The sequence below is a fragment of the Mirounga angustirostris genome, unplaced genomic scaffold (genome assembly GCF_029215605.1).
Source record: "Mirounga angustirostris isolate CCGP_5_RB_7025 unplaced genomic scaffold, mMirAng1.0.hap1 SCAF_15, whole genome shotgun sequence".
Classification (NCBI taxonomy): domain Eukaryota; kingdom Metazoa; phylum Chordata; class Mammalia; order Carnivora; family Phocidae; genus Mirounga; species Mirounga angustirostris.
The window spans coordinates 31,992,677-32,132,456 of record NW_026991723.1 but is presented as its reverse complement, the minus strand read 5'-3'; the positions used below and the strand labels follow the sequence as shown (position 1 = coordinate 32,132,456).

The 139,780-nt window shown below is 38.2% G+C and overlaps 1 protein-coding gene across 7 annotated transcripts; it reads right to left on the bottom strand.

Moving 5' to 3' along the window:
- Positions 1–18,104: 18,104 nt before the first annotated feature.
- UHRF2 (ubiquitin like with PHD and ring finger domains 2) lies at positions 18,105–112,591 on the bottom strand. Of its 7 annotated transcripts, none has more exons than XM_054509214.2 (17): positions 112,083–112,590; positions 106,195–106,428; positions 93,392–93,651; positions 79,460–79,552; positions 74,978–75,196; positions 59,979–60,088; positions 56,895–57,081; positions 48,240–48,363; positions 47,824–47,931; positions 45,179–45,283; positions 39,718–39,824; positions 36,267–36,429; positions 35,475–35,615; positions 33,669–33,765; positions 33,200–33,352; positions 20,085–20,183; positions 18,105–19,134 (listed from the first exon to the last, which is right to left on the bottom strand). In XM_054509214.2, exons 1-16 carry the CDS (start codon positions 112,233–112,235, stop codon positions 20,095–20,097), a joined length of 2,343 nt encoding a protein of 780 aa, XP_054365189.1. In that variant the 5' UTR covers positions 112,236–112,590; the 3' UTR covers positions 18,105–19,134; positions 20,085–20,094. The 7 variants fall into 7 exon arrangements, with proteins under 7 accessions (XP_054365189.1, XP_054365188.1, XP_064435006.1 ...); XM_054509213.2 differs by having other exon boundaries at positions 33,195–33,352; positions 112,083–112,589; XM_064578936.1 differs by lacking the exon at positions 106,195–106,428 and having other exon boundaries at positions 33,195–33,352; positions 112,083–112,591.
- Between the last annotated feature and the right edge of the window lie 27,189 nt (positions 112,592–139,780).

The following is a 139,780-nucleotide window of genomic DNA, read 5'->3' as shown; positions in this document are numbered from 1 at the left end:
CGTTCCTGGCCTGCTTCAAGGAACGGGTCAGCTACAGGTAAGGGCCTACCGTGGAAACCAAGGTGAGCCCAGGCCAGTCGCGTTACCTCAGAAACACGGGTCGCCCTGCCACTTCTGGCTTCTGCCTGGACTTGGAGGCCAGGCACTGACGGTTCCTCACTCTCACCTGCGCCCAGCTGCGAATCTGGATGGGCCTGAGTCCAGGCTGGTCCTTTTCGAACAACTACAGCCTTGTGTGCCCAGGAAGCTATCTGTCGTTGTTCGTCATGCTGCTGTGTTCTTGAAAATGACTTGATGCTGGTAAAGCGCTCCGTCCTTGATAGATGGTTCAGAAAGATCACTTTCCTCTCTCATCTTATTTGCTTAACCCAAAACCTATAGTTAGCAGGATGAGTGGTAGCTTAGTCCCGTTTTCCAGATAAAGAAACGGAGGCCACTCGATCAAATGACCTGATGTCCTAGGCCTGGAGTCTGCAGCATCTTTGGAAGAATGCCCTGGATCTATTTTTATGCTTTGTTGTTTACCACACCCCTCTCCCCCCCCCAAAAAACAAGCATGTTTAAGAATATCCTGGATCGGGGCACCTGGGTGGCTCAGATAGTTAAACATCTGCCTTCAGCTCAGGTCATGATCTCAGGGTCCTGGGATCGAGTTCCACATTGGGCTCCTTGCTTGGCAGGGAGCCTGCTTCGCCCTCTGCCTGCCACTCCCCCTGCTTATACTCTCCCTCTCTCTCCCTCTGGCAAATAAATAAATAAAATCTTAAAAAAAAAAAAAAATCCTGGATCTAGGGGGCCCTGGGTGGCTCAGTTGGTTAAGCAGCTGCCTCTGGTTGGGGTCATGATCTTAGGGTCCTGGGATCGAGCCCCATATCTGGCTCCCCACTCAGTGGCTCAGTGGGGAGTCTGCTTCTCCCTCTCCCTCTGATCCTCGTCCCTGCTTGTGTTGTCTCAAATAAATGGATAAAATCTTAAAAAAATCTTGGATCTAAATAGAAGAGGAGCTTCAGGAAAGAGCAAATCCTGAATAGTTTAGGGATGAGGACTGGTGGGAATCAATTTCTGAGCCCTCCCAGGGGCTAACTGGTTCACACCAAAACCTGCCCCACTTTCAACAGGAAGGGGCTGTTACGCTTAGGGATTCTGTGGAGAAATCAAGAATTCATTTAGAAAAAAAAGAAAAAGGTCTTCCACACGTCTGTGAAATGTGCTATTATTTTGTATCTTGGCATTCAGCTTGCTTGCCTTTACCCTTAGCACAATTAGTAATTACCCTGTTTCCCTGTTTCCTTGGTTTTCTTCTGCTTCACCAGACTAAGTTCCCTGAGAGCAGGGACCATATCTCATTCATCATTGGATTCCCAGTGCTGAGCCAGGGTCTTCCACAGAGGGTATGTTCAACCGCAGGAAATAGGAATTGAGTAAAGGAATGATCTTTCATCTTAAAAGAGGGGCACTGTCATGGAAACCAGTATTTCCTGCTGTAATACCTACTGCAAGTAGTTGTTAAAGTACAAAATGCCAGGCCTTAAAGACAAGGCACACAGGCTTTGTACAGGATGCCCGTCCCGCCCCCCCCCCCCCAGCCCCAGCTCTTTTTTATTGTGGTAAAATATACATAAAATTTACCATTTAAAATTATTCAGTTCAATAGCATTAAATACTTATACAGTGTTGTGTCGAATGTGCCTTTTGAGCAGTTTTGAAGATGAGGATCTGAGGTAGACATGCACAGACTTCATATAAATGGGGCACTGCCCTCTGCCTTCTCCCAGCCCTGGGGCTGGCCACCGTTGGAACAATCATTGCCTTGCTGCTGTGTATGATAGAGGGCAAGGGCCCAGTGTGGAAACCCCATGAAACCTCTATATAAATACAGGGGCCAAGTTTTCCAATGACAAAACTGGTGCCTATCATCCAAATAAAGGATGTAGGTACCACTTTTGGGTACAAGAAGCCATCTGGGACAAGTAGTTTGGGAGCTGAGGTGTTAGCACTTTTAGAGGTTCACAGGGCTCTGGGTCAGAATGTTTAGTAGGGTTTTTAATTGGCCAAGGTCAGGTATGTGTCCTAGGGCAGTAATTTTCAAACCTTAGTGTGTACGGACTACTAGGAGGGCTTGTTAGGCCCTGGCCTCAGAGTTTGATACAGTTCTTAGGCAGAGCCAGAGAATCTGCATTTCTAACATGTTCCAGGTACTACTTCTCAGCCTTCTTTGTTCACATTTCAAACAGTAAAGGATGGGTTTTGGGAGGGTGAAGGTGGGTAAGAGGCTGGACTTTGTCAGCCTTGCATTTTTTTTTTTAATTTTTAAAATTTTTTAAAGATTTTATTTATTTATTTGACAGAGACACAGCGAGAGAGGGAACACAAGCAGGGGGAGCAGGAGAGGGAGAAGCAGGCTTCCCGTGGAGCAGGGAGCCCGATGCGGGACTCGATCCCAGGACCCTGGGATGATGACCTGAGCCGAAGGCAGACGCCCAACAACTGAGCCACCCAGGCGCCCCTAGCCTTGCATTTTTTGTGCAAATCTTACCATTTCGAAAAAAATCCCTCTTTCCCTTGCTTTCATTGAGGATCCTATGGCAGGAGGAGGCTATTCAGGAGTAGAAGCAAACCAGCGCTTTGGCCACGCTTCTCATCTGGTAGGCTTGTTCCTACCAGCATTGCATCCAGAATCAAGGAATTTTTTTTTTTTAAGATTTTTATTTGTCAGAGAGAAAGAGCATAAGCAGGGGGAGCAGCAGAGGGAGAGGGAGAAGCAGGCTCCTCACTGAGCAAGGAGCCCCATGTGGGACTCGATCCCGGGACCCTGGGATCATGACCTGAGCCGAAGGCAGACGCTTAACGACTGAGCCACCCAGGCGCCCCAGCATTTGGTTATTTTCATATGTAAAGAGCTGAATCCCTGGATAGGGGAAAGAGAAGATGAGGAATAAAAGTTGAGGTTGGGGAGAGGTGTGGGACTTCTAGGAGTTAGGAATGGTGAGGAGGGGTTTTAGCCTAGAGTCAAGATCACAGGGAATGAAAATAGGGTCCAGAGAAGAAAGGGACCCTGACTCAGGTGAAGGGCTTTGAGGAAAAAGAAAAGGAGAAAAGAAATGGGGTGGGTGGAGGTCCTTGGGTCAGGAAGAGATGGAAGGATCTGTAATGGAGGACAAGAAGGCACAGAGTAGGATAGAAAGTGGGAGAAAGATGCAAGAAGGAAATGGGGGAGGAGATAGGAAGGGCCTCTGGTAAGGATGGGGAGAAGGAAAGGATTAAGATGTGGAAAGAGAAAGAATATCATCAGCTCAATGACCAGACAGAAGAGTCAGAAAGTGGTGGGATAGGAGAGATGGGAGAAGGATCTCCACAGTGTCAAGTAAGAGAAAGGAGTCAAGAGCATGAGAAATAAGGCATGGGTCAGAAAGTGAGAGAGGACTCCACCAAATTAGGAAGAGGACAGGGAGCAAGATGAGAATGGGGAAGGGGGATGGTTAAAAAGGATGTTGAGTGCAATTCTGGGAGGGGCTTAGGTCAACAGCAGGGTGGCCTCTTGGTAAAGGGGTAGAGAGAGAAGCCCATGGTTGGAAGGGAAAGTCTTTTTTGGAAACCAACTAGGCAGCCAGATTGTTGAGCTAAGGGAGCCTAAATCTGAGGCCGTAGGTACAGAAGTGGGAGGCAGGGAAGGCAATGCCCTTGGGTTAGAATGTCTGCAAAATTGAAAACTGAGCCCAGGTTGCAGCAAAGCCCTGAGGAGAGGGCTGGTGGAAACTTCCCAGGACCATTGCAGTAACCCAGAATGGGAGGCTGAGGTGCTGGAAGACCCACTTGTTCATTACCAACTGTCTACATATACAGGTACCCTGATATGCATGATTTGTGTAGTGTGTTTATATACATCAGAGTATGATGTGCTTTTCCTACTGTGGCTCTTTTCTTCCTGCTCCTGTTCATATGCAGTTCTCATTGCTTGCTTCACTGAATGCCCGATCTTATCCTCCCCTCCTCCCTCCTCATGCCCTGGAGTCCTTCCAGCTCAGGGGTGCCTCCCCATTGTTGCTTTACCTTGCCAAGCTCCAGCCACCCAATTTTGTATATGTTGTTCTTCTCATCTAGGGCTTTTCCCATAGCTCCTCCCCACCTTTCATACATACAACTCATTGGGGATGGAGAGAAGTCTCTGATATTAAAGAAGTTACAATCTGTGCTCTCAGATCACCCATCCCCAAATTTTGAAAAATGTAGTCATTTTGGGACGGGGATGGACTCTGGTGCCTGGGACTGGTAAGGGATACCTTTTCCATAAAAACAGTGTTGCTAAATTATGGTTTAATAGGCTTTTATACGCTAACCTGGGAACCTACCCCTTTCCTCTGTATCATTGCTCCTATAGGTAATATTTGTACAAATTCATACAAATGAGATTATTGCATTTTCAACCTACATCGAGTCAAAGATCATGGCCATCATTTTTTTACAAATTAGCTTCTAAAATGCAAGTTGGAGATTGCCTGTAATTTCTTCTAAATTCAACAGAATTGATGGAGGGTTGAAAAAAATCAAGTACAGATTTTTTTAATGGACCTATCTGACTCTCTGGGTGTCTGGACCTCTCTTATTGAGGCCTAGGGTTTTCAGAACCAATGCAGAGAAATTTTAGTGTACTTTTGATCTGTTTGTTGCACTGTGCTTTAACCTTACCAATAAAAGTGTTATCAATCAGGGTGTGGCAGGTCTGTAACGGAACTTCTGAAGATCATTTGGAAAAAAAAAAAAAACCAACTTGGTGAGATTCTGAAGATTTAAGTGCTTTAAGTAACAGCCAAAGTTATAAATTTCCAGAAAAAAGGGTGTGATCCAACAGCACCAGGAGTGATGTCAGTCATCCCAAAAACATGCAGACTTTCCCCCAACAGTGCTGCCACTGGGAACTTGATACAAAACGGCTACACGCTGCAGTAGGAGCAGCCAAAGCAGAATTAGATGCAAACAGATCTTTTTTTAAAGTCTGGGCATAAAGAATGGAAAGAAAAAAATAACTTGCTTATGTTCAAGACATTCTATCCAACGTGAACTACAGAGGAATATTAAAGTTTCCCAAAATAGAAAAACTAAATATCTTTATTGGTTAAAAGAAGCTGCTTGAAATGCATTCCAAAAGACAATGAGGAAAATACTTTCCATGGAAAGAGACAGCTGGGTAGGCTGTTAAATAAACTTGCAAATAGCAAAGGAGTGAGTATAGTATGTGGTGCCAGCCACGTTGGGAGGGAGGAGGTGGATTGTGGAGGTCAGCACTTTTTCTGTACTTTGTCGAAAAGACAGGCTTTAGCGTGGGACAGTACCTGCCATTCAGAAAATTGCTGTTAATCTAAAATCTAATGCTCCTAAGCATGAGGAGATGGTGAAAGGTGCCACAGTTAAACAGGCTGAGTATAGTTCTTAAGACAATTTCAGTATTTCCCAGAAATTAGTTGCCTTTAAGAATGAAACCCAAGGTTCTTATAGTATGAAAATGAGAAGAGACTCTAAAAGAAATATGCACCAGGCAATAACCATTTGGATATTTTTAGATGAAATTGTCAGGTTGGACATAAGTTCTCTTTAAGATAGTGTCCAAACCTGGTTTTCAAAGGGCAAAAGGATGTGGTGTAAATTAAAAGTAAATACTGTAGTAAATAAACAGTGATGCAGAAAAAGTAGTAGAAAGTAACACATAGCCTTTAAATAGAGTTTAAATTCTATCTGCTGCTAACTACCTGTGACTTAGGGTGAGTAACTCTCTGAAATCACTTTACCTTGTCTGTAAAATGGACATAATGCCATTTACCTCACAAAGTGTGTATGAGAAGTGATGTATGAAAAATGCTGACAGCACTCTTCTTTTTGGACACAGACTCCACAGATGTGGGAACTGTTACCATCCCTGCTGCAAATGGACAGGTTGGGAAAATACTCTTCTTCCACCCAATTAAAAACAAACAAAAACAGGAAAATAAGAACTGGTAATCGAGGAAGAAAAAGGAAACCTCCAGGTGGCAGAAATGAAGAGGGAACCCATAGGGCCTGAAACCATCTGGGCCATGGAGGAGGCTGGACTAGATGTGTGTCTTAGGATTGGGGTTTCAGTAATGCCAGGGAACGAATGTTAGGAATCAAGGCTGTATTTATAATAGATAGTAAGGAGCAGAAATGAGGCATGTTCAAAACTGGGGAAGCCTGTTCCAATAGGAGAACTGAAATATCAGGATCTACTGGCCGGAGGTCATAGCAGGAAACAAGCTTTCCATCCGAGGCCATGGGTGGAAACAAAGATTCAATAAAATTCACATAACAACTGGTTCAGTTTCAGGAAACCTATAAGGGCCCTAGAAGGAACAAATCTAAAAATTTCTCCAAAGGAAGTGACTGCACACAGAAATAAGCCATAAGGAAAACTCTCTGAGAAGAAAATGCCACAGAAGATGAGCTCACAAATTTACAAAACATAATGAAATTCAACGTTAAGTACTAACAAATGGCAGAATTCTTACTTAAGGAACTGGAAATGACAGAAAGAAAACAACTTTGAAATAAATATGTTTTAAATGCTCAAAGAGAAAACACAAGGACTAAAATCCACAAATGAGGAGATTATGAAACAAGAATAGATAAATGTGAAAACAAAATTACAAGAAAATAGTTCTTAAAAATCAAATATAACTTATTTAGATGGTTAAACAGTAGGCTAGACTAAAAAAGAAAATTCAGTGAATTATAAGAAAGATATAAGCAATCACCTAGAATATAGCAGAGAGTAAAGAGATGAAAAATGTAAGAGATGTTACGGTAAAGCAGATCAAGAAGGAGACAGAGGAAACAGGAAAAGCACGTTTTTAGGAGAAAGTAAAAAATTGCCAGAATGAAGACATGCATTCCCAATTTAAAGGTATACAATGAGTCCCAATACAAGTAAATAAAAACTAATCCACACCTAGATGGATTTCAGTGAAACTCAAGCTATAGAGAAGCTACATCCTTCAAAACAATGACAAATTGACATCCAACTGTTTTCATCAAAAAGAAATGTCAGAACACAATGGAATGTCTATAAGATGCTGAAGAAAGATAACTAGCAACCTAGATCTAAACCAAACCAATTTTTCTAACAGTGTGAAAAATAAAGAGGACATGCAAAGATTGAGAAAATTTACTGAAAATAGACATTCACTGGATGATACAAAAACATCTTTAAGTATTCAACAAGAAATAGCAAAGAAATAGGCAAAACTTGTCAGTAAATCAGTAAGTCACACATTTTAAAAAACAACTCAGGTCTTAAAGAGGTTTTTTTTTAAAGATTTTATTTATTTATTTGACAGAGAGATAGACAGAAGAGCACAAGCAGGGGCATGGCAGAGGGAGAGGGAGAAGCAGGCTCTGTACCGAGCAGGGAGCCTGATGCAGAACCCGATCCCAGGACGCTGGGATCATGACCTGAGCTGAAGGCAGATACTTAACCATCTGAGCCACCCAGGCGCCCTCAGGTCTTAAAGAGTTCTAACAAAAATAATAAACACATGGAAAATAGATCAGAAAAGGTATTTGAAGGGTAATAAAAATAGGGTGAGATACTTATTCAGGAAAAAAACAGAGACAATGAGCATTTTATAAATATTTACATGCTCTAAAGTATAGGTATGTTAAAAACCTAAGAATGAGTACAAAAATGTGCTATGGTGAGCACTGTGAATTGTGTAAGACTGTTGAATCACAGACCTGTACCTCTGAAACACATAATACATTATATGTTAAAAAAAAAAATAGTAGGAAGGGAAAAATGAAGGGGGGAAAATCGGAGGGGGAGACGAACCATGAGAGACTATGGACTCTGAAAAACAAACTGAGGGTTCTAGAGGGGAGGGGGTGGGGGGATGGGTTAGCCTGGTGATGGGTATTAAAGAGGGCACGTATTGAATGGAGCACTGGGTGTTATACGCAAGCAATGAATCATGGAACACTACATCAAAAACTAATGATGTAATGTATGGTGATTAACATTAACATAAAAAAAAAGAATGAGTACAAAATTGGGGCGGCTGGGTGGCTCAGTTGGTTGCAAGCCTGACTCTTGACTTCAGCTCAGGTCATAATCTCAGGGTCCTGGGATGGAGCCTTGCTTTGGCTTTCTGCTCAGTGAGGAGTCTGCTGGTCTCCTTCTCCCTTCTCTTTCTCAAATAAAAAATAAAATTACAAAAGAGTGAGTAAAAAATAGTAATAACTGATTTAATATGTGAATAACTTTTGGTCCAGTGCAAGGGGGAGAGGGCAGGTTCAAACCCTCTTTAAAGGTAAGGACAAGAAGGAAAGGTAAGCCAGGAATTACACCTGCTCTTTTCATAATAAAGATAAATAGAAAACAAAATGCAATGAGAGGAGTAAGTCTAAATATTTCAGTATCATAATAAATTTACCTTTTTTATTATTTTTTTTAAAGATTTTTTATTTATTTGACAGAGAGAGATAGAGCAGGAACAGAAGCAGGGTGAGTAGGAGAGGGAGAAGCAGGCTTCCCGCCGAACAGGGAGCCCGGTGCGGGGCTCGATCCCAGGACTCTGGGATCATGACCTGAGCTGAAGGCAGATGCTTAACGACTGAGCCACCCAGGTGCCCCCAAATTTACCTTTTTAAAAGAGAAAACTAACCCAAAGCATAAAGTTGGTGAAAAAGCAAATTGCAGAATACATACAATATACCATTTACATAAAACTTAACACTTGAAATACTGTATTTTATGAATACCTATATATGAATACATAATAACAAGTAAAACTGAGAAGGCATCACTAAATTCAGGATAATTTCCTCGGGTGGGGGAGGGGAATATGGGCAGGATGAGGAATGAAAGTTGTCAACTTCATTTGTAGTATTTTGTTCTTTATTTAAAAACAAATAGGTTAACTATGATACTGAGTAGTCTATATGCAAAGTGTTTGTTACAATTTCTTTGTAATTTTTCATATATTAAAAACAAGCAGGCAGGGGCGCCTGGGTGGCTCAGTTGGTTAAGCATCTGACTCTTGATTTTGGCTCATGAGATTGAGCATTTGGTTGGAGTTTGGGCTCTGCACTCAGTGGGGAATCCGCTTCTCTCCCTCTGCCCTTCTCCCTGTGTGCTCTAATAAATCTTTGAAAAAAAAAAGCAAAAACCCCAACAGACATAGAACATGTCATAGACGTTACTTTCCTACCCCTGGCTCATGTGTGTTTTATAATAAAAGGAAATTATCTTACTGGTTGGTTTGTTGGAAAGTTTTAATATTACCTAGTATAGTGGGTCTGATACATAAGTGCTTAATGTTAGTTTCCTCTCAAATAGAGTTCCTTTAATGTTAAACGTATTTTGGTTTCTTAGTAGATAAAAATCCGTTTTTGAAAGGCTACTTGGGGGACTTCAAGTTTCACACAAGATAAAGTAAGTATATTCCACTCTATCCCTGCTGCTAAATATAACTAAAAACCCTGGATGAAATACATAAAGCAACAATCAAGACTCTGAAAGGTGAGAAAATGATGGAAGCCTGGCTAGGCATTTTGGAACTTGAGGAATGATCTGGTAGTAAGTTTCCTGGGGTTTTTCTTTTGCCTTCTTTTTACCTTCTTTTGGCTTGGGTGCAAAGGAAGTCTACAACCCAAAAACATCAATGGGTGCAGCTACCTGTTGCCGCCCCCGCCCCCCCAAAGCCTGCCCTCAGAGCCAAAGGAATGGGAAAAGGGTGACCTGTAGGAAAAATCCAGTTGATTTCCTGTCCCACTCCTGGTGAACAGCTATCCCCCTAGGCACTGATGGGGCCAGGCCTATGGGGAGGAGCCTTGCAGCCCACCCTGCCCTGCACTAAGTGACCAGCTGTAAAGAGGCAGCACCTTAACCATCTCCACTGGAGACTGGGGAGGACTGTAGAGAGAAGGGTGCTGCAGAAAGGGTTCCTTTAAATCTGTACATGAAGTCTTGGGGAGTTCCTCAAGCAGACCATGCATGAAATTAACCATAATCAACACAGCAAAATGAACTATGAGTGGACAATTGCCCAGGTTTCAGATTGGCATCTGGGTAGGACCCAAGTAGATGCAGACCAGAATAGCAATGCAAACAAAAGCTTAGAAAATTAAAATGACAATGAACCACATAAGTGGGACAGAATGCGCATTCTGAACCTAAATGGTTTGACTGTCTTATAAAATAGAAGATTTAAATAGGAACAAGTTTCATAATACTCAAAATGTCCAGGATACAATGCAAAATTACTCATCATATCAAGACCAGGAAAATCCCAATTTGAACAAGAGATATACAGAAGACCCAAATTTTATTTTTTTTAAAAGATTTTATTTTAGAGAGAGCAAGCACAAACAAGGGGGAGTGGCAGAGGGAGAGGGAGAAGCAGGATCCCCACCGAGCTGGGAGCCCGATATGGGACTCAATCCCAGGACCTGGGATCACGACCCAAGCCGAAGGCAGACGCTTAACCTACTGAGCCACCCAGGGGCCCTCCAAACAGAAATTTGCTATGCTTTCCACCTGTATCATTTCTCATCTATGGCAATTCACCAGAGATTTTTAAAAAATACCTGTATTTTCTCAAGGAGAGAATGTTATTGAGTTAAATTCCTGGGTATGAGGGAAAGAATACTTTCAGAAACAAAGTGAATTCAGGGTTAGGTCATTAGATATCTTTTTTTTTTTTTTTTTTTAAATAGGCTTCACACCTAGTGCGGAGCCCAATGTGGGGCTCGAACTCATGATTGTGAAATCAAGACCTGAGCTGAGATTGAGACCAACGCTCAACTGACTGAGCCACCCAGGTGCTCCAGTCATTAGAGATTTTTTAAAAAGACTTATGTATTTGAGAGAGAGAGAGAGAGAAGAGAGAGGCAGAGGGAAACATGCTGAGCATGAAGCCTGACTTGGAGCTTGATCCCACACCAGTCATTAGAGACCTTAATTGAGTCTATCAATAAGGTGATCTTACCTAAACTAGGGCACTTATTTTTAAAAAAGATTTTATCTGGGTGGCTCAGTTGGTTGAGCATCTGCCTGTAGCTCAGGTCATTATCTCAGGGTCCTGGGATCGAGCCCCGAGTCGGGCTCTCTGCTCTGTGGGGAGCCTGCTTACCCCTCTCCCTCTGCCTGCAGTTCCCCCTGCTTGTGCTCACTCTCTCTGTCAAATAAATAAATAAAATCTTAAAAAAAAGGTTTTGTTTAGAGAGAGTTCGAGAGCAAGCATGTGAGTGGGGGAAGGGACAGAGGGAGAGGGAGAGAATCTCCAGCAGACTCCCTGCTGAGTGTGGGGCCCAATGTGGGGCTCGATCCCACGACCGAGATCATGACCTGAGCAGAAATCAAGAGTCAGATGCTTAACCCACTGAGCCACCCAGGGACCCCTAAACTGGGGCACTTTATATATTTTTAGATTTCATTTAAATTCTAGTTAACATATAGTGTATTATTAGTTTCAGGGGTAGTATTGAGTGATTCATCAGTTGCATACAACACCCAGTGCTGATTACATCACGTGCCCTCCTTCATGCACATCACCCAATTACCCCATCCCCCACCCATCTCCCCTCCAGCAACCCTTGTTTCCTAGAGTTAAGAAGAGTCTCTTACGGTTTGCGTCCCTCTGTTTTGATCTTATTCTCCCTTCCCTTCCCCTGTGTTCATTTTTTCTTAAATTCCACATCCGAATGAAATCATGTATTTGTCTTTCTCTGACTTATTTTGCTTAGCATAATACCCTCCAGCTTCATCCACATTGTTGCAAACAACAAGATCTCATTCTTTTTGATGGCTAATATTCCATTGTGTGTGTGTGTGTGTGTACATATATCTTCTTTATACCATTCATCTGTCAGTGGACATCTGTGTTCCTTCCAAGTTTGGCTATTGTGGACATTGCTGCTATAAACATTGGGGTGCATGTGCCTCTTTGAATCACTTTTTGTAGCTTTCGGATAAATCCCTAGTAGTGCAATTGCTGGATCACAAGGTAGTTCTATTTTTTTTTTAAAAGATTTTATTTATTTGAGAGAGAGAATAGAATGAGAGAGAGAGAGCACATGAGAGGGGGAAGGTCAGAGGGAGAAGCAGACTCCCCGCTGAGCAGAGAGCCCAATGCGGGACTCAATCCCGGGACTCCAGGATCATGACCTGAGCCGAAGGCAGTCGCTTAACCAACTGAGCCACCCAGGCGCCCCGGGGGTAGTTCTATTTTTAATGTTGAGGAAACTTCATACTGTTTTCTAGAGTGGCTGTACCAGTTGCATTCCCACCAATAGTGCATGAGGGTTCCCCTTTTCCTACATCCTCACAAACACCTGTTGTTTCTTGTGCTGTTGATTTTAGTCATTCAGACAGGTGTGAGGTGATCTCTCACTGTAGTTTTTATTTGCATTTCCCTGGTAACCAGTGATGTTGAGTTTTTCATGTGCATGTTAGCCACTTGTATGTCTTTCATGTCTTCTGCCCATTTCTTGACTGGATTTTTTGTTACTTTTGATTGTTGAGTTTGAGGAGTTCTTTATAGATTCTGGATACTAGCTCTTTATCTGTCATTTGCAAATATCTTCTTCCATTCTGTCGGCTGTCTTTTGGTTTTGTCGACTGTTTCCTTTGCTGTGCATAAGCTTTTTATCCTGCTGAAGTCCCAATAGTTCATTTTTGCTTTTGTTTCTCTTGCCTCTGGAGACGTGTCTAGCAAGAAGTTGCTGCAGCCAAGGTCAAAGAGGCTCCTGTCTGTGTTCTCCTGTACGATTTTGATGGATTCCTGTCTCATATTTAGGTCTTTCATCTATTTTGAATTTATTTTTGTATATGGTGTAAGAAAGTGGTCCAGGGGTTCAGTCAGTTAAGTGTCTGACTTTGGCTCAGGTGATATTCTCAGGGTCCCAGGATCAAGCCCCACATAGGGTTTCCCACTCAGCAGGGAATCTGCTTAAGATTCTCTCTCCCTCTGCCCCTCCCCCCACTTTCTCTCAAATAAATAAAATCTTTATTTTTTTAAAAGATTTTATTTGAGAGAGAGAGCACACGCACACCCATAAGTGGGGCGGGGGAGCGGAGAGGAAGAGGGAGAAGCAGACTCCCCATTGAGCAGGGAGTCTGATGTGGGGCTCAATCCCAGGAACCTCAGATCATGACCTGAGTCAAAGGCACATGCTTAACCAACTGAGCCACCCAGGCGCCCCAAATAAAATCTTAAAAAAAAAAAAGTGGTCCAGTATCATTCTTCTGCATGTGGCTGTCCAATTTTCCCGACACCATTTGTTAAAGAGACTGTCTTTTTCCCTTTGGATATTCTTTCCTGCTTTGTCGAAGATTAGTTGACTATACTGTTGAGGGTCCATTTCTGGGCTCTCTATTCTGTTCCATTGATCTATGTGTCTGTTTTTGTGCCAATACCATACTGTCTTGATAATTACAGCTTTGTAATAGAGGTTTAAGTCTGGAATTGTGATGCCTCCAGATTTGGTTTTCGACATTACTTTGGTTATTTGGGGTCTTTCCTGGTTCCATACAAATTTCAGAATTGTTTGTTCCAGTTCTGTGAAAAATGCTGGTGTTATTTTGAGAGGGACTGCTGGGGTACTTTACAAGAGGAAAAGTGAATTGTATTCATAATCACTCTGGAATAACGAATACAACTTTGGTTTGTCCTGGGCAAACTGACACTTAAGGCTACCCTATCTGTATTAGTCATGTATTGCTACATAACAGATTATCCCAAAATTTAGTGATTAAAAACAACATTCCTTATTGCAGTTTCTGTGGGTCTGGAATCCAGTAGCAGCTTAGCTGGCACCTCTGGCTCAGGGTGTCTTAACTGGAATGAATGGTGAAGTCACCTCAAGGTTCAACTGGGGAAAAATCCACTTCCAAGCTCACTTCCGTGGCTTTAGGACCTTGTTGGCTATTGGTTGGAGACAACAGTTTCTTACCACATGGGCCTCTCCATAAAGTAGCTCAAAACACAGGAGTTAGCTTCTCTGAGTGAATAAGAGAGGGTACCCAAAATGGAAGCCACATTAGTTTTAACCTAACTTTGGAAGTGATATCCCATCACTCTGGTTACATCCTATTCATTACAAGAATAAGTCCAGGGGTGCCTGGGTGACGCAGTCAGTTAAGTGTCCAACTCTTGGTTTCAGCTCAGATCATAATCTCAGGGTCATGGGATCCAGCCCCACATTGGGCTCCGTGCTCAGCATGGAGTTTGCTTAAGACTCCCTCTCGGGACACCTGGGTGGCTCAGTCGGTTAAGCATCTGCCTTCGGCTCAGGTCATGATCCCAGAGTCCTGGGATCGAGTCTCGCGTTAGGCTCCTTCCTTGGCAGGGAGCCTGCTTCTCCTCTCCCTGCCTCTCCCCGATTGTGCTCATGCTCTGACAAATAAAATCTTAAAAAAAAAAAAAGAATCTCCCCCCACCCCTGCTCTCTCTAAAATAAGTAAATAATAAATCTTAAAAAAAAAAAGTCTAGCCCACACTCAAAGGGAAGAGATTACAACAGGGAATGAAGATGAGGTGCTGGAGATCATCGGGGACCATCTTACAGGTTGCCTACCACACCATCAACCAATCAATAGCTTGTAGTCAACTGACTTAGAGATGAAAAAATTTAGTTTAAACATAGTGGAAGTTCTAGTTCTAAATTATTAAAACACTAATTTTAAAAATTCAATTCCTTGTCTACTGAGAAACTGAGGAATTTAAGAATGCTTCCATTAGTCAAGATAGGCTAGGTCATGTTAACTCAAAAATGTCAGGTTGTTAAAAAGATTTACTTCTCACTCATGGTTACCTGTCCATTGTAAGCTCGGCAGGGGAACTCTATATCATTCTCACTCTGGGACCCATGTTACTAAAAAAGCTGTCTGGGTACTACTGATCTCCATGGAAGGGAGAAAAAAAAAAAAAAAAAACTCTGGAGGGTGATGAAACACTCTGTCTTGAAGTGACACACAGCATTTATTAAACAGCTCACTGATTAACTGGTCACATGACCCTAGCCAACCACAAGGGGGCTAAGATATACAATCCTAACACATGCACTTGAGAGCCAGAAATACCAGAAGAACAGTACTGATGACTACTCATCATTCTGGTCACTATATATTCAACCTACTCCTGTGTCCTACAGAAACTACATATCCTCCAGAATGGTTACAATGAAGAGGACAAAAACAAAGTGTTAGTATGTGGGGCAACTAGAACTCTCATACATGACTGGCAGGAGTGTAAAATGGTATAAACCACTTGAGAACATCTCTTCATTTGTTTTGAGTAAATACTAATGAAATTGATGGATTATATGGTAAGAACATATTTGATAGGAAACTTTCAAACTATTTCCCAAAGATTTACAGATGAAGGGTCATAGCAGCTATTCATAATAGCAAAATCCTAGAAACTCAAATATCCATCACCAGATGAATAAACAAATTGTGGAATATCCATATATAACGGAATACACAGTAATATGTTCAGATTTTGTCCACTGTTTTGTCTGTTACTCTTTTGCTTTCAACCATTTACTTCCGAGAATTTTAATCTCAAACTACTCTTCACACAGCACCTTATTGTTATTCTAGCAATGCAATGCAGTTTTATACTTGAGGATATAGTGTAAAATTCGTTCTTTCATTCATTTTTTTAATAGTTGTAACTTGGTCTGCCTGCCTGGTCCTTCTAGCTAGTTCTTGATGTTTTGTGTTTGTGTTTGGTGTTTGTATTTTTTTCTTTGTACTGTCTGATTAATCCAGGTTACTAAATAATCAGTTCTTTCAGGGATTCAAACATCTGGTGTGTGGACCAGTCAGCATACAGGAGATAAGCATGGAAAACTCTTCCCAGTTTAAGCTGGTGATAAGTGAATTATCAAGCTCAATTCCCTAAAATCAGGTAGAGTCATGAGCTCTGTATTTCAGGGTGTCCTGAAGAATGGGAAAAGGTTCAGTCCCTAATAAGCAGAAAAGAAATAGTGCACAGTGGGCAAGTCAGAGCAGATCTCTCTTCAGTTCGTATGTAGGCTCTATACTAAAATCCAAAGCTGTAATACAGGCAGGTCCCCCTTTCTGTTAGCCAAACTGTCATAACAAGCTTATGAGAGAGCTTAGGGTGTTTTAGATTGCCAACTCCCCAAAGTTTACCTAATATTCTTAAACATACTAGCATGCACATATTTGTTGAATGAACGATACTATTTAGAATGAGTTCTACAACTAGAGGCCCTGCTTACGCTAATTAGAAAAAAAATCCTACCCATATGAAAGTGGCTGAGTACTTAACAGCAATCACTGTAACCTACTACATGTAACAGAATTCAGTGAGAAGCTACTCTTTCAAACTTGAGCCTAAGAGACAACCAAATACTATATACCACCTGAAGGAATAACCATACCACCTATGAAGAAGTCTTGGACCGGGGTGTGGGGGGTGTGGGGGGTGTGGGGCAGTGGAACAAACCTGAATCTGGTCATGCTTGAATTCCAATTACCAGTTTGCATAGAATAAAGAGTAACAGGTTAAACCATACCAGCAATGGTTATAATCAGCAAAATCTTGCTCTGTCAGAAAGGCTCCAGAATAATTTAAACATACAAATTGCAAAAAGTAAAGGAAAATTGAAGGGATATATACAGATTAAAAGATACGTAAGTGATAGCAATTAATAACAATGTAAGGTCCTTATCTGGATCCTGACATAAACAAACCTAAAATATCTATACATGACATTTTAGACAATGGAAATTTGAAATTTACTAGACATTTGATGATATAACTGTTAATGGTTTTTTTTTTTACATGTGTGGCAAAGGTATTGTGGTTATTTTCTAAAAGTCTGTATCTTTTATATCAAACCAAAATACTTATGTAAAAAAACCCGAGATCTTTTGAAAAAGTTTAAAAGCAACATAAAATTGCTTAGTTTGGGGCCATTCTTGGCTCCTGAACATGTTAAGCTGGAGTCCACTTTCTTTCCTAGTCCATAATATTATAACAAAGTTAAGAAAAACATAGCTTAACTGTGAGAATCACTTATTTTGCTAATAAAAGCAGAACTAAACCAGTTCAAGTAGCTGAAACTAGGAGACGTTTGTTTCCCACCCTTCACACAGAGATATGGCCAGTGCCAAAGGAAATACAACACTAGATGATGCAATTTAATGATTCATTTCAATCTAAAAAGGCCCTATTTGATTCTTCAAATGAAAACTATTCCAATGTCCATAACTAGCCCTAAGTAAAAACAGTTCCAATCACTATGCTGTAAGTGATCCCCAGGACCTGATTTTGAATTTAATTGAAGGCAGGAAAAGCACCCAAACTAGCTTGGCTTATATTCAAATGTGAGAGTTTATATAGCCCAGAAGTAAGATTGCCAGCATCCGTGCCTGTTTCTAGCACAGCTGGGCCACTTCCTTGATGTACGAACTTTGGCAAGTTTCTTAACCTTTCTGTACCTCTGATGTTCATCCATAAGATGGGGATAATAGTACCTGCCTCTAAAGGTTGTCAGGAGGATGAAATGAATACACATAAAAACGTACAAGTGACTAGTGCAAAGCAATATTCAATAAATATTGGCGCTATGTGTGGCTCTGAATCTAGAAGCAGGAAAACTGGTATTAAATCTTTACTCTGACGAAAATATAACAATATACTTTCAGAGACTAGAAAGATGTTTTCTCATATTAAACTTTTTATATTAAAACTTCGATGAAAATATAACAATCATTAAAACTTTGATGAAAATATTAACAATATACTTTCAGAGACTAGAAAGATGTTTTCTCATGGCAGTGAAATAAGTAGCACTGATAATACTAAAACTGAATGCAAGACTGAAGTTGTTATAGATAAAAGAACAGTCACTAAGTACTTATTTTGAAAATTTTTCCAATTTAGTAAAAGTAAAAATGAAATCCAGATTTCATACTATTTCGTATTACCAAAAATCAAGAATAGAGAATTATAGAAAATGTCTGTTTTAAAATATACAATGAAATACTCTGGAAGTGATTAATTCTTAAAAATATGTACTATAAGCCAGACAAATGTAAAAAAGTGAAGCAAGATGAGCTATTTTTCTGGTCATAAAATATTTATTAAGGTATACTTTAGGGAATATAGTGAATATAAAATTTAGGATCACAATATGAAGCAATTTCAGTCCTCTCAAAAGTCAGCCCAGCCCTCAATGCTCTGCAGATGTAAAACCACTGGTGAGACTCACTAAAAGCAGTTTGACTAGTACAGAAGAGGCTTTTCATGAACATTTACAACTAGAGCATCTGAATACCTCTTTTAAGTGCAAAACCACACCACATTACACTAATGCAGCAACAATGCATTCATATTGTTCTCATTAGTCATTAGTAGTCAACTTGCATAAAACACCAGAAAAAAGCACAATGGAGCTCACAAAATGGGCTAAAAAATGAACCTGTCCTTGCAAAACACATTGTAATGGAAGAAGACATTAAAAATGTATTATGCACAATACACAAGCTGCGTTCCAAAGATCTTGAGTGTCATTTCCTCTGTAAAATCAAATTACACAAACCAGGCACAACTAATATTTGGGAGGCAGTGCGTAGCTAAAATTTCATTTAACTAATTACTCAATGATTTAAAAAACCCCATAAGTCTTTTCTGTCCTGAGGTAGTTGCAAAATAAATCATTAACTTGGATATCAACTAGAGCTGAGGCTTTGACTTTTTACTCATTTAAAACTAGTTGTTACTGACAGGAACTACCTTTTGATATTTAAAAGACAGTTGAGAAATGGGCCTCTTACTACACACACAAGATAATGGCTATGTAGGAAAGAGGATTAGCTGCTTCAGAACGTGAGAGATATGGTCCACCATTGCGCTTCCACCCTCCCCGCTCCCTCCCCCCAATCATTTTAGATTCTTTATTGTCCAAAAAGCCATCAAGAGCAACACAGTAGAAATAGACAAATCATCGTCCTTTGCTGTAGCCAGGGAAGAAAAGGTCAAGTAGAGTCTGCAGAATCTCATTGGGAATCATGAGATAATTCTGGCCAAGATCATGCCGGCAAGCAGGGCAGGAGAAAACTTGAGCCTTAAAGGAGCGCTGTAAGCAATCCTAAGGCAAAACCAAAAAACAAAAACAAAAACATACCCAATTTCATAACAGTAATAGCATGTAGAAAAGTCAATGACTTATGCTTTTAAACAGGAACTAGAAACTTAGGATGAACAACTGTAAAGGTCTGAATCTGCACTATGAAAACTACTCTACAGACATGGCTTCAGGTTCCACTTCTAGCACAACTGTGAAACTTTAACTTTCGTGTCCTTTAATTTCCTCATCCAATAAAATGAGAGTGTTAGAATTTATGTATAGTTTCCACTAGCCTCATCTTCTAGGTTGCATTTTAATCCTGATCTTTCATGACAGAACACCTAAAAAAAAATTTAGGACTCCCCTACTTAGAACTAAGTTATATGTTTCAACAAATCACTTAAACGTAGAATGTGTCTTCCAGAAATATATAGGTCAGGCACAAACATATGCGAAAGGTTTACTTCCATTTTACAAAAGAAACTAAAGTTCAGAGGTTAGGTCAGGGCACATAACCACTGAGCAGTTGAGCAGGATTCCAACCTCGGTTTGACTAAAACTCAGTTTTTCCCTTTACACCACACTAGTAATACAATATTCAACTCCTCTGGGCATGCTGCCAGACAGAATATGTTTTAGATTCCATTATGTGGATGGAATTCAGTTTGCACTATATGAAACATACATATGCTCTAACATAGAACACAGCAACAACACCTTACTTTCTTCTCCATTTCAACCTCTCCTCAGTAACTCCAAATATGATAGAATACCTCAACTATACATATTTAACTATTACTGTAGAATTGAAACACGCATTACTGCCAAAATGCAATGAAATGTTTCTTAGCTGACAAGGTTCCACAACTGTTCTGTTTCATGGAAAAATGCTTTACATGCTAAAAACATGTCTGGAGGTTAGTGAACCCTCTTGTCCTAAACAAGATAAAATGAGAAAGAAATCTACTTACTTTACAGACATTATGGAGGCAATCTGTTGTCACAGGCTGGTAAACTAGCTCCTGGCAGCAGACACACATAAAAGATTGTTCCAATTTTTTCAGAAAATTCTAGAATGGTACCCAAGGGGAAGAAAAAAGGTTAGTATTTCATAAAATATTAATAAGATTCTAAGTAATTAGGGAAAAAATGTCTTTGTCACTATCACACATTTTGTATTAAAAAAAAGTGATGGTACTAGAAGCAAATATACAAAACGGAGAAACTCCATTCCATTAAGATATACACATTAGTTTTAAATCTTAGAACTGGACTGGAAAATGTGCAAAATCAAAATATATGGCATTAAAAAGTGAACATTCCCCTTAAACCTCACATTCCAGAGATTACTGTTTTTCCCTTTAAAACAATCACGGACATATGTTAACAAACTGGGATTTAAATAAAAACTTGAAAGGGAAAAAAAAACCAATCATGGACAGCTTGTCTCAAAGTCATTACATACAGATCTTTTATCAAAAAAGCTGGGTGGTATTCCAGTATATGAACACATGTTATTTATTCAATCTTTTGCTGTTACGAAACCTCAATTTTTTTTTTTTTTTTGAAGATTATTTATTTGACAGAGACACAGCAAGAGAGGGAACACAAGCAGGGGGAGTGGGAGAGGGAGAAGCAGGTTTCCTGCCGAGCAGGGAGCCCGATGTGGGGCTCAATCCCAGGACCCTGGGAACACGACCTGAGCCAAAGGCAGATGCTCCACCACTGAGCCACCCAGGTGCCCCCAAACCTCAGTATTTTTTAAGCTATGAAAATAAAAGCACAAATACTCTGTAGTATCTAATACTCTGAAGAATCAACATATTTGGGGCACCTGGGTGGCTCAGTCATTGGGTGGCTGCCTTCAGCTCAGGTAATGATCTCGGGGTCCTGGGATCGAGCCCCACATCGAGCTCCCTGATCTGAGGGAAGCCTGCTTCTCCCTCTCCCACTCCCCCTGCTTGTGTTCCCTCTTACAGTCTGTCAAATAAATAAAAATCTTAAAAAAAAAAAAAAAAAAGAACATATTTATTTTCCTAGGATTATCTTCTGTGGTATTTTGCTTCAATCTAAAAAAATCCCATATTTTCCCGATACCAATGTTTACTCAAATTGGGACTAAATTATAAAAGGTAGAGCCATCTTAGGGCCCCTGGGTGGCACAGTTGGTTAAGCGCTGACTCTTGGTTTCAGGTCATGATCTCAGGGTCTTGAAATCAAGCCCCACATCAGGCTGAGCTCAGCGAGGAGTCTGCTAAAGTTTCTCTCTCCCTCTGCCCCTCCCTGTGCTCTCAGGTACTCTCTCTCTCTCTCAAATAAATAAATAAATGAATCTTAAAAAAAAGGCAGAGCCATCTTAAGCAATGGGTACTCTCATACTCATCAAAAGCCACTACTGGTTCCATTTTACCCAACTGTTTCTTTTAAACTAGAAGGATAAATAGTTTTTTGAACAGTCACAAGGCTAATTCAGTTATTTTGGTAGTACGAGAGTGTATTTTATGTCTTTTTTTTTGGTCAATAAAAAAAGCAGAATGTACAAGAATTTCAGGTAAAAATTAAATCAAAGTTTCCATTTCAAAGTTGTATCTTGAAACTTATTTATGAACATTATAAAAGTCAAGCAAATTATCAACAAGTATTACAAAACACACTGAAAGAATATACCATTTAGGGGAGATACGGAAAGAACTCAAACTTTAATACCAGGTCCCCTTCCCCGTGACAAAGTACTTTGTTAATGACTGATAATTTCCCCGGTATCTCCAAAATAGCTGTAAGATGTACTACAGATATTTTGAGTTCCTACAATGTGCTAGGTACTCATCTGTGTAGAAGTGATAAAAAGGCAGTTTCTACTTTCATAGAACTTTATATTCCTTTAGGAGAGCAGACAAAAAAAATCTATTTCAGATAGCAATAACTGAGCATGAGTAAAGAGTGGCTGTTTTGGAAAGGGTAGCCAGGGAAGGCTTCTCTGAGGACTAGAATTCTGCAGAGACTTACAGGAATGAGTGAGCCACATGAAGGTGTAGAGAAGAGCATTTTCTAGTCAGAGAGGTAGTACAGGTATAATGGCCTAGAAGCAGCAACAGGTTGAGTGTGTTTAAATAGCACAGAGGTCACTGTAGCTGAAGCAGTTTGGGCCCGAGAGAGTAGCAAGAGGTAAGTACGGATGCCAGATCATGTAGGGCCTTGGGAAGGTATTGGGATAAAAATATACATACATATATATAATACATGCATTTATTTAAAAGTCGCCATTGGCCAACACCTGATTTTTCTGGCTTGATAAATGTATTCCTGGTTTATCTGAACAGAATGGGCGTAAAATTTGCCCATGGCAATACCACATAAACATCCAAAGTAATCACTAGCAGCAAGGTCACAATCATCTCACCCAGGCATGTAGACCCTGCCAATAGTGGATAACCTACTGAATACTACTTTTGTCTTTTTTTTTGGTGGTGGTTTGAGAACTGTTAACTGGTGACTATTTTGTATAAAAGTTACATTGAAAGAAGAGGTGACAAGTGTACTTGATTTGTATACATTTGCCAAGTCTCACAGGATACAATAACTTCAGTAATTTTTTAAAAATTGATAAACAGGATATACATATTAAAAGTCTCACAGTGAAGCCCAATACACATTTCCATCCAATCAACGGATATTCAAAGAACTTCCATGTACACTTAAGTGGCTTTTTCCTTCACCTATACCTACTACTTTGTCTCCTGCCCACCCCAGAGCTAGAACTCACTTGAGTTATCCCTAACCAGCTGTATCCTCTCACCAGAGAATAATTAGACTATTATCAACAACTGTGCTGTATCTTGCTTTCTCTAAGTGAAAATGACCTACCAGAATCAGACTCTCATTTTGGCTGGGTCTCCTGGCTAAAAAGCAAGTAACACTTCATATACAACTAAATCACTTTCCTTCTGTCCTCCAAACATGTAAGCCTCATTTTACCAAGAATGACCCAATATTTCACATTTATAAGCAAAGAAAATGATGACTCCAATATAAATCTAAAAGAGTATTTGAGGGGCGCCTGGGTGACTTAGTCAGTTAAGCATCTGACTCTTGACTTTGGCTCAGGTCATGATCTCAGGGTGGTGAGATTAAGCCCCTCCTCATGCTCCCCTCACTGCATGTGGAGCCTGCTTAAGATTCTGTCTCTCTGTCTCCCCCTCACACCCATGGCACTCTCTCAAAAAAAAAAAAAAAAAAAAGTATGTGATAAATCTCACCCATTTCTTTAAAGTTTAAAAATTAGGGGCACCTGGGATATGGGGCAGAGCAAGATGGCAGAGGAGTAGGAGACCTGGATTTTATCTGGTTCCAGGAACTCAGCTGGATAGGGATCAAACCATTCTGAACACCTACAAACTGAACAGGAGATCGAAGAAAAGAATAGCAACAACTCTCTGAACAGAAAAGCGACCACTTTCTGGAAGGTAGGAGGTGCGGAGAAGTGAATCTGAGGCGATAGTCGGGAAGACAGACAGCGGGGGAGGGGGCCTCTGTTGGCCGCTTCTGGCAAGTGATAGAGCTGCGGAGCACAAAATCGGAACTTTTAGGAGTCAGCTCCACTGAGGGACGTCGCTCCAGTGGCTAAGCGGGGGATGGAACCCTCTCTAGGACAGTGTGATCTCAGGACCCTCGGGGTCACAGAAAGACCAGGGGTGCCTGAGTGCGGCAGAGCTCCCAGGTATCAGAGCGGGGAAGCCGGCTGCAGAGACGGAGCAGAGGAGTGGGCCGTCAGCTCAGGGTTACCATAAACCATGATCCACGGCACAGTCGGGCCACTGCTCCTCCAGCAGGGACTGAACAAGCGGCAGATCTGGGGAGACTCCCTTTCCTACCCGGGGAGGAGTGGAGTGGGAGTGCACTGCAGGGATCTGCTGGGTTTGGAGACTCCACACGGGGTCGTGTGCCAGAGATAGAAATGCTCATTCACAGGCCAGGTGAGCATGGAGTGCGGCCTGAGACCAGGGAGACGGGAGTGACTGACTGCTTTTCTCTGGGGGCTCACTGAGGAGCGGGGCCCCGAGTTCTCGGCTCCTCCGGGGCGGAGACTAGGAGGCTGCCATTTTCACTCTCGTCCTCCAAAGCTGTACGGAAAGCTTGCACGGAACAAAAGCTCCGGAGAGCAAACCCAAGCAGATTACTTAGCCCGGACAGGCAAGGGAGGGGCAATTCCGCCTCTGGCAAAGACATCTCGGAACCACGGCAACAGGCCCCTCCCCCAGAAGATCAGCAAGAACAGCCAGCCAAGTTTACGGTGAGAACAGCAGATGAGAACAGCAGAACTCCAGAGCTAGGGGAATACTGCACATAGATCATGGCTTTTTTACCATGATTCTTTAGTCTTTCAAAGTTAATTTTTTTTGAATTTTTCTTTTTCCCTTCAACCAACATCTTATCAATCCCTTTTTTAAAAAACAGTTTTCTTTTTCATTTTTAGAGTCATATTCTATCCCTTCATAGTAGTTATCCTTATTTTTGGCATATATATATATAAGTTGTTCTCTCTTTAAAATTTTGAAATAGTTTCTTCTAACAAATCAAAATATACTCTAAATCTCTAGTGTATGGCTTTGTTCTAGTCTCCTGCCTGATCACATTCTTTCCCTTTTTTTTAAATTCTTTCTTTTTTCAAACTTATCAATTCCTTTTATAAAATCTTTTATAATTTTCATCTTTACAGTCATATTCCATCCCTTCATCGTATTAACCCTCATTTTTGTACTTATGTTTTTCCTTCTTTAAAAATTTGGGAGGCACTTTCTTGTAACAGACCAAAATACACCCAAAATCTAGTGTGGGACACTGATCTATGCACCAGCCTGATCATATTTGATTATATTGGTTTTTTTTTTTGCTTTGTTCTGTTTTTGTTTTTTTCTTTTTCTTTTTTCTTTCTTTCCCTTTCTTTTCCTCTGGCTTCAGGTCTTTTATCATTTGTTTAGAGTATATTTTCTGGGGACGTTGTTACCCTGTTAGCATTTTGTTCTCTCATTCATCTCTTCTCCTCTGGACAAAACGACAAGACGGAAAAAAATCACCTCAACAAAAAGAACAAGAGGCAGTACCGACTGCCAGGGACCTACTCAAGGCGGACATTAGTACGATGTCGGAACTAGAGTTTAGAATGATGATTTTAAACATACTAGCTGGGCTTGAAAAAAGCATGGAAGTTATTAGAGAAACCCTTTCTGGAGAAGTAAAGGAACTAAAATCTAACCAAGTCGAAATCAAAAAGGCTATTAATGAGGTGCAATCAAATATGGGGGCGCTAACTGCTAGGATAAATGAGGCAGAAGAGAGAATCAGTGATATAGAAGACCAAATGATGGAAAATAAAGCAGCTGAGAAAAAAAGAGATAAAACAACTACTGGATCACGAGGGCAGAATTCCACATATAAGTGATACCATAAGACAAAACAACATTAGAATAATTGGGATCCCAGAAAAAGAAAGAGAGAGAGGGGCTGAAGGTATATTGGAGCAAATTACAGCAGAGAACTTCCCTATTTTGGGGAAGGAAACAGGCATCAAAATCCAGGAAGCACAGAGAACCCCTCTCAAAATCAATAAAAATAGGTCAACACCCCGACATCTAATAGTAAAACTGACGAGTCTCATAGACAAAGAGAAAATCCTGAAAGCAGCTTGGGAGAAGAGATATGTAACCTACAATGGTAGAAACATTAGACTGGCCACAGACCTATCCACAGAGACCTGGCAGGCCAGAAAGGACTGGCAGAATATATTCAGAGCACTACATGAGAAAAATATGCAGCCAAGAATACTATATCCAGGTAGACTGTTGCTGAAAATAGAAGGAGAGATAAAAAGCTTCCAGGACAAACAAAAACTAAAAGAATTTGTAAACACGAAACCAGCCCTACAAGAAATCTTGAAAGGGGTCCTCTAAGCCAAGAGAGAGCCTAAAAGCAACACAGACCAGAAAGGAACACAGACAATATACAGTAACTGTCACCTTACAGGCAATACAACGGCACTAAATTCCTATCTTTCAATAGTTACCCTGAATGTAAATGGGCTAAATGCCCCAATCAAAAGACAAAGGCTATCAGATTGGATTAAAAAACAAAACCCATCAATATGCTGTCTGCAAGAGACTCATTTTAGACCCAAAGACACCCCCAGATTGAAAGTGAAGGGGTGGAAAACCATTTACCACGCTAAAGGACACCAAAAGAAAGCTGGGGTGGCAATCCTTATATCAGACAAATTAGATTTTAAACCAAAGACTGTAATAAGAGATGAGGAAGGACACTATATCCTACTTAAAGGGTCTATCCAACAAGAAGATCTAACAGTTGTAAATATCCATGCCCCTAACATGGGAACAGCCAATTATATAAGGCAATTAATAACAAAAGCAAAGAAACACATTGACAACAATAAAATATTAGTGCAGGACTTCAACACGCCCCTCACTGAAATGGACAGATCATCTAAGCAAAAGATCAACAAGGAAATAAAGACTTTAAATGACACACTGGACCAAATGGACTTCACAGACATATTCAGAACATTCCATCCCAAAGCAACGGAATACACATTCTTCTCTAGTGCCCATGGAACATTCTCCAGAATCGATCACATCCTAGGTCATAAATTATGTCTCAACCGGTACCAAAAGATTGGGATCATTCCCTGCCTATTTTCAGACCACAATGCTTTGAAACTAGAACTCAATCACAAGAGGAAAGTCGGAAAGAACTCAAATACATGGAGGCTAAAGAGCATCTAACTAAAGTATGAATGGGTCAACCAGGAAATTAAAGAAGAATTAAAAAAATTCATGGAAACCAATGAAAATGAAAACACAACTGTTCAAAATCTGTGGGATGAAGCAAAGGCTGTCCTAAGAGGGAAGTACAAAGCAATACAGGCCTTCCTCAAGTAACAAGAAAGATCTCAAATACACAACCTAACCCTACACCTGAAGGAGCTGGAGAAAGAACAGCAAATAAAGCCTAAACCCAGCAGGAGAAGAGAAATAATAAAGATCAGAGCAGAAATCAATAAAATAGAAACCAAAAGAACAGTAGAACAGATCAACAAGACTAGGAGCTGGTTCTTTGAAAGAATTAACAAGACTGATAAACCCCTGGCCAGACTTCTCAAAAAGAAAAGAGAAATGTCTCAAATAAACAAAATCATGAATGAAAGAGGAGAGATCACAACCAACACCAAAGAAATACAAACAATGATAAGAACATATTATGAGCAACTCTATGCAAGCAAATTAAACAATCTGGAAGAAATGGGTGCATTCCTAGAGATGTATCACCTACCAAAACTGAACCAGGAAGAAATAGAAAACCTGAACAGACCTATAACCACTAAGGAAATTGAAGCAGTCATCAAAAATCTCCCAACAAACAAAAGCCCAGGGCCAGATGGCTTCCCAGGGGAACTCTACCAAACATTTCAAAAAGAATGAATACCTGTTCTTCTGAAACTGTTCCAAAAAATAGAAATGGAAGGAAAACTTCCAAACTCGTTTTACAAGGCCACCATTACCTTGATCCTCAAACCAAAGACCCCATCAAAAAGGAGAATTACAGACCAATATCCTTGATGAACATGGATGCAAAAATTCTCCCCAAAATACTAGCCAATAGGATCCATCAGTACATTAAAAGGATTATTCACCACAACCAAGTGGGATTTATCCCTGGGTTGCAAGGTTGGTTCAACATCCGCAAATCAATCAATGTGATACAATACATTAACTAAAGAAAGAACAAGAATCATATGATCCTCTCCATAGATGCAGAAAAAGCATTTGACAAAGTACAGCAACCTTTCTTGATCAAAACTCTTCAGAGTATAGGCATAGAGGGTACATACCTCAATATCATAAAAGCCATCTATGAAAAACCTACAGCGAATATCATTCTCAATGGGGAAAAACTGAGAGCTCTCCCCCTAAGGTCAGGAACGCGGCAGGGATGTCCACTCTCACCACTGCTATTCAACATGGTATTAGAAGTCCTAGCCACAGCAATCAGACAACAAAAAGAAATCAAAGGCATCCAAATCGGCAAAGAAGTCCAACTCTCACTCTTTGCAGAATATGATACTTTATGTGGAAAACGCAAAAGACTCCACCCCATTTGCAACGACGTGGATGGAACTGGAGGATATTATGTTCAGCGAAATAAGTCAAAGAGAGATAAATCTATGCTAGAACTCCTACAGGAATTCAGTAAAGTGGCAGGATATAAAATCAATGCACAGAAGTCAGTGGCATTCCTATACACCAACAACAAGACAGAAGAAAGAGAAATTAAGGAGTCGATCCCATTTACAATTGCACCCAAAACCATAAGATACCTAGGAATAAATCTAACCAAAGAGGCAAAGGATCTGTACTCAGAAAACTATAGAATACTCATGAAAGAAACTGAGGATGACCCAGAGAAATGGAAAAACGTTCCATGCTCATGGATTGGAAGAACAAATATTGTGAAGATGTCAATGCTACCTAGAGCAATCTACACATTCAATGCAATCCCCATCAAAATACCATCCTCTTTTTTCAAAGAAATGGAACAAATAATCCTTAAATTTGTATGGAACCAGAAAAGACCCCGCATAGCCAGAGCAATGTTGAAAAAAGAAAAGCAAGGCTGGTGGCATCACAATTCCGGACTTCCAGCTCTATTACAAAGCTGTCATCATCAAGACAGTATGGTACTGGCACAAAAACAGACACATCGATCAATGGAACAGAATAGAGAGCCCAGAAATGGACCCTCAACTCTATGGTCAACTCATCTTTGACAAAGCAGGAAAGAATGTCCAATGGAACAAAGACAGTCTCTTCAACAAATGGTGTTGGGAAAATTGGATAGCCACATGCAGAAGAATGAAACTGGACCATTTCCTTACACCACACACAAAAATAGACTCCAAATGGTTGAAAGACCTCAATGTGAGACAGGAGTCCATCCAAATCCTAAAGGCGAACACAGGCAGCAACCTCTTCGACCTCAGCTGAAGCAACTTCTTCCTAGAAACATCGCCAAAGGCAAGGGAAGCAAGGGCAAAAATGAACTACTGGGACTTCATCAAGATAAAAAGCTTTTGCAAAGCAAAGGAAACAGTCAACAAAACCAAAAAACAACCGACAGAATGGGAGAAGATATTTGCAAATGACATATCAGATAAAGGGCTAGTATCCAAAATCTATAAAGAACTCATCAAACTCAACACCCAAAGAACAAAGACTCCAATCAAGAAATGGGCAGAAGACATGAAGAGACATTTTTCCAAAGAAGACATCCAAATGGCCCACAGACACACGAAAAAGTGCTCAACATCACTCGGCATCAGGGAAATCCAAATCAAAACCTCAATGAGATACCACCTCACACCAGTCAGAATAGCTAAAATTAACCAGTCAGGAAACGACAGATGTTGGCGGGGATGCGGAGAAAGGGGAACCCTCCTACACTGTTGGTGGGAATGCAAGCTGGTGCAGCCACTCTGGAAAACAGTATGGAGGTTCCTCAAAAAGTTGAAAATAGAGCTACCATATGATCCAGCAATTGCACTACTGGGTATTTACCCCAAAGATACAAAAGTAGGGATCCGAAGGGGTACGTGCACCCCGATGTTTATAGCAGCAATGTCCACAATAGCCAAACTGTGGAAGGAGCCAAGATGTCCATCGACAGATGAATGGATAAAGAAGATGTGGTATATATACACAATGGAATATTATGCAGCCATCAAAAGGAATGAGATCTTGCCATTTGCAACGACGTGGATGGAACTGGAGGATATTATGTTCAGCGAAATAAGTCAAAGAGAGAAAGACATGTATCATATGACCTCACTGATATGAGGAATTCTTAATCGCAAGAAACAAACTGAGGGTTGCTGGAGTGGGGGGTGGGGTGGGAGGGATGGGGTGACTGGGTGATAGACACTGGGGAGGGTATGTGCTCTGGTAAGCACTGTGAATTGTGCAAGACTTTTGAATCTCAGATCTGTACCTCTGAAACAAATAATGCAATATATGTTAAAAAAAAAAAAAAGAAGAAGGCAGCAGGAGGGGAAGAATGAAGGGGGGGAAATCAGAGGGGTAGACGAACCATGTGAGACGATGGACGCTGAAAAACAAACTGAGGGTTCTAGAGGGGAGGGGGGTGGGAGGATGGGTTAGCCTGGTGGTGGGTATTGAGGAGGGCACATTCTGCATGGAGCACTGGGTGTTATGCACAAACAATGAATCATGGAACACTACATCTAAAACTAATGATGTAATGTATGGGGATTAACATAAGAATAAAAAAAAAAAAGACAGTCTCTTCAACAAATGATGTTGGGAAAATTGGACAGCCACATGCAGAAGAATGAAAGTGGACCATATTCTTACACCATACACAAAAATAGACTCCAAATGGTTCAAAGACCTCAATCTGAGACAGGAGTCCATCAACATCCTAAAGGAGAACACAGGCAGCCACCTCTTCGAACTCAGCCGCAGCAACTTCTTCCTAGAAACATTGCCAAAGGCAACGGAAGCAAGGGCAAAAATGAACTATTGGGACCTCATCAAGACATAAAGCTTTTGTACAAAAAAGAAACAGCAACAAAACCAAAAGACAACTGACAGAATGGGAGAAGATATTTGCAAATGACATATCAGATAAAGGGCTAGTATCCAAAATCTATAAAGAACTTATCAAACTCAACACCCAAAGAACAAAGAATCCAATCAAGAAATGGGCAGAAGACATGAACAGACATTTTTCCAAAGAAGACATCCAAACGGCCAACAGACACATGAAAAAGTGCTCAACATAGCTCAGCACCGGGGAAATCCAAATCAAAAGCTCAATGAGATATCACCTCACACCAGTCAGAATGGCTATAATTAGCAATCAGGAAAGGACAGATGTTGGCGGGGATGCAGAGAAAGGGGAACACTCCTACCCTGTTGGTGGGAATGTAAGCTGGTGCAGCCACTCTGGAAAACGGTATGGAGGTTCCTCAGAAAGTTGAAAATAGAGCTACCATATGATCCAGCAATTACACTACTGGGTATTACCGTAAAGATACAAATGTAGGGATCTGAAGGGGTACAGGCACCCTGATGTTTACAGATACAATGTCCACAATAGCCAAACAGTGGAAAGAGCCAAGATGTCCCTCTTGTGGTATATATATATAATGGAATATTATGCAGCCATCAAAAGGAATGAGATCTTGCCATTTGCAACGATGTGGATGGAACTGCAGGGTATTATGCTAAGCGAAATAAGTCAAACAGAGAAAGACATGTGTCATATGACCTCACTGATATGAGGAATTCTTAAATCAGGAAACAAACTGAGGGTTGCTGGTGTGGTGGGGGGTGGGAGGGATGGGGTGGCTGGCTGATAGACATTGGGGAGGGTAGGTGCTATGGTGAGTGTTGTGAATTGTGCAAGACTGTTGAATCACAGATCTGTATCTGAAGCAAATAATACATTATATGTTAAAAAAAAAAGAAAGAAGAAGAAGAAGATAGCAGGAGGGGAAGAATGAAGGGGGGAAATCGGAGGGGGAGATGAACCATGAGAGACTATGGACTCTGAAAAAGAAACTGAGGGTTCTAGAGGGGAGGGGGGTGGGAGGATGGGTTAGCCTGGTAATGGGTATTAAAGAGGGCACGTTCTGCATGGAGCACTGGGTGTTATATGCAAACAATGAATCATGGAACACTACATCAAAAACTAATGATGTAATGTATGGTGATTAACTTAAAAAAATGGAAAAAAAAAATTGGGGGCACCTGGCTTCCTCAGTCTGTAGAGCATGAGCCTCTTGATCCTGGTGGTGTGAGTTTGAGCCCTACGTTGGGGGTAGAGATTACTCAAAAATAAATAAATAAAATAAAAAATAAATAAATAAAATAAAATGAATAAATAGGGAAGCCTGGGTGCCTCTGGCTGAATCGGTAGAGCATGTGACTCTTGACCTGGGGGTTCTGAGTTTGAGTCCCATATTGGGAGTAGAGATTACTTAAAAATAAAATGTTAAAAAATATATATATATATATATATATATATATATAAATACATATACATAAATGACTATAAATAGATAAATGGATGTTAAAAATTGTACCAGGGAACATTCTTCCTTAATATGATGACTATTTCTCAATAAAAAGCAACACAAAAACTGAGAGTTCTCTCTAAATTTAGACAGAAAGGTAAGTAACCCCATTTCAGACACATGAGAAGTTCTGGCTAATGAATGTACAGAAATAAAGGGAACACTGGAAAGAAGAAATTATTAGACGATGACACGATAAAAATTCAAGCTCACCCACAATAGTTGCACGGAGGAAAAAACCCAGAAAAATAACTATATCACACCTAATAAGGGGTTACTATCTAATAAAATGGAATATTCTAATTTTAAGCAAAATTAAAGAAATAAAAGCAAGTGAACAAAGAAAGAATAGACAATTCATATTTGAAAATTCCAGCTTCTGGAATTTGATAAGAAAGCTTCATTTGCAAAATACAGTGTAACACAAAATCAACACATCAGTTGTAATTCCTTTTCACTTTAAAATGTTATGATTACCAAAAAATGGGGAAAAAATCTAAAACATATAAAGTATTTAAATAAATTAACAGTTTGTGTTTTTTTTTAACCACTAGGTTAAACATGTGCTGAATTGCTTAAGATTTACACCATCAGAATAACTTTGAACTACAGCAAAAAATTTCCCGATGAGTTTTAAATTGTGTTATACAAACCAAAAATTCTTCCCATGAACAGTGCCTTCATCATGCCTTCAACATAAATGAATAAGTTCAGGCACATAGAGGTCAAAACCAACAACTAAGAGGCCTAAAATCAATTTAAAAGCATTTAAGTATTACTTCAGATTATTTCTGAAAGGTAGTGGCTACTGGATGAGAGGATTACATAAAAACATCAAGTTTTGACTGACTTGCAAAGAGTATTATTTTTCACTACTTGTTAATATTAGAACATTATTATTAAAAAAACCTTTACATACTGGACCTTCCACAAGAGATGCAAGCACTTCATCCCATAGCTTCTGGTTTTGGTGATCTTCTCTAATTAGATGTTGTTGTTGAGGGGTTAGTTGGAAAGCCTCAACTGCTTCTGCTGAATCTGGTGTTTTTAACACTTTGGAGGCACTTGGACAACCATCTAGATTTATTTAAAAATACATAAGCAGACTTCTGAGTGATTCCAAACAGAACTATGAGATCAAAGAGTTAACTGGCACCATTAATGTTTAGCACGAAGATAACCTGCATTAAGCAGCACCTGACTTCCCTTGGAGTTTAGAATACTACATTTGCTGTTGTTTTGGCTCCAGCACTACTAAAATACACAAAAAGTCTCACGCCTTTCCACCACTCCCAAATATTGCTTTTCTTATGAGTTTCTCAATTCATTCTCTTAATATTTTTCTTTATGAGTAACTACATTTTTAGGACTTATGCCTGTAATCATTACCTACCATCTGTAGTCGGCCTTTTTGAGGCTCCGCTGGCCTGCTTCTTTGACTGTCCTTTAGTCTTCTTCCCTTCCTTATCTGAAGGGTAACCTACTGGATACTGATAGGGGAAAAAGTACAATATAGATTTAAGCTTCGCAAAGAAGTGGTGGGGGGAGGGTTGTTCTAGATGCTGCTGAGAAATTTAAAAAGGGGAGGGGTGAAGAGTATATTTTCCTAAACTGAGAGACTTTATATAAAGGAAACAGACATTTAAAGGACAGAAGACTATTAAAATCCCCAATTCAGTGTAAAACCATGTAGTTATGACTGTTAAGATATTTCATTTTATAAAATAATAATCTTAGTTCCAGATCTAAAAGAGGAAAGACAAGTTTTCAGGAGATTTGACTAGGTGGCTTAAGAAGTTTAAGGAAGAGAAGAATCTAGATATGAAGTAAGTGAAGATCAACCACAGAGTACAGTACAGTACTCATACAGATGGTATTACACTCAATTGTGGAGCCAATCTTTAAAAAACAAAACAAAACAACTCCTACCCCCCCAACATTAAGGGCTAAATTTCTTATCTACCAAAATAGGGGGGATGGGGCTTTTAGAAGACCTAAAGCCACTAAATTACTAATTCTTTATCAGCTAAAGGTTCGAGTTTAAGGAATAAAGTCTACCTATTTGTGTTTTACTGGCTACCCTTTTCTGGGGGACACGCTTTATTGATTAACACTGATACTTAAAACTCAACATGTTTTAGGCCCCATCAATGATATTATTAACTTATCATAGTAGATGGGCTTACATGCTTCTGCTTACAGTTTCAAATCTAACCTATCTAGAACACTGCTCTGCTGAACAATGAATCTGAAAAAATCTTTTAAAAATGGATTTAACAAGTTATTTTTTTATATTGTTATAAAAAGAATTATTTTGGCAGTTATTTTAGCAGCCGATGGGTCTCATTTAATTAATGAAACAATTAATTCTACGAGTTTAAAAAGAAAACAAAAACAGACACAGACTTGCACTAGAAAACACACACTCACCTGCCTGGGTGGTCAGACACTTGCCCATAGTTCAGCCCCTACACATGCAGTGTGGGCAGAGCCAGGGGAAATGAAACGCTGGTAGTCTTTACAGGAAGCACAACAATGGGGAATGATGGGAGGATGAACTTAAACCATGCTCTGAAGTCAGTGTCAGGGACAAAGTCTAGGGTGCATAGGCAGTGGACGGGGAATGTAGCCATACCATCCATTATGCACACAAAACCAACAAAGTCTTAAATGGGTTAACAGCTGAACATGGGCAAAGGGGAAAAAAAAAAGGCAAAGCACTAAAGGTGGTGACAGGACAGGGAAGCAGCTTTGAGGGGGAAGAGAAAAAAGGGGTGAGGAAAAGTGAGAAGGGTAGGAAGCAGACCACTCTTACAAGCCACCTCCCCCTTCCCCTACCAGAGACACACCCCCTGTGCCCTCTAGGATAAACTTCCCTTCTTAAGGCCTCCTTTATGTAAATTTTATGTATCCCTCTCCCTCATTCTTCAAGTCATTTCCAAATTGAATTGAAATATCTTACTTTTCATTGAAGGCCTGGCTTTTCCCAAGCACAATTCTTGGTCTTAGGGCAGTCTGACACCTAGAATGCCACCTTTTTACTTGTTTTCCTTCTGTATACTTGCATGGTTTCATTCCTCACCCCTTAAAAGTCCACTGATCAATTGCCATGAGTTGTATCCAGTGTTAAGGCACAAAGATACTACAGAGGTGCACATTTTTATGAACATACAAGTAGCCTAGACAAATGTAATCTAACCTGTAAACGTAGACATAGTCTTCTTGACCGTTCTATTCCTTCTGAGGTCCAAGGAGCAGGTTCAACATCATCTCTTCTTAAAAGGTAGCGCCAAACCAAGAATCCATGGCTTGATGAAATTTCTGGCCAGTATTTCACCACCTAAATCACAGTATTTTGTAGTAGTTTGAGATTTAATATTTAGACTTATTCATAATATATTACAAGTTTAAGTATACTTGACTGAACTAAATGCAACTTCAAAAGATGCTTGCTTTGTTGTAGGAACAGTAAATAAAAAATATTCACTAAGATATTGTTTTGACCTTATTTCCTAATTAAGATAGCTCCCATATAAGTACACATTGCTATAAACTTGAAATATTAACAAGATTATGCTCATGAATAGATTCCTGCATAACAGATAAAAATGGTGGCAGTAAATGCCTCCGTGTTTTAAACAACCTATTTTACAAATTATAACGTGCTTGGCTTTGAAAATCTATTACAATTAAAAGAATCAGTATCTACAATGGCCACATTATTTAGTTTTATCATAGAGAATATATACTCACAAAAAGCTTAACTCAAAATGTAACTCTGCCCTTACAGACTTCAAATAAGTGGTAAGAGAAAAGTATCAAAGTTAGAAGCTCACTTTGTATATCTGTTACATTTCCAGAAAAAGCAGAAGTACCAACTAAGGTGATCTACTCTTTCCTTTAGCCCACCCCAGTAGAGTAGTTCCCTTTGGCAAGGGAACTTGAAAGCCCAGGAAGAATGACTAACAAGATATCATGCCAGATAGAGCACCTTATAAATGCCATCATATCTGTTGCCTTCTTCAGGAGCATATTTGCTGATCTTCCTCCCTTTAAAACTGCGTATCACTCTGACTGGCTTACCAGCTCTCCAATTCCGAGACTCTGCTCCAATTTTATCATCCAATGGAGCATCACAGTTTAGGGCCAATGCCCTAAAAAATAAAACAAATTCTTTATACCAAGTAATCTTTAAGTATATAATCGCATTATTAGCTCAATTAAAAGGTGAATTATGCCTTACCTGATGGTTAAGATTCTATGATTCTTTCCATATTATTCCAGATAATAGGATTATGCTTTCCCCCACCAGCAGAGAAGACAAATCAGTTTTCTGATGTCACCCCCAAGCCAGGGGATTGGTTCTCAGATAGCCTGTAGGGTTCTTCTGAAAGTAATAACATCTGTGCCACGTATAATAGAAAACAACTAGAAATACATGGAATTTTTTTAAAATAACGTTTGTTGAGGGAAGGGAGAAAGTTGGAAAACTAAAGCAAGTGATTGTTGTAGTATTTATTTTTGATAAGGGAGTGAGGTAAATTGCTGGAATAATGTAGAAAGAAATCCAGGAAAATAAATTTGTCAGCAAGGTACAAATGACCTTTCTAGGTCTACTTTCCATATTCCAGACGATAGAGAATCCTTAATGTTTAGAAGCTATTAAAGAACAAGTTTAATATGAGAATATTGTTTAAAGACTTGGAGTAAAAAATTTAAGTAAAACTGAAGCATTCAAATGTCTGTGTTAAATCATGACAATAAAGATTTTTGGCTCCTCCAGATCACTATTTTTACTATGACATGTGAACAAGGAGGAACACTGAGTGAGAAGCAGCACCTGATTTAGTTGAAGCTTCCTTAGTATGTGTACTCACTTAGTAGTAATTAATCAGTAAGGTTATGTAAGAAGACCTTTCTTGGGAGAACTTAGTCCTGTCAAAAAACAAAAACAAAAAACCAAAACAACACCCCCCCCCCCCGCAAAAGACCCCACCAAACTAGAATCTATTTAAAATTAGTATTCTTCTTCTCAGATACCTACTTCCTAACTTAAGTGAAAAGAAACCACTGAGAACATGTAAGGTTAAAACACATACACACCCAATTTGGTAAATTCAGGTATGATACAAAATACTTTTTCAGGGTATAATTTTACGTAGGCTCAAATAAAAAAAAATTGACCTTATGACTAAACGTCTAATCTATTCAGATCTCTTGATCAGTTATACTGTTAAAGTAAATAAACTCAAAGTGTTTCGTTTAAAAAAAAAAAAACTTTTATAAATGTGGTCAAATAGTTAAAGTTTACCAAGTTATCTTTTTTATCTCAAAGGTAGATGCATTAAATCTCTGGGAGGTAGAAGAAAATGTAGCCAAACTTCTAGGGCTAGTATTCCATCTTATTTATGTAATACCTATTGAGATATACATACTTCATCTTCTTAAAGAGCTAGGAAAAGGACAAATACTATTTTCACATTAATGAGTGGAATGCCTTGGTGCTTATAGGCACCTTCATTCAGAATGATTGCCACCCCTAACTGGCATTATTAACTCACTTCTAGCTTCACAGAAGTATGTAGGCTGTTCAAGTATGTGAAAAGAATCTAAGATCAAACTAGGTGAAACAAGGCTTTTCCATTACTCTGCAGCTTAATCAATTGCTTCTAACTGCCCTGATAAAGGAAGGCCAGGTTACCTTGCTGCCCTCTTCAGTTTCATAAAGTGAAAGAGCTGAGAGGAAATAGGAACAAACTTTTCAAAGCAAGAAGCAGGCACCAAACTACCTCTTAGTGGAGAAGCAAAAATGAACTGGACCATATGCTAGTTAGGAAAGAGTATAATATGATGCAGAGCTAAGGGTCTTTCACCTCGGTCTTCATGCTTATAAAACATATAGGTATCTTTTGCCCAGAGGTCTTTACAATCACAAGGCATACTCAAAGCTTAATGTATAAACTAAGAGAATGGATGTCAGAGTCCCTATGAAAAGTCAATCCTAAATGGTTCTGAGTTAATATTTTATATTCACTACCTTCCTTTCAATCCAAACATTTTTACTACTTGTCAATTATTTTCTAATAAGATTATAACATATGGCAAACAGGGTTATACTTATTAGATTCTTTAAAAGCTTGGAAAATATTTACCATGTATATTACAAATGCAGGAAGTTAGGAAACAAACTTCATTCAAGCAAAATAATCTATTGTTATTAAAAGGTAAATATTATTTTCAAATTTGACAATGTAAAAAAGCCCTTTTACAAATTCAACAAACACTTTCACTGACAAAAACACATCAAAATATTTCTAAATCTTTTTAAGATCATTCCTCCTGAAGACCTGCTATTTTGCTAGAAAAATACTAGCTAGGGACTGGACTCCTGCCTCAGGAATGTTTTCACCAGCAAATCTGACCTGTCTCCTCTGCTGGTTCAGTTAAATAATCCTACTGTCAGAAATAATATAGAAGGAAGACATAAAAACAGACTGTATGTAATTTGGTATGCAACAAATTCTTGAAATCATACTGGTGTATTCTTTACTTCACACGGTAATCAGAAATTAAGGGCACACTACTTAAAACCGAGTGATTTAGACTCAAGAAAGAAAAATACTCATTTTTACTCAATCCATAAAACACCCTTAACAATAGGATATAAAAATTTCAACTTTATGAAATTGGTCAAAAAATTATCAATACGACAAGTTATAATGTGGTCATTGCTATCTGATGGTGTGGGTCATTTTTTTATTATTGCTATAGCATGCATATATGAAATAAAACATTTTGAAGTCATTTTTTTGTTCCCATGGAAGCTGGAATATCATTAATACTTCTATAGAACAAAGGTCAGCACAAGGTGGCTCTTTTGTAATGCTTTATAAGTATTTACTTAGAAAAGGTCACTTTTGTAACTAAACATTCTTTTATAACACTTAAGAGACGTTATTATAAATTCTAAAAGCACCTTAAGTGTAATTCTGATTAAGTTTATCTGATGTTTCACTTATGCCCACAAATACGGCTCCCAAACTTAAACCTATCTCACACTGGTGAGTCTCTTAAGAAGTCTGTTACTTTAAAAGATAAATCTGTGTTGAGTAAAACATAACTTTGACCTATGGGATAGTAGATAGCCACCTTGTCCTCAATTTCACTTATATAGGTTCCCTTCCTTCAAATGTTTCAACATGTTTTCAAATGCAAAACACATGTATTAAGACTGGGAATTATGTCATTTAAAAAACAGTATGAAGAAATAAGTTAGAATGCTTACAATTATATAATCAGGTAATGGGATTTTAAATTTAGATCTTTAACTCTCAATTTAAGATTCTCCCCTACAGTCTAACTTACAAATTATATTACTATAATCAAACTTTTATACAAAGCCCAAATAGATAGTCTTTACAAACTCTAACAATAAAGAGTACCTGTTCATGTTTGTTAATGTTTGATCAGCCGATGGTGCACCAATTCTTTTATTACCAGCAAGATTTTTACCACCACTCCCTGTGTATGTGAATTCATCACCTCGGTCCTACAGGAAAAGATTTTCAGCATTAAGATACCTAAACCCAAGTATAATCCCGCCAATTCTTATTTTACAGTCAGAACATTTGGTTAGGATGTTATGAATTTACATGTTCTCTCTCAAGGCATCTTGGGAGAGATTTGCCAAAATATCTCAAATGCAGTTGTGTATGTAGTACATCTTCAAGTTATATCAAGTTACATCACTTGATCATTTTAAAGTTAGAGCTTTCAATACCTCCAAATGTGGCTAGTCTCATGCTATATATACAATTTAATAATCTCTAGAATGTTACAAAGTAAGACCTGATGGACTGGGAATATGGTGTTTCATTTAATTCAATGGTATTAAAATAAACATCAATATTATCTTGTAGGTTTTCATAGAATACACCATTTTATTAGTAAATACTTCATATCTGATTTCCCATCAGTAATCTACACTATACCTAAGTTTGTTGTTCAATTTCAAAATTAAAATCCTAACAGCATATTAAGTTCCTCACATTTCACACTGTATAGACTCACTTAAATTACATTCAGGTGAAATAATTGCCTATCATTAAAAAGAACATTGGAAAAGAATTTGAAAACTAAAATTTGTATAAAGTATCTACTAAATGTGAAAAAAAATGCCAGAGGAAGTAGATGTTACATAAACTAGGACCAAAAATATCTCTGTAATAGCTACAAATTTATATTGATATTATCAAGTCTCTGATTCAGTACTCAAAATCAGTTGAGAAGAGTATCAGTATACAAATTAACTCTACTAACATTATCAAAATAGTGGTGGTTCTAACTCTTTTTTTTGGTTAGTTGACACACCATTATGTTAGTCTCAGGTATATAACACAGTGATACAAGTTTATACATTATGCTGTGCTCACCACAAGTGTAGCTACCATCTGTCACCATACAATGTTATTATAATACCACTGACTGTATTTCTTATGCTGCGCCTTTTATTCCTGACTTACTCATTCTATAACTGGAAGACTGTATCTCCTACTCCTCTTCATCCATTTTGCTCATTCCCCCATCCAATAGTGTTTCTTCTTTATTGGAAGATTTTAATTAGTTTAGACTAAAGATAATGAAGTTTTCTCTACTAAATCCTTGTCTGTAATAAAGGTCAATTATTTTGCATCTTGTTTTTGGATTAAGTCCTAACTAAAATCTCATGGTTTTAGAAGTACTTTTCTCTGTCCAAAAATCATGACTTCACTTTTTGTTGATCTAATATTGAAGTCTATAAAGACTAAGGCATGAAGGAATTTCATCTTTAGTGTGTATTCCATTTGAAGGAAATCTAATAAATAACTACATCTAGAGCAGCCTAGAACACTTCTTAATCAGAAACAGTCTTCCAAATTGTACCTGGATTGACTTCACAATGCTCATATTCATAACCCTCTCAACTTTTTTTTTTTTTAAAGATTTTATTTATTTATTTGTCAGAGAGAGAGAGAGCGAGGGAGTGCATGATCGCACACAAGCAAGGGGAGCAGCAGGGCAGAGGGAGAAGCAAGCTTCCCACTGAGCGGGGAGCCCAACGCGGGGCTTGATCCCAGGGTCCTGGGATCACGACCTGAGCCAAAGGCAGATGTCTAACCAACTGAGCCCTCCAGCCCCCCAGTCAACTTTTAAAGTTATAACTGTGGTAGTGCTATAAAGGAAAAAGTAGTGGTGACTAGGAGAGCATAATAGGGGCAACCTATGCTCAGTAGTGTTTAAAATGAAAGAACAAAAACATTTCTGATTATTCTTCAAACAGCAAATAATCAAGTAGGAATAATTAAAATTCTATGTCATTAGCTCATCTATACTTTAATCATCACACCAACAGAAACTTTTAATTATTATTAGGGGAAAAAAGAATTGTTGGACTGTCAGAACTCAGCCAATATATTAGTTCAAACTAATTTTCCTAAGGAAAAATGATCAGCCCAAATTTGTTACATATTCTAGTCCATGCTCCACAAAGTTTTATCCCTGTGGGTCAGCAGCCTAAAGAAGCCTGCTGTCTGGGAACACCTCATGTAAGAAACCATCATCTGTAAAGGGAACATACTACTGCCCCAGAGTGACTCAATTTCCCAATCTCAACTCCTCTCAAGTTGTAAAGTAGCTGCCTAACACAATAAGCTGGATGCTCCTATTCCCGCCATCACCGTTATCAAGCAAAAGACCTTCATCTCAATCTTCTCACTGCCCCCCACAAAGACTATCAGATAAATATCCGAAAGCATAGTTAAGATCATTAAACTTTTCCCAGACACATTTAATGATTCCTTAATTCAAAGCTATCTATTATACAGCTTCAATCTCTGCCAGTTTCTCTCAAAATACCCCTTTCATGTTTGCAAAGCTGGGTACTACCACTTTACTGCTGATAACACCTACCTAGCATTTACTGTGTGTGTGTGTGTGTGTGTGTGTGAAGTTAGGCTAAGCACTTTATGTATTATTCTTTTAATGCTCACATCAACCCTATGAAGTATTTTTTTAAAGCCTTATTTTATAGATGAGGCAGAGGTTCATTAACTTGCCTAAGGTCACTTAGCTAGTAAGAGATGGCACAAGGATACAAATCCAGTTTGGTTCCAGAATCTGTTCCTGATCACTGAGCAAACTATTTCTCAGGACAGCTATAAAAGGCAGATCATCTTTGTGGGTTCTCATTCCTCAAGTGAGGTTACCCTAACACAGGGCACTAAAACTAGCATTTGATTCTCAAGTTACTAGACTAAAATATTAACTAGTTTATCAACAGGTATTCAGTAGTTTCATGTCCATTCATCTGGACAAAACAAAGATTATGGGCTCCATGAATGTTATACTTAAAGGTTTCAAAACAGGGCGCCTGGGTGGCTCAGTCGTTAAGCGTCTGCCTTCAGCTCAGGTCATGATCCCAGGGTCCTGGGATCGAGTCCCACATCGGGCTCCCTGCTCGGCAGGAAGCCTGCTTCTCCCTCTCCCACTCCCCCTGCTTGTGTTCCTGCTCTCGCTATTTCTCTGTCAAATAAATAAATAAAATCTTAAAAAAAAAAAAAAAAAGGTTTCAAAACAAATTTTTTTCTCAAATGAGAAAAGTTTATTCAGGTTTCCTCCACCTATTTCTTCTATAGATATGACCTGCCTGCAATAAGCGATCAAAAGATTAAAAATGCTTATAAAATATATTAACATCTCCAAATATATCTTAGCTGGTGATCTAAGCCTATTTGTTTTAGCTCCAAAATGAATTATTCTTTATATTATTTAACAGACTGAGAATTGCTTAAGACACATAATTAACAGCTCATCAGTACTTTTCTCTACAAATGTTTAATGTTTGACTAGTAACTGTATTCAAAAGATGAGGAAAAAGGGAAGTAGTAATAACCATCCCAATTCAACTTGGTACTTGTTTTCACCTCTACATGCTTATGTTTTGTGTATTTAAGATAAGCTCTGCTATAGACAATACAACTGTTTGAATCCTTGTTATATGCTAAGACTACATAAATTACCTCATTTAATATCAATAATTTTGATATAAAATGGTGGTACTTTTTTTTTCTATTTTACACATGGGGAAACTGAGGTTTACTGGAGTAAAACAATTAGGCCAAAGTCTCACACACAAATGTCAGAGTCCAGATCAAACACAACTGGCTAGATGCTAAAAACATGTTAAAAAGATTCTACTTTTAGCTGGCTTGTTTTCTTACAGAGCCCTAAAAAAAAATTAAGTGCCAACTGTAGTAAACTATACAACATCCTTTGTATTTCTAAAAAATACAGCTTAAAAATATGCATGTTATATGAGTACTCAAATAATTACCCTGCATATTTCCATCTTTAGTTTCCTTTGCCATGTTAGTGTAAATGTATTGACAAATTGGCCTGTTAGAAAAATGGCAAGCTCTTCTACCTTTGTCTGAAAACATACTATATCTTGGCCTCTACACAGCTATAACATATCATGAAAAAAACCAACGAAACAGACTGGGAGAAAATACCTGCAAACTACATATTCAATGAACAGCAAAAAACCCCAAATAGGACTCAATTAGAAGATGGGCAAATGACCTGAAGATATATCACCAACAGCCATTAGGGAAATGTCAACTAAAACCACAATGAGATCTTACTGCATACCTATCAGAATGGCTAAAGTAAAACAAAGCAACAACACTGCATGCTGGCAAGAATGCAGAGAAACTGGATCACTTACTTACACACTGCTAATAGGAATGTAAAGTGGTATAGTCACTCTGGAAAACAATTTGGCAGTTTTTTAAAAAACTAAACATGCAACTACCATATAACCCAACAATGCACTTCTGGGCATTTATCACAGAAAAATGAAGACTTATATTTATAAAAAAAAAAACCTGTACCCAAATGTTTATTGCAGTTATTTGTAAAAGTCAGAAATTGGAACAATCTGAATATTCTTCAATGAGTGAATGGTTAAACAAACTGTGGCATACCTATAGCATGGAATACTACTCAGCAATAAAAAGGAATAAACTATTAATACATGCCACAATTTGAGAATTATGCTGAGTGAAAAGTGCCATTCCCAAAGGTCACATACCATATGATTCCACTTACAAAAATTTTTTAAAAGAATTTTAGAGAGGGAGAGAGGGAGCGTGAGCATGGGAGGGAGGGGGCAGAGGGAGACAGAGACTGAGAATCTCAAGTAGACTCCCCGTTGAATGCGGAGCCCCACTTAGGGCTCTATCCTATGACTCTGAGATCATGACTGAAGTGGAAATCAAGAAGCAGACGCTTAACTGACTGAACCACCTAGGCGCCCCTCCACTTCTAAAAATTTTTGAAACAACAAAATTATAGAAATGGAGAATAGATTAGTGGATGTCAGGGGTTAGGGAGGGCAGGTATAGTAGGTGTGGCTATCAAAGGGCAACATGAGGGATACTTGTGGTAGGGAAATGTTCAGTGACCTGAATGTATTAATGTCAATATCCTGGTTGTGATACTGTACTACAGTTTTGTAAGATGTTACCATTGGGAGGGGATGGGTAAAGGGCACAGAGATATCTACAGTATTTCTAAGGCTACATGTCAGTCTACAACATCCCAAAATAATAAATTTAATTTAAAAAAATGAGCTCTATAGAGAATGTATTTTCATTGCAATAATCAGTTACCACATATATACATAAATCAGTACATGTAAAGATTAAAGACCGCCAATTGATTTATCTTGTAATTTGTACAGAAGTGACCACTTCAACATACAGACTATGCTAAAAAAAAAAAAAAAGGGATTTGATATATGCTAGAAAAAGCTTCTGTATTTTACTGATGGGTTCTAAAGAACAAGGCTGTATCATGACTTACTACTTCATCCGCAAATCCACCAGCAAGGACAAGAGAATAAGCCCCATCATTACTTCGACCATGAATTCCACCAACATGGGGCCTATGGACACCTGCTTCGCTCACCTATGAAAAAAAGAGAGTCTCAAAATACCTTTGAATAGTCAAATTATATTTATAAAATGCTTTCATATATATTATTGTATCCTAAAAGCCTCCAACTAAGAACTGAATGTTGCTCAGAGTTCTATCTTTTGCTCACCAACTTTATTTCTTTCCAACTATATATCCCTTAGATACTAAGCTGGTGACCTTAAAACTGCTCAGACCTAGAATTCGGAGTTTCAAAATAATTATTAAATACCATTTTATGTCTACTGGTCATTACAGCTCAACTTGGGTAAAACAGAATTTGTTTATCAGTGGTCCAGATCCCTTCCTATCCTATTTCTTCTCTTCAATTACTGCATGCTCCCTAGTCACATCAAAAAGGCAAGAGTCATTTTATTCTTTTTTTTTTTGAGAGAGGGTGTGTACAGGTGGGTGGGGGGGGGTAGGGAGAGAGAGAATCTTAAGTAGGGGCTCAATCTCATGACCCTGAGAATATGACCTGAGCCAAAATCAGGAGTAGGATGCTTAACCGAATGAGGAGCCCAGGCAGCCCAGGCAAGAGACATTTTAGTCTCATTCTTCTCTATTTTTCAAACCCATTTTGGTCATAAATACTGCTGATCAATCTCCTAAATCTCTCAAATACATCTTTTTCTACTTCAACTGCTGTAATCTTAGTTTGAGTCATGAATACTATAAACATCCTTTTTCACTGCCTCCAGTTTTTCTCTTCAAATCCCATTCTACCCATCACAAACATAACAATACTTTTAAGAATAAATCTGCTTTTAATATTCAACATCAAATGGTCATATTGTATATCAAGCCCCAAATATTACATATTACCCTCTCTCAATCTGGCTCCTATCTACTTTCCCCACTTTTTTTTTTTTTTTTAAAGATTTTATTTATTTATTTGAGAGAGAATGAGATAGAGAGAGAGAGCATGAGAGGGGGCAGGGTCAGAGGGAGAAGCAGACTCCCTGCCGAGCAAGGAGCCCGATGCGGGACTCGATCCTGGGACTCCAGGATCATGACCTGAGCCGAAGGCAGTCGCCTAACCAACTGAGCCACCCAGGCGCCCTACTTTCCCCACCTTAACTCTTATCTCCAGCTTCTCCTTCAGAGAGCATATATGTTTGAGCCAAAACTACTCAATGTTACCCAAACGTGCTTCCCAATTTGTTAAATTTACTTATGTATTCTACTACTTCAATGGCCTACTGCTTCTTCCCATCTATCTTCAATTTTGGCTCCCTGAACAGTGTCACTTTGTGTACTTCAAACTCCCTGAGAGAAGTATCAGAACTCATTTGTTTATCATATAATTATTCTTAGAGAAAAAGAAGCTGAACTCCAAACCTGCATAGCGGGGTTGGGAAAGACACACATTAGAAGCCAATGAGAAGCTAATGAAAGCATCAGAGCCTGAGTTTAGGTCTTGAAAACACCAGGTACTCCAGAAGACAGGACCACCTGTTCCCAACCTCACCAATCCTGATGAAAATAAATCTTACTCTTCCCCACTTCCTAAATGGCAAATCCACCCTTGTAGTTGCTCAGGCCAACAACCTCAAACTCATCTGAGACCGTATTAATAGGGCTTTTAGAATTTGGGAATAAATTAGTGACAGGTATACAAAAAAAAAAAAAAAAAAAAGCAAACAACAACAAAAAAGCCCAAGGCAATTAAAAATATACTAAGTGTACTTTTTATTGTATTTATAACATTCTATTGTATTTACTTGTAGTATTTTTTTTTACTGTATTTAAAGATCTAAAGTCATAAAACATGCATATGGATTTAGCCAAAATTATAATATAACCGTTGCAAGGATGGAAAGACACAGAGTGTGTTAAACTAAATGCCATCTTCCATAGAAAGAAGTTAAACTAAAATATGAAGACAAAAGCAGTAGAAACATGCTATTTAGAAATAAGGTAAATCCAGAAGAAACAATTAAAACTTTAAAGTGGTTGTCTCTGAGAAACAGAAAATGAAGATAACTTAAGCTCTCTATAATGATAAAATTACCATTCTAAAAAAGAAGTTAGAAATGAATACAGTAGAGCCTTCAAGAGGAAAAGAGGAGTAATTTTATCCTTGGGTTATCTGGGCACTTCCTCTGACCAACACCTTAACATTCATTCAGGAGGATAAGCTGCAAACAAGACACCTCAGTGAGCTTTCTTGGACTTCAATGATATTAAGTGAGAACTTACCAAATATTTTAAAGAAAAAAAATTTAATATTTCAAATATTAAATTCTCAGCAAGGAAAATTCTCTAGAAAGCTTAACAATAATGTTAACTATCAGAACAGTAAAACAAAGTGATGAAAAGGCATAGCTGATGCCTAATTCCATGATGTATGGTCCTCTGTCTTAAGCTATGGGGAAGAGTCTACCCATCCTATAGAGAATCTTTTATTCTAACAACTGAATGCCATGTGACACAACCTAGGTTAGTCCACTTATAATCAACAGAAACTGACACTGCTACAATTTTAACTATACCCAACTTTACCCTTTCAACAAAACCAATTTAAAACATACCTGAACTCTAAATCTCCATGTTGATCCAACAGGAATCCCAGGAATAGGTCCATAATGATTAGAAGGAACAATAGTACATTCTCTAGTGCGACCAACACAGGCCATTCCCTATAAGTAAACAAACAAGCTGTTTGAGAAACTGGTTATATCAAATCTTAAAGCCCTTAATTCCCATAAAAATGAGAATAAAATAGAAACCTAACTATATGATTAACAATACATAATTTATATGATTTCATTAACATACAGCTAACAGTTATAGTAAATTAACAATTATATAATTATAGTTATTCGTTAATATTTCTGAAATGGAAAGCATAATTTATATCACCACTACTGTTGGTATTGAAATGTTATAACCTGCATTACAGTCATAAATGTTATAGCTAGGAAGAAAAGGAGACTTTCTTCTTTACCCTGCCCCAGTCTCTCCGGCTTTCAGTACTAGCTGATGGCATCTTTGCTTTCTTTTTACTCATCTTGAGTCTTTCACCAGCCTTTACAACTTCACTGGAATCAGTTTTACAGGAAGGACAATACCTTTAAAGAAAAAGGAATTTTGATAATACCATATTAAAGCTAGTAACAGAATGGTCTTTCCAGGTCAGAACAAGTTTTAAGATGTAATACTTGGTGTATATTATAGATCTTCAGCTGGCATTTAAATATTAAACTTTTGAAAATATTTACATGATTAAGCTAGCAGGAAAAAGAAAAAACCAAAACCAAAACCTTATCACTCCTTTAAAGAATGTAAAGGATTATAATATCATAAAATCTCAAATTCAGTTCAAAAGCCAGACAAAGCTGTCCAATTCAAATGGCATCATGCACTATCTTTTTTTTTTTTTTAAGATTTTATTTATTTTTGCGAGAGAGAGAGAAACAAAAAGGGAGAGAGTGAGCACGAGTGGGGGTTGGGGAGGGAGGAGCAGAGGGAGAAGCAGACTCTCCAGTGAGCAGGGAGCCCAATGCAGGGCTCGATCCCAGGACCCTGGGATCACGACCTGAGCGAAGGCAGATGCTTAACCAAATGAGCCACCCAGGCGCCCATTAACTCTGATCTTATCACTAACCTGGAGAATGGAATTTATTCATTTGAAGTTCCTATTATTAAAACAGAGGTAGCAAGAATAGATGATCTTAAACTGAATGTTCAACTATGCAACTGAATTCAGGTTACATCCCCATCTAAACTGATTATTAAAACTCTCAAAGTCAAAAATGTATACTCTATCACAACTAATACACAGGATCCAAGGATGCTTGTTTATATTAGCCTTATCCGTAGGTTCTGTTTTAATTCTCTATACTTTTTGTCCTTTGGCCTATTGCAGTTGGTCAATCTACTATATATTGCAGTTGGTCAACCTACTATAACTTGCATATCATTATGAGCTACCTTAAATCATTCCTAAAAAGCAAAGTATAAGTATGTCTATAGAATCAGATTCTATATCTTTATTCATATTCTGAATTGGACATTCAGATATAGATTGGTGTTCTATATCACCAAGGAATACAAACTTGAGGGATATCCTGATAAAGATCAACTGGCCCCTCTCACCATTAATATTAAATGTGCCTATACTTTCCATTTCATAATTACTCCATATAGTGTTTAGAGCAAAAAACCATCCATGCCCACCAGCTAATTCTGACTGCTTAATTATGAGATACTTTGTTTAGTACTAGAGGAAAGAAAAATGTAATTCAGTCCCCTGATTCTGAGAAAATTAGTTAGATTGTGATATACACATACAAAACGAAGGCAAAAATTAAAATGTAGGAGAAAGTAATAAGTATTATCAAGTAAAATCCCTTCTAATTGGGAAATCAGGAGGCTTCCAAAAATTAATTTGTTCTAAGACTGGATTTTAGCCAATGTGCTAACCTTTAAAACTATAATTTTTCAGAGATCTTAGGGGCAAAGCAAGTACTATTTCTGGTGAGAAAATGAGCTCAGAGGTTAAATATGCAAACAACATGATTTGGAGAAATAGAAAAGATATATCAGGCACTATTTTGGTGCTGGGGATAAATATGATCAAAATGTTTGTACAGAGTAAAGAAAACTAGTACATACAATGAAACAATTTCAGGAAGTCGGCAAGTTCTATAAAGGAAATACATCAGGATTATGTGGGTATTAAGAGTGATTAGAAATGGTATGTGTTGGGGCGCCTGGGTGGCTCAGTTGGTTGAGCGACTGCCTTTGGCTCAGGTCATGATCCTGGAGTCCCGGGATCGAGTCCCGCATCGGGCTCCCTGCTCGGCGGGGAGCCTGCTTCTCCCTCTGACCCTCCCCCCTCTCATGTGCTCTCTCATTCTCTCTCTCTCAAATAAATAAATAAAAATCTTAAAAAAAAAAAAAAAAAAAGAAATGGTATGTGTTTTTAGATAGAGTAGTTTTCTGAGGTGATATTCCAGCTAAGACCAAAGGAGTCAGTCCTATGAAGAAGCCAGGGAATGCATTCTGGGCAAAAAGACATTAAGTATACAAGTCCTGAGGCCTAAGAAGGAGTGGTATGCCTTGAAAAACATTAGGTGGGTAGATCTGAAGTTTAGCAAAATAAACTGCACAGAGATAAGCAATGAGGTTATAGAGCAGGCAGGGCCAGGTCAGAATAAAACCTAAGCACATGCCATCTAAGTGCAACAGGATACACTAGGGGATTTTAAACACATGAGTAACCCTGTTACTCAGTTCAGGACTTAGTAAGATCATTCTGCTATTATGGTAGAAAGGATAGCTGGCAAGCAATGTGAAAGCAAGGAGACTAGTTAAGCATTTATTATACAGTTCAGGGAAGCGACATTAGTTTGGACTGAAGGATGAGAGCAGAGAAAGATTATGGAGGACTGACAAGACCTGCTCATGTAGGATGTAGAATATGTGAGGAGGGTGAAGAGGAAATCAAAGAGGAAGTATAGCTTTTCAGCCTGAACAACTAGATGAGTATAGCATTTTTGGGAGAGGAGCAGGATTTTAGGGGGTGTGTTTATGGAAATCAAGATCTCCATTTGGACTAATTTTGTGCTGTCCATCAAGTAAACAGTTGAATGAATACAGGAATATAGAACCCACGGAAAATTAGATACAAAGATACTGAAAATATAGAATCATTAGCTTGGTATTTAAAGTCTCATGATCAGATGAGGTCATCTAGGAAGCAAGCATGAAGACAAAAAGCAAGTGAGTAGTGCTTTGGAAAACTCGTAAATCTGATAGATATGAGAAAACAAACAGATGAAGGAAAGGCCAAGAGAGATACAATAAAAATTAGGTCATACGGTATCATACAATCTATAAAGACAAAGAGCCGAGAAGTACAAGTAAGGAGAGGACTTAGAAGTGACCATTAGATTTCGCAACACGAAACGTGTCTTTGAGCTTAACATAAATAATAGTGGAGTTGTGGGAAGGAAAGTCCAAGTGGAGAGCTGAAGTATGAACAGGACAAGAGGAAATGGAAATCATCAATGAAGATAGCTCTTCAGAAGCTTTGCCATAAAGGAAGCAAAGAAATGGGATCAAGGGAAGGGGGTGTGTGTGTTTGGAAGACTGAATAGATTCCAGGATACAATGAGAATGACCCAGTAATGGCAATTTGAGAATTAACTACAGGAGTGAAGTTCCTGAAAAGGCAAAGGGTTATGAAACTGAGGGCAGGTAGAAGGGTTTGCATTTTAGAGAAGCAGGAACTATCCTCCACAGAAACAAAAGGGAAGAAAAATATATGAGACTTTAGAGGAAATATAATTACTGTTTATAGATGGTAAAATACAGTTTGTAACCATGCAAGGGAGAAGGAGGGGGTAAAAGGAAGAAGTAGGATCCCTTCGCTTCTCCCACCCTTACAGCCTCTGTGGTAATACAATAACAACCTTCTTAATAGGTGGGGAGAGGCCAAAGGAATGGAAAATAATCTATTCTTCACAATAATACCAGCTACCCAACTGTGATGTGATTACAGGCACATCTCATTTTATGGCACTTCACAGATACTGTGTTCTTTTACGGATTGAAGATCTGTGGCAACCCAGTATTGAGCAAGTCCATTGGTGCGATTTTTCCAACATTTGCTCACTGTCTCTGTGTCACATTTTGGTATTTCTTGCAGTATTTCAAGCTTTTTCATTATTATATATTGTTAGGGTGATCTGTGATCAGTGATTAAGATTTGCTGAAAGCTCAGATGATGGCTAGCATTTTTGGCAATCAAGTATTTTAAAATTATGGTATGTACTTTTTTTAGAAACAATGTTATTGCACACTTAGTAGACTACAACATAGTGTGTGAACATAACTTTTACATGCACTGGGAAGCAAAAAAATTCATCTGACTTGCCTTACTGCAGTATTTACTTAATGCAATGGTCTGGAACCTGTACTATCTCTGAAGTATGCCTGTATTTCTGAGTGTGACATTCTTTAACTTGAGCCTCCACGCCAGCAACACTCCATAGCTTAAGAAGAAAAAGCTTCTTGGGGTGCCTGGGTGGCTCAGTCGGTTAAGCGGCTGCCTTCGGCTCAGGTCATGATCCCAGGGTCCTGGGATCGAGTCCCGCATCGGGCTCCCTGCTCTGCGGGGAGCCTGCTTCTTTGCCTACTTGTGCTATCTCTCTGTCAAATAAATAAATAAATAAATCTTAAAAAAAAAAAAAAAAAAAAAAGAAGAAAAAACTTCTGAGTATGACATGAAAAAGTTTATTATTACTTTGGGTATGTTCTTCCCAGTCTTTTTTCTAATGATTTCATTTTGTAGCTAAGACTACTTAAAAGAAGTACAGGTTTCGGACAGTGTATTTAACCCTAGTGCCTGGTTCTAGGTATTAACCTCATAGGATTAAGTACAATAATCCATATAAAGCACTTTGTTAGTGTCCAGCATATATTAAGCACTTAATAATCATTAAGTACTATTATAGGCACATCTAAAATAAGTGAGAAGCCCCTGGCCAGGGTTATCAAAAGGAAGAGAGAAAGGACTGAAATAAGTAAAATCATAAATAAAAGAGGAGAGATCACAAGTAATAACGAAGAAATACAAACAATTATAAGAACATATTATAAGCAACTATAATGCCAACAAATTAAGCAATCTTGATGAAATGGAAGCACTTCTAGAAACATATAAAATACCAAAACTGAAACAGGAAGAATAGAAAACCTGAACAGACCCATAACCAGCAAGGAAATTGAAGCAGTAATCAAAAATCTCCCAACAGGAGTCCAGGGCTGAATGGCTTCCCAGGGGAATTCTATCAAACATTTAAAGAATGGGCGCCTGGGTGGCTGAGATGGTTAAGCATCTGCCTTCGGCTCAGGTCATGATCCCAGGGTCCTGGGATCGAGTCCCACATCGGGCTCCCTGCTAGGCGGGGAGCCTGCTTCTCCCTCTGACCCTCTCCCCTCTCATGCTGTTTCTCTCTAGCTCGCTCTCTAAAAAATAAATAAATAAAATCTTTAAAAAAAAAAAAATTTTAAGAAGAATTAATACCTATTCTTCTGAAACTGTTCCAAAAAATAGAAATGGAAGGAAAACATCCGAACTCTATGAGGCTAGCATTACCTTGATCCCCAAACCAAAGATCCCACCAAAAAGGAAAATTACAGACCAATATCCCTGATGAACATGGATGCAAAAAGTCTCAACAAGGTATTAGCCAATAGGATCCAACGGTACATTAAAAGGATTATTCACCACAGACAAGGTGGATTTATTCCGGGGCTGCAAGGATGGTTCAACATCTGCAAATCAATCAATGTGACACATCACATTAATAAAAGAAAGGACAAGAACCACATGATCCTCTCAATAGATGCAGAAAAAGCATTTGACAAAGTACAGCATCCTTTCTTCATTAAAACTCTCCATAGTGTAGGGATCGAGGGTATGTACCTCAGTATCATAAAAGCCATATAAGAAAAGCCCACAGCAAATATCATTCTCAATGGGGAAAAACCGAGAGCTTTTCCTCTAAGGTCAGGAACACGACAGGGATGTCCACTATCACCACTGCTGTTCAACACAGTACTAGAAGTCCTAGCCTCAGCAATCAGACAACAAAAAGAAATAAAAGGCATCCAAATCGGCGAAGAAGTCAAACTCTCACTCTTCACAGATGACATGATACTCTGGGGAAAACCCAAAAGACTCGACCCTCAGATTGCTAGAACTGATAGAGGAATTCACTGGCAGGATATAAAATCAATGCACAGAAACCAGCTGTATTTCTGTACACTAACAATGAAACAGAAGAAAGAGAAATTGAGGAGTTGATCCCATTTACAATTACACCAAAAACTGTAAGATACCTAGGAATAAACCTAACCAAAGAGGCAAAGGATCTGTACTCAGAGAACTATAGAATACTCATGAAAGAAATTGAGGAAGACAAAGAAATGGAAAAAATGTTCCAAGCTCATGGACTGGAAGAATAAATATTGTTAAAATGTCTATGCTACCTAGAGCAATCTATACACTCAGTGCAATCCCTATCAAAATACCATCAACATTTTTCACAGAGCTGGAACAAATAATCCTAAAATTTGTATTGAAGCAGAAAAGACCCCAAATAGCCAAATGAATGTTGAAAAAGAAAACCAAAGCTGGAGACATCACATTCCGGACTTCAAGCTCTATTACAAAAGACAGACACAAAAACAGACACATACACATAGGTTAACGGAACAGAACAGAGAACCCAGAAATGGATCCTCAACTCTATGGTCAACTAATCTTTGACAAAGCAGGTAAGAATGTCCAATGGAAAAAAGTCTCTTCAACAAATGGTGCTGGGAAAAGTGGACAGCCACATGCAGAAGAATGAAACTGGACCATTTTCTTACACCACACACAAAAACAGACTCAAAATGGATGAAAGACCTAAATGTGAGACAGGAATCCATCAAAACCCTAGAGATGAGGGATACCTGGGTGGCTCAGTTGGTTAAGCATCTACCTTTGACTCAGGTCACGATCCTGGAGTCCTGGGATCGAGTCCCACATCGGGCTCCCTGCTCAGCAGGGAGCCTGCTTCTCCCTCTGGCTGCTGCTCCCCTGCTTGTGCGCGCTCGCACTCTCTCTCTCTGGCAAATAAATAAAAATCTTGAAAAAATAAAAATAAAAAACATCCTAGAGGAGAATACAGGCAGCAACCTCTATGACCTTGGCTGTGGCAACTTCTTGCTAGACATGTCTCCAAAGGCAAGGGTAACAAAAGCAAAAATGAACTATTGGGACTTCATCAAGATAAAAGGCTTCTGCACAGCAACAGTCGACAAAACCAAAAGACAACCGACAGAATGGGAGAAGATATTTGCAAATGTCTTATCAGATAAAAGGCTAGCATCCAAAATCTATAAAGAACTTATCAAACTCAATACCCAAAGAATAATCCAATCAAGAAATGGGCAGAAGACATATACAGACACATCTCCAAAGAAAGACATCCAAATGGCCAACAGACACATGAAAAAGTGCTCCACATCACTTGGCATCAGGGAAATCCAAATCAAAACCTCAATGAGATACCACCTCACACCAGTCAGAATGGCTAAAATTAACAAGCAGGAAACGACAGATGTTGGCAAGGATGCAGGGAAAGGGGAACCCCCATATACTGTTGGTGGGAATGCAAGCTGGTGCAGCCACTCTGGAAAATAGTATGGAGGTTCCTCAAAGTTAAAAATAGAACTACCCTATGATCCAGCAATTGCACTACTGGGTATTTACCCCAAAGATACAAAGTAGTGATCTCAAGAGGCACTTGCACCCCAATGTTTATAGCAGCAATGCCCACACAGCCAAACTAGAAAAGAGCCAGATGTCCATCGACAGATAAGTGGATATATATATATATATACACACACAATGGATTCCTACTCAGCAATCAAAAAGAAGAAATCTTGCCATTTGCATCGACATGTATGTAACTGGAGGATATTATGCTAAGCAAAATAAGTCAAACAGAGAAAGACAATTATCAGATGATTTCACTCATATGTGGAATTTAAGAAACAAAACAAGGGAGCCTGGGTGGCTCAGATGGTTAAGCGTCTGCCTTCGGCTAAAGTCATGATCCCAGGGTCCTGGGATTGAGTCCCGCATCGGGCTCCCTGCTCAGTGGGGAGCCTGCTTCTCCCTCTGCCTCTCATGAATAAATAAATAAAATCTTTAAAAAAAAAAAAAAAAAAGATCATATAGGGGAAGAGGGGAAAAAATAAAACAAGACAAAATCAGAGAGGGAGACAACCTATAAGAGATTCTTAATCATGGGAAACAAACTGAGGGCTGCTGGAGGGGAGGGGGTGGGGGGATGAGGTAACTAGGTGATGGACATTAAGGAGCTCACGTGATGTAAGGAGCACTCGGTATTATGTAAGACTGATGAATCACTGAATTCTACCTCTGAAACTAATACACCATATGTTAATTAATTGAATTTAAATTAAAAAAATTTTTAAAAATGAGCACAAAAAAATAAAAAAAATAATAGAATTACTGGGGGGTAGAGGGGACCACCCACTTTCCCAGATAAAGTCATAGTTAAGTGAAAACCTGAAGGTTAAATATCATCCTGAAGGTTAAGCAAAGACGAAAATGCTTCTAAGAGAAAATGTGTCAAGTGTAAAACCCAGAGGAGAGAAAGAACATGACTTAAGGAGCTGAAAGATATTTAATCTGGCTAGAGTATAGAATATTTGGGAAAATGAAAGGGAAAAATAAGAAATACACCTGGAGAAATCAACTAAAAAAGTATTGTGCAAGGCCCTATAGGGTGACATTTAAAGGAGTTAACACGATCAGATTTGCATTTTTGAAAGAGCACAGACTCCTTTTAGAGGAAGGATTGCAAGGATTAAAAAATAGAACTAGAGACCGGTTCCCAAGGCATTATAATAACCAAATAAGGTTATCGATGCCAAGTAACCATTGGCTGCAAAAATTTTAAGCACTTTAATACACATTATATATCTTCAGAAATCTTTTGGTGGCTCAAATACATATTTCACATTCAATTCTTAACACAGTAACAACAACAAAAAACCCTGATAATCATACCAGTACTCCTCTTCAGGGACCTTATCCAAAGGTGGATTCAGGCAGTAAATATGATAGGCCATGTTACATTCATCACATAGAAGCTGCATGTTGGGTTCTTGTTTTCCACCACATATATGACAGGAGCAAGAACGACATTTCTTATTTGGATCTCCACCACAAATGTCACACTCAGGATCGTTTTTCCCTATTAAGAATAAAATTATAACAAGCCCAGTGTTAGGATCATTTTTACATCTATGAATCTTACAAAGAAAAACACATGAAAGTAGCATACAGCTTTTTTTAATAGGAAAAAACCACAAAGAATAATCAAGTGTGGGACTTTAATAATAAACACCTGAGCGTCATTCTATACTTATCAAAGTAACAGGGATGAAGCCCAGGTGTAGCGGGCATCACTACCTGCAAGAGGATAATGTATACTCTTGCCTTTAAAATTTGCATTGACCAGACTGAAAGTTCCAGGGCCAATGCAGTGAACTCACCAGGGCACCAAAAGGACACGTGTCTTCAGAATTCAAGGGTATACAACATTCTCTTGCACAAAGTTCTTTGGATCTAACTACTTAATAAGTGGAACAATTAAATACCATGTACCTGCAGACCTAAACCTTTCCTTGAGTGGGCTAAACTAAGACGGGGAGGGCTGATTTTGTTAAGAGTTAGCATGCCCATTTTGGTTCCCATTCAAGCTATGCCCCCAACATACTTTTTATCAGTAATAGAAATAGTATTTTTTATTTTTTATTTTTTTTAGAAATAGTATTTTTAACTCAGTTGATTTTTATCTTATTTGTCAATTGGTTCAGAACTGTGGCAAGTAAGAGGTGTAGCATTTAGTGCCCCCCAACCTATCTAAATCCAAACAGCTTTTGCCAAAGCGTTGAAATTTTAAGATATACACATGTACACAAAAAAATCTTAATGTTCGTAATACAAAATTTAATTTAAAATGTCAAAAGAGAAATGGTTGGAAAGATTTTATTAAAAATAAGGTAAGTTTATAAGAACCATAACACAGAGGTAATGAGGTATATGAAATTCAAAAGAAAACTGCAGAATTTTATCTTTAATACACAAAGATGAATTATGTAAATAGTGGAAGATGTCTACAATAATATACATTGTTAGAGTGATTACTTCCTGGGAGTCCTATATTTATTTATTTTTTTGAGGGAGAGAGAATGAGAGAGAGAGCGAGCACAAGATCGGGGAGAGTCAGAGGGAGAAGCAGACTCCCTGCTGAGCAGGGAGCCCAATGTGGGATCGATCCTGGGACTCCAGGATCATGACCTGAGCCGAAGGCAGTTGCCCAACCAACTGAGCCACCTAGGTGCCCCCATATTTAAATTAATATTGTTCTAGATTTTGAATTTCTGACATATGTACACAACTGTGAGGAAATTTACCATATCAGAACTGATTTAGCAATATGAGGGACATGGGGAACCATACTGGAAAAATGAGAGGGGGGGAAGGGAAAAGGCACTGATTTCAGTACTGTCTTTCCGCCTGGTCAGTGCCTATTCTTGCTACTGAGTGGCAGATCACAATTTTGTTTCACTTCCACTAAGGGAGCCATGACAACATAGAAATAATGGATGTATAACAGACCTAAAAACATGCCTTTGATAGATTTTTGGTATGGAGTGATGTGATCAAAGGCAATCTGGCTGTTGCTGTGAAATGATTTCTTTACATACAAGTTTAAAGTTGTAGCTATAATGTGATTAGTATTAGGCAGAGGAGAGATACAGAGAATGAGAGAGAAGAGAATACATGCAGATGTACTAAGAGATAACAGAAAGACAAAAAAACCCTCATCTATCTTGGTTTTGTATTGTGTTTTACTGAGAATGACTAAGTCACATTAAATAGGTTTACTCAGGGTCACCTGGGTGGCTCAGTTGGTTAAGCATCTGGCTCTTGATTTTAGCTCAGGTCATGATCTCTGGGTTGTGAAACTGAGCCCCGCGTCAGGCTCCACACTCAGTGGGGAGTAGATTCTCTTTTTCTCTCCCCCTCTGCCCCTATCCCCCCGCCTCTAAAATAAAATAAATAAATCTTAAAAAAAAAATAGGTTTATTCAAGTTACGTTTACTCCTAGGATATAACCATACAAGTACTCATACAGAGTATGCCTGAAGGTTCTTAATTCAAATCTAGATATATCAGCTTTGCAGTCTCAAGAAATGAGAGAATGGCTTAGACTGGTAACATGAAAGTCTATTTTGTGATCTGTTAAAGGTACTGTCTTGCTATTATCTTGCACAACTGCGGTATGAAAAGGTTAAGCAGAAGCCTTTAGTTGGGAGTATTTTTCTAAAACAATCTACTAGATATTGAGGCTCGTGGCTGGCTCAGTAGGTAGAGTATGCAACTTTTGATCTCAGGGTTCTAAGTCTGAGTCCCATGTTGGTTGTAGTGATTACTTAAAAATCAAAGCTTAAAAAAACATATATACTAGATATTGACATGTGGCATAAAGCCAATAAATTGCTTTCCCCAAAAAAATCCAGAATTAAGAGAGTATGAGACAGTAATCTATTTGGAAAGATAGTGATTGAACCATGAATTAAAAGACCTAGAATCTACTCCTACCTCTGTTACCAACTAGCTGTATGATATTAAGCAAATACAATACGTACAGTGAAGAGGCAGGGCTATATTCCAACACTCTCACAATTGTTTAAACTTCACTTATTACCTCTCAGAAACTCAAGGCTCAACCGGCATTACTGTCAGTCAGACTCTACTCATATAAAAATAAGTCTCATTATTAAAAATCAATCTTGGGTGGCCACAAAATTACTGAATGGGTTATTTGGACAGAATCTATAGTCAAGAAAACAAGAAAACAGCAATAAAATGCCAAGAAAATATTTTTTGGAAAACAAATTTTGTCATTTGAGAAAAATCCATTAAATCCACTAAACCAAAATGGGTCTTTGATCAAAATTGTTGTTTTGCTAATGTTTGCATGATCTACAGTTTTATACTTTCTCAAAAGTTATTTCCTAGTGGTTAAAATACCAATCAAGTACAATATATGTAGTCTAAACCCATAAGAAAAATCCGTACTTAAAAACTTTCCATCTGCCAATGACAGGGGATGAGCTCCAGGTTTCTCGATCTTAAAGATTTCATTTACGAATCTTATCTGGCAGTCATTTAATTTTCCTTCAGAACCCCTGTTTAAAAAAAGAAGAAAAGTTAACTTTTGCCAGCAAAATCTAAACCATATACAAACAATTAAGAGTCATTTGGGAAACCCACTGAACTTTGTTGATTTAAAATTGGGATTCTAGGTATTCTAATCACCTTGAGCTATTGTTTCCAATGGCAGGAAAAGTCCAACAGTGATTAGTTACTATTCAAAGTTAAGTGTAACTTTAGTGTAAAGGAGGAAAAAAAGTTACAGACTTCATCTAGATTATCTGGCTAGAAGACAGTTATCTTGTAAATTTAAACACTAGGTAAAATGATACTCTATCAATCAAAATAAAAGATTTAAACATATTTCCAGTAAATATAGTAAGTCTCTAGGTAAAAAGATGACTTATTAAAAAGTCCTTCAGATACTAAGCCGTATTCCTCAAAGACACAATTTATACCTGTTTACACATGCTTTTTCAAAGTTTCCTATTATTGATTTGTATATAGATTTCTCCTTTTACTGTCAACTTTGGTTTATATTTTTGAAGCAATGTTATTGGGTACATACAGACTTAGGATTCTTAAATCATCTTATGAAACGTCTCTATCTCTAGTAATACATTTTATATCAAAAGTGTACTTTTTTTTGGTTAGAATTTGCTTGATGACTTTTCCCACGTTTTCTTTCACATGCAACACTTTTAAAACTTTTAATGTCAGATATTCACAAATGCAGAAAACTGCATAGATAAATGTATAATCAGTTATAAGGTATACATCTTATAGCCACCAACCAAAATAGAAGACAGAATAGTTTATCTCAGAAGCCCCTGCCATGTGCCCTCTTTTATTCCAAGAGATATATTTACCTTAATTTTCTTCAGTCTTACCACCTGTCTTCCTAAGCATATCATATAGTTCTGCCTGTTTTTCAGACTCTATCAATTCCCACATTATCTTTTTCTTCTTTACAATTTGTTGAAGAACCATCACCATTTGTCCTATAGAGTTGCCCAATATCTTGATTCTAATATTTGCATTCCCAAAGTGTAGTTTAAATAGGTTTTTTCTGTTATTTGCATTTCAAGTTGGTAGCTGGATCCAGAGTAGAGGTCAAAAACCTGGTCCGCTGCCTGCTTTTGTAAATAAAGTTTTACTGGAGTACAGCTACATCTACTAACTTATGCATTCTCTGTGTTTGGTTTTGTGCTACAATGGCAGAATTGAGTAGCTGTGATGGTGGAGACCATTTGGCTGTCGAGGGTTAAAACCACTATCTGGACCTTTACATGAAAAAAAAAAAGTCAATCCTTGCATTTAGAAATGTTAATCAAATCCAGGTTCATGTTTTGGTAAAACTATTTATAGGTCTATTCTATTAGGAAGCACCCAGTTTATTTAGTTGTCTTTTTCTATGATGACAGCAGCCATTGATACTCAATGCTAAGATTAATTCACTGGGGTTTAGAAAGTGTTGACATTCCAGTTTTAGCATTCCTTTCTATTTGCTAGAATTCAATAGAAAGAAACTTCACCTCATCAATTATTTGGTGACTCAGTGACACATCATATAAAAAATATGGACTAAGTGTTTTCTTTGGCAACTTTAATAGTTCCCTAATTTCCTATATAGGTGACCAATGAGTTTCTATATTACTAGGAATACACATACATATATGAGGTGTTTCAATCCACTGTAGCTATTTTCCTTGTTGATGTTCAAACTATCTTTGGCCAATAGGAACTTCCAGTTGACTCCCAAATTTTTCTGACAAGAATTTAGTTAGCAGTGTTTGTGGGTTTCCTTGTTATCCCTAAGACAAGATGTTTCAAGTTCATCTTGCACATTTTCTGCCTCTAGCCTGGAGTCCTATCTATAAGGAAGCCCAATTTCTTCTGGGTGGAAATATTTCAAAGCCATACTTCAGGCACTAGAAAAACTTACTGCAACTAGGTTGATCACTGTTTCAAGGCTTCTTCAGTGGACAGAACTACAAAATTTAAACATACACATGAATACACATATAAAATAGTTCACACAAATGCTTTGTTCAGATTCAGAACTAAAGGGTAAATTTACTTTTCTAAAAACAATTATGTGTCTGGTTCTCCTTTCTCCCCAGTCAGAAACTACTAGTTATCAAAGATACCAGGGATGTCTAAATCAGAATGTTACAAATACGTCTTTGCCTTATCCCACATTACACACAAGACATTCTTACTAGTTGTCATCGTGATTACTTAAAAGTTTTAAATTCTTTTTTGTTTTTCCGCCCACATCCTAGTTATATCTGATGTCAGATCATGTAATCATTACATACTATACTTTCTTCATTATGTATCTCCTTTATCTCCTAACTTCTAAACGTAAAAATATTTTAAGGTTTTTTTTATTTGTCAGAGAGAGTGCAAGCGAGCACAAGCAGGGAAGCAGCAGGTGGATAGAGAAGCAGACTCCCCACTGAGCAGGGAGCCCAATATGGGACTCGATCCCAGGACCCTGGGATCATGACCTGAGCTGAGGGCAGACACTTAACCAACTGAGCCACCCAGGTGTCACCAAATTTAAAAATATTTTTAATGTTTATCACTGCTCTTTATGTCAAATTTTCTTCAGTCATCCTGATGACCTGAAGCTAGTTCTCTACAACACTCTCCAGGAAGTGTTCATGAGAATAGCTCCCCTAGTTCTTCCAAGGTAATGACAGTTTGTTTCCAGCCTTTATTCTGAAGGCCAGTTTGGCTAGACTTAAAATCCTTGGTTCATCTTTTCTTGACTCATGCATGTCTTTCTGGGATACTTTCCTTAAAAGGAATGAGGATAACGTTACATTTTTTTCCCTTTTCTTTTAATATGTAATTTGACATCAATGCCTTTTTAAAGAAAATTAAATGTACTGAACCTCTGGAGGGTGTAATTTCACTTAGCTTTATTAGCTCACAGCTATAGAGTTCCATAGAACTCACTTTTTTTAATTGTTATTTTTTGGAGAAGCATTCAAAACTATAGCAACTAAAATCTAATCTGACAAAAAGCAAATGAGTAGTTGTCTGGGGCCGAGGCTGAGGGTACTGGAGATATCTAAAGGAGCCCATAAGAACTTTTTGGGGTGATGAAAACCTTCTATTAATCTTGATTACAGTGGTGGCATGGGTATACACACTTGCTAACATTTACTTAATATATGGTACAAAAAATATATAATACATATTGTTGTATGTAAATGAAGTCTCAAATTATTTAAAAAGGTACTATGGAAGCTTACTTTCTTAAATCTCCTGGCTCTATTCTCCTTCCCTATTTTTAACTGAATCTTTTTTCTTTTTGTCTTTATTGTCCCTATCCTACTCAGTTTGGAATGTATTTCCAGTAGTTTTTCTGTATGGGGCTTTGTCCTGGAACAGTTTTAGCTAGATAATTTCGAGAGCTTGCTGGTCACTAATCCCTTCAAAATCTTATTATTGCAAACTGCTTGTACTCATCTAAACTGGTGTGCATACCCCTTCTAGCCTCAGTTGCTGTATTAGTTCTGTTGTCATATAACAAATCACCTTAAAACTAGCAGCTTAAGACAAAAATTACCTCACAGTTTCTGCCAATCAGGATTTGGGGAGCAGCAGAGCTGGGTAGTTCTGGCTCAAAATCTTGCAAAGTTTCAGTCAAGCTGTTGACCAGAGTCGCAGTCTCATCTAAAGGCTCAACTAGGGCAAGACCACCAGGTGTATGAATCCTCACAACACAGCAGCTGGCTTCCCCCAAAGGAAGTGATCTGAGAGAGCCCAAAATGGAAGCTTCAATGTTTTTATAACCGAATCTTGGAAGTGGTAAACCATCACTCCTGCCATATTCTATTGGTCACAAAAGTAACCCTAAGTAAAATGTGGGAGGGAACTATGTAAGGTGTGAACGAACACCAGGAAGCGGGAAATACTGGGGGTCATTTTGAGAAATGGCCACCATAGCTGCTCTTCTCAAAACAGTTTGCTGAACTAGTTTTATTTCAGAGTTCTTGGGTCCATCATACACCTGTAGTTACCCTTTCCCACCTCCTGCACAGCTACTGATACGACACTGATCTTGTAGCTTTCAGTTATTTATCCCACCAGCTATCTTGTTTTTTTTTTTTAGGGGATGCCACAAAACCTTGAATGGTTATAGATGTTGCCCATGAACTTTGAATTAGATATTTTAGTTTTTCTGTATGTTTGTAAAAGGACATCTAGGGAGATTAAAAAATCTATGCTGTTGTCATCTACCTGGAATCCCATCCATTTTTGTAATTTCAACTTGTGTGACTTCATATTTAAAGAATCTTTCCCATAAGCAGCATATGGGTTTTGTTTTTGTTTTAATCCTGTTCATCTTTAACCATAAAATCAAGCTCACATTTAGTTAATATAAATGGCTGACATTATTTGGGTTTGTTTCTACCATTTTACTGTTTTCCATTTTATCTACCTTTTTAAAAAAATATTGTCAGAGAGCGCGCGCGCGAGACAGCGAGCACAAGCAGAAGCAGCAGGCTCCCGCTGAGCAAGGAGCCAGGCATGGAACTTGATCCCAGGACCCTCAGATCACAACCTGAGCTGAAGGCAGACGCTCAACTGACTAAGCCACCCAGGCGTCCCTTAGTTTAACTATAATTATTAAAATTCTATTTTAGTTATATTAAAATTATATATTTAATAATTTTATTAAAATAATTTAGTGGTTCTTAGAGAATATACCATGTAAATAAACCAAAGAAATCGAAGTTTTACTTCACTTCCTTGATCAGGTCAGAATTTCACAGTTTCATTTATCAACCCCCATCTTTTGCACTGTTGTCATGCACTTTATTCTACACATAAACTTCACTAGTGTTGTGGCTAGTCTGTACTTGCTCATATAGTTACCCTTCCTCTGTTCTTTAATTTCTTCCTGTATTTCCATGTTTCTGAGATCACCTTCCTTCTGCTTACACAACCCTTTAGTAATAGTATAGGTCTATTGGTACTGAATTCTTGGGTTTGGTTTGATATCATTATCTTGGCTTCATTTTTTGGTAATCTATTTTCATTAGAAATGTATTTCTAAGTTGAGAATTTTTTATTTTTATTTTTATTTTTTTTAAAGATTTATTTGACAGAGAGAGAGGGAGACACAGTGAGAAAGGGAACACAAGCAGGGGGAGTGGGAGAGGGAGAAGCAGACTTCCCGCGGAGCAGGGAGCCTGATACGGGGCTCGATCCCAAGACCCTAGGATCATGACCTGAGCCGAACGCAGACGCTTAACGACTGAGCCACCCAGCTGCCCCCCAAGTTGAGAATTTTTTAGCAGTGTTTTCAAATGCAGTTCCATTGTGTTCTAGAGCTGTTATTTCTGATGAAAACTCAGCTCCTATTCCTTTTGTTTTTATCTTTAGATTTCAGCAGCATTACTGCAATATGCCACCATGCTTTCTTTATATTTATCCTGCTTAGGATTCACAGGACTTAATTCCAGGCTGATATTTTCTCACTTTTGAAAATTCTAGCTATTATATTTTCAAATATTGTTTTCACCCTTCTCTTCTTTTGGAAACTACAAGTAGATGTAATGCATACCTTTTACCAGGTCCCATATGTCCAACAGTCTTTTCTATATTGTTTCTATTTTTTCATTTCAATTTATCCAAAATTTTCTAAATTTGTTTCAATTTATCCAAATTTTTCACTGACTTGCCTTTGAGTTCACTACTCCTATCTAGTGCTATTAAGTCAATCTAATGAAGTCTTAGTTTCAGATACTGTATTTTTCAGTTCTACAGTGATTTCATAGATTCAATGTGATTATAGATTCCAATTCTCAGTTGAAATTCTCCATCTTCTCATTTTTTGAGTATTTTCATCATAATTTTCTAAAATCCCTGAGAACTTGAATTATCAAGATCAGTTTTGTTTTTTTTTTTAATAGACTTTATTTGAGAGAGAGGCAGAGACAGTGCACGCAGGAGCACACAAGCGAGCAGAGACAGAGGGAGAAACAGACTCCCCGCCGAGCCGGGAGCCCGATGCGGGACTCAATTCTAGGACCGTGGGACTCGATTCTAGGACCCTGGGACCATGACGTGAGTAGAAGGCAGACGCTTAACCGACTGCGCCACCCAGGCGCCCCAAGATCAGCTTCACTTTTACTGTTGGTTTTTCTTCTGGTTTTTGATTATGTGACCCTGTCTTTTGGTAGTGTTTCTGGCTTCACGGCAGGATAAATATAAAGAAAACACAGTGGCATACTGCAATAATGCTGCTGAAAACTAAATATAAAAACAGAGGGAACATGAGCTGAGTTTTCATCAGATACAACATAAGCTAGAATATAATGGAACAGCATCTGAAAACACAGATAAAAAAATTCTCAATTTAGAAATACATTTCTAGTGAAAACAGGGCGCCTGGGTGGCTCAGTTGGTTAAACGACTGCCTTCGGCTCAGGTCATGATCCTGGAGTCCCTGGATCGAGTCCCGCATCGGGCTCCCTGCTCGGCAGGGAGTCTGCTTCTCCCTCTGACCCTCCCCCCTCTCATGTGCTCTCTCTCATTCTCTCGGTCTCAAATAAATAAATAAAATCTTTAAAAAAAAAAAAAAAGAAATACATTTCTAGTGAAAACAGGTTACAAAAAATGAAGACAAAATAAAGATGTTATCAAACCAAACCTAAGAATTCAACATTATAAAGAAATATAAAACATTACAGGAGGCTTCAGATGTTTCTGAACCATAAGGAGGGGGGCAATCTTCCTTCTGCTCGGGAGATACTGTGTTGGTTTAACATTTTATTCAGCAACTATGTTGAGGCAAGGCTTGTTTATAGTCTTGGTTAGATTTAGTCTACATATTTGTCTTAGCCATCCACAGTTTTCAACTAAGAGCCTTTTGTATACTCTGTGGGACCATTCCACCAGTGATCCCAAAATCCATGTTTGCCTTCTAAGACTGCTGAAAATTCCATGGTGCTGTTTACTTACATTTTTAGCCTCTTGCCCAGCAAACCTCAGTATTTAGCAAAAGTCGTGTGAGGAAAACAGGCCATCCCCATTATCTGCCCAAAGCTCTGATTTCTGTCTCCACCATGCCCCCAGTTGCTTTCAATTAGATCTGCTTTGCATCCGTAATTAGCAAAGTTCCCAGGGCAAAAAGCAACTACAAAAACCAACTGCCTTCTAAGGTTCTTCCCATTCCAGAGTCCTAGGCACTGGTAGTTCTACTTGCCTCTCTGTTGCCTTCAAACAGATGATAATGGTATTTGATCTGGATCTAGTTGTTTCAAGTAAAAATGCTAATTACTGCCAGCTATTCCATCCTACCTGGAAACAGAAACTTTCCATGTATTTCATTAGGTGCTTCAATAAATATCACAAAAACAGTTTCAAAACTAGAATCACTTTTTCAATCATTTATCATTTTAGTTGAAAGCCTACCACACCCATTTCCTCTGCACAAAGCTGATGAAGCATAAATCACACCAAAAAACATGAATATTACCTCAATAGTATATTTCAATTGAATCTAATAAACAAACAATTGTAAAACACATTATTTTATGTAGTACCAAAAAAGAAATTGGCCTGCAATGGGGTAGTCTAAGAACCATCCCCAAAGGTGGTACTCTAGATGGAAGCCAACAACTAAAAAACACACCATTTTATGAAATTATAAGAAAGAAAAAGTCTGAGGTGTCTAAGAAGGACCCTCAAATAAAGCTAGGCTACCAAACGGTTCTTCTCACAGTTTAATAAGATAAATGGTAAATAAATCACCTTGCACGTAGAGACAGAAAACAAACATGCCTATTTCAATATTATCACTAAGTAAAAGGAAGAAAAGTATCCCAAGAATTGAACCACAAAGGTATGATTCATGCCGTTTTGCAGATATGAATTCATACTACCTGTGTGGTCTAAGGAAGCTCAGAGAATTTTAAGTTAGATGGTACTCCAAGGTGCCTAGCAGAAGCAAACTCAAATCTATGAAAAGAAACCAACTTCATTCCAATAGCAATTTTAAGGTACATTTTGAGATGTTAAAATTAAAAAAAAAAAAACCTGTTAATCTAAGATTCTGTGAAATATTCTATTTACTGACTACTCATTATAACTTGTTCCTACAACAGGGCCTGGCACACAGCAGCAACAAAAACCAGGGCATTAACGTTTCAGTAGTATGACAGAATAAATGGGTGCCAAGATGTCTAGGTCCTAAGTGTGGGAACATGTGAATATTATGTTACATGGCAAAAGGGACTTTGTAGACATGATGAAGATAACGACCTTGAAACAGGATTATGCAGGTAGGCCCAAAGTAATTACAAGGGAACTTAAAAGTAGAAGAGTCAGATATGTAATGTTAAAAAGGGAGGAAGTGGGCAGTGGGGGCCTTTAAAATCTGAAAAAGGCAAGGAAATAGAGTCTCCTTTTAGAGTCCCCAAAAAGTAACACATCTTTGCTGACACTTTTAGCCCAGGGAAATCCATATAAAACTTCTGACTTACAGAACTGTAAAATGGTAATTTATACTGCTTAAGCCACTAAGTTTGTGGTAATTTATTGCAGCAAGAATAGGAAACTACTACAAGTAAGCCAAGAGAGACAAATATCAGATGATAATCAACACTATAAAGAAAAGTAAGGATTCAAGGAATCTATGCATGGCATGTGCACATATAATTTTATATACCACATTCAAGAAAGATGTCTTTTGAAGTGATGTCTGAACAAAGAACTGAGACAAGAGAGCAAGCCAAATGAGTGTCTGTGTGGGGCAGAACAGGCAGAGGGAATAGCAAATGCAAAGGCTCTGAAGCAGAAATATGTTTACATAGATGATTAAGCACAAGGAGGCCCATATGGTTAAAATACAGTGAGTTTTGATTTATAACTTGATAATGGACACCAAAGTTATACTGTATAAGAATGTTAAAAATATCATTAAAGAGATTTGATGACAAATGAGTATAGATAAAATTTAGTAAATTAAGCCCTATAAAAAATGACACTGAAAATAAAGTACCTCCACAGTTTAGTTTCAGCTTTAGATAAATTATTTTCTTGTTATAGAATTCAAATTCTACTTATAAATATCTAAACTAGTATAACTTCATGTGGTATTCAATGCAATATGCATAACAGTAACTGAAGTATTATGAAAAATGGATTTAAACTCCACAAGCTTTTGTTCTGAATTTTCTTCAAAGCTAAAATAGAAGCAGAAAATGATACTAAAAATAGAATTTGATCACTAGACAGTTTAAGCATATTCACTTTTTGGTACTCACAAATTTAAAATAGATGGATGCCTTGGTGGGTCAGGGGTTAAGCATCTGCCTTCGGCTCAGGTCATGATCCCAGGGCCCTGGGATTAAGTCCCACATCGGGCTCCCCTCTGAGCAAGGAGCCCACTTCTCCCTCTGCCTGCAGCTCCCCCTGCTTGTGCCCCTGCCCTCTGTCTGACAAATAAATAGATGAAATCTTTAAGAAAAAAAAAAAAAAATAGAAACAAGCATAAACTTTAACTGCAAGTTCCTTTATCAAATACCCAAGATAGATTAAAAACAATGTCCTATATTTCTCCTTTTGTACCTTCAATACCACAAAGCTGAAGGTTTGTTATCTGTAAAAGCCTAATAAAATTCATAAGCCTCTGGTGGGACAGATTAAAAAGTCACAAACTAAACTCAGGAATAAAAAAAGGGAACATCACAATAAAGACTGCACATTAAAAGATGAGGTTAAACTTATGACAAATTTTATTTATGACAATAAAATTTAGATAAAATCAAGTTCCTAAAAAATAAAATTTTATTTCAAGAAATAGAAAAATCAGAGTCTCCCTATCATTACAGAAATTGAGCCAATCATAAAAATCCTTCCCATAAAGAAAGCTCAGCCCCAGAGGGCTTTACTGAGAAGTTCTACCAAATAGTCAAGAAAAGGACACAAAACTTCACCATAAGACAAAGAATATTCTAATTATTTTATAAAACCTGAATAATTTGTGAAGGACAGCTAGTTAGGAAAAACTAACATGCAAATTTTACTCATTAACACAAATGCAAAAATTCCACACAAAATATTGTCAATGCAAATCCAGGATAGCATATCCACAAAATGCCTATGTCAAATACTATAGTTATTGGTGAAATTTTGAAGTTTTTCTTAGAGATAAAGGAGAAAAAAGATGCCTGTATTTATCACCACATCCTTTCAACAACATACTAAAGGGCGGCTGGTAAATAAAAACGATTAAAAGACAAAAATGTCATAATTCATAGATGATTATAAGCATTAAAATTCCCCAAAAATCTACATGTAAATTAAAACTAGTAAATTTAGTAAGGCTACTAGATCCAAAAATCAAAGGTTACTTATATACCAGTGACAAAAAAAAAAAATATATATATATATATAGCATTTATAGGAACAATAAGTAGTACTTAAAGTTAAATAAGGATAACAGACTCCTATAAGATCAGATCTCTGGAGAGTATTAAATCAGGTTCTACCATATAATTGCCATCATTCAATTATTTTGAACCTATAAAAACATGTTATATGGTTCAACCTAATAAAAATAGGAGAAAAACACATTAAAGACCTAAATAAATGGAGAAAAAGCACATTCCTGGATTAGAGTCAACACAATACATATTAAATTCCCAATGGTTATGTTTAAATTACCAAGATGACTTGGAAAACTCAAGTGAAAGCACAAAGACCTAAGAAAACAGAGAACTACTGAAGAGCAAGGTAGGAAGCCCTGTTCTGTCATATCATTAAAATGTGGAACTGATATTAGGATACACAAAATAGATCAATGGTACAGAATGGAAATCAGATGGATGCATCAAATTACATATTTGATATGAGGTGATACTGAAGACCAGAGAGGGAAAAAGGGCTTTTTAATAAGCAATGTCAGGAAAAATGATTATCCATATATATCAAGGTAAGTCCAACCCTTACCTCAAAACCTACTTCAAATCGATTAAAGATCTACCAAGGAAAGGTAAAACCACAAAGCTTTTTTAATAATGGAGAGTATCTTAATGTATTTTGGGTAAGAAAAGTTTCTCCCCTGCCCACTCCATGTTTTACTGAGGTCTAATAGTTTTACTGAGATATAACAGACATATACTGTGTAAGTTTAAGGTGTAAAACAATGATTTGATAGATGTATAAACTGACAAATGATTACCACAAAAAGTTAACTTCCATCACCTCAGATAGTTATTTCTTTTGGTTATGAGAACTTTTAAGTACTCTAAGCAACTTTCAAATATACAATACAGTACTGCCAACTACAGTTACCATGCTGTACATATCCCTGGAACTGGAAGTTTGTACCTTTTGACCACCTTCACCCATATCCCCCACTCCCTGCCCAAACCCCAGAAGGTTTCTTAAGATACAGAAAGCATAAACATCAGGGGAAAAAATTTAATAAGCTAGTTAAAATTAATACTATTATTCAAAACATGAGAAAAGCTATAAAAGCAAAAATATTTTCTCTACACAGAACTAAAATGGTCAAGTCTTCATAATTAGAACTCCTAAAAAAAAAAACAAATCAGTAATACAGACTAACAACAGAACAGTAATGTTTGGAACAGGGTCCTCACAAAAGGTACCTAAATTGCCAATGAACATAAGGCTGTCAATCTCACTGGTAGTCAAGGAAATGCAAATCAAAACCATAATGATATACTATTTTATTATATACCCCTCTGATTAGCAAAAATTCAAATGTGACAAAATTAAGTGTGGATGACAATGCAGAGCAATGGGACCTCTAATACTGCTGTAGAAGTGTAATCTGATACAGCCAAATATTTGGTCCTATTTATTCAAGTCAAGATGTGCATGCAGTTCTACAACACAGCAATTCTACTTCTAGGCAAGATGCACCCTACAAAAACTAATGCACATAAGCACCAGAACACAGGCAGGATGTCACAGGATGAACACAGCAGTTTGTAACAGCCCAAAACTGTGAACAACAGAATACATTTAGACCTTCCTTCTATTTATCCACTCTTTCCAGTAAAAAGATTTCTAACCATGAAAAAAAAATTCTTATCCACAGCCACATGCCACAGTGACTCTTTTTTAAACTCTTATGTTCCTAACACATTTAGTAAAAACTTAAATGACAGAGAACATAATACTTTACAGGACAGTGTGTTTTACTGCTGGGACAGCTATCACATAATTGGTCTCTATTTGCCTATTTATAATTTCCACTCAATCTTAGTTCTAGTCGCTAAAGCCAGGGTGCTCCACTCTATTTCAGAATCACTCACGGAAAATTTTTTAAATAGTAAGCTATTTTTTTTTTAACTCTATGCTATTAGTACTGTTATCTCCTCCTATTGTATACATGTGCTGTTTTGTACTTCTTACACTCAAACACATTACAAGGTTCCCTATATAACCCATTTACGTACAGGCCTTTCCTTTTCTTTATGATTTGTATCCTTACCCAAATTACAACTTGCTTAGAAGTCTGAGTTGCATCTGTACCTGGCAACAGAATCACACTATTTGTAGAAAGTTCTGAAACTGTTTTCTAAAATATAAGCTTTTTTCAGCACCTCACAACGTTCTTTTTATCTTAGGAGTCAGCAAACTTTTTCCATGAAGGGCCAGAGAGTAAATAGTTTAGGTTTGCAAGCCAGGGAGTCTCAGTTGCAACCACTGAACAATGTTGAATACAAAAACAGCCATAGATAATGTTACTATGTTCCAGTAACTATTTTCATAAAATCATGCAGCCAGTAGGCTGTAGTTTACTGACCCCTACTTTTTATTTATTTATTTATTTATTTATTTATTATTTTTTTTACAAACCCTTGTGTCGAGGGCTGACTTTCAATAGATCGCAGCGAGGGAGCTGCTCTGCTACGTACGAAACCCCGACCCAGAAGCAGGTCGTCTACGAATGGTTTAGCACCAGGTTCCCCACGAACGTGCGTTGCGTGACGGGCGAGGGGGCGGCCCCCTTTCCGGCTGCGCCCCGTTTCCCGGGACGAGGGGCTCTCCGCACCGGACCCCGGTCCCGACGCGCGGCGGGACACGCCACGCCACGCGGGGCGCGCGCGGCGGCCCGCCGGCGGGGACGGCGGGGGACCGGCTATCCGAGGCCAACCGAGGCCAACCGAGGCTCCGCCGCGCTGCCGTATCGTTCCGCCTGGGCGGGATTCTGACTTAGAGGCGTTCAGTCATAATCCCACAGATTACTGACCCCTACTTTGTATTATTAATCATAAGCAGATGCTTAATCTCAGATTTGTTATAATGTATCCATTATATTTAACATATATAATCCATATTATATATCTATCCAATATATTACATGTAACATAATAATCCTGTCAATCAGAACTTGACAAGAATCTTAGTGTGGCTGCTTCCTATACACACACACATATACACAACTGCCAGGATCATTCCAGAATCCCCAATGCTCAACAAAAATGTATTTATAAGAATTCATTCTTAAAAAAAAAAGAAAAAAAAAGCAAAGCACAAAAGCACAAAATACATATATTGATATTATTAAATATTATAAGGACTAGAAACAGTTTTTTGTTTTTTGTTTTTAAGATTTTATTTATTTGATAGCGAGAGAAGGCGGGGAGCAAGCACAAGCAGGGGGAATGGCAGGGGTGAAGCAGGCTCCCTGCTGAGCAGGGAGACCGATGCGGGGCTTGATCCCAGGACCCTGGGATTATGACCTAAGCCAAAGGTAGACTCTCAACCGACTGAGCCACCCAGGCGCCCCATAACTAGAAACAGTTTAACAGACTTCTAAGAAAGTAAATTAGTGACTGTTCATCCAATAAACTCTATTCAAAAGAATCAGACACAGAAAGATGGTGATAATATTTTCCTATGTGTAAAAAAGTAGCTGTGAAACAATGCATGGTACTTCATCACTTGAGTGAAACACCAAAATATATTTTTTTAAATTTTATTTGTCAGAGAGACAGAGCACGAGCAGGGGGGACAGCAGGCAGAAGGAGAAACAGGCTCCCTGCTGAGCAGGGAGCCCGACGCAGGACTCGATCCCAGGACCCTGGGATCATGACCTGAGCCGAAGGCAGACGCTCAACTGACTTAGCCACCCAGGCGCCCCAACACCAAAATATTTCTTAAAGAATTAATGATGGAAATAGTGGAGCAATTTGGCATTTTGGGTGACAATTTACATTTTGAATTCTCTTTATTAAGCTTGTTAAATTCTGTAAAATGAAGAAAATTACTATAAAGGAAAATTTCAGCTAGTCTTACAAGTACAGCAGACAGTTGGTTAGGTTGATATTCACCGCTACTATATCAACATAGATCCTCATAACCACCACAGCTACTGAAATGCTTTTGTATATTACCTGTGAGGTAAGCAAGGATTTCTCAAATAAAATATTTAGTTATTTCCAAAATGCTTTCAAATAATGTCTCCAGCCTTAAAGCAGTGATGGACATTTAAGGGACATCCTTACTAAAAAAAATCTCAAGAATTTATATTAAAAAGTTCTCCTTTAGTATATAAATTTCTAACTTTCATAGATTCCTTTTTTTTTTTTTTTTTACTAAGGAACATGTGCGTAATAACTAAAAATTACATTCCTTGATTACTTCAGTAGCTAAAGGGCATCAGTGTTAAGTAATCTTTTTTTTTTTTTAAGATTATTTATTTATTTGACACAGAGAGAGAGAGAGAGTGAAAGAGAGAGAGCACAAGCAGGGGTTGCGGCAGGCAGGCAGAGGGAGAGGGAGAAGCAGGCTCTCCTCTGAGCAAGTAGCCCGATGAGGGGCTCGATCCCAGGATGCTGGGATCATGACCAGAGCTGAAGGCAGCCACTTAACTGACTGAGCCACCCAAGCGCCCCCAGTATAAGTAATCTTACCCTAAGATAATATTCACACGAAGTTCTTTTTTGGTCCTTGAGATTGTCTTCAATGCGGTAATTTCTGCATCAAACCAAAATCCTCTATTACCAGGATTTTCTACAGAGTAATTAACCATTACCACATCACCGACATTTAGTTCATTCCATTTCAAATTGGTTCTAGCTCGTGGTCGAAGATCCTTGACATTTATTTCTACCATACCACTTTCTGGGTATCTGAGGAGAGAAAAAGAGAAGAATCATAGAATGCTGCTTATGATTACTACCAAAGACTAAAAGTATATGCAACATACATAAAAACAATCATTTCTGAATTTCACTTAAATGGTATTTTTCCATGATTGTAACTGCCAGAATAAACAGTTCTTGCTAACATTTTATTACGACGTTCTTTGCTAGCTTAAGCGGTAGGAGTAGGTAAAAAAAACACAAGCTCTTCTTGCTCTAAATTTTCTTGACCTAAGCTTCAAAACTACTTTATTTAACAGGTGCTGACCTGTTCTTGAACTTGGGAATCAGTTCATTGAGATCTGCTGTTTGTTTTACACACAGAACATGAACTTAGTACATTTCGGTACGTTTCAATAACCACCATTTTCCCAGGAAGAGAGGCGAAATTCTAGTTCTTACATGTAGCCATGTAGCCTAGTAATGGCAAAGAAGAAAAAAAAAGTGGACCCATGTGAAATAATTCTAGCAGAATCTTGATTTTGTGCTTCTAAAGGTAAGCTTAACTTAAACTGAAACCTGATCTGAACCTAAAGCTTTAGAAGTTTCCTAAATTTTAGGCCTAACTTCAGAGAGCAATGTAACAGTAACAGTTGCTACAAAATTAAGACCTGTTACCTTTATGTATAGCTTGGTAGTAGGGGGACAAAGAAATGGGTAATATCTGGTTCCTACTCCTGGAAAGCTCAATCTGTTGGGGTAGGCCAAACTACTATAATAGTGTTTCTCAAAGTATGAGCCCCAGACCAGGAGAATCAACATCATCTGGGAACATGTTACAAATGCAAACTCTTCGGCTCCACTTCGGATCTAATGAGTCAGATAATCTGGAAATGAGGCCCAGCAATCAATTTTTACAAATCCTGTCAGTAACTGAAAAGCATGTTCCAGTTTGATAAACCTAGTGTACTATAAGAATAAGTATCATACCCTAGTATGACAGTATTAACAAGGTAGAAACAAAGAAAAGACCATTAACCCTTAACCGAGTGGCCTGCTCAAAATATAAGTGGGTCCAAAGATGGAAGCAAGCTCTAGCAGGAAAGCCTTGGTTCTTCTGAAGAAACCAAGTACTATGCAAGCGTAGGACTCTCACAGAATACCTAACTCATTTAGAGTAAATGGGTATAAATCCTGGGTGGGATCTTTAATCATCCAATTTAACAAAGTCTCTTCATATTTTAGTTAGTTGAAAAAGAACAATCTCAGGATTAGCAAAGGGCCTCAGAGTAGATCTGGTCCATTTACCTTCTTAGTGCCATAACTCCCTTCTACCACAAGCCTTCCAAATAAGCATGTAACCTCTGCTGGGACAGTAAGTGGTAAGGGGGCACTTTTAACCCTCAGAAAAGTCATTCTATCTTCATATAGCTCTGACATAGGGAAGAGAAAATACTTGATACTGGATCAAACATAAGCTTTGAAACTCATTTTATGAGTAAGTCCCAAGAAGAAATTTATACACTCTGTCCACAAAAGACCTAATAATGGACAGTCTAAATGTCCCTGCCACCCTCAATATTCTAAGTAAAAATGTTTTAAGTGGATTTCCATCAACTTATATAAAAAGGTTTTGAGTCCTTTATCATCCTGGTGTCTTCACTGGCTGGGTTTAAGTTCCCATTTTTGCTTCTTAGTACTGGATATCCTTGGGAAAACTCTGTATCCGTACTAATCCTCTGTCTTATGTAGAATGTAGTTTAATGTTAACTGTTATCACATGTGGTTTCCATAACTAAAATGAGACTTGTAAAGTGCTTAAAACAGTACATAATGGGTTAAATGTCAGTTAATATTCTGTCATTATCCCACAGAAATAATCCCAAAGAAACTGACAAGTACAAAATCATGTCTATGGTTCTGCTCTTCTCCCATTTCAATCCCTTTTTTTAACGGTTAAACCTAAATTTAGAGGTCTCTAGCCAAACACTTGCGTTTATACGCTCATGTTGTTTCACACTGGTTTGGTCACAAAAATAACCAACATTTCTCCCGTAAAGTGAAGTTAAACTAGATTTTTTTTAGGACTTCTCTAATTTTGAAGTTTGTGAACTTGTTTCCTGCTTCAATATCCTTAAGACCACATAGGACAGAAAACTATTAAGTAAGATTCTTTTCTCAGCTGTAATGTCACGATGCCAAAATATAATTTTCACATTATGTATCTGTATGTTTAATACAGTAAGAAAGCGTATTTCAATGGCAAAAAAATTCTCCATTTGCCTAAGTTTGTCAAAGTTTGCCTAAGTAGATACTAAGAAAGAAAATATCTTAAAGTAGAAATCTTGACCGAAGTATCAAAATTGTATATAAAATCATGTTTATCAGAGATAAGGCAAAATAAATTATCCCATACATCAGAGCAAGGGAATTTAAGCTATACTTGCCCTGGAAATTTGTATAGTTTCATAACAGAATTATATATACATATATTCTACATATATACACTAGTCTATAGAAGGTAACTCATGAAAATGAAGTATACTTTTTCTAATTTCAGCCAAAGAGATGTTAAGTCAATGTTCTGTATAAAAACAGACATGGAAGGGACATATACAACTACTCTTATCAAAGTCAAGAACATGCCAAGTGCTCAAATATTATTCTTTTCCTGGGCATCTTCATCTACAGACATCCTAACACACAGAATGGGGACACATAAGCTCCACTATAATCCCTTTTTCTTCAGATTCATATATCCAACTACATTTCTAACAGATACCTTAGAAGCATCTCAAATTCAAGGCATCCAAGATGGAATTCCCCATCCCATAATCTGGTGTTCAGTATTCTCTAGAGGAAACTATTTATACTCCCAGAAACTTAGAATTATCCCCGGTTCCTCTAATAATGCCTCCATCCAGTTAGTAAGTTCTCCTTATGCTTTACCTTTAACATTTCTTTAATGTGACTATACCCCCTTAACAAAGACCTGCATTTCTCTAAGCCTACCGTCAAGGCCTAACATAGCTCCCTGTCTTTGGGATCACATCTTAAACCCACATCACACTTTTGCTGAAGTCTAAGACACAGATCTACTTAAAATATTTTGTAAAGTTTGATAATGGTCTGTTCATAAGTTGTGGGAAAACAAGTATTCTCATACACTGTTGATGGAAATACAAAGTAGTACTATCCCCTTGTAGAGAGGAATTTAGCAATAGCCAGCAAAATTGCCTATGTTTACCTTTTGACCCAGGAATTCCATTTCTAGGAATCCATTCCAAATATTAAATAAAAATCCCCATGAAAGGACACATACACCAAGCTATTTATAGCTATACTATCTGTAAAAGCAGGACTACAAACAATCAAATGTCTACAGGAGAAAACCACTTGAAATAGCATATGGTGCAATTACATAATGGAATACTATGCTCCCATGAAAAAGGAATAGAATATCTACAATGGAGTTATATGGAGAGCTATGGTCACCAAAAAAAATGCAAGATGCAAAGTGTTCATAGTGTGCTACTTACTTCCTAATAAGTGTGTGTGGAAATACAAATACACACACACACACGTATACATACATATACAAATTGGTGTGAATATATAATTATATATGCTTATATTTTAAAATGGAAGGATAAACCAAAACTAATAAATATAGTTACTATAAAAAGAGGTAAGAAATAGAAGAAACCATGATGGACATTGTTTCTCTTCATGTATCTTGTTTGGGAGATTTACCTATAGAACCATGTACTGTTTTTTACAATTACAAAGCAGAATTTAAAAAAATATAAGAAATCCCTAAAAAAATAGAAGCATGGTGGCTTAAGTACATAGGGAGGAACCATTACAAGTGACTTAAAAACACTAGATTAACAATACATCCTAAATAGGGTTATTTCCTAAGGACAAAGTAGAAAACAAAACCAATTTTTCCATAATCATATTTTTTGCAATATTACTACTGCCTAGCCTGAAACTACAATGAGTAGGATAAGGCAAGTCAACGGTGTTAGTATTAGGAACCACGATTTTCAAGAGAAAAAAATAATAAATGGAAGATTAAAGAGATTAAATTATAACTCCTTACTCTCAATTTAATTGGAAATAGCAATATAAACCGATGGTATATTTAAGTATTTCCTGCCTGTGTCCAATGAGAAGATCCAGAAACATGATTAAACAAGTATCGATAAGCAGCCCAGACTATGTGCTTTAAATACCATCTCTAATAAGAACTAGGGCTCCTTGAAGAAATGTGCAGGAAATAGAAGGGCTTGGGACATCCTACTATACCTGAATGCAAAGAAGCCTTCAAGAACGGTTATGTCAAGCTGAACTTGAAGGAGCCTCCACAGGCCAGAGATGGGACGATTTGGGCACCAAGAACTTCAAAAAAAGGGGTTAAAATCTATTAGTTAATAACGACATTTAAAAGTAAAGATCTTACTGGCCAACCTTTGGAGGATGCTAAAAAACTTAACACTCAAAAAGTTCAGGAATCAAGTTTTTCTATATATGAAACTGGTTGTTAAAGTTCTTTATGAAAGAATTACAGCTAATAAATGAAGGAAAGATAGAAGGAGGCATCCTCCTTTTTGCAACAACAAAATAGTGGATCTAGGTAGAGATTAATGGCTGCTAAACCATTAAAAGCTAATAGCAAATTTCACAATAAATGGACCAGGATGACAACAATGAATCTTAAGATCCCCTTCCCAAAAAAGGAAAGCAGCAGGTATTATGTGCCTCCCCATATTATACAATACATAAGTAAACATCATCTCTCAACTAGTCTTATCAGATAAAGAATTTGAATCCAATCAAACCTCCAGATAGAATTACAAGCTTTCAGGAAACTAACATTAACAGAGAAAAGTTAAATACCACTAATAGGGATGTAATCAGTAAAGCCCAGACTCTGGGAAAACTGAATAAACAGTCACTTGCACAAATAAATTAGCAAGAAGGAAAAAACAGGTTAAGTCTCAACTTACAGATTTAACCCATCAATTAAACATTATGGGTAGATCTTGGTTTTGATCCACATTTGGACAACCTAAATATATTTTTGGAAGAGACAAGACTATTGACTGGTTATTTCATACTTATGAATTATTACAAATTTCATGTGGGATTTATTGATTTGTTAAGGTCTCCAAAACCATCTCCAGGTTCAGTGATTTACTAGGGAAACTCACAGGACTCTTTTTCATAGGGCAGCATATGGTTGTTTCCACAGCTATGATTTACCACAATGAAAGGACGCAAAGCAAAAAACAGCAAAGGAAAAAGGCACATAGGGTAAAATCAAAGGAAACCAAGTACAAACTCAGAATCCTCTCTCAGTGGAGTCACACAAAATGTGCTTAAATCCTCCAGCAACAAATTATGACAACACATGTGAAATATTATCTACCAGGGATGTTCAGTAAAGAATACACGATTTTTATTAGGGACTAGAAGCAGGTGTTCAGCACAAACTAATACTGTTTGCAGGTTAGGCACAGTGAGGTTTTTTTTTTAAAGTCAGGGAATGAGGAGAATCCTCCTGAAAGCTAAGTCCTCAACACCAGCCTAAGGTCCACTGCACAAACACCTTTTAAAGAAAATCAGTCTGAGATCTGATATGTTCTTTTCTTACTTTAAAAAGAATCCTTTTAGCTATTTTGCCAGTTGAATGCTCTGAGATGTTAAGATGGAGATGAACCTATAAAAAATAGGGACTAGGTAGCAAAAGCCCTTAGACCATGTTTGTCGGTCACTTTGAAAGGCGAAGAAAGGAGGGTTGAGCAAGAAAAGCATCAGAATGTGGTACAACTCTGACAAAGTCTGGACCAGTCCAGTGGTGAGCTATGGTACAGAAATTGACCACAGGGTTCCACAGTGGGCAGAAACTGCCAGGCCACACTTGTTCACTGGTTGGAGGGTGCCGGGAGAATGTTGTCTTGGCTCAAAACACTGTGGCAGGTCTCCAAAATGCTGTTGCTAAAAGTTTTCAGCTAATTGCATTTATTCCTTGCAGCTGGTCAATTTTTTTTTTTCTTGAAGGGAGGAGCAGTGCACCCACCCTGGCTACTAAGGCCATTTACTGGTTGAAATGAGATAAGGCTTGGGACTTGCTTCAAAATAATCCAGTGGTGCTTTGGGATGCTGGTTTAAACAAGATTGGCCAGGAGTTCATAATGGTTGAAGCTAGGGGATGGGTTCATTATACTGTTCTCTCAACCTCTGGATTTCTATAATAAATAAGAGTGCTTTGTGGTTCAAGTTAAAATCCAAACAAAAGGCTCATCCTTTTTCAGTTTTCCCATATATGTACAAAACTCAAAAAGTTAATACTCAAGCCTTACAATGAGGACAAGCAGTCTCCTGCCCCAGCCCACCATATTCCTGGCTTGTATTCCCCAGATGCAACCATTTTTAATTCTCAGCTTTTTATTTACATCCATATTTTTAAATAACATGCTCATACTTTGCTTTTTACTTTAAACTATTATTCTACCCATCTCTCATGTACGGCTCATTTGTCTCCACACTCCTCTTCCTTATAATTGGTAACACATAGCCTTGCTTTAAGTGTTCACATATTTACAACTCGTAGAAGTGCTAGCACCCGCCCCCAATTTTACAGATGAGGCACAGAGACATTTTTTTGGACAAGAACAAGAAGCAGAGACAGGATTCAAACTCTGATTATCTGGGTCTAAACCCATATTTCTGCAAGGTCTGACGAACTTTTTCTTGCTTAAGAGCACATTATACAATCTTTGTTAACTAAGTATTTAATAATTTTTTAAAGATGTTAAGTAGAAATCACAGGTAAATAAAGAAGTATTAATACCGGTCCTTTCTTCCACAGTTTTGGTTTCCACTGAATGCTTAACTGTTCTGCATCATTATTTTATCTTCATTCTGCCATGGTTGTTAAACTCCTGTATATCCAGACATTTCAGGCACTCAACCAAACTTTTTGGCTTCAAAACATCTTTTAGAGACCTCGTCCTAAGTCTAATCTGGACAACTTGCTCTGTAGGCCTAGACCTGTTCCACAGTTTCATGCTGGGATCCTTTCATTATTTCCTGTTTTCTTGAATACCACTGTCTCCCTCTTTCTTGGTGTAAACCCTGAATAGGGTGGGAGCAGTTAAAATGATCTTTCATAAAAATTAACCAATCCTTTTGTTCTCAGTTTTATTTCATATGCCTACCTCCAAGGTACCTGGTAAATCCAAGGCCTGAGCCTTTCAAAGGTTCTTCAATGCCAATTTAGTTGCTTGTTGTTGGCTTCTCATCCTTAGGTTCCAGTTTTCTCTGGCTTACTAAGTTAGGTATCATTTACCCATTAGCTTCTTACCTTCCAAAAGTTTGTTGCTTTCTTTTCTGTGTCTTTTACTCCTATCCCATTTTTTCTCCTTGGGAGTTTATGCATTGATTCTTTTACTGTATTCTAGGAAGGTTTAAGGACTGGAGACAAACTGGCATCTTAATCTTCCATGTTTAAATGAAAGTCTTTATTCACTTTTAGTTTCACTTCTTACTACTTACCAAGATTGTTTTTGATGTTCTTAAAAACAAAAAACCTGTAGTCAGTTCAACTGTTAATTATGCCAGTACTCAATTTAAGTACAGGCAGTCCCCAATACAGCATTCTCCCCGTCCCATGAGGTCCGATGTATGGTTGAAGACAACCTCTGCAAACCAGTCCAAGTACCTAACTTCTTTCAGCATTTGCACTGAGCAAAACTATGTAGGACACTATTTGAAAGATTTTGGAAAGTGTTGGAGCCTTGAACAACTTCGAAAACAGGGCTCAAAATATTCTCAAAGATTGAAAAACAGAGAGGTAGGAATCTATCAAGGCCAATTTTACCTACATGGTGCTGAGGGGCAATCCTATAACCTATGGAAGCATGAAACTAGGATTCTTCTTTCTCTTGTACTACATGACTTCCTGTTCTCAGAACCTAAAGTCAAGGTTATTCTAATATAAGTTTTTCTAATTAGCTACTTTGCATCCTTTAGAGTTTGGACAAATCAGATAACCCTTAAAAATCCCTAAGCTTGGGGCGCCTGGGTGACTCAGTCGTTGGGCATCTGCCTTTGGCTCAGGTCATGATCCCAGGGTCCTGGGATCTAGCCCTTCACTGGGCTCCCTGCTCGGCGGGAAGCCTGCTTCTCCCTCTCCCACTCCCCCTGCTGTGTTCCCTCTCTCACTTGTGTCTGTCAAACAAATAAAATCTTAAAAAAAAAAAAAATTTCCTAAGCTTATTGTTGAATCACTATATTGTACACTTGAAATAACATTGTACGTTATCTATTCTGGAATTAAAATTTTTTAAAATTCCTAAGCTCAAGTTTTTTCAGTAACATTTTCATTGGTCCAAATATTTGGATATCTTTTAGAGCTATCCTTTGGACTACATGCTTTTGATTAATCTTAACTATGTGACATCTTAGCCATCTTAGCCAAAGCCAATCCTGTCTTCAATTGACAAAACAATCCTTGAATAAAGCCTGAGGAGTTAAATTTCAGGGAAATTAAGTATTCTTCAAAAACAGATTATATAGTAAACTACCCTTCCTTAGGTTAGCTTGTAGGCTAACACTAATTTTAGACTCAAACTGTATTAAGCAAAGTAGTATCACTGAAACCTTCCTTCAAAATATGGCTTCCTGGAGCTAATATGCTTAAATAAGAACACCATTCACCTGGAGGCATGTTCTACTTTAGCAAATCTTTAATGTCCTACCGTGTGCAAAAAGCATTTATTCTAACAGATAACATTACTAAGTTTCACACCTTAAATGTAAAGCATACTCAGACAATTAAGAATTTTGTAGTAGGGCTTTACATATTACATGGAAATAAATCTCATTTGTGTAACACATTAACAAAGGTAGATAACTGTTTTAATAATGTAAACAACATAATTATGTTAAAAAATACCTATGCCAAAGATAAAACTGTATTTAAGAGTACTTACCAACCTGGCTTTATTAATGAAATGCAGAAAGTTTGATCCTACTATTACTGGGTATTTTTCAAGGTTATTAGGGAAAAAATAGGTCAAGTAGATATTTACAGAAGAGGAAATTAAAGCTGCAAGAGTTCAAATAAAACAAAAAACCTTACCAATAAACCAAAGACCTAGAATTCAAACCAAATTCTGATTCTAATACCTGAACTATAAAAGAACTACCACTATGAATACTTACCACCCTACGCAGGAGTGAGGGTGGGTTTTGGTGTCCCTGCAGGAGTGGGGGGTCGGTTTTGGTGTCCCTCAGGAATCTACATTTTAAACATCTTTCCCCCATGAATCTGCAGTGCTGCTGACCAACCTTTGGAGAAACACTAATGTAAAGGGAGGATGTATAAATTTGAAAAGGTGCAATCTTAAAAATTCTTCTAGGCACTAAGTGATCTTATAACACAATAGAAGAACAATGACAAAGTCACAGACCTGACTTCTTCTGCCCTCCTTTTAATTATGATCTCTTCAGAACATGGCATGTCAGAGAAAGTTGGAGGAAATACTTGAAGTCTTTGGTAAATACATTATACTAATCAAGTAACAATGGGGCAGACTGGTTGCTGCACATAGGTTCTGAAATTAAACCTCTCATTCTTGCTGCCTATACTCAAAAATCAACAGAACTCTGACTTGATTAAAGAAAAATCCCCTACTCTTTCTCTCCCATCAAAACCCAGAAATCATTAGATTTTGACATTGCTTAAAATATTTTTGGGACTCCCCGGGACACTCGGCCACATGGCTAAGTCGGTTAAGCATCTGCCTTCAGCTCAGGTCACGTTCCCCGGGTCCTGGGATCGAGTCCTGCATCGGGCTCCTGGCTCAGCAGGGAGCCTGCTTCTCCCTCTGCCTGCCACTCCCCCTGCTTGTGTGCTCTCTGACAAAATCTTTAAAAAAATATTTTTGGGAGTCTTTCAGAAACAGATCACTACAACAATACAGTCAAGAAAATTGGTTTTGTTACTTTATAGAAAAAACTTTTATCTAAAAATACCACTTGTTTGAGTCAGAACTGGCTCAATGACTTCTATATGCAATAATTAAGGCTACTCAAAGAATGCAACATAGGCTGAGAGCAGCTTGAAAAATCTTAAACAATGCTGAAAGCAATCACAACATTATACTAAGATACTTGCCAAATGAGCTTTTATAATTATAGTCTAGCATAAGTTCCCCTCCAAGTCCTAAGTGATGCTATGACATTTCCATTTGACTCAATCCAATGGTAGAGCCTTGACACTGTGTTAAAAAGCAGTTTAACCTATTTGATTTAAAAAGTCATATACTACTAATGAGCTATGGATTCTCCCCACAGGAAAAAGGCACACAGGCATTTATGGACAACTAAAGAACCTTTGGTTCAAGGTATCTGTTCTGCAAAAACATCATAACTGGAGAGACAGAAAAAAATTTTAATTATGTAAACAACCCTAGAGGCTACATACAGATGTTTTATTATATTTTATAAGCATGCTTCTCTCAAAATTATAGTATGATAGAACGGTTGCCAAGTATGTGCTTTTGTGAACTGGGGTCTATCACTTACTAGCTGTCCAACATCAGGCAAGTTAAAACCTCTCTAAATCTCAGTTATCTCCACTTAACACATAAAAGAACTATCTACACCTCATTGAGTTTTTATGAGGATTATATAAAACAATCTAGGTAAGTATTTGCTAAAATAACACTGTCAGGCACTGTACAGTTATTAAATTAAGCTACTATAAAAAGAATATTTTAAAGATTTTTATGTATTCATTAGAGAGAGAGAGAAAGAAACAGAAAATGAGCTGGGAACCCGGTGCGGGGCTCGATTCCAGGACCTGGAGATCATGACCTGAGCCAAAGGCAGATGCTTAACCATCTGAGTCATCCAGGTGCCACTAAAAAGAATACTTTGGAATAATTTACTAAAAAGTCAAAACAAAAACATTAGTTTCTGAGGTAAAATGACATTTCTATTTTAAATGGGAACACTATAGAGCACGTGATTATGAAAACTCTTAGCAATCATTTACTCAGTTTAAAGATTTCAACTTTGCCTAGCTACAGACAATAAGTACTCATTCTTAACATACAATATAGAAATAAGGAGTGCCTGGCTGGCTCAGTCAGTGGGACATGCAACTCTTGATCTTGGGTGTAGAGATTCCTTAAAAATAAAATCCTAAAAACAAAACAAAACAAAACAAAAAAACCAAACCCTCCATGTTTAAGCATTTTCCTTCTTTACATATATACTTCCTTACCAAATTAACAGGTGTTTTCTAGCTTTTCTCTTTACAGAAATCAGCTAAAATTGAGAAATCAAGAACTCTACATTAGACTACTAAGTTTAATAAAGCAGTAGAGAAAGCAAATCACTTGGGGTGCCTGGGTGGCTCAGTTGGTTAAGCATCAGACTCTTGGTTCTGGCTCAGGTCATGACCTCACAGTTGTGGAATCAAGCCAAGTCAGGCTCCCTGCTCAGTGTGGAGTATGCTTCAAATTCTTTCTCCCTCTCCCTCCCACTCTGCCCTTCCCTGCTCGGGTTCTTGGGTGCTCTTTCACTCTCTCTTCTCAAATAAAATCTTAAAAAAAAAAAAAAAAAAGAGAGAGAAAAAGAGGGGAAGAGAGAAAAAGAAAAAAGAGAGCGGGAGACAGAGACAGAAAGAGAAAGAAAGCAAATCACCAACAAGAACAGTATTCCCAAATTCACTTGTTTGACCTTGTATTATGGGATTTAAGACTAAGACTTTTAAGGCTCTAAGACTAACTAAAGGTGCATTGTGAACCTTAAAAGCAAGAAGGCATCAGGTAAGATTTTGAGATCTAGGTCAAATTCAGAAAGTTCTTAGAAGGACCAACTGTATAAATAAGAGCCTAATTTAACAGGAAAACCAGGATTAGTCTCGGAACAAATATTCAACCATTACAGAGTATTGTCCCCCACTCAAGGATTTACCAACATCATAAATACATCAATTTTCCATAAGCTCATTATGGACATTGCTTTCTATGCAAAGTTAGTACAGATAGTGACTGCATAGTAGAAAATAGTCCTTCATTCAAAGTTACATACAAATAATTTAACTTGACTGAAATGGCTCTTTTAGACTTAGTTCTAATAATTTTGTCTATATGAAAACAAAATGGGGGGAAAAAAAACAAGCCACAAACCACCTGGACTTGTGCAAAATAAGGATGAACAGTCAGATTCCTCAGGTATTACGTATCATCTTTGGCCTTTAATAAACTATTTACTCAAACTGTCTAACAACCCCCTTTTCCCATATTGTTCTTTAGTAGCAGGTGTCTGTCAATTGCCTTTGGCCCAGACTTATCAGCTGTTATCAATGAGTGGTTTGCAAACATGAATGTGCAGGAGAATCACCCAGAGGACTTATTAAAACAGACTGGTGAAAAAAAATAAAATAAAAAATAAAACAGACTGGTGGGCCACTCCAGGACTGATTCATTACATCTGCAGTGAGCCCCAAAACTTACTTTTCTAACAAGTGATGCTGATGCTGCTGGCCAAGGAATATACAGAGAACCACTAGTCTAAGGGCAGCTGTTCTTGACCACAGCTGCACGTTAGAATCACAGGGGAACTTCTGTAAACACCAATGCCTGGGAGTCCCTCAGAACAATCACATTAGAAGTTCTGGAGGTAGGTCCTAGACAACTAATGTGTACCCAGGGTTGAAAGCCACTAGTCTGGTTATTTAAATCTAAACCAAATCTACTGAGAACAGGTATTGCTTAATACAAAAGCAGGGTAAGATTTTTAGCCCTTATCTGCTGATAAAGCAGGCAAATAAGGAGTCGAGATTAAATTCATATGGTGGCCTCAGCTGCTTACATACCTAGGGTTAAACTCAACAGAAGTTGTATGTATGCTGCCGGTTTTAAATCCCAGGCAAAGTCTCATTAAGTCTTTAGGTCATACAAAATGGCTGACCTTTGAAGACAACAGAAACAGAGGTTACTATCAATCCCATGTACCAAGTTTAGGCTGAGTGGCAATAGTGCATATTGGTTAACTCTTGGCTCTGGAGTCAGAGCATTTAATAGATGTTACCTTTGACAAGTTACATAATTAAGCCTTGGTATCTTTGTTTGGGAGTTAATGAAACTAACACTGTAGTTATGCTAAAGATCACAGGGGCATCCATGTAAGAAGTTGTATCAGAGTCTAGCACCTAAGATTTAACATAATCTAAATTGCTGTAAACTATGCCATACACATACTACCTAGACATTAACCTACCAGAAACATTAAAGAAATTATCATCCTCTCCAAGTCTACTTCTTCCCCTTCAGTCAACATCAGGGTGTTTCCTCTTACAAGATTACAGTCATACCCTTTTGAATTTACATGTTCAGGACTGTAGTGTTAAACTTTAAATACCTTACCTACAGAGGGAATAGTTAATGGAAATAAATACAACTTTTAGAAAGCTATGAAGTATACAGTACAAGCTTACTATGAAATAAGGGAAAATTTCAGGTTCTCTAATTGCTTAACCATTTCATGATTTATAATTGCCTGTTATTACCCTGACGTTCACTCATTTCTGAATCCCCCCCCTTTTTTGTCCAAAATACCACTTTTCATCAGGCATAGTCTCTTCCCGGTAATCATGGCTTTGGGAGGAAAAATGGTAGCTCTCCTCACAGCCATGTTGTACATTCCCATTAACCGGGTACTTTTTAAAAACCTTAAGGAGGATTTCAGAATTCCTTTGAATCTAAATCTCTTAAGTATAAATTTAATATTCCTACTGCCAACTCTTTTCCTCCCAAGTACTTAACTACGTTGAGTTCTAAAAATACAAAGCCCTTGCTAAGACAAGGGTAACAGCAAAGTCATATAGAATAGCAATTAGGAAAAAAAAAAACAAACCCATAAATACCTACTTTGTACCAGACACTTTGATGTTAACATCACATGTCTGCTTTATATTATTTACAGTAGATGTGAAACAAAGCTGACAAGCCTAATCTAGGCCTTATGATTGATGAACTACAAGATCTTCACTAGAAGCCTTCAACAATTCAGTCTATGTCCATCAAGAATCTACAGAAAAGGGACCTTTATGGGGTACCTGGGCGGCTCAGTCAGTTAAGCGTCTGCCTTCAGCTCAGGTCATGATCCCGGAGTCCTGGGATCAAGCCCTGAGTTGAGCCCCCCTGCTCAACCAGGAGGCTGCTTCTCCCTCTCCCTCTGCTTCTTCCCCTGCTAGTGAGTGCATGAGCTCTCTCAAATCTTAAACAAAAAAACAACCCTTACAAACAGTAAAACTCTTAAATCTTAAAATATTTCAGATAAATCTCAATCTGTTCATGAATTTACAAAGTTTTAATCTTTAATTTTTGAAAGGAAAAATGAAGATTAGGAAAACAAATTTATGTTTTAGGACCATGTCTACCACTAGATTTTATTTGGCTTTTTGGGGTTCCTTGGTCCCATGTACCTCTCTGCTCTGGCTAAGTGACAGTCTGCTCAAATTACACTATTATACTCAGAGGTTTGGAGGTATGATTATTAATTAAGCAGATTACTTTCAATTTACTCGAACAGGAGAGAAATGAGGTTAGTTCACTGAGCGAAATGACAACAGTATCAAAAACGGAATGGGATGGTAGCCTGTAAATACTTAATGCCTATTTAAGTAAGCTTAAGTCCAAAAAAACTGAGAACTTCTGTCGCAGAAGTAAAAATTATTCTAAGTTAGGGGTCACTTAATCTAATCACTTAAACTTTCTAAGTTCTCTTTGCAATGTAACATCTCTACTAAATCTCCCAGTCTATATGACTGAAGATGGCCAATGCTTGTTTACTGCTCACTGTTCAGGGCAGACCATTCTCTCTCTTTAGAGATTTGACTGGTTTGAAGTTTAGGTTATCCTAAATTTACCATCTTTGTTGTAAAGAACTTTCTCCTACACAGAAGATGTGGTATATATACACACAATGGAATATTATGCAGCCATCAAAAGGAATGAGATCTTGCCATTTGCAACGACATGGATGGAACTGGATGGTGTTATGCTGAGCGAAATAAGTCAAAGAGAGAAACACATGTATCATATGACCTCACTGATATGAGGAATTCTTAATCTCAGGAAACAAACTGAGGGTTGCTGGAGTGGTGGGAGGTGGGAGGGATGGGGTGGCTGGGTGACAGAGACTGGGGAGGGTATGTGCTATGGTGAGCGCTGTGAATTGTGCAAGTCTGTTGAATCACAGACCTGTACCTCTGAAACAAATAATGCAATATATGTTAAGGAAGAAAAAAAAAAAGACAGCAGGAGGGGAAGAATGAAGGGGGAAAATCGGAGGGGTAGACAAACCATGAGAGACAATGGACTCTAAAAAACAAACTGAGGGTTCTAGAGGGGAGGGGGTTGGGAGGATGGGTTAGCCTGGTGATGGGTATTAAAGAGGGCATGCTCTGCATGGAGCACTGGGTGTTATGCACAAACAATGAATCATGGAACACTACATCAAAAACTAATGATGTAGGGGTGCCTGGGTGGCTCAGTTGTTAAGCGTCTGCCTTCGGCTCAGGTCATGATCCCAGGGTCCTGGGATCGAGCCCTGCGTTGGGCTCTCTGCTCAGCGGGAAGCCTGCTCCTTCCTCTCCCACTCCCCCTGCTTGTGATCCCTCTCTCACTGTGTCTCTGTCAAATAAATAAAATCTTAAAAAAAAAAAAAACTAATGATGTAATATATGATGATTAACATAACAATAAAATTTTTTTTTAAATGTGAAAGCTATAATGATCCATGTCTTTTTAAGCTAAATACTTAGTTCCTTCAGTTACTTTTCATGATAATTTTACATTTTGGGTTCTACTCTGAAGATGCACCAGGTCCTGTTGGTATTCTTAAAGCATGAGAGATGGAAAATAATATTCCAAGTAGGGAATAATCAGGTGAATACAACAGTAACATTACCCTGCTTATTCTAGCTATCTTTTGATAAAACATCCTTACAATATAACTATTTAATAGCCACATTCTATTGACTAACTTGGAGCTTACTACTCGGAAAAAAAAAAAAAAAAACACCACCACTCCAACAGCACTCCTCAATGCATCCTCCATCCAAGGAATCAAGAACTTGTTTATTATTGAAATCAACAGGCACTTTAATATATTTTTAACTTACTTTCCAATAACCATGAGGAACAAAACTTTAACAGGATTTGTTATCCATACTGGGTCATGATTCCTTCTAGGTGCATACACCAGTCTTCTGTTACTTGAGACTCTTATCCAAAAGCTCATCCATTTTATTTTATACTTTGTTTTATATAGTCTTTTTCTCTTTTTAAAGATGTGAATGACATTCACCTACCACTTAAGCTTTTGTCATCTTTTATTTCTCAAAGACAGTTCAGCTATATCTTTAAGTTGCCAGCAGTGAAACATTTAATTCTATCACATCAAAGTATTTAGGACAAATAATTTTAGTCTTCTCATACATGTTGGATTTAGACTCTAACATTTATTCTAATCAGACAAATTTCTCCTTCCAAAAACAAAAACCCACAAAAAAACAGCCAAATAAATGCTAAGGTATAGTGATTTGTGCCCTAACATTACACCAAACTCAGGCCTATCCCTTGGAAAGTCTTACTCCAAAACCAATAGTCACCTAAAACTGTTAAAAATCTAATAAGCCTTAGTTCACTTACTGTTTAAAGATTACACTATTTCTCTGCCCTGACATTCTGTACAATATTTTTTGCCAAATAACTCTTCTTCTATTCTCTAAGAAATAAAACTCAAAGCAAATCAAGGACTCTACTTGTTGACAGCAGATATACAGATAGCTACAGTCCCCAATACCCTTTGTCACAGCATTCACAAACTCAGGCGGACTGCTATCAACACACCAACTCTAATCCCTTTCTATCCCAGACTCAATTTACCAATATTGCCAGTTCTGGCCAATCCCAGATCTTAATATTCATTCGACATGATATTCTATTTATTGTATGAAGTCTCACTTGAAATAAGCAATGTTGGCAAGTTAGCCACAACCACAGGATGTATCAGAAACGTAATGACTAATGAGATCTACCTTTGACCCCTTTCTAGGCATGCTGGAAATGCAGCTTAACACCAAAGTCTTTTACACCATTGTATGGGGGGGAAAAAAAATTAAAACCATTTTAGGATCTTGAACTCTTATACTTGATACAAGATTTGGTAGCCTAATATTTTCCATGCATATTAAGGTTATCACTTGAGTGATGACAAGTTCATTTAGTGTGTTGAATAAACACTAAATCTGCCCCAATGGTAACTTTTATACTAGAATTTTGAAAACAGGTTTAAAAAAAAAAAAAATCAATTTTAGAATCTTGGCCCTCAAGGCAAGTTCATAATACTGTTTTCATAAGAACATTTAAAAACGGTAGGCCTAGGTGGCTCAGTCGATTAAGCGTCTGCTTTGGGCTCAGGTCATGATCCTAGGGTCCTGGCATTGAGTCTGGCGTCAGGCTCCTTGCTCAGTGGGGAGCCTGCCTCTCCCTCTGCTTGTGCACTCACGGGCATGTGCTCTCTGACAAATAAATGAGTAAAATCTTAAAAAAATAAAATTAAAATTAAAAAAAAAAAAAACATTTAAAAACATTTTATTGGGGGGAAGGGAGTGACTGCTGGGTATGGGGTTTTTTTGTGGGGAGGGGACAAAAATGTTCTAAAACTGGGGTTTGTGGTAATGAACAATCCTGTGAATACACTAGTAACAGTGAATTGTACCCTTTAAATGAGTACACTGTGTATGTTAATTTTCTCAATAAGCTATTTAAAAAACATTTCAACCTTATCCTAATAGCTCTACTCTACATGTTCTTACATAGCAAAACAAAACCAAAAAGAAAACAAAAAACTCAAAAAACCAAAAACCAAAAACTAGATCATAGAGGAAGAGACAAAGAAACCCTTACACACTAAATTAAGCCAGGCATTAAGGCATTAACATTTCATTTATGAAAAACTACAAACCACTTAGGAGCCAGAGATGACTGAGCATTAAGAAGCCTTGTTACAGTAACCACTAAAAGGGTAACAGACTGAATATGACCCCTAAAAGATTTCTTAAGACTATTTGAAAACAATCTTGAAATGGAAGGCTTTGCTTCTATAAACAAAAATATGAACGAAGTCCTCAATAGCATGAGCACTTACTCATCATACTCGATATGATAAATAACGTCTTCATCAGCAGCAACAGAGTCTGAATTAGACGTAGAGGGTACAGTGTCCAATTTATTTGTATTCTCTTTGGAATTATGATTTACATTTCCATTAGTCCTTTTACAAGAACTGCCATTCTTCAGTGGAGTTTTGCCACGTGAATGTCCATCAGAAGCTCTAGTAACACTACGTATACGGGCTTCAAACCAAGCACCAAGGCCGACATCTCTGGCATCCACCAATTCATTTACCTAAAAAAAGTTTAAAATTAGTTAATGAAGCTTAATTTCATCTACTGCTTCAAAAACCATACTATAACTCAAGTTATTTTGAGAGTTATCATGGTTAACAACATTTGCAGCTATTCCTGTTTAAAGTAATAAGATTAGATCAAAACTATTCTTTTTGGATTATACTGTCAAATCTCTTATTTACTATTATGAAAATTAACTTTCCTTCTCATTTCATTCAATGAAATAGATATTTTTACTCTTTGCCTGGGTCTACATTAGACTTTTAAAAATATCATTCTTATGTACCTAAAGTGTTGTTCTAGCAAGTCATTAAATAAGAATGTCACTTAGTGAAAATCCGGGACTTCACAGGATTGTGGCTGTTATTGATTTGCTTCATTAATTTCTTCAGAATCCTAGAGATAACTTATAGTCAAACAGAAAACAGTTAAGTATCAGAAAAAACTTGAACATGGGGGAATTATACACATGTATAAAGGGAAGAATCTAGCAAACCCATCGATACAAAATGGGGTAGGTTCTATCACCAGTTAATAAGTCACTAGTAAATGCATTATTTAGTACCTCAAAGTACAAAATAAAGAGAACAGAGCTGTAAGATGCAAAATAGACATATTCAAGTCTAGTGGATAATCCAGAACTAAAATATGCAATCTGACAAAAGGAAAACAGTGCATTAGGAACCATGGGGGGCGCCTGGGTGGCTCAGTTGGTTAAGCGACTGCCTTCAGCTCAGGTCATGATCCCAGGGTCCTGGGATCGAGTCCTGCATCGGGCTCCCTGCTCTGCGGGGAGCCTGCTTCTCCCTCTCCCACTCCCCCTGCTTGTGTTCCCTCTCTCGCTGTGTCTCTCTCTGTCAAATAAATAAATAAAATCTTAAAAAAAAAAAAAAAAAAAAAAGGAACCATGGGTATCAGAGAAGAGTTACAATATGGAAGCTGGTTAAATAAAACACAAAAAACAAAAAACCTCTCCTAAAAAAAAAACCTGAAGAAACTGATCTAAAGGTGAGGCTCTTTCAAGAGCAATAACCAAGAGACCTCCCCCTTCAGCGTTTCTTCTTTTTTTTAAGGCCCTTAAAGGGAAAAAAAAAAAAAAGACATCATTAATACAAGATGATCATCTCATCAACCTAGTTCTTCCTGAGGGTATAGAGACCACTTAAGGTATCCAATAGAATTCTGACAGATGGTATAGTTTTGGGCCAGGGTGGAGTTTGTACTCAGTTAAATACTCATATATTATGCAAGTCTCTCTTTAGGCTTGTCTAACTCTAACAAGCTTAATAATTCCTCTTTTACAAGATAAGAAATGAAAAGCTCTGACAAGTTAACTTGCTCCAAGTGAAAGCTAATGAAATGTAAAGCTAGAATTTGCAGATATCGACCTTGATGCTTCTGTTCTTGCCACTGTATTAGGAAGCCTGATGAGAAGATGACAAGATAAGTAAATAGGAACTTCAAAGGTTAAGTGATGAAATAAAGTATTAAAAGATAAAATCAGAGATGAAACACAGTATATATTACATAAATTAATCCATGCATTAAATGGACACAAGTGCTTTTCTTCTTAACAGTCACTGGTAAGTTCAAAGACATACTTTCTTACAGGCAACATCAGCTAAAACAAAAAATAATCAATGTTAAAGTCGATCATACTTGGGAGAAGACACTGAGATTAGTCTTTCATAGCAAATCAAAATGTAAGGTTTTACGTAGCACTATGCAATTATTATAGCAGGGAATAGGGGGCATACAGTTGATACTGAAAGAGGTAACAGAAACATAAGGCAATGTGAAAATACTCCATTGTGCATTCCTAAGAGAGCTTACTATCTCATAAAAGGTAGGGCATTGAGTAAAAACCTTAGACTTATAACTGTAAGCAAGAACTACAAAGTCTCCATTTAGTTAACCACTCAGGACAATGCATATAAACTGGGTGGAAGAAATGCTTCTAAATTAAAAAGTATTTTGCACATTACACAGATATACTGAATTAGGTCAAATTTGAATGGGTCAAAATGCATGCAAGAGATTAAAGATCCTTTGTAAAGCCTGGGTTTTGAATATGGTTAAGAGGATACTTCAACTTATATGAATAACATGAAACAGAATATTGCCATGGTAATTTCTTTGATTTCATGGTAATACAGTTGAAAATTAAAAACTGAATTGATAAAAAGTTATGATATGCTATGATAAAAAAACCCTCTGTAAAGTAGGTCTAGAGGGAACATATCCCAACATATTAAAGACTTTATATGGAAAAACCCACAGCTAACATGTTACTTAACAGTGAAAAACTGAGAGCTTTTCTTCTAAGGTCAGGAACAAGACAAGGATGTCCACTCTTGCCACTTTTATTCAACTTAGCACTAGAACTTCCAGCCACAGCAATTTAGACAAAATTTTTTTAAAAGCATCCGAACTGGTAAGAAGTAAAACTCTCATTATTTGAAGATGACATACTATATACAGAAAACCTGAAAGACTCCACCAAATAACTGTTAGAAACAAATGAATTCACAGTAAAGTCACAAGATACAAAAATCAGTGTACAGAAATCTTTCGCTTTCTATACACTGATAATGAAGCAGCAGAAAAATTAAAACAATCCCATTTACAACTGCACCAAAAACAATAAAATTAACTAGGAATAAACTTAATCAAAAAGGTAAAAGACCTGTACTCTGAAAACAATAACACTCTGATATAAGAAATTAAAGATGACACAAAGAAATGGGAAGACATTCCATGCTCATGGATTGGAAGAATACTGTTAAAATGTCTATACTACCCAAGGCAATCTACACATTCAATATAATCCCTATCAAAATACCAACATCATTTTTCACAGAGCTAGAACAAACAATCCTAAAATTTATATGGAACCACAAAAGACCTCGAACAGGCAAAGCAATCTTGAAAAAGAAAAACAAAGCTGGAGGTATCACAATTCCAGATTTCAAATTCTACTATGGGGTGCCTGGGTGGCTCAGTCGTTAGGCGTCTGCCTTCAGCTCAGGTCATAATCTCAGGGTCCTGGGATTGAGCCCCACATCAGGCTCCCTGCTCCACGGGAAGCCTGCTTCTCCCTCTCCCAATTCCCCTGCTTGTGTTCCCTCTCTGTCTCTGTCAAATAAATAAATCTTTAAAAAAAAAAAATTCTACTACAAAGTGGCAGTAATTAAAACAGTATGGTACGGACACAAAAACAGACACATAGATCAATGGAATAGAAGAGAAAACCCAGAAATAAACCCACAGTTATATGGTCAAATAACCCTCAACAAAGGAGGAATAAATATCCAATGGAAAAAGATGGTCTCTTCAACAAATGGTGCTGGAAGAACTGGACACCCACATGGACCACTTTTTCTCACCACACACAACAATAAACTCAAAATGGACATAAATGTGAGACCTGAAGCCATTAAAACCTAGAGGAGAGCACACGCAGTAACATCTTTGACATCAGCTGTTGCAACCTCTTTCTAGATTTGCCTAGGGGAAACAAAAGCAAAAATAAAATATTGAGACTACATCAAAATAAAAGTTTCTGTACAGCAAAGGAAACATCAACTCAAAGACAACCTACTGAATGGGAGAAGGTATTTGCAAGGACATATCCAATAAAGGATTAGTATCCAAAATATATAAAGAACTGACACAACACAATATCCAAAAACCTAATAATCCAGTTAAAAAATGGGCAGAAGACATGAATAGACATGTCTGCAAAAAAGACATACAGATGGCCAACAGACCAATAAAAAGATGCTCAACATCATTAATCATTAGGGAAATGCAAATCAAAACTACAAGGAGACACCACCTCACACCTGTCAGAATGGCTGAGATCAAAACCACAAGAAGCACCAAGTGTTGGTGAGGATGTGGAGAAAAAGGAACCCTTTTACACTGTTGGTGGGAATGCAAACTGGTGCAGCCACTGTGGAAAACAGTACAAGCTTCCTCAAAAGAATAAAAATAGAACTACCCTATGATCAAGTATTCACACTACTGGATATTTACCTGAACAATACAAAAACACTAATTTGAAAGGTTTTATGCACCCCTATATTTATAGCAGCTTTACAATAGACAAATTATAGAAGCAGCCCAAGTGTTCCTCGGTAATTGATAAATGACTGGAGAGGTACATGTGTGTACACACACACACACACACACACACACAGGAATATTATTCAGCCATAAAAAAGACTGAAATCTTGCCATTTGCAACAATCATGTATTACGCTAAGTGAAATAAACCAGTTAGAGAAAAGAAACACCATACGATTCCACTCATATGCATATGTAAGAATTTAAGAAAATAAAGGGAAAAAGAGAAACCATGAAACAGACTTACTGCACACCTGAAGCTGATGTAACTGTTAACCATACTGGAAGTAAAATAAAAACTTTAAAAAATTGAAATATCTAAATCTCTCTATATTTAATAAATAAATTGAATTCTTAAATAAAAACCATCCTTCCACCACAGGGGGGAGGGGGACTCACAGACAAGTTGTTTACTGTCTCTTTCTATCTAGAAAGAGGTAGTCTATCCTTAGCCAGCAAGTACCTCCCTCAAAGATGTCAAATCATAAAAGATACAGGAAAACAAATTAATGGGGGAGGAGTGTTTGAACTGAAGTTATGAGATAGAGTTAAAAACAAACCCAATCACATAAATGTTAGCTGAAGAGCTGGATTTATTCATATAAAAAAATATAGCCACATTTAGAGAAGAATCTTCCATATCCAAGTAGGTGAATTAAAAAAAAAAAAAGTATGGGAGGCAAGGAGAAATCATTAAAAAATGAAATACCAACAAATACTGGAGAACTTACTATATCAGGTATACCTCTAAGCACTGTATATGTTCCATTTAAAACACACCAGCTCTCTCATTTAAGAACCAGCTCCTAACTTAGGTTAAAACACCCACACCCACACTCACCACCATCACCATCACCACCAAAAACCCCACACCAGCTCTGCAGATAAAACCTAGGTTTAAGTTTGTGTTTATCATCTACTTGGTATAACCTTGAACAAATTATTTAACCTGTCTCAGCCTCAGCTTCTTTATAAAATAATATACTTTGCTGTGTATTAAGAGATTAGTTGACTAAATCCACATGATGTGCCAACCTAGCAAGCATAGGCACAAATCAAACAACTGTTTCCTTCCACTAAGTATCAATATGTACAATTTTAAGACTCATTAAATCTCAGTATAGTCTTAACACCATAGTCTTCTTAGTAAAGATATTAGCAATTTACTGTTAAATATATTACCTCCTTTAATAACTACAATACAAAGTCCTTATTTTCCAATGAGGTACAAAAGGAAATACAGTCCTCAGGAGATATACACAGCTGGAAGTGGGAACTAAGCTGAGAAAGATTTCTCTGACTTTGAACATGACTCTCATTTCATCATGTTTTTTCTAAAATTTACAAATCAAAATACAATGTGGTTCCATTTATATAAAGCTAAGAAAATAAGGGATACACACATGGATTAAAGGTAATTAAGAGGTTGTTAAAGGGTAATGATAGGATCAAGTTAATAAAAAGTGAAGAAATGACTACTTAGAAGTTTGGGTACTGGGGCGCCTGGGTGGCTCAGTCGTTAAGCATCTGTCTTCAGCTCAGGTCATGATCCCAGGGTCCTGGGATCGAGCCCTACACCGGGCTCCCTGCTCAGAGGGAAGCCTGCTTCTCCCTCTCCCACTCCCCCTGCTTGTGTTCCCTCTCTCGCTGTGTGTGTCTCTGTCAAATAAATAAATAAATAAATAATATCTTTAAAAAAAAAAAAAAGGTTTGGGTATTAGTTATAACTAGGGAGGAAGGAGTAATAATCAAGAGGGGGCCCATGGGAAGTTCCTGGGGTACTGCTTTGCATTTCCTAATTTGGTGGTATTTACATTGACCTCCTATTTCACTAAGCTCTACTTTTTTGTATTGTCTATTATGTTTCATAATAAAAAGAGTTCAAAATCAAGAAGCACAGTTGCACTGTATTACAAAAGAATAGGAGATACTAAAATATCCATGACTTCTACTTGGTAATTGAGAAGTTTCCCCTTTCTTTTATTTCCTATAATGAACATCAGAATATATGTAAAAAGTTTATCTAAAAAAGTTAACTTATCTAAACTCTAAAGCTTTATTATCCTCATTCTAAAGTTTAGACCAAGATGACAGTATTTCAATAGTAGGATCTACTGTGAGTCATTCAAAGCTTCCACATCCAAAAATCAGAATTAAACTCTATTTAGATATCAAAAGTCCACCTTGTTTGAGAAAATTACCTCCCAGAGACCATGGAAACGGATGTACCCAGACTTTGCACAATCTTCCACAGGCTCTCTGAGTGTGATAATGATATATCTAGTTTCTTACAACATATGAAAAGATAACTGAGCAATATTTGGTCAGTTTCAGACATCAAATAGGGCAAAACAAGAATGATGGTGGACAAGAACTTCAGTTTAAAACTTTTTTTAATAGGAAAAATAAATTATTTTAAAAATTAAATTAAAAATAAAATTAAAAAACTATTTAAAAAATACAAATGTTAAAAAAAATGTTTAAATGTTTACCTATGACAGTTCTGAGAAATACTGACTTGAAAATTTAACTTTTTGTATCCACTTACATGAGGTCCAAGGAAAATTTTAGGCAAAAGGAAAAGCCCCAAATCTGTTTGCTCATCCATAAACCAATTTTAATTATAGAAAGCCCTATGTCTATAAAAGGAAAATCTTCAAAAGCATAAGTGACATAAGCAGGAATTCAAGATAAAGGCAAAAAACAAAAAACAAAAAAAAACTTCCCAATTTTAGTGATCTAGGAACAAATTAAATTTTGATATTCTATTCAGAGACTTGCTCAAAGGAAAATATTCACAACAAATCAACTTAAAGTAGCAGCTTCTAAGTGTTTTCAGGTTAGCCAAAGGTTAAGTTTTAATAGCTAGTAAGATTCTGTGAAAGCAGGGGGCAATATCATTTGTTTATCCTTCCATCTCTAATATCTAGTACAAATATATACGAGATAACCAAATATTCATCCAATGGATGAATTATCCAGAAATAAGCACTTCTATGTTTAAAAAAAAAAAAAAAATCAGGGGCACCTGGGTGGCTCTGTTGGTTAAGCGTCTGCCTTTGGCTCAGGTCATGACCTCAGAGTCCTGGGATTGAGGCCTGCTTTGGGCTTCCTGCTCAGCGGGGAGTGTGCTTCTCCCTCTCTCCCCCTCTGTGCACTCGCATGCGCGCTCTCTCAAAAAATAAAAATCAGTGAAATTTCAAATAGCTATGCCCATTACTGAGCTTCACCAAAAAGAGCAAATAAATCTATTAGCCTCTTCAACTAAAAGGTTAAATGCAGCTCTGATTAAACATTACAAACAACAGCATAGCCTTCTGAGAGTTTAAGTTCCAGATTTCATGTGTGTTTCAAAATGAGGAAAGGAAGACAATATAAAACTTAATACATTTGTACAAATGGGAAGAAGTGGATTGGAATTTGAAAGCAAGTCTGATGACAAAGCTAAATTTCTTAATCTCTATGCTATATATTAATAGCAGATATAAGGGTTTTTTAAAAAGTGAGGTATTAGAGAGGTGACTGGCCAACAAGTCAGTAAAGCATGTGACTCTTGATCTTGGGGTTGTGAGTTAAAGCCCCACACTAGGTGTAGAGCTTACTTTAAAAAAAAAAACAGGGGTACCTCACTGGCTCAGTCGGTTAAGCACCCGACTCTTGATTTCAGCTTGGGTTTTGATCCCAGGGTAGTGAGTTCAGGCCTGCTGAGCTCCATGCTGGGCATGGGAGCCTACTTTAAAAAAACAAAACAACCCAATAACAACAAAAGACACTATGTCCTATAAATAAAATCCTCTTTAAAAAGAAACAAAAACAGGAGTGCCTGGGTGACACAGTCGGTTAAGCATCCGCCTTCGGTTCAGGTTGTGATCCACGGGTCCTGGGATCAAGCCCTGTGTCAAGCTCCCTGCTCAGCAGTGAGTCTGCCTCTCCCTTTGCCCCTCCCCTTGGCTCATTCATGCTCTCTCTCTCTCTCTCTCTCAAATATAGTCTTTTAAAAAACAAAAACAAACATTTAAAAAAAGTTAGGTACTAGAAGTAGTTGATAGTCAAAGTACTAACACTGAAAAAAAGCACAGATCTGCTGAGAGTAGTTTATCACGCTTTTTTGCATTAGGTTGGAGACGTGGCAGGGTACTGAGAAATATGCTCAACAGAATTTTTTTTTTTTTTTTTTTTTATGGATTTGAGAGAGAGAGAGAAAGCACTCACAAGCCTCCGAGCGGGGGCTTGGGGAAGAGGGAGAGAATCTCATGCGGATTCTGCTATGAGTGCAGAGCCCAATGCAGGGAGTGAGACCATGACTCTGAGACGAAACCAGAAGTCAGACTGCTTAACTGACTGAGCCACCCAGGCATCCCTGTTAAACAGGAAGAATTTAAGTTGACTAGAACTGCTTAACCTTAAGCTCAGACCTACGGATACATATATAAATTGGCCCTCTTTGAAAACAAATGCATGCCTTCACTGCCCAAAACATTAAGTCAAAAGTAGCAGCTTCTGAATTATTGCCCTTAACCAAAAAGTTAAAATAATGTAAGCTTAACATACAGATGGCTATACACTTATATAGATACATGGATATACAGGAATTCCTATATAAATGTGTGTACACACACACACACACACACACCTCCTTAGTCTGTCAGCTGAGGGCCCTAAAAGCAATGATACTCTAGTAGCAAGGAACATACCTAGACCCTAGATCTTGCTTTCTAATACCATTCTCCAATTAAAAGAATCAAGGCTCCTTAAGAAATGGGTTGATTCCAGGACCGGGGCAAGAAATAACTAAGATGAGCCTGGTGCATCTTCTAATGCCAGAAAGAAAGTGCTTTAACAAAAGCACAAAAAACCCCCACAATAATGGAGGTATATCAAAGGGACACGGGGAAAATATCCCTACTGATGTGAATGACTAACTGAATAAATGGGGGAAAAGAGACAAGTCTCCCATGTACCAGAATTCTCAATACATTTTGTAGACAATCTACCCTCAAGAAGTGGTTTGTAACTAACCCATCTCCTTATGTGTGGGCTGCATATAGGGACTTCATCTCAAAGAATAAAGTATGAAAAAGGGGTAGGGGAAGAGTAACCTCACAGGGAAGAAACTTGACAAATGCTACCTCATCAGCCAGGTGATTAAGGTTCACATCAACAGTATAATAAGTTACTACTGATGTAAAAACCTAAGGTTTAGCCCATAGGATGTTGGTAGTTTGTATACTAGATAGAATGTGATAAAAACAGCACTTTACCTCTGTGGTCTTCCTCCAAAAAAATATGTAAATCCAGTCTAATGATGAGGAAAACAAGATGAATCCTTATAGAAGGGTATTTTACAAAATTTCTGACCAGTACTCCTCGAAACTATCAAGGTCTTCAAAAACAGTCACTCTGAAAAACTGTCACAGCCAAGAGGAACAACTATTTAGTATAGCACTAATGTAAATATAATGTGGTATCCTAGATGAGATTCTGGAATAGAAAAAGGATGTTAGATAAAAGCTAAGGAGATACGGTTCATTTATAACTAATGTATCATATTAAGGTAAAATATTAGTTAACAGGGCAAACCAGTATGGGATATATGGGAAATGTAGTATCTTCCCAATCATGCTATAAATCTAAAATTGTTCTAAAACAAGTTTATTTAGAAAACAACAGAGCGGCGCCTGGGTGGCTCAGTCTGTTAAGTGTCTGCCTTCGGCTCAGGTCATGATCCTGGAGTCCTGGGATGGAGCCCCACATAGGGCTCCCTGCTTAGCAGGGAGTCTACTTCTCCCTCTGCCCCTCAACCCACTCTTACACACTCTCAAATAAAATCTTAAGAAAAAAAAAAAAAACAACTTAGAAAATACTGGTTAATTCAGAGGGATGATATCAACAGGTGATGTAGACAATATGGGAAGTGGGCATTCAATATTAAGAATTCTAAGTTTTGGGGCACCTGGGTGACTCAGTCAGAGGTCTATGTTTGGCTCAGGTCACGATCCTGGGGTCCTGGGATGGAGCCCCACGTGGGGCTCCCTGCTCAGTAGGGAGCCTGCTTCTCCCTCTCCCTCCCACTCCCCACTTATGCTTGCTCCGATCTCAAATCTTAAAAAATTCTAAATTTTGACTACATAAAAAGCATTGTTTTAGCTGATATAAGTCTTGCCCATATCATGTAAATTTATTCCCAAACTTTACATTTTTTTATCATAAATTTTCTTCTTTTACTAAATGATTGTAGCAAGGAAAGCTATTAGTATTTAAAGAACTACCTTACTGATTGCTCATAATGCTCTAATATGTTTATCTTCTTAGACTTTGCAGATATCCATAAATAACTTTGCCTTCTCCAGTATTTACACTTTGTTGTTCTCCTGCCTATCTCCATCATGTAGAAAGATGTTAAGTAACAGCATTAACTGGCTTCCTTGTCTGGCTCCTGTCTTTAATGGGAATGCTTCTGGCTTTTCCCCACCAATGAGCATGATGCTAGTATGGTTTAAAATATTCATCTATTCCATCTGTTCCACTTACAAAGCATTTTTTAAAAAATCAGAAATGGATCTCTTTTTTAGATTAGATCATTTGGGTTTTTTGGCTTATTACTATGATGAATTATATTAATATTACTATATTGGGGTTTGGGTAAAATGGGTGAGGGGTTGACTGGTAATGGATGGTAACTAGACTTACGGTGGTGATCACCTTGTAGTGTATCAAATTATAAAGCTGTAAACCTGAATTTTAGAAGGCAAATGATAGTTATATACCTGAAACTTCTATATATTTAAAAAAAAAAAAAAATCCAAATAATGAACTATCCCACTTCTTGACAAACCATCCTTGGTCAAGATATTCTGTTAACACATAGTCATAATTTTATTTGTTAAATATAATTTTAGTTTTACATCAATATGTAATGATACTGGGGTACTTTTTGCTCTATTTTAGTATCAGTGTTATATTAAATTTAAAAAACAATGGGAAGCTTTTTTTTTTTTAAATTGTGGGTCAATTTAGATAATTACCTATTCTTTAGAGGTTTAAGGTAATTCATCAGGGTAGCCATCTAGGACAGGTAGTTTTGACATATAGCTCTTGGCCAGTTTTCTTGATTCTATACGTATGGATTTGTTTCCATTTTTCCTTAGATCAAAAATTACCTCTATTTGCATTTTCTTAATTTACCTCAGCTACTAATTTTTAATTTTTAGCCTTAAAAATGCTCTGAAAAATTGAGTCTTGGTCCCAATTTGTCCCAACCAGTAAGAGTTAAGAAAAAACAGTTTTAAGGATAGGAGAGGATGAAACAAAACTGTCATTCAATTTTTCTACAAAATTCATTCGAATTTGAAAAAGTTGATATATGTATTGACCCTTGTATCTACCAACTCCATTTCTATACGTAGGCAAACAAATCACAGTTTTAAAAGATAACCATTTATAATAGCATTAAAAATGCAGCCATTAGAAATAAGATATGTAGAGAACACTGATAAAGCTATAAAAGATCTAAGTTAGTGGAGACATCTATCATGTCCATGGATGAAGGACTCAACATTGTAAAGTTGACAATTCTCCAAGCTATTCTATAGATACAATCCCCATCAAATCCTCTATTACTTATCTGTAGAGTCTGACAAGCTAATTCTAAAATTTTTACATGCAAGTGTTAAAAGCCAAACACCAAGACACCCTTAAATATAGAATAGATTTGGGAGATGTGGAATAGGGAGGTAACAGTCTACTAGGCTACAGTACTTAGAATAGCAAGCATAGGGATACACAAGCAGACCAACAGAACATACTGGAGAGCAATTTGGCAGTATCCTATGAGTGAACCAGCACTTCCATTTCTAGGTAACAATTCCTAAAGAAATTCTAGAACAGTGAACCAGGATACACAAAGAAGGTTCAAAACAGGTGAAAGTGGGAAAAGCCCAAATTTATCTATTAATCATTGATTAAATATATTATGGCATGTTAATAAAATGAGAATCAAAGCTGAGAAAAAGAATTCCGTTATATAAACTTCAAATATAGGCAAAACAAAACATTTTTTAGAGATAACAAAAGTAACACTAAAACAAAAAAGATCAGAATAGAATAAGTAGTTTACCCCTGAAAGGAGAAAGGGAGATAACGTTCTGGTAGTGGCTTTAAAAAGGAATTGGCATTATTCTACTTATCCTCAGTGGAATCACACAAGTTTTTCCTTTATATTTTTTAGGTTGTACGTACACGTTTTATACATTTATCTACATATTGCACAATTTTCAAAGACTTTTAGAAGTTAAAATATCAACAGCTCAGTCTTTACTTTCAAATGACAATCAATCTTCACTTATTTGCAACATACTAAAGAGAACAGACATCTCTATTTTCACAACTATCAAGTCTAAAGAAGACAACATACCTTATACAGCCCAATGCCAGGATCAATAAGAAAATCACAAGTTGATGTAGACGGCTGACTAGAAGGTCCCACCCTGGGGGTTTTCTTTACTTTAGGTGGGCTATTAGAACAGGGTTTGGCCTGTACATCAATCTGTTTAGATGTGCTAGGAAGATCAGGGTCTGGGCGAACTAGTAGCTGAATTATGTCATTCAGTCCAACATCATAGTCAAATAAAGTATATCCATTTTCCAACTGGAAAAAAAGGATAAAAAAAGATTAAAATGCTTCTCTCAAAACTTGCTCTTTCCACATCTTTAGTCACCCCAAATGTCCTAGCCAAATTATTAAAATTCACACTAATGCAATTTAGTGATCCTGAAACCATTCCTATTACTTTATGGCCTCTGATGGCAGCAGCATCTCAGGACCTCAATAAATTGTGGAGAATCATTCCATATTAGCTATCAGGAACACAGATAGCCACTGAAACCAAAAATGTATCATTGCTTACATGACTTCAACATGTAGGCAGAAAAACCCTAAGTTTCTCACCAAGTTTTATTTAAATTAACAGTACCTCAATCCACTGCAAGAAAGGTGATTTTGAAGGTGAGTGGTTTTATGACCTTGTGTTCATTAAAACATTTAAGTTAACAATTTTGTGTTTCTGAAGCACTGTAATTTTTTTTAAAAAATCAAGCAGAAAATAATTAAAGCAGGAATTACAAGTCTTGTTCATGCTATTCCACTTGTCTAAAGTTCTCTAATTCTATCCATTTGTAAAGGTTGTCAAGTTGTACCATGAAAAGTCTTCCAGGATGAATAATGAATAAACTATCTTGCAACTTACCCATATTTTGGTAAGGTCTCTGCAATGGATTAAATAGTGACAACCCCTCCTCTCCATTATATTAAAGTCCTAATCCCAAATATCAGCATGTGAGTATCTGGAAACAGGGTCTTTACAGCAGTAATCAAGTTAAAATTAGGTCAAATTGGGTGGGCCCTAAACCACTATTTGACATCCTTGTGAAAGGTGTAAATTTGGACCACAGAAGATGTGAACGCAGCCAGGTGACTAGAGCAATGTATCTACAAACCAAGGAATTTAAAAAGGATTGCTAGCAACACTAGAAGCTGAAGGAAATAAGGAAGGATTCTCTATTAGAACCATCAGAGAAAACATGGCCCTGCTAATACTTTTAATTCAGACTCTCAGCCTCTGGAAACAGGAGACAATAAATTTCTAATGTTTTAAGCCACCTAGGTTTTGGTGGCTTTGTTACAGAAACCCTTGAAAACTAAGTCTCCATTTTGTTTCTTTATAAAATTCAGTTGGCCATTTTACCATGATACAGTAAGAAAACCAAACTCCATGAAAATCAAAACTATCATTTCCCCAGAAACATTACCAGTTTAATCACTGTTCATTTTTCCCCCCTTTGTATATAATACCCGTCCTCATTCTCAATTCCCTAACACAGATAGACCGTATTTCCAAAGTCCACCAAAGGGAAGAATGAGTTTGTCCTTAAATAATAAACTAATATGCTAAATAATTTTAATTCAAGTGGTCCCAAGACACATCTAGCAAAATCCTACACATTATATTCACAATTTTAACTACAATAAGGGATCAAACAATTCACAAATTTCCCATAGGGAAATTAGACAATATCTCACAGGTTGGTTTACATGCTTATTCCAAATAAGCCTAAGGAGTTTCCCAAATCAATAAGCAGGTAAGCCCTTACAGGGATTAGAGATTAATATTGCTTACCTTATTAAAAAAACAAAAGCACAACTCCCACCTAATCCTCAACTCCTGGAGAAAAATTCAAGAACCCCCCCCCCCCAAAAAAAACCTATACATTCACATCTTTGACATTCTCCAATACTCCTTTCCCCCCAAAAAGGTAAGCCCATACTAGTTCTGGAACTGTTGAAAAAGTACAACTTGATTATAAACATGCAACTGTTGCACATTATGAGTGTCTAAGTGGAAGATAAAAACAAACTCTTAACAGTATAGAACATGCAAAACAAAAAGCCCAGTAATACAATATGCAAATTAACTGAAAGGACATTTCCCAAAATGAAGAAAGCTGTTTCAGTGGTAAAATAATTGGAAATTCAAAGTGCTTCCATAATTTCCCTTTAAAATCTGAGGCACAAGAGTCAGAGGCACAGCGGGGACATTCTTATACTCAATCCCTCTAACAAGTTTCTACTAAGTGATTGGTCAAAATAATATAAGCTGCTTCAAATGGTATTTGGTTTGAAAGGAAGAGCAATGTCTTAAGTTAGGAAAACACTAAGCATACCAAGGCATGAGGCCCTATTGTAGAAGTTAGGCCTACATTAACATGTAACTTTTCCTTCAATTATTCATGCTTGCTAGGACAGCCACTTTTACCCAGATTATCTACTTCTTCCCTAATTCATAGGTATTCTTCCAGTTTTCCTAAAATAGTGATTACTATCCATTGCATAATAACTTCCACACAGCTAGGCTTTTGTGAAGAATGTTGGAATGAACGGTTACTTGAAAAGTAGTGAAGTTCACCCAAATTTAATGAAAGTACAGACTGGAAGTTATTGTCACTTATGTTGTACCTCAAGTGGAGAAGGGATTGAGTCACTTAGAAATCACAAACACCCATGAGTTTCAGGCATGTAACTATAGTCCATCGATGTCTCACAGCTGAAAATGTTTGGGAACTGCCGTCCTAGAAGATGGGAGCACAGTATTTAAAATACTAGAGGGGCAAGAATGGCCTTAGAGTGTTTGTTTTTTGCCAGGCTTCAGTCCTGCATCTGTACTGGGTTGAAGAAAGAGATTCCAGGTAATAGCAAGAATTGCAACAGTGATGCAAAGTAAAACCAGGAAGCAAACACCAACTGGCAATGGCTGAGAAGGCAGTGAGAGAAGTCATTCCCAAGGAGTTACTGATAACTTAATGCCCTCGACCTGCATCCCTGAACAATTTTCATGTATCTTTCACGTCATCTATATATAGATATGACACACACATTCTCTCTCCCCTTTAAATAGGCAAATGCTTTTACTTTGTGTTCCGTGTAAAAATAGAGTCCAGGGCCAAAAGGGTACCACTAAGTTTTCCTTCAGCTCTGGTTCATGTCCTACCTACAGTGGTATAAACAAAAGAATGAGAGGAAGTGACAGAATCCTTTCAAAGTAGAAAAACCTCTGGATTCTCAAAATATTTAGAGATCCATCAACATAACTCTTCCTTAAAGACCTAATCCCCAGGATGCAGGCTCAACCTCCCAGAGTAATATCCAAGTAAGGTTACCCTACTCTAACCAGAACTTCTATAGCCCTGAATTGCTGCCCTCTATTTGGACCCTCAAAAGTGGAGTCAATTACACAATTACTCCGCTTTTCAAATTTAATTCGCTGAGATCACCTGAGGACTTCGTTAAAAATACAGATTCTACTTCAATAGGTGTGGGGCTCCCAGGTGAAGCTAATGCTGCAGGTCCTGCTGATTCAGGGACCATACTTTGAATAGTAAGAAATTAGGAGATTGACATTCTTCAACATCCATTTTCAAACTCTGGTGGCCATGAGAATCTCCCATGGGGTCTTGTTAAATTCAACCACTTGCAATTCTGGGGTTAGCTGAGCACCTATAATAAATATCCACAAGTGTTGTGGATATTTCTTTCTTGCCTATACCTTACCAAACACTAAAAGCAGCAAACCTAACATAAAAGGGGTGGGGAATAAGGAGTAAAGGGTACCATTTACATCACAGACACTGTAAATTTGTTTTCATTTATGACATTTTTCACTACATGGCAGTAAAGGGGTGCTTTTCAAATAAGCACAAAGACATTTTATAGGCTAGGGGCAGCCCTGTGATGCCAATCCAGTAGTTGTCGGTTACAGATCTACTACTCTGTCCATGGACTGTGAACTCCAAAAGAGTAAGAGAGAATGGAGGGAATAATCACTGCCATGGCTACTCCTCAGCTCACAAAGAAGTATATACAGCTGAAGCAGTGTCTTCCTTCTGTCTTCAACTCAATGGGGCACCAAAGGTCCATTTTTCATCCCTACTGGTTTATCACTGAGCTGAAGAAATCAAAGTAGTGAGTTATCAACTCTCCTGGGGGAAGAGGTACAAAAGGGTAATTATCCTCAACAGGTTTTCCCTAAACCCAGAATGAGTTTCCTGGTTTACTGGAAGTCTACTTTGTTGACCTGAATTTAACTCAATTTCTACTTTTTCCTCAAGACAGTCAGGTGCCATGTTTTTAGTATATTTGATCATTAGACTTTAGGAGTGTTTCCCAGGTACACATTCTCATGCTTCATTTCTATCTCTTGTGAAGTCACCAAAGTATCCCAGCAATTCATGTACTCTTATATCCCTAGCTAAAAAATAGTAAATAGTATCTTTTGACTAAAAGATAAAAAGGTATCAGTCATTAGAGGTATAGCAATATAAATTTAGGCAGTGTTTAACACATATGATTTCAAAAGCAAAGTATACAGTATAATTGAACACCTGTTTTTACAAGTCAAACAGTAAAGGATCAATATAAAACAGCTTCAAACACCTATCAAAGATGCTATCACTTATTTAAAAACAAGTTAAAATAAACCCTGGCTCTTTCTCTCTCAGGGTATAATCTCTGGCAGCAAAGTAAAATTGACTCCATTTTTGAGGGTCCAAATAGAGGGCAGCAAAGTAAAATTTCTGGGCAGTTTTTGAAGCTAAGCCTATGAAGGGAAGAAAAATACTCCTTTCAAATCCTTTGTGGCTATAGGAAAACGCTACTTCCACCAAATCAAAGAGCTACATTTACTCCAAACCACAGAACTGAAGCCAAACTGTGGTCTATCCAACTGGAGAATGCCACCTTTTGGGGGGGGGGGGGAGACAAAATTGGGTAGGCTTGGGTCTCTAGGTATAGATTTCTCGGGTAAGAAAAATCTTCAATAGGCCAGAGCATGGCCATACCATACAACTACCAGAGACACCCACAGAGACCCTCACTGCCAAACCACTTTCAGCCTTCAAGTATGTAACGCTGGCTATGCTCCAGTTGCTGTTTTAAAAGCTTGTGTGAGGGGGACTACATCAGAAGGTGAGAAGCAAAAAGAGCAAAACAGTCTTTCACACTCCTTTCCATTCTGGGAATAATCCCCCTTTCTTGCCTATACCTGGGAGTTTAAACCCGATTCCGAATTCCATCAATAGCTCGTTCCTTCAGCCCAAGTCTCTAATCTTCAAGACAGATTCCAATTCTAGAAGAGGAGCCAGAAGTTTTGTAAACCCTTCGAATCTTCGGTGTGTTCAAATCCCTTCACAGTGAAGAGTCAGCCTAGGGTTCTTGAGCCTAAGAGGAAGCGAGTTCTAAGTTTCCCTTCTCCTATATGGGAGGCGGGAGCGCAGAGGATCCACGGAAGCAATGCGAGCCGTTAGCCGGGTCAGCGGGGCCGGGAGCCGGAGCCGTCGGCCCTCCCCACTAGCACTCTGGCATGGCCGCCAGAGCCTGCTGCCCTCCCCGCCTCCAGGGGCGCCGACCCCGCAGAGCGCGGGAAGCTAGGGAACCCAGGCGCTCCGGCGGGCTGTGCCAGAGGCTACTGACCGGCTGAGAAAGGGGGGTGAGGTCTCTGCGCTCTGGGTGCCTCAGCCTCTGACCCTGCCAGGCGCACCTGCACTTTAGGGCTCGTAGGGACCCCGCTGCGCCCCCTCGGCGGGGCCTGGGCCTGCACTCTGAGCCTCGCGGGCTGCCCACCCGAAGTGGAGCCAGGTGCTCTCTCTGCGCGCGGCGCACCAAGCTCTCGGGCCCGCCCAACCTACGCGTCCTGGCGGCGCCCTGCAGCCCTCTCCCCGGGCTTCCCGAGAGGTACCGTGGGCTCGCCTCACCTGCTTGCCCCGGTAGAAGAGGCGCTGGCACTCGGGCCGCACGTCGAACAGCGCCCACACCCGCTCGCGCAGCTCCTCAATTGTGGCTTTGCGAGACACGTCCTCAATGGTGCGCGTCTGGGAGCCGTCGATGGTGCGAACCTGAATCCACATCTTGGCGCCGGGAGAGGGGGCTGGCCCGGCTTTGTCTCCCCCTGCGTTCCGGACGCCGCGCCCCGCCCGGCCCGCTTCCCCAGCGGCTCCGGCTCTCCGGGCGGCGGGCGAGCGCACACACAAATGAGGGAAACCGACCAGACGCCGGGACCCCACAAGCGGCGGCGACTCCGAACTCGCACGCCTGCCCAGCCGGGCTGAGAAGAAAAGGAAACCGGAACCAGTCGCAGGGGCCGCCACTACCGCAGACCCCCACCTAACAAGTAGGAAGAAGCCTTGTCTACGCCGCGCGGAGTGTTTACTTATAGAGCTCTAGCTCCCACATGGAGGTCACGGCGCCAACCCGGATCTCGCGAGATCGACGGCCGGCTCCGCCTTAAAGAGGAAGCAGCGGGGGTGGGGAGGCGCGGAGGAGAAGGCTACAGACCCGAGAGAACTAAAATGGGCGGGGGCGGGGAGGGCGGGGTGGAGGGGCGGGGCTGCGGAGAGCCGTTACTTGCCGCTTCCACTGCACCTGGGCCCTGGAAACGCCCTCTAGTCTTCGGGTTTCGCGCGGTTACAAAGCCCTCCGCACGGGTTCCCGTTTTAGTCTTGGATTTGGGACCCAGGGGGCAAGCGACTCCTCAGGCCTAAGCGGTTACGGTTTCTGTGGTCTCAAAAACACATCCAAAAAAAGCAACTCTGACGTGCGCTTGTATGATCATGAAAATGGGGGTGCGGGCGGGCGCGGCCTAAATTTCTGAGAAAGCACATAAGGAAGTGAGCCTGCTCCACCGCGCCCAACCAAACACGGCCCGCCCCGCGGCGTGGCGGGGCCCGCCGCCCGGGAGAGGACCCAGGACCCTTCTGCCTCGCGAACTTCTACTGGGCCCGAATTTGCCGCCGGGCCCGAATGCTGTCTTCGCGCGGAAACCTGCTTCCTGTGGTTTCCCGCGGCTGGGTCAAGGTGGAGGCTTCAGGTCGCAGGCCGCTGGTCCCGCTGGTATCGCCCTCTCTGATCCAACGCGCTCAGACCTGGACCTTTGGCCACAGAGGTTTTGGTGTTGCCACCTGGAGCGCCGCTCGCCAGAATCGGACGTTTCTGATTGTGGACCTTCCTTGTCAGTGCGCCTTTGTCCTAAGGGATTGAAGGGTCATGGAAAACACTTATAAAGCATGCAGAACTAGACAACTCAGAAGAAAAAACTCCGAAGATCCTACCAGGAATAAATTCTCAGAAATAGGCCCAATGCGGGATTACCTAACAGTGGGTTTATTTAAAATGAAAATGTCTTCATGAGAAGGAAGAGAACATATGAAAGTAGAGCTATATAGAGGGACATAGCTATAAAATAATATATATAACAAAATTTGGACTTTATATTTGCCATAATCCATAACTTGACTATTCAGACTGGTGCTAATTATTACCATAAAGGTAGAGCAGCAATTTTGTAATAACCGATTCAAATAATTACAAGTCTGGCGAAGTCCAGAAGTAACATAAAAAAAAAGGATGGTCCAACATGGAAGAGACAGAAAAAATGGAATACTTCCACATATTTTGGGTCTCTGCTGTTCCTGAAAATTTTACATTCACTTATATCTTCTAAATATAATTCATCTTATCTGCTCCTGATTTAAGTACAGCAAATATTGAATATTCATTACATGTGTGAATGAGATGATGGAGATATGTAAAGCACGCTTCTAACCTGCCCCAGTAAGGAATAGCTATTTGCTTTTATAAGAACGTGCTATTATACCCTTGTGAAGACATGTTAAGAGTTTCTTTAATTCTCTGCATACAGAGAATTTACAACCTAGTTCAGGTAAGATTTAGAAAAGATGAAAACACTAAAGAATTGTTTAGTACTAAGTAGTTTGTTGTCAGTTTAAACAGTAATTAGCAATGAAAGAAGGGGGACTGGAATGATCTGGAAGGGTAAGGATAGGGGTACAACTTGACCTAAGTTAGATGGTATATTGTAATGGGGGCAGCATTTAAATGTTCAACTCATAGATGAGATAGATCTGAATTATAATCCCAGTTTTGATGTTTACTTCAAATATGATCTTGGACCAATTATTTGTTTTAATTTCCTCAATGTAAAATGGTGTTTATAACATTTAATGAATGTATAGTGTTTAGCATACATCCCTTGGTAGGACACAATAAATTATTTTTGTGGATTTAGATAAGCAGAGAATGCCTAAAGAGAAGAGAATGCTTACACACAGAAAGTTTGCATTTTTACAGGTCTGAAGAGATTGTGTATCAGTGAAAGGTTTACTAGATAGAGAAGGGCAGTGTCAAGATTAGCATTCAAAGCAGTAGGTTTTGCAGGCCCCAGGGAGAAACTAAAATTTTAAGGAGTCCACTGATGCATTAAATATACATTTGGAAAGATAACAGAAGGAATTTTTTTTTTTTAAGATTTTATTTATTTATTTGAGACAGAGAGAATGAGAGAGAAAGAGCACATGAGAGGGGGGAGGGTCAGAGGGAGAAGCAGGCTCCCCGCCAAGCAGGGAGCCCGATGCGGGACTCGATCCAGGGACTCCAGGATCATGACCTGAGCCGAAGGCAGTCGCTTAACCAACTGAGCCACCCAGGCGCCCAACAGAAGGAATTTTGAAGGATGCCTTAGGGAAAAACTAAGGGACCAATCAGAAAGTTTAGTGAAGAAGCAATTGTGTCAATTTCAGTGAAATTTTGTGGCAGTGGATAAGAGAAGAAAGAGCAGATTCCAGAATATTCTAGAAAATCAAGCCTACCAGACTTGTAAGATGTGTGAATATGAGGGATGTGGAAATGTGAAATGCTGGGACTAATTCCTGGGTTTCTAGTTTGGGAGAACTAGATCCATGCATATTCCTTCAGTTTTCTGTATCATGGCCCATACCCTTTCATTTGGTCCCTTGCAAGTGTATGTGTGTGTAGTGGGGGGGTGTCATTAAAGTACCTTAACTGAAGGAGAACTACATGTTATGAGAAGTGAAATAAAATTTCCATTGACAAAAAAATACTTTATATTGTGGCTCATTACTTAAATTAGCTATATTTTAAAGGGTATGCTCCTTTTTAATAGAATCACAGATTCTTACTGTGGACATCTGCTTTAGAGATCATTCCTGGCTATCTTCTCTTTAACAAATAAGAAAATGATTTGGATAAGGATGTGTAATCAGTGAATAACAGTGTTAGAGCTTAGACTCCTGTGTCCTTCCTCTTTAGACAATGTTCTTTGCCTTTCAGCTGTTCCTCTTTTGTTTCTCTCAAGGCTTCTCCATTCACTTTGTCTAGAGAATAATCCTTGTCCTTCCTGCAATGAGTGCCTCTCACTGGTTCTTTGATGGCTCAGATAGAAGTGGGGACCTGGGATTCTCACTAAAGACTTAACAGTTTATCCATGTTTTCAGTCACATGCTTTCTCCTACCTTCTAAAAAAAAATTTTTTTAAGATGTTATTTTTAAGTAATCTCTACACCCAACATGGGGCTCAAACTCACAACGCTGAGATCAAGAATCGCATGCTCTACCAACTGAGCCAGACAGGTACTCCTCCTCTCTTCGAGAACTGGTCCTCCTCTCTGAGGGTCTTTGGATCAATTCAGCTCAGATTTCCCCCACTGGAGGCAGGTAAGGCTCTATTTTCTAGTGATGGGGTCAATTCTAGTTACAACTTGCTCTATGAAATAAACGTTAGAGGTTTAAAATAACAACAGCGCCTTTACTGTTTTTCACATTTTCTGTAGCACAGGAGTTCTAAATTGACTCAGTTGGAAAGTCTGTGTTCTGGCTCAGAATTTATTATGCTATTGTAATCAGATGGAGCTAAAACTGGAAGAATGGAGACTAGAGCAATTGGGAACTATCTAGGCATGTCACCCTTGGAAGTTTCAGGACTTCTCCACAGACTTCTCTATGTGGGCTAGTTTGGGCTTTCTCACAGCATGGCTGCCTCAGAGTAGTCAGGCTCCTTAACATGGTAATTGAAGACTTTAAGGGTGAGAATTCCAGTGAGCAAAGTATAAGCTGCATCACCTTTATGGCTTTGTTTGAAAGTCCTATAGCATCACCTGTACCATACTCTTTTGACCAAAACATTTATAAAAGCCCATTCAGTTTCAGGAGGAGGGGATACATACCCCACCTCTTGATGGGACGGGTGTCAAAAGTCATATTGTAAGAAGAACATATGGGATGGAAGATACTGTTGCAGCCATTTTGGGGAAATAGAAACTTCTATAACTTCTCCGTCTAATTTCTTCCATCTTTCTCTTTTTGTATAACCAAAGTTTTTAAATTATGAAATACATCAGTCATACAAAAAAGGTATAGAGAATAATATAAACCCTTTTGTATTCACCACTTTGCTTTAGAAATAAAACATGTCGAGTAGTTAAAATCCCTCTCTGCTTACATTCTCTCTCTTTTCCAAAGAGAGAAACATGGTCTTGAATTGAATATTTATTATTGTCATGCCTGTCTTTATACTTTTAATGCATGTATCTCTAAAAAATAGTAAATTTCAGGTCTTTTTACAGTTTATTTATAACATGATTCTTTATAACATTGAAACGTTTTAACTCAATATTATTTTTCTGAGATTTATTTGCATTAACATATAGCTCTAGTGCAAACTGTATTAAAAGTTCAGATGGGGAATATGTTAAGTTTTGTGGACAGATGGTATCTTGCAACTTTTCATCCTACACTTGTAATACAAAAGCGGCTACTTAATACATAAATGTGCTTTTGTTCTGATAAGACTTTATGAAAATAGGTGGCAGGGTGCAAAATTGCTGACCCCAGATCTAATATAAAAATTATAACACTACAAATATCTCATGTTCCCTAAAAGTTACTTTAGGTTATAACCCATTGCCAACCCCATCCTTATCATATTCCTTTGCCTTAAGAAATTTTGAGCAACACTGACTTAAGAGTGAAATTGGCAGTTTTACTAAATTTTGATTTGTGGAAAGCCTCATTGGACTCTAGTTTTCACCTTTTATTCTTGAGGGTAAAGGTCAGTAAACCCCTGTCTTTAGACCCTTCTGGCCACCCTCTTTTGAATTTGCCCAGGCTCTTTCTTACCATGCCTTCTCTGCCTAGAAAATTTCAACACTTATGTCATGATTTCCCTCAAATGCCACTTCCTCCAGGCTGACTTTCCTGATACTCCCCAGCTGAAGGAAATGCTTCACCTGTATTCTCAAACTTAGTTCATGTCTCTACTCTAACACTTAACTCAGAGCTGTAATTTGTTTGCATAACTGTCTTTCCCCATTAGATTTTTGATTCCCTAGAGGACAGGGACTTAGTCTATTTATCTTTGTTTCCAACACAAAAGTCAGTGCTTGGTGCCTAGATACACGTGGTTGTTATCTAGAGTCTATTCAGGTATCTAATTGGACCAAGAAACAAATTTACATAATCTGCAGACCTCTAAAGGCAGAGATACAACTTTCTTCATCATTCTATCCCACCTCACCCTAGAACATTTCTTCATGTCCTCTTTGCAGGGAAGTAGGTAAATCATGTATTCTTTTATACAAATAACTATAATTTTTGTATAGAGAAAACTTTGCTGTACATTTTCTTATAATCTAAATTTCCAGGTACTAAGAGATTGAATGCCTTTAAAACTAATTGCTATTTATGAAGAAGTATAAGAAAATTGAGGTAATAAAAATAGATTTTTTTGTCTAGACTAGTACAGAGGAAAAAATACAGTGTTTCAATCTCACTAATGTATTTAGTTTGCTATGAGGATTACTGCCTGTGAAGGGGAAAGGTTATTACATAAATACATTCTGTAGAAAGGTGTTTTCCCCCCATTTTCCAATTGAAAACACATGTTGACATTATTTTGCTGATTTGCATGAGCAAGAAATCCTTTATAACTGATCCATATCCATTTAGTAATTAGTTTATTTAGTGAAGTTTAATGAAAGTGTATAGCATGTATGGGCTCTAGAATCGAAGAGACCTGAATTTGACTCTGCAATCTGCTAATTGTCAGTGTCATAGCATTGGGCAACTTACTTAATTTCTCTGAGCCTTGATTTCTGTATCTGAAATAGAGTGCCACAAGAACCAAATGAGACAAAGTCTCTCTGCATAGGCACTTGATAATGGTTAATTTCTTCTGTTGTTTTTTTTCCCCACAATATCTGAATGCATTCTGTCAATAGAATTTATTCTGGTTTTCAAATGATTCTGTTGATGATTTGAGACAATAAAGAATTTGGAATGGGAAGCAGTGTTGTCATTTTTAGTCCATTTTATGGATTTGGGTTTATGAGCTTGAAGAAGCTCTTTCTGATAGGGTTCCAGTCAGCTTAAGATGGAGATGAATTATGAAGTGCTAACTTCTGCTTGGCAGATTTGCATATATCTAAATTATTTTTGTGTTTCATTAGTTCAACAAGCAAATCATAATACTTATAAGGCACTTTAAGGAGCTTTCTATCCTCTTATGAAATCCCAGAGGATTTCCAAAACTCAGAAAGATCTACTATTTGCCTTCTCTCTGCTCATTCCCAGACTCTAAGTTTAAAATCTAAAACACAATTTTGTAAAGCCAAAAGAAAAAAAAATCACAATACAATTGCAAAAATATTTACAGTGATATAATAGTCTCATTTTCTCATTTTCTTCCTGGTACCTAAAATGATATTTACACTGTACAAATAAACCAAATATATCTATGTACTCCCTATAAAACTGTACTATTAAAATTGCATTTTTAGGGGTGCCTGGGTGGCTCAATCATTAAGCGTCTGCCTTCGGCTCAGGTCATGATCCCAGGGTCCTGGGATCAAGCCCCGCATCGGACTCCCTGCTCAACGGGAAGCCTGCTTCACCCTCTCCCACTCCCCCAGCTTGTGTTCACTCTCTTGCTGTCTCTCTCTCTGTCAGATAAATAAATAAAATCTTTAAAATTAAAAAAATTTAAAAATACATTTTTATAAAGTTTCCATACAGTGAGGAAATTTTGTAATCCCTTTTAGGTTGTTGAATGAGAATTTTTAGAGGATATTTACCCTACATATTTTCTTTTATAAACTACCATGAAGATTTTTTATTGTGAAATTTAATATAATTTATAAACTACAAAAAATTTTAGCAAAAGACTACATTAGACTAAGAGTTAGCAGGGACTGGGTTGAGCAAGATCATAGTTTTTCTTGACTATCGATTTCCTATCTCTAAATTGTAATGAGCAGGAAAAGTAATATTGCATTAGAATAAACCACTAGTGATTAGCTGGTGGTGAGGTGGCTGATAGCTTAAGCTTTAGAGTCAGCTCTGGAGTCAACTCTGTGAGACAAACCTCAGTTTCTCAACTGTAATCTATTATTTACCTAATAGATTTATGGTAAGAATAAATGAGATATCATATGTAAGTACTTGACATTCCATTCAGTGAATGTTGAGTACCATTATCAGCAGTAGCAACTATTGGCAGGACTCAAAAGCAATTGTGTTTGAGTTTTTCATAATGATAATTAAGAATTTTTTTCCAAGACACTGGGTGGCTCAGTCCATTAAGCGTCTGCCTTTGGCTCAGGTCATGATCCTAGAGTCCTGGGATCGAGTCCCACATTTGGCTCCCTGCTCAGCGGGGAACCTGCTTCTCCCTCTCCCTCTGCCCCTCCCCCTGCTTCTGGTCTAGCTCGCTGACAAATAAATAAATAAATATTTTTTTTTCATGAAGTACTTGTGATATATTTCCTGTATTTGTTAGATTTTATTGCATTACAAGCCACCTCAAAACTTAGAGGCTTAAAACAACAGCCATTTATTTCATTCATTATTCTATGTGTTAACAATTTGGACTAGGCTCAACTAAGTGGTTCTTCAGGTTTCAGATGATGGCTGGCTGGTTTAGAATGGCCTCACCTGAAATGATCTGTCACTGAACCATATGGGTCTAGCCTGGGTTTATTCACATGGTAGATGTGCAGGGTTCTAAGAAAGCCAGTGGAAGCCTACAAGACCTCTTGAGGCCTAGGCCTAGAATTGGCACAGTGTCAATTCATCAGATTTTATTGAACAAATCAAGTACAAGCCCAGCCCAAATTCAAGGACAGGGAGAATTGACTCCCCTTCTTGACAGGAGGAACTGCAAAGACTCATTGCAAAGGGATAGGGAGGGAAATAATTATGGCCATTTTGTAATTAATCTAAAACACCGTCTATTAATCCTACATGTAATAGATTACCCATTGGTAATCTTTTATAGTATTAGTAAGCTTGTTACTCTATTTCTCATAATCCACCAATCTCTCAGTCTAACCACAGATTGCTACTGTAAGTGCACTTCATATATTTGCTGGTTCAGGCTGAATTTCTTGTCACATGACTGGTTGGTGCTGGTAAACTTTGATTTACCTCAAAGTTGTGACGTAGTATCATTTTATCTAATCCCAGCTAGGGCAAAATTATATACTTTCTTGAGTGACCCCTTAGAATATATCATGGTACAATCTGAAAGATGTTAGGAATTACTGTTTTGTTTTATATCCATAGCAATAAAAAATGTTTTTAAGAATATCACAACAATGTTTAGTTTCTTAAAACTTACCACAAGTCCCAGGAGAATGGACTAAAGATAAAGACTGACAATGTTGAGTGGTAGCAAGAATAAAGAGCAATTGGGACTTTCGTACCTTGCAGGATGGGAACACAGATTGATTCAACCAAATCTGAAACCTGGGCAGTTTCTACATACCTACCATAGGAGCAATTCTACACATAGGTATATATGCAACAGAAATTAATGCATATGTCCAATAAAATATGTACAAGAATGTTTGTAGTAGCTTTAGTTATAATAGCTCCAAGTTGGAAACCACCTAAATATCTATAAATAGGAGAATGAATGAACAAATTGTAGTATATTTATACCATGGAATTCTACACAGCAATAGAAAAGAATGGGCTACTAATATATGCCACAACATGAATGAATCTCAGAGTCATTATGTTGAGTAAATGAAGCCAGGCACAAAAAGTATATACTGTATGATTTCTTATATAAAGTTCAAGAAAATGCAAATTTAATCCATAGTATTAGAAGTCAAAACTTTGGAGAATGAAGGAATTGGTGGTGTTGACTGAGAGAGTACAAGAGAAACTTCTGGGTGATAGTAATATTCTATATTATGATCTGGATAGTGACCACAGGAGAGTTTATATATGGAAAATTTTACTTATGAGGTGTTCATTTTATGTACATTGAATGTTTATATATACCTACACTCACATAGTTATATGGATATCCTTCTTAGAAAAAGTGGATTTTTTATGTCTACCTATGGGTGGTATAAATGAAAATGAAAATTCTAGCTTTAGCATTGATCTGTATTGAGAAATTAACTTTCCACTCTTCTCCCTCCCTTTTTAGAGACTAATTAGGGAGAAAGTCCAGTACAAGAGTTTGATCTGGTCAAAGATAAAGAAATTTAAAAGCTTGGCAAGATGGCGGAGGAGTAGGAGACCTGGATTTCGTCTCCTCTCAGGAATTCAGCTGGATAGGGATCAAACCAATCTGAACACCTACAAACTCAACAGGAGATGGAAGAAAAGAAGAGCAACAACTCTCTGAACAGAAAAGCGACCACTTTCTGGAAGGTAGGACGTGTGGAGAAGTGAATCCGAGGGGATATTCGGGAGGATAGGCAGGGGAGGGGCCTCCGTCGGCCGCTTCTGGCAAGTGATAGAACCACCCAGCCCAAAATCGGAACTTTTAGAAGTCTGCTCCGCTGAGGGATGTCATTCCGGTGGCTAAGCGGGGGGTGGAACCCTCATGGGAAAGTGTGGTCTCAGGGCCCTGGGGGTCACAGAAAGACCGGGAGTGCCTGAGTGTGGCAGAGCTCCCAGGTAACGGAGCAGGGAAGCCGGCTGCAGAGGCGGAGCCCAGGCGCGGGCTCTCAGCTCGGGGTTGCCATAAACTGTGATCCGCGGCACAGTCGGGCCACTGCTCCTCCAGCAGGGAACCAACAAGCAGCAGATCCAGGGAGACTCACCTTCCCCCCTGGAAGGAGCCACGCGGGAGTGCACCGCAGGGATCTGCTAGGATTGGAGACTCCACCCGGGGTCGGGTGCCAGAGATAGAAACACGCGGTCACAGGCCGGGTGAGCACGGAGTGTGGCTGGAGACCAGGGAGACGGGAGTGACTGGTGGCTTTTCTCTGGGGGCTCACTGAGGAGCGGGGCCTGAGTTCTGGGCTCCTCCGAGGCAGAGATTGGGAGGCCGCCATTTTCACTCTCTGCCTCCAAACCTGTATGGAAAGCTTGAAGGGAACGAAAGCTCTGGAGAGCAAACCTGAGCAGATTACTTAGTCTGGACCGGGCAAGGGCAGTGCAATTCTGCCTCTGGCAAAGACTTTTGGAAACCACGGCAACAGGCCCCTCCCTGAGAAGATCAGTAAGAACAGCCAGCCAAGACCAAGTTTACCGATCAATGAGAACGGCAGAACTCCAGCGCTAGGGGAATACTGAACATAGAATTCACGGCTTTTTTACCATGATTCTTTAGTCTTTCAAAGTTAATTTTTTTTAACTATCTTTTTTTCTTTTTTTGAATTTTTCTTTTTCCCTTTTTCAAGCAACATCTTATCAATCCCTTTTTTAAAAAAAAATTTTATTTTTCATTTTTAGAGTCATATTCTATCCCTTCATAGTAGATACCTGTATTTTTGGCATATATATATAAGTTGTTCTCTCTTTAAAATTTTGACATAGTTTCTTCTAACAGATCAAAATATACCCTAAATATCTATTGTATGGTTTTTTTCTACTCCCCTGCCTGATCACATTCTCTCCCTTTTTTTTCTCTCTCTTTTTTTTAAATCCTCTTCTTTCTTTTTTCAAAAAACTTCTTATCAATTCCTTTTATAAATTTTTTTATAATTTCCATCTTTACAGTCATATTCCATCCCTTCATCATATGAACCGTTATTTTTGTACATATATAAGTTTTTCTTTCTTTAAAATTTTGGAAGGCACTTTCTTCTAACAGACAAAATACACCCAAAATCTAGTGTGTGGCACTGATCTATATACCAGCCTGATCATATTTGATCACATTCTCTTTTTATTGTTGTTGTTTTGTTCTCTTTTTGTTTGTTTTTATCTTTATCTTTTCCTTTTCCTTTTTTTTTCCTTTTTCTTTTTTTCTCTCTTTCCCTTTCTTTCCCCACTGCTTCAGGTCTTTTCTGATTTGTTTAGAGTATATTTTCTGGGTACGTTGTTACCCTGTTAGCATTTTGTTCTCTCATTAATCTATTCTCCTCTGGACAAAATGACAAGATGGAAAAAATCACCTCAACAAAAAGAACAAGAGATAGCACGGACTGCCAGGGACTACTGAATACGGACATTAGTACGATGTCGGATCTAGAGTTCAGAATCATCACTTTAAAGATACTAGCTGGGCTTGAAAAAAGCATGGAAGTTATTAGAGAAACCCTTTCTGGAGAAGTAAAGGAACTAAAATCTAACCAAGTCGAAATCAAAAAGGCTATTAATGAGGTGCAATCAAATATGGGGGCACTAACTGCTAGGATAAATGAGGCAGAAGAGAAAATCAGTGAAATAGAAGACCAAATGATGGAAAATAAAGAAGCTGAGAAAAAGAGAGATAAATAACTACTGGATCACGAGGGCAGAATTCCACATATAAGTGATACCATAAGATGAAACAACATTAGAATAATTGGGATCCCAGAAGAAGAAGAAAGAGGGAGAGGGGCAGAAGGTATACTGGAGCAAATTATAGCAGAGAACTTCCCTAATTTTGGGAAGGAAACAGGCATCAAAATCCAGGAAGCACAGATAACCCCTCTCAAAATCAATAAAAATAGGTCAATACCCCGACATCTAATAGTAAAATTTATGAGTCTCAGAGACAAAGAGAAAATCCTGAAATCAGCCTGGGAGAAGAGATATGTAACCTACAATGGTAGAAACATTAGATTGGCAACAGACCTATCCACAGAGACCTGGCAGGCCAGAAAGGACTGGCAGGATATATTCAGAGCACTAAATGAGAAAAATATACAGCCAAGAATACTATATCCAGCTAGGCTGTCATTGAAAATAGAAGGAGAGATAAAAAGCTTCCAGGACAAACAAAAACTAAAGGAATTTGCAAACAGGAAACCAGCCCTACAAGAAATCTTGAAAGGGGTCCTCTAAGCCAAGAGAGACCCTAAAAGCAACATAGACCAGAAAGGAACACAGACAATATACAGTAACAGTCACCTTACAGGCAATACAATGGCACCAAATTCCTATCTTTCAATAATTACCCTGAATGTAAATGGGCTAAATGCCCCAATCAAAAGACACAGGCTATCAGGTTGGATTAAAAAACAAGACCCATCAATATGCTGTCTGCAAGAGACTCATTTTAGACCCAAAGACACCCGCAGATTTAAAGTGAGGGGGTGGAAAACAATTTACCATGCTAATGGACACCAAAAGAAAGCTGGGTGGCAATCCTTATATCAGACAAATTAGATTTTAAACCAAAGACTGTAATAAGGGATGAGGAAGGACACTATATCCTACTTAAAGGGTCTATCCAACAAGAAGATCTAGCAATTGTAAATATCTATGCCCCTAACATGGGAGCAGCCAATTATATAAGGCAATTAAAAACAAAAGCAAAGAAACACATTGACAACAATACAATAATAGTGGGGGACTTTAACAACCCCCTCACTGAAATGGACAGATCGTCTAAGCAAAAGATCAACAAGGAAATAAAGACTTTAAATGACACACTGGACCAAATGGACTTCACATACATATTCAGAACATTCCATCCCAAAGCAACAGAATACACATTCTTCTCTAGTGCCCATGGAACATTCTCCAGAATACATCACATCCAAGGTCATAAATTAGGTCTCAATTGGTACCAAAAGATTGGGATCATTCCCTACCTATTTTCAGACCACAATTCTTTGAAACTAGAACTCAATCACAAGATGAAAGTTGGAAAAAACTCAAATACATGGAGGCTAAAGAGTATCATACTAAAGTATGAATGGGTCAACCAGGAAATTAAAGAAGAATTAAAAAAATTCATGGAAACCAATGAAAATGAAAACACAACTGTTCAAAATCCTTGGGATGCAGCAAAGGCAGTCCTAAGAGGAAAGTATATAGCAATACAAGCCTTTCTCAAGAAACAAGAAAGGTCTCAAGTACACAACCTAACCCTACACCTAAAGGAGCTGGAGAAAGAACAGCAAATAAAGCCTAAACCCAGCAGGAGAACAGAAATAATAAAGATCAGAGCAGAAATCAATGAAATAGAAACCAAAAGAACAGTAGAACAAATCAATGAAACTAGGAGCTGGTTCTTTGAAAGAATTAACAAAATGGATAAACCGCTGGCCAGACTTATCAAAAAGAAAAGAGAAATGACCCATACCAACAAAATCATGAATGAAAGAGGAGAGATCACAACCAACACCAAAGAAGTACAAACAATGATAAGAACATATTATGAGCAACTCTATGCCAGCAAATTAGATAACTTGGAAGAAATGGATGCATTCCTAGAGATGTATCAACTACCAAAACTGAACCATGAAGAAATAGAAAACCTCAACAGACCTATAACCACTAAGGAAATTGAAGCAGTCATCAAAAATCTCCCAAAAACCAAAAGCCCAGGGCCAGATGGCTTCCCAGGGGAATTCTATCAAACATTTCAAGAAGAATGAATACCTATTCTTCTGAAACTGTTCCAAAAAAATAGAAATGGAAGGAAAACTTCCAAACTCGTTTTATGAGGCCACCATTACCTTGATCCCAAAACCAGACAAAGACCCCATCAAAAAGGAGAACTACAGACCAATATCCCTGATGAACATGGATGCAAAAATTCTCACCAAAATACTAGCCAATAGGATCCAACAGTACATTAAAAGGATTATTCACCACGACCAAGTGGGATTTATCCCTGGGCTGCAAGGTTGGTTCAACATCCGCAAATCAATCAACGTGATACAATACATTAACAAAAGAAAGAACAGAATCATATGATCCTCTCCATAGATGCAGAAAAAGCATTTGACAAAGTACAGCATCCTTTCTTGATCAAAACTCTTCAGAGAATAGGCATAGAGGGTCCATACCTCAATATCATAAAAGCCATCTATGAAAAACCTACAGCGAATATCATTCTCAATGGGGAAAAACTGAGAGCTCTCTCCCTAAGGTCAGGAACACGGCAGGGATGTCCACTCTCACCACTGCTATTCAACATAGTATTAGACGTCCTAGCCACAGCAATCAGACAACAAAAAGAAATCAAAGGCATTCAAATCGGCAAAGAAGAAGTCAAACTCTCCTTCTTTCCAGATGATATGATATTTTATGTGGAAAACCCAAAAGACTCCACCCCAAAACTGCTAGAACCCATACGGGAATTCAGTAAAGTGGCAGGATATAAAATCAATGCACAGAAATCAGTGGCATTCCTATACACCAACAACAAGACAGAGGAAAGAGATAGATAATAAGGAGCTGATTCCATTTACAATTGCACCCCAAACCATCAGATACCTAGGAATAAATCTAACCAAAGAGGCAAAGGATCTGTACTAAGAAAACTATAAAATACTCATGGAAGAAATTGAGGAAGACACAAAGAAATGGAAAAATGTTCCATGCTCATGGATTGGAAGAACAAACATTCTGAAGATGTCAATGCTACCTAGAGCAATCTACACATTCAATGCAATCCCCATCAAAATACCATCCACTGTTTTCAAAGAAATGGAACAACTAATCCTAAAATTGGTATGGAACCAGAAAAGACCTTGAAGAGCCAGAGCAATGTTGAAAAAGAAAAGCAAAGCTGGCGGCATCACAATTCCGGACTTCCAGCTCTATTACAAAGCTGTCATCATCAAGACAGCATGGTACTGGCACAAAAACAGACACATCGATCAATGGAACAGAATAGAGAGCCCAGAAATGGACCCTTAACTCTATGGTCAACTCATCTTTCACAAAGCAGGAAAGAATGTCCAATGGAAAAAAGACAGTCTCTTCAACAAATGGTGTTGGGAAAATTGGATAGCCACATGCAGAAGGACCATTTCCTTACACCACACACAAAAATAGACTCCAAATGGTTGAAAGACCTCAATGTGAGACAGGAGTCCATCAACATCCTAAAGGAGAACACAGGCAGCCACCTCTTCGACCTCAGCCGCAGCAACTTCTTCCTAGAAACATCGCCAAAGGCAAGGGAAGCAAGGGCAAAAATGAACTATTGGGACTTCATCAAGATAAAAAGCTTTTGCACAGCAAAAGAAACAGTCAACAAAACCAAAAGACAACTGACAGAATGGGAGAAGATATTTGCAAATGACATATCAGATAAAGGGCTAGTATCCAAAATCTGTAAAGAACTTATCAAACTCAACACCCAAAGAACAAAGAATCCAATCAAGAAATGGGCAGAAGACATGAAGAGACATTTTTCCAAAGAAGACATCCAAATGGCCAACAGACACTTGACAAAGAGCTCAATATCGCTCAGCATCAGGGAAATCCAAATCAAAACCTCAATGAGATACCACCTCACACCAGTCAGAATGGCTAAAATTAACAAGTCAGGAAATGACAGATGTTGGTGGGGATGTGGAGAAAGGGGAACCCTCCTACACTGTTGGTGGGAATGCAAGCTGGTGCAGTCACTCTGGAAAACAGTATGGAAGTTCCACAAAAAGTTGAAAATAGAGCTACCATACGATCCAGCAATTGCACTACTGGGTATTTCCCCCAGAGATACAAAAGTAGGGATCCGAAAGGATACGTGCACCCTGATGTTTATAGTAGCACTGTCCACAATAGCCAACTGTGGAAAGAGCCAAGATGTCCATCGACAGATGAATGGATAAAGAAGATGTGGTATATATATACAATGGAATATTATGCAGGCATCAAAAGGAATGAGATCTTGCCATTTGCAATGACGTGTATGGAACTGGAGGGTATTATGCTGAGCGAAATAAGTCAGAGAAAGACATGTATCATATGACCTCACTGATATGAGGAATTCTTAATCTCAGGAAACAAACTGAGGGTTGCTGGAGTGGAGGGTTGGGTGGGAGGGATGGGGTGACTGGGTGATAGACACTGGGGAGGGTATGTGCTCTGGTAAGCACTGTGAATTGTGCAAGACTGTTGAATCTCAGATCTGTACCTCTGAAACAAATAATGCAATATATGTTAAGAAAAAAAAAAGAAGAAGAAGAAGGTAGCGGGAGGGGAAGAATGAAGGGGGGAAATCAGAGGGTAGACGAACCATGAGAGATGATGGACTCTGAAAAACAAACTGAGGGTTCTAGAGGGGAGGGGTGTGGGGGGATGGGTTAGCCTGGTGATGGGTATTGAGGAGGGCACGTTCTGCATGGAGCACTGGGTGTTATGCACAAACAATGAATCATGGAACACTACATCTAAAACTAATTATGGAATGTATGGGGATTAACATAACAATAAAAAAATAAAAGTAAAATGAATGAAAAAAAAAGAAATTTAAAAGCCCCTGCAGGTTCTGTAATTAAGGCTCTTGATGAGACGTTGGTTGTTCTATATTTTGGGGAAAGGTATGATAATGTGTATATATGTACATGTATGAATACTTATGCATGTGTGTGACCGTGTATGAATATGCTGTGTGCACACATGTAATACATGTATGTGTGCCCATGAGTATGTATATATGTGCATGTGTGTTTTCTACTAGATTCCCATTGAGGAGCTTGGAGGCATAGCTTTCCTCTAATACATCAAAGGTTTCATGAAAGGGTGTATGTTTTGAGTTAAGTCCCAAAATTTTGCTGAAGATCCTAAGTACTATTATTCTAGATATAACAATGCAGACTTGGAGAAATGTTTAACCTCAGGTGAATAGCTCTAGGTGGAAGTGGGCACAAGGCACAGAGCCTAGGACTAGTATATCACTCCTGTCTTAAGGAGAATGTATTTATAAAGTAGTATTAGAATCTCACTGTGAAGGTAAAAGGAGAGGGTCTCTGGGGCAAAGTGACCTTTGGGGGAGGGTGAAGCAAGTCTAGGAACTATGCTGCTCCCCCAAAGGGAACCTTATTTCTGTTTTTTGGACCTATAGCATCCAGTTCTTTGTTTTTTCCTACATTGTTATTCCCTCTAGCTTTCTCCCAATTCTTCAGAAAAACATAGTATCTATTCTGCAGCCTTATGTAGGTGGTGTTGGGATAGTCGGCAAGGGAATTAAGAGACAAGGCAGTAAATGGAAGAGCGACCTTACCATCTCACCTCTCTCTGAGGCCAATGTAACTGGAACCATAGGGTATAGAGAGGGAGGACAGTGATCCTAGAATTCACGAGGCCACCAGGAGTGAAATGAACCAAACCCCACTATGTGACAACAGAGAAGCTTCTGCAACATGGACAAATGCAGGAGGGGATAGCAGACCAACCCCCTAAAATAAGGCAGGGGTGGGAAAGGTGGGTAAGAATGAGCAGACACTTGGCTCACAGTATGGTTTAGGATCTTTGATAAAAAAGACTGGAGTGACATGTGAATGAGAAGATTGAAAAGAGACCTATTGGATTTTTTACCATGTGTTGAAATATCCATGTGTATAATTTTAAAATGCCAAAATAGGGGCACCTGGGAGGCTTAGTAGATTAAGTGTCTGCCTTTGGCTCAGATCATGATCTCAGGGTCCTGGGATTGAGCCCTGCATTGGGCTCCTTGCCCAGCGGGGAATCTGCTTCTCCCTCTGCCCCGCTCCCTCTGCCCCTCCCCCCACTCATGCGCTCTCTCTGTCTCTCTCAAATAAATAAATAAAATCTTTAAGAAAAAAAAGAGCCAAAATGCATTTGCAATTAGCTTTCTGATATCATGAAAGTATGGGAACAAATTGAAACAAGGTACAAATTTTAAAAAGTAGGGTAATAAAATATATTTCTTGAGAATTTCAATTATTCTGAATTATTCAAAGATCAGTGGGGGGGGGAATCATGGATTAGAAATGAATGTGGTTGAAATTGTATGTATCTTCAGCAACTTTATGCAAAGTCAGCAAAAAGGCTAACTACTTTTTAATTGTCAAAAATGTCAAAAGAAACTCAAGGAGAGTAAATGTAATTGAGGCAGGGGCAAGCCCTTGTCAGATTTTGTATTCAGTAACTTCAACAAAGCAACTCTTAAAATATTATGAGAAAAACTTTATATGTCCCATAGTCTTGTAATCTTGGAAAGTAAGTAGAAATAGAATATATGCCCCTGAATGACTCCTTTGAATCAGAAAGTCATATCAGACCAATACTAGAAGTAGTATGATTTCCCTGTATCTTTTCTGGACTCTGTCCCAATCCATATATAGTGATTAAGATGGTAACTCTGAATGTGGCCCAGTTTCGGAGCAGTCAATTCAACCATGGTGTAGTCAGTCATCAAAGCATCCAGACCCACATGGTCATTGTATTTGCTGTTGTGTATAGAACCAGTTTATTATTTTCTGTTAAATTATTTGCAAGATTACTGAAGTGTTTTTTTTTTCTTCCTGTTCTCATTGATAGACATTTATTTGTGGCTTAAAAATACTTGGTGAGGGAGAGGAGCAGAGGAGAAGGAGACCTAAATTTCGTCTGGTCCCAGAAATTCAGCTAGATAGGGATCGATGATGGGAGTGATTGACTGCTTTTCTCTGGGGGCACACTGAGAAGCTGGGCGCCGAGTTCTGGGCTCCTCTGGGGTGGAGATTGGGAGGCTGCCATTTTCACTCTCGTCTTCCAAAGCTATATGGAAAGCTTGCAGGGAGCAAAAGCTCCAGAGAGCAAACCCAAGCAGATTACTTAGCCTGGGCCCAGCAAGGGCAGGGCAATTCTGCCTCTAGCAAAGACATTTGGGACCCACAGCAATAGGCCCCTTCCTGAGAAGATCAGCAAGAACAGCCAGCTAAGACCAAGTTTACCGATCAATGAGAACAGTAGAACTCCAGGGCTAGGGGAATACTGCACATAGAATTCATGGCTTTTTTTTTACCATGATTCTTTAGTCTTTCAAAGTTAATTTTTTTTAACTTTCTTTTCCTTGTTTTTTTTTTTTTTTTTGAATTTTTCTTTTACCCCTTTTCAACCAACATCTTATCAATCCCTTTAAAAAATTATTTTTTTATTTTTCATTTTTAGAGTTATATTTTATCCATTCAGAGTAGTTAACCTTATTTTTGGTATATATATATAAGTTGTTCTCTCTTTAAAACTTTGGGATACAGTTTCTTCTAACAAACCAAAATATACCCTGACTCTAGTGTATGGCTTTGTTCTAGTTTCCTGCCTGATCACATTCTCTCCTTTTTTTTTTTTTTTTAAATCCTCTTCTTACTTTTTTCAACCAACTTTTTATCAGTTCCTTTTATAAAGTCTTTTATAATTTTCATCTTTACAGTCATATTCCATCCCTTCATCGTATGTACCCTTATTTTTACAATTATATAAGTTTTTCTTTCTTTAAAAGTTTGGGAGGCACTTTCTTCTAACAGACCAAAATATGTCCAAATCTAGCATATGGCACTGATCTATGCACCAGCCTGATCATGTTTGATCATATTCTGTTTTTTGTTTGTTTTTATCTTTTTCTTTTTTTATTCTTTTTTCTTTCTTTCCCTTTCTTTTCCACCAGTTTCAGGTCGCCTCTGATTTGTTTAGTGTATATTTTTCTGCATTCATTGTTACCCTGTTAGCATTTTGTTCTCTCATTCATCTCTTCTCCTCTGGACAAAATGACAAGATGGAAAAAATCACCTCAACAAAAAGAACAAGAGTCAGTACTGACTGCCAGGGACCTACGCAATATGGACATTAGTACGATGTTGGAACTAGAGTTCAGATTGATGACTTTAAAGATACTAGCTGGGCTTGAAAAAAGCATGGAAGGTATCAGAGAAACCCTTTATGGAGAAATAAAAGAGCTAAAATCAAACCAAGTCAAAATCAAAAAGGCTATTAATGAGGTGGAATCAAAAACGGAGGCTCTAACTCCTAGGATAAATGAGGCAGAAGAGAGAATTAGTGATATAGAAGACCAAATGATGGAAAATAAAGAAGCTGAGAAAAAGAGAGAGAAACAACTACTGGATCACGGGGGCAGAATTCAACAGATAAATGATACCATAAGATGAAACAATATTAGAATAACTAGGATCCCAGAAGAAGAAGAAAGAGAGAGAAGGAGCAGAAGGTATATTGAGGAAATTATAGCAGAGAACTTCCCTAAAGTGGGGAAGGAAACAGGCATCAAAATCCAGGAAGCACAGAGAACCCCCCTCAAAATCAATAAAAATAGGTCAACACCCCATCATCTAATAGTAAAGTTATGAGACTCAGACACAAAGAGAAAATCCTGAAAGCAGCTTGGTACAAGATATCTGTAACCTACAATGGTAGAAACATTATATTGGCAGCAGACCTATCCACAGAGACCTGGCAGGCCAGAAAGGACTGGCAGGATATATTCAGAGCACTAAATGAGAAAAATATGCAGCCAAGAATACTATATCCAGCTAGGCTGTCATTGAAAATTGAAGGAGAGATAAAAAGATTCCAGGACAAACAAAAATTAAAGGAATTTGCAAACACAAACAAGAAATATTGAAAGGGGTCCTCTAAGCCAAGAGAGACCCTAAAAGTAACATAGACCAGAAAGGAACACAGACAATATACAGTAACAGTCACCTTACAGGCAATACAATGGCATTAAATTCCTATCTTTCAATAGTTACCCTGAATGTAAATGGGCTAAATGCCCCAACCAAAAGACACAGGCTATCAGATTGGATAAAAAAACAAGACCCATCAATATGCTGTCTGCAAGAGACTCATTTTAGAACCAAAGAAACCCCCAGATTGAAAGTTAGGTACTGGTAAATCATTTATCATGCTAATGGACATCAAAAGAAAGCTGGGGTGGCAATCCTTATATCAGACAAATTAGATTTTAAACCAAAGACTGTAATAAGAGATGAGGAAGGACACTATATCCTACTTAAAGGGCCTATCCAACAGGAAGATCTAACAATTGTAAATATCTATGCCCCTAACATGGGAGCAGCCAAATATGTAAGGCAATTAATTTCAAAAGCGAAGAAACACATTGACAGCAATACAATAAGAGTGGGGGACATTAACAGCCCCCTCATTGAAATGGACAGATCATCCAAGCAAAGGATCAACAAGGAAATAAAGACTTTAAATGACACACTGGACCAGATATATTCAGAACATTCCATCCCCAAAGTAACAGAATGCACATTCTTCTCTAGTGCCATTGGAACATTCTCCAGAATCGATCACATCCTAGGTCACATATCAGGTCTCAACCATTACCAAAAGATTGGGATCATTCCCTGCCTATTTTCAAACCACAATTCTTTGAAACTAGAACTCAATCACAAGATGAAAGTTGGAAAAAACTCAAGTACATGGAGGCTAAAGAGCATCCTACTAAAGTATGAATGGGTCAACCAGGAAATTAAAGAAGAATTAAAAAAGTTCATGGAAACCAATGGAAATGAAAACACAGCTGTTCAAAATCTTTGGGATGCAGCAAAGGCAGTCCTAAGAGGAAAGTATATAGCAACACAAGCCTTTGTCAGGAAACAGGAGAGGTCTCAAATACACAACCTAACCCTACACCTAAAGGAGCTGGAGAAAGAACAGCAAATAAAGCCTAAACCCAGCAGGAGAAGAGAAATAATAAAGATCAGAGCAGAAATCAATGAAATAGAAACCAAAAGAACAGTAGAACAGATCAACGAGCAGAAATGAATGAAATAGAAAACAAAAGAACAGTAGAACAGTTCAACGAGTTGGTTCTTTGCAAGATTTAACAAGATTGGTAAACCCCTGGCCAGACTTATCAAAAAGAAAAGAGAAATGACCAAAATAAATAAAATCATGAATGGAAGAGGAGAGATCACAACCAACACCAAAGAAGTACAAACAATGATAAGAACATATTATGAGCAACTCTATGCCAGCAAATTAGATAACTTGGAAGAAATGGATGCATTCCTAGAGATGTATCAACTACCAAAACTGAACCAGGAAGAAATAGAAAACCTGAACAGACCTATAACCACTAAGGAAATTGAAGTAGTCATCAAAAATCTCCCAAAAAACAAAAGCCCAGGGCCAGCTGGCTTCCCAGGGGAATTCTACCAAACATTTCAAGAAGAATGAATACCTATTCCTCTGAAACTGTTCCAAAAAATAGAAATGGAAGGAAAACTTCCAAACTCGTTTTATGAGGCCACCATTACCTTGATCCCCAAACCAAAGACCCCATTATAAAGGAGAATTACAGACCAATATCCTTGATGAATATGGATGCAAAAATTCTCCCCAAAATACTAGCCAATAGGATCCAACAGTACATTAAAAGGATTATTCACCACAACCTAGTGGTATTTATCCCTGGTCTGCAAGGTTGGTTCAACTTCTGCAAATCAATTAATGTGATACATTAATCAAGAAGGAACAAGAATCATATGATCCTCTCAATAGATGCATCAAAAGCATTTGACAAAGTACAGCATTCTTTTTGATCAAAACTCTTCAGAGTATAGGGATAGAGGGTCCATACCTCAATATCATAAAAGCCATCTATGAAAAACCTACAGCGAATATCATTCTCAATGGGGAAAAACTGAGAGCTTTCCTCCTAAGGTCAGGAACACGGCAGGGATGTCCACTATCACCACTGCTATTAAATAAAGTATTAGCAATCCTAGCCACAGCAATCAGACAACAAAAAGAAATCAAAGGCATCCAAATTGGCAAAGAAGAAGTCAAACTCACTCTTTGCAGATGATATGATACTTTATGTGGAAAACCCAAAAGACTCCACCTCAAAACTGCTAGAACCCATACAGGAATTCAGTAAAGTGGCAGGATATAAAATCAATGCACAGAAGTCAGTGGCATTCCTATACACCAACAAAAAGACAGAAGAAATAGAAATTAAGGAGTCGATCCCATTTACAATTGCACCCAAAACCATACGATGCCTAGGAATAAATCTAACCAAAGAGGCAAAGGATCTGTACTCAGAAAACTATAAAATACTCATGGAAGAAATTGAGGAAGACACAAAGAAATGGAAAAACGTTCCATGCTCATGGATTGGAAGAACAAATATTCTGAAGATGTCAATGCTACCTAGAGCAGTCTACACATTCAATGCAATCCCCATCAAAATACCATCCACTGTTTTCAAAGAAATGGAACAACTAATCCTAAAATTGGTATGGAACCAGAAAAGACCCCAAATAGCCAGAAGAATGTTGAAAAAGAAAAGTAAAGCTGGTGGCATCACAATTCTGGCCTTCAAGCTCTGTTACAAAGCTGTCATCCTCAAGACAGTATTGTACTGGCACAAAAACAGACACATCGATCAATGGAACAGAATAGAGAGCCCAGAAATGGACCCTCAACTCTATGGTCAACTCATCTTTCACAAAGCAGGAAAGAATGTCCAATGGAAAAAAGACAGTCTCTTCAACAAATGGTGTTGGGAAAATTGGATAGCCACATGCAGAAGGACCATTTCCTTACACCACACACAAAAATAGACTCCAAATGGTTGAAAGACCTCAATGTGAGACAGGAGTCCATCAACATCCTAAAGGAGAACACAGGCAGCCACCTCTTCGACCTCAGCCGCAGCAACTTCTTCCTAGAAACATCGCCAAAGGCAAGGGAAGCAAGGGCAAAAATGAACTATTGGGACTTCATCAAGATAAAAAGCTTTTGCACAGCAAAAGAAACAGTCAACAAAACCAAAAGACAACCGACAGAATGGGAGAAGATATTTGCAAATGACATATCTGATAAAGGGCTGGTATCCAAAATCTGTAAAGAACTTATCAAACTCAACACCCAAAGAACAAATGATCCAATCAAGAAATGGGCAGAAGACATTAACAGACATTTTTCCAAAGAAGGCATCCAAATGGCCAACAGATACATGAAAAAGTGCTCAACATCGCTTGGCATCAGGGAAATCCAAATCAAAACCACAATGGTGAGTTTTGTGAAGTGTGCAAGACTGTTGAATCACAGACCTGTACCTCTGAAACAAATAATACATTATATGTTAAAAAAAAAAAAAGATAGCAGTAAGGGGAAAATGAAGGGGGGGAATCGGAGGGGGAGATGAGCCATGAGAGATTATGGACTCTGAGAAACAAACTGAGGGTTCTAGAGGTGAGGGGGTTTGGGGGATGGGTAGCCTGGTGATGGGTATTAATGAGGGCAAGTTCTGCATGGCGCACTTGGTGTTATATGCAAACAATGAGTCATCGAACACTACATCAAAACTAATGATGTAATGTATGGTGATTAACATAACATAATAAAAAAAAATACTTGGTGAATGCTTCAGATGTTGTATTAGGGTTGCCATATTAGATTGTATTAGATGCTAGGGTTGCCATAACAAAATACCAGAAACTGGTGGCTTAAACAACAGAAATTTATTTTCTCATAGTTTGTAGGCTGGAAGTCCAAGATCAATGTGTCAGCAGGTTTGATTTCTCCTGAGGCTTCTCTTCATGGCTTGCAGATGGCCACCTAGTTGTTTTGTCTTCACATGGTCTTTTCTCTGTGCATGTGCATTTCTCGTGTCTTTCCCTCTTATAAAGATATTGGTCATATTGAATTAGGGTCCTACCCATATGACCTATTTTACCTTAATTACTTCTTTTTTTTTTTTAATTTAATATGTTAGGCATACAATACATCATTGGTTTTTGATGTGGTGATCCACGATCCATTGTTTTCGTATAACACCCAGTGCTCCATGCAGTACGTGCCCTCCTTAATACCCATCACCAGGCTAGCCACTACCCCCTCTCTCCTCCCCTCTAAAACCCTGTTTGTGTCTCAGAGTCCATAGTCTCTCATGGTTCATCTCTCCCTCTGATTTCCCCCCCCTTCATTTTTCCCTTCCTTCTCCTAATGTCCTCCATTCTATTCCTTATGTTCCACAAATAAGTGAAACCATATGATAATTGACTTTCTTTGCTTGACTTACTTCTCTTAGCATAATCTCCTCCAGTCCCATCCATGTTGATGTAAAAGTTGGGTATTCATCTTTTCTGATGGCTGAGTAATATTCCATTGTATATATGGACCATATCTTCTTTATCCATTCATCTGTTGAAGGGCATCTCGGCTCTTTCCACAGTTTGGCTATTGCAGACATTGCTGCTATGAACATTGGGGTGCATATGGCCCTTCTTTTCCCTACATCTGTGTCTTTGGGGTAAATACCTAATAATGCAATTGCTGGGTCATAGGGTAGCTCTATTTTTAAAATTTTGAGGAACCTCCACACTGTTTTCCTACGTGGCTGTACCAACTTGCATTCCCACCAACAGTGTAAGAAGGTTCCCCCTTCTCCACAACCTCTCCAACATTTGTTGTTTTTCTCCCTGTTCATTTTTGCCATTCTAACTGGTGTAAGGTGGTATCTCAATGTGGTTTTGATTTGAATTTCCCTGATGGCTAATGATGATGAACATTTTTTCATGTGTCTGTTAGCCATTTGTATGTCTTCTTTGGAGAATTGTCTGTTCATGTCTTCTGCCCATTTTTGACTTGACTATTTGTTTTTCAGGTGTTGAGTTTGAGAAGTTCTTTATAGATCTTGGATACCAGCCCTTTATCTGTAGTGTCATTAGCAAATATCTTCTCCCATTCTGTGGGTTGCCTCTTTGTTCTGTTGACTGTTTCCTTTGCTGTGCAGAAGCTTTTTATCTTGATGAAGTCCCAAAGTTCATTTTTGCTTTTGTTTCACTAGCTTTTGTAGATGTATCTTGAACGAAGTTGCTGTGGGCGATGTCAAAGAGGTTACTGCCTTTGTCCTCTAGGGTTTTGATGGATTCCTGTCTCACATTGAGGTCTTTCATCCACTTTGAGTTTATCTTTCTGTATGGTGTTAGAAAATGGTCGAGTTTCATTCTTCTGCATGTGGCTGTCCAATTTTCCCAGCACCATTTATTGAAGAGACTGTCTTTTTTTTCATTGCATGTTTTTTCCTGCTTTGTCAAAGATTATTTGACCATAGAGTTGAGGGTCCATATCTGGGTTCTCTATTCTGTTCCTTTGGTCTATATATCTGTTTTTGTGCCAGCAACACGCTGTCTTGGTGATCACAGCTTTGTAATATAGCTTGAAATCGGGCAACGTGATGCCCCCAGCTTTGTTTCTCTTTTTCAACATTTGCTTGGCGATTCGGGGTCTTTTATGATTCCATACAAATTTTAGGATTGTTTGTTCCAGCACTTTGAAAAACGTCATTGGAATTTTGATCAGGATGGCATGGAAGGTATTGATTGCTCTGGGTAGCATAGACATTTTAACAATGTTTATTTTTCCGATCCTTGAGCATGGAATATTTTTCCATCTTTTTGTGTCTTCTTCAATTTCTTTCATGAGTGTTCTGTAGTTCCTAGAGTATAGATCCTTTTCCTCTTTGGTTAGGTTTATTTCGAGGTACCTTATGGTTTTTGGTGCTATTGTAAATGGAATCGTTTCTCTAATTTCTCTCTCTACAGTTGCGTTGTTAGTGTATAAGAAAGCAACTGATTTCTGTGCATTGATTTTGTATCCTGCCACATTACTGAATTGCTGTATGAGTTCTACTAATTTGGGGGTCGAGTCTTTTGGGTTTTCCACATAAAGTATCATGTCATCTGTGAAAAGAGAGAGTTTGAGTCCTTCTTTGCCAATTTGAATACCTTTTATTTCTTTTTGTTGTCTGATTGATGTTGCTAGGACTTCTAATACTATGTTGAACAATAGTGGCAAGAGTGGGCATCCTTGACGTGTTCCTGATCTTAAGGGAAAGGCTCTCAGCTTTTCCCCATTGAGGATGATATTTGCTGTGGGTTTTCCATAGATGGATTTTATGAACTTGAGGAATGTTCCCTCTATCCCTATACTCTGGAGAGTTTTAATCAGAAAAGGATGTTGTATTTTGTCAAATGCTTTTTCTGCATCAATTGAGAGGACCATATGGTTCTTCTCTCCCCTCTTATTAATGTGTTCTGTCACATTGATTGATTTGCAAATGTTGAACCACCCTTGCATTCCGGGGATAACTCCCACTTCGTCATGGTGGATAATCCTTTTAATGCATTGTTGGAGTTTATCAGCTAGGATTTTGTTGCGGATTTTGGAATCTGTATTCATCAGGGATATTAGTCTGAAATTCTCCTTTTTGATGGGGTCTTTGCCTGGTTTGGGGATTAAGGTTATGCTGGCCTCATAGAATGAGTAAAGGCCCTATCTCCAAATACAATCATATTGGGGGCTAGGACTTCAACATTTGAATTTGGGGGGAGGGGGATACAATTCAGTTCATGGGATATTGCCATACTCGTGAACTTGAAATTTTAGCATTACCCACTTTCCTTTTAAGGTTACAATTTATTGCTAATTGTAAAGAGCAAAATAC

Coding starts and splice junctions, on each gene's coding strand:
- UHRF2 (XM_054509213.2), bottom strand. CDS start 112,235: ATGTGGATTCAGGTTCGCACCATCGACGGCTCCCAGACGCGCACCATT. Junction 106,429..112,082: donor TCTTCTACCGGGGCAAGCAG/GTGAGGCGAGCC, acceptor CTTTTTTTCCAG/TTGGAAAATGGATATACTTT. Junction 19,135..20,084: donor GCCTCCATAATGTCTGTAAA/GTAAGTAGATTT, acceptor GTTTTGCCTTAG/GATTGCTTACAGCGCTCCTT.